At 41.1% G+C, this 144179-nt stretch overlaps 2 protein-coding genes and 1 long non-coding RNA gene across 5 annotated transcripts; 2 read left to right on the top strand and 1 right to left on the bottom strand.

Moving 5' to 3' along the window:
• Positions 1–24042: 24042 nt before the first annotated feature.
• On the top strand, positions 24043–69925 carry dcp2 (decapping mRNA 2). Of its 2 annotated transcripts, XM_062484002.1 has the most exons (12): positions 24043–24326; positions 24749–24900; positions 25261–25388; positions 25501–25599; positions 26681–26833; positions 26968–27080; positions 27565–27669; positions 27957–28083; positions 29007–29096; positions 59735–59786; positions 66959–66976; positions 68051–69925. In XM_062484002.1, exons 1-12 carry the CDS (start codon positions 24274–24276, stop codon positions 68059–68061), a joined length of 1101 nt encoding a protein of 366 aa, XP_062339986.1. In that variant the 5' UTR covers positions 24043–24273; the 3' UTR covers positions 68062–69925. The 2 variants fall into 2 exon arrangements, with proteins under 2 accessions (XP_062339986.1, XP_062339985.1); XM_062484001.1 differs by having other exon boundaries at positions 24044–24326; positions 66959–69925.
• LOC134038558 (uncharacterized) lies at positions 63928–66772 on the bottom strand. The gene is made up of 2 exons (XR_009932665.1): positions 66728–66772; positions 63928–64679 (listed from the first exon to the last, which is right to left on the bottom strand). It is a non-coding gene; the product is annotated as an uncharacterized LOC134038558 (long non-coding RNA).
• A 2432-nt stretch (positions 69926–72357) lies between the features above and the next one.
• ca9 (carbonic anhydrase IX) lies at positions 72358–115917 on the top strand. Of its 2 annotated transcripts, XM_062484612.1 has the most exons (11): positions 72358–72790; positions 91777–91806; positions 93436–93606; positions 93940–94082; positions 94373–94465; positions 94607–94673; positions 94864–95021; positions 95214–95340; positions 114767–114781; positions 114943–115036; positions 115353–115917. In XM_062484612.1, the coding sequence occupies exons 1-11, from the start codon at positions 72673–72675 to the stop codon at positions 115411–115413; spliced, it is 1077 nt and encodes a 358-aa protein (XP_062340596.1). In that variant the 5' UTR covers positions 72358–72672; the 3' UTR covers positions 115414–115917. The 2 variants fall into 2 exon arrangements, with proteins under 2 accessions (XP_062340596.1, XP_062340597.1); XM_062484613.1 differs by lacking the exon at positions 114943–115036.
• Positions 115918–144179: the final 28262 nt, after the last annotated feature.

Genomic DNA, 144179 nt, shown 5'->3' with positions numbered 1-144179 from the left:
GACTATATCTAGCCGGAACTTCTCTACCTCGCGCACCAGCTCCGGCTCCTTTCCCGCCAGCGAGGTGACGTTCCACGTCCCTAGAGCTAGCTTCTGCAGCCGAGGATCGGACCGCCAAGGCCCCCGCCTTCGGCCGCCGCCCGTCTCGCACTGCACCCGACCCCCATGACCCCTCCTGCGGATGGTGAGCCCACTGGAAGGGGGTCCCACGTTGTCTCTTCGGGCTGTGCCCGACCGGGCCCCATGGGAAAAGGCCCGGCCACCAGGCGCTCGCCATCAAGCCCCACCCCCGGGCCTGGCTCCAGGAGGGGGCCCCGGTGACCCGCTTCCGGGCAGGGGCAACTGAGAACCATTGTTAGTTTTCTTCATGGTAGTTTTTTGAGCCACGCTTTGTCTGATCCTTCGCTTGGAACCTGTTTGCATTGGGTGACCCTACCAGGGGCATAAAGCCCCCGACAACATAGCTTCCAGGATCATTAGGACACGCGAACCCCTCCACCGCGGTAAGGTGGTGACTCAAGGAGGGTCAAAAAAACTTGAACTTTGTTGTATAAATAAATGTTATATTTTGTATTAATACTATTATTATCATTAATGTAGTTTTAATCAAAATTTGTAAATACTTTTAACACACTGTTAAATGTATCAAATAAATATATCAAACTGTAAAATTATTTTACAGATTATACAGTGGTGTATGTTTCACATCATGAACATTTTGTGTAATTGCAATATCATGTTCAATCACAATAAAGATAAACAGCTCATCAGAATCAGAATCAGAATGGGTTTTTATTCGCCATGAAAGTTTGCACAGACAAGGAATTTACTTTGGCAGGAGAGCCTACCTAGGCAGCCATTTTCGGCGCCAACTAGAAAGTTACAGCATAACATGAGGAGAGAGGAGGAGAGAAAAAGGCAACACCCAGACAATGCTCCTAGAGGAGTACAGTGTGGGAACAGACAAAAACCTCAGCACATAAGCACAACAACATTTACAAAAACAAGACAAGACACAAGACACAGCCAAGCAGGGAAGGTCAGGGAGGGGAGGAGAGAAAAATGCGACCGCCTTCGTCATAGTCCATCCAGTAGCCTAGTCATCAAACAATTGATAGGACTATAAATACAGTTAATATTTGGTGGTCTCTCATGAGTGGATATTCAAAGTAGTTATAGAAATACTTTTAGATCTCTAAACCTTGTCTTATTTCTATCTTGTAGGCCTTATAATTTTTTTTTCACAATTCAACAAGTTGCATTGGGTGATAGGATCCTATACACCCTTATACTGATCATGTTTAATAGGTGTCAAGCATTTCTAAGGCTTTTGATTTAACAAAACACTTACACACTTACCCTTTATTTGCTCTGCTTCCGTTTGGGCTAGGCTAATTCTAAGGCCTTTGATTCATAGCTTGAACATCACAAACGGTTAGCGAAATACAGTTATTTCTAATCGCTTTTGTGAGGCTTCAGGCCGTTTGCAGACCAAGTCCAACAAGCTAAAAATGCCAAATATTGTGTAACAATATTATCATAATGAAACATTTCACACCGTTAATAAGAATTTAGATACAAAACATTCTCTCAATTACTTGACCAGACCTTGATATCTCATTGAGTTAATACTTAATGCAGGGAAACCAACGATAACTCATTAAAAAAAAATTGTCATACAGTTTAAAAGTTACGTATGTAAACATTTACTCGACACTCTTATCCAGAGCGACTTACAGTAAGTACAGGGACATTCCCCCTGAGGCAAGTAGGGTGAAGTGCCTTGCCCAAGGACACAACGTCATTTGACATGGCCGGGAATCGAACTGGCAACCTTCAGATTACTAGCCCGATACCATAACCGCTCAGCCACCTGACTCCCATAAACACATTTTTAACTTTGACCCATTGGTACAACCAGTGGTCAATAAACTGGCATGAAACTTGGTGAGAAAAGCCACTGGACTGTTCCCAACCACTGTGCCATTTTTCACCATTGTTCTAAGCCTGCTTTAGACTCACATTGTAGAAGAATACAAACAAAAACACTAGGTAATTTGGCAACTTCACTGCTTGGCCCCTAGAAAGAGCTATTTGTTTCTGACAATAGGCAAAATGATAAAAACAACTCATGCATACAATCAACTGTTATATGATTTCCATGCTGATCACTTTTCACCAATAGCTAGTGCTGTTACCAAATGTATGTGGTGTGGTCAGAAGCCTATGGGGTCACAATAACAGACAAAAGGTTTGGTGTTTTAATGCCAAGACACAGCCTCAGAATCACTTACCTGGCTTCCTGTTTCACTAAACAGAAAACCCAGTATCACATGCTTGATGACTGGCTGGTTTCGATCCTACGACCTTGCATTTCAAAAGAGCCCATGTCATCCCTGTGAGCTATCCTCACTGCTTGGAATTGCTGTGTTCAGTTACTGTATAAATAAAGTAAGCCGTTTCACCTGTGGCGAGCGTTGTCAGATTTGACCCAAGTACAAACAGCTGTAATTCAGTCATATTTTGACATATCAAGGTGATTGTGGTCTGAAGATAATTTGATTACATGTTCATGAAGATAGGAGCAATGGCAAACGTGGAATTCGAAAAAGTAGGTTTTTATGAAAATTTGAAATGGCCGACGTGGGAAAGCGTAATATTTTATGACTCGGTGTGCCGCAAAGAATCGGAAGAGTCTGATCTTGTGATTTGGGGCCAAACCGTGTAGAATTTATGATGCAAGAAATCCGATGTGCTGGCTATATGTAGCAGCGTTATATCTACAAAGCACAATGAATCCGCTTCTTCTTGACTATAAATCCCCTGACAATGAAACGTTATCGTTACCATTGTGATTATACTGCTAGACAGCTACTGTGGTGTACCTGGCTTCGCTAAACAGATGATCCGGTATCAAGACTTGCTTGACGACTGTGGCTGGATTCGATCCTACGACCTTGCATTTCAAAGGAGCCCGTCTTATCCCAGTGAGCTATTCTCGCTGCTGGGAAACGCTGTGTTCGGTTACTTTATAAAAAAAAGGAAGCCGTTTCTCCCGTGGAAAGCTTTGTCAGATTTGACCCAAGTATAAACAGCTGTAATTCAGTCATATTTTGACATATCAAGGTGATTGTGGTAGGAAGATGATTAAACTTTATTGTTACCATTATGATTATACTGCCAGACAGCTACTGTGGCGTACCTGGCTTCGCTAAACAGATAATCCGGTATCACGACATGCTTCATGACTGCGGCTGGATTCGATCCTACGACCTTGCCTTTCAAAGGAGCCCGTCTTATCCCAGTGAGCTATTCTCGCTGCTGGGAAATGCTGTGTTCGGTTAATTTATAAAAAAAAGGAAGCCGTTTCTCCCGTGGCGAGCTGTGTCAGATTTGACCCAAGTATAAACAGCTGTAATTCAGTCATATTTTGACATATCAAGGTGATTGTGGTAGTAAGATGATTAGATGACATCCTCGCAATGACATTTCCAAAGTTTCGTCTCCATACGGTAAACCGTCGCAGAGACAAGGCCTCACGTCCGCTATGGCGTGCTCTTTGTCAAAATCGTTTGCGCGTAACTCGTGAACGGTTTGACTTATCGATGCCATTTTGATAACTTTTTGTCTGCATGGTCTGAAGATGATCTCTTACAATTTTCATGAAAATCGGAGCAACGGCCTAGGAGGAGTTTGAAAAAGTTGGCATTTCTTAAAATGCAAATCACGGAAAAACCTTTGGGACGACAATGACGCCGTAGGGTTCAGTCGAATCGTCTGCGTCTAAGGAATCCGATGAAACCTCACTTAAGAAAAACGGTCTCATGGTTCAAATGTTATGGGCGTAAACGCACTTCCAACTTTGACACCTTGGTGGCGCTATAGTGCTTCATGGATCGACATGAAACTTGGTGATACATAGTCAGGAGACCGTTCCAAATCAGTGTGCCAAATATCAAAACTTTTCACCAATCGCTATGCATAATAATAATAATAATAATAAAACTAACAAAAACAATAGGTGCCACAGCAGCTTCGCTGGTGCTTGGCCCCTAACATTATTAATAATAATAATAATAATAATAATAAAACAAACAAAAACAATAGATGCCACTGCAGCTTCGCTGCTGCTTGGCCCCTAACTAGAGAGGGTACAATTTCTGGGGAAATTGTAGGGTGTGCTTGCTTTCGTCGGTTGCACAGGGGTCCGTTTTTTAATTACATTTTTACAACTGATATTTCTGTATATTTTATATAAAAATGCCTAGGGCCTACTTATTATTTATAAAGATTACATAGATTTAAAAGCATCTTTTTTTTGCTGCTCATTTACAACTCAAAATACGAGTGAAGTGTACAATGAAATATGATGTCTTCTCATTTCCCCTGCAAGAGGCAGCCTCATAGCTGACTCAAAACTAATACATTTGGCAGACCGGTGTAAAAATTGACCGAATCTCTATGACTTTTAAAAACGTCCTTTTAAGTTTTCCCTTCTCGTGATATTTTCAGGCATTTAGCCTACTCATATTGCATTCATTCATTAATAAAGAACCCCCTTTGAAGATTATTCTACGACGTTACCGGCAGTAGAAGATGGAATCGCGATTCAAACAGTACCATCTGCTAACTGAAAATTTGCCCCCAAAAACGTAAATAAGCTTGACATTTATTTAGTGGAAAATCGCTCATTCATAAAAACCTCACTGGTAGCGATCATTGTCAGTAACAACGCAAAATGCAATATAGGCCTGTGTGGAGAAGCTGCCCCGGTAAATTGTACTGCTACAGTACAGTACTAGACTACTGCTGTGTTCGTCTTGGTAGCGATTGCGTTGGTTGAATTCGATTTAACGTTCCGTTGTACGGTTTAGGCTGAAATTAGTTATTAATTAATTATTTTCATGAACAGATTGACAAAGTTTAGGCTGTGGCAATGAAGTTCAGGTTAGTAGTCAGATAGTTTCACCTATTGAAAGACTTTTGATTTAAGTAAGGGGAGTGCTGAACATGTTCTGTCGCCGTTTGACTTCCTAAACAGCTGTGTAGATGTTTTTGTAGTGTGTCTCGCGTAGGCTACAGCGTTGCAGTGAGCAACACTGGTTTGAAACCACAGTAGCTAATGATAATTTCACCAACAAATTATTTACTTGTAATGTAATGTCATAATAAATCCTACAACGAAAATGTATTTGTGAGGAATGTTTATTTTAACGATTGAAAACACATGCATCATAGACCACTGTAGTATGTGTTGCCTGGGCAACAGAGGCTAATGTCATGATGCTTATGCTTCAGTGAAATAGTAGACTACCTTTTCCGAAAATAGATGTGGGCCTACTTCCTTAATAATATCAGCTAATATTGTACATTACATTTCACAATTGTGTTTCACATCAAAAAGTAAAATGAGTAAATAGTTATCACCCTGGCCTCTTTGCTTGTGCCGTTTCTGCAGCTGCCTTACAGTAAAGCTATAGTTAGCCTAGCTATCCCCCAAGTTAACAGATGCGAAACGAATGTTCTGCTACAGGTAGTCACGCGCATAGATATATATAAAGCAGGGGTGGGGAACGTCCGGCCCGGGAAATCATTTGGTCCGGCCCGCCATGGCACTGCAGGAACCATATTATTAGGTGCATTATTCGTTGGCAGCAGCACTATTTTAATATGTGGAAGAGGACCGTGGAGGCGCGCAGCGTTGCGTACCAATGTACCAAAAAATTACGCTCTGCGCGCTCGCATTACAGTACACGATTGCTAAAACACATTTCTTGAAACAGTCACCGAAATTTCTCAAAACTGTAAAAACAAAACCTCATCTTCATCTTCGTTTTACCTATGCTCAAAATCAAACTTTAGCCTCAAAACAGATTTACCTGGGCTCAAAATCAAACACTACTCTCAAATCATAAACAAAGTGATCAAAATGATATACACTATCAAGCAGTCAGTAAACAATACACCAAAAAATAGAAAACACATTGTTCAAAACATATAGTTCTCAGGGAAAAGTACATTTTAAATCAAAAGTCAAAACAAATTTCATATTTATCCGTCATTGTCTTTTGATGAACGAAAACATGTTATATCATAGCAGCTCAAAATTGATCAGAAATTACTACTCTGCTTTGCTCTTTGCAATTATTTTTTTTCTTTCTCCTCCTTGTACCCCTATACAGTACTGTACCCTGCATCTCACTACTCACAACTCACTCTTGTTCTTTGTTGATATGAACCTGCAACCAGTCAAAATCTATTGAGCAGTCAGTACTGTTACTGTAACAAATGGAAAGCACAATGTTCAGGGCCATACAATTTGTTCATTGTACAGTATACAGCCTACAATGCACTGTACTACATAAAGTTCAGTACTATACAATAGGCCTACTAAAAGGGACAAAATTCAAAGGAGTAAACATGTGATCAATGTGCTTCTTCTTGTCTTTGGGCTGGGTCAGGCCAGAGCACTTTGTCGACATCACAAGCAACATTTTCCCACCTTCAACAACCTGTTTGCTCTCTGAACTGTCTTATATTGGTTGTGTCACATCATTTGAAACAAGTTAAATCAATTTTGAGTGGTTGTGTTTTGTCAATGACATGTTTTCTCTATTTGTATTAGATTTTTGCCATTTGTGTTTACCAGAATGGATGACATGTGCATTAGAGTGCAGAATGTGTTTTGAGAATAAGAATGTGTTTAGAGTTTTGCTGAAAAGTCTAAGTCAGATCTGCAAATTGTGTTTTAAATGTATGTGTTTCATGTAAAATGGTTTAAGGTATTGACAACAGACTGCACAATTAGCTACATGAGTTCAGGCAACTGAGAACTTTGTTCAGCCAATGGGTTTTAGTGTTTTAGCAATTGAGAAAAACTGTAAGTGTGGAATTCCTTTCTATCAAATCAAACCCAGAATATGTTGTTGGTTTGGGCTAAGCCCCTAATGTTTACAACGTATGGCTTCGCGCCTGATTAACACTCAGATCGATAAGCAGTCTCAAAAATGGTAGCAATATAAAAAATAATACGATCCCTTTCCACTTCTATTCAATTTTTTTTTAAATAACATAATTATTCATAAGTATGCAGTGGCATAACGACATCTCTGACGTTGATAACAAACCAAACCGTTAAAAAATTTGTTGAAAATTGAGCAAGTTATGGTCATTTAAAAAGTACATGTAGCATCAACACAATGTTATGGGTGAGCGAGTTGACTGTAGCAAGATGGCCGCCATGTGCGGATGTTCTAGAATCCGCCGTAAGACATCTAGTCTTTATATATATCTATGGTCACGCGTGTTTTCGTCAGAACCATAGCCGTCAGAGCCATAGCCATTTTTCTATGGCTCTGGGGGGTATTCGTCGTAGCTCGCTAAGTGGTTTAGCGAGCTAATTTTCAGGCTAAGATAAAAAACGCCCCTCTTTTTGGATCGTGGAAGCAACTTTCGATAAATCACCATAGTAACATATCAATTAGCACTAACCTGCTCCAGAGCAGGCTAACGTAAGTGTAGCTGGATAAGCTTGCCACACCCCCGGAAAATAACATGGCAGCTCCCTTTTTGAGAGACCCAGTTGACCAAGGAGCTATATTTTAGTTCGATTAGCTTTCCATACCAATAGAGTTCTTCGCGATTGCCAAGATCCTTTATTTCACACGGATGAGTTCTTGTTTGAGCGATATCGATTCAGCCGACAAGGACTCATTTATTTGCAAGACCTTCTCGGGCCGTACATTGCAAATATCACACGCCGCAGCAAGCTTTATGCTTTATTATGAGCTTATGCTGCTGTATGTGAATATGTAACGCTATGTTTTACGAAATGTCTTGTCTTATCTGTTGTGCCTGTGCTTTTTATGTTTCACTGTGGGAAAGTGGGAAACGTCATATCGATTCCTTTTTATGTCTTGACATGTGAAGAAATTGACAATAAAGCTACTTGAAACTTTAACTGTGCTTCCGACTGCATAGCCTTGAGTTTTTTTTGCGTCAGGTAGGCTATACCCTCCTTGAGGGTTTAGGTTGGTTGAGGGGCAGTTCTATGGGCATATGTGAAGCCCTCTGTGACATGCTTGTGTGTAAAAAGGGCTATACAAATACATTTGATTTGATTTATAGGCTACATTTTTATACAGTATATGGCGATGCAGAAAACATTGGCAAAGCCGCAGCATGCGTTGCTGTAAGAAAAGTGTACTTGGCGCTTAACCAGCTGATGAATCAATTCATCATATTCCCTGGCCATGTCCCAGTCAATGAAATCAAAGAGGGATTTACACATAGGCCTACATGCATATACACATATATAGTACATGATATAAGCTCAGTAGCCTACATATATCCTCATAAGTGTCTATGAATTCGTATCAATTAGATATTCTTTGGCCTTGTTTTTATCTAGCCTACTTATTCTGAAAGAGTTGAGATCATTATTTTCGCTAGCAAGATTATTAATTTCCATTAAGCCTATACCAGCAGGCACATTTAAAGAAATGTGATCTGATTGATTGGGGTAATGAGGCACTTATACATTTCCCCAAAACTTTCGCATTTAGCTTATTGGCAATTTTTTTGCCAAGCTGCTTGTCTTGCTCTGGCAGCGGTGGCGGTGTTTGACTTAGCCATGATAATATATGCTTATTGTCTTATAGAGACTCATTATAATAGTTTGCTTGGATGGCGAGAATAGCCTATCACCGCTCTCTCTTTCGTATTTTCCGCCATCATACCGTTAGAAAATCACGGTTTTGGTGATCGACCTTTCCTGCCTTTTGAAGTAGGACGTGCACGTGCAATTTCCCTGATAAGTTTAGCCTGATTGAAATTAACCACATGATTTGGATGCGGATCAGCCGTTGACGAACCGATATTTGCTATTCTCACTCATCTCGCTAATGTTAACGGGCTAAAGGGACAATTGATTAACTTAGCTTCAACCCTTACGACGAACGGGGCCCTGGTTTTCGTGACGTTAGTGACGTAGTGATGTCAGTAACGTCAGTGACTGTGGATAGCAAATTAGCCACCGTTAGCTTCAATTTTCACCACAAAAATTTCTACTTAAACCATGCAACGGAACGAACCAACGCAATCGCTACCAAGACGAAACTATTGACATCGACGTTGTCTATGTAGTCCAAATATTGACGAAGGCTTAGGGTTGGGAAAATAAACAATAAATAAATATATATGATAGAGAACAAAGGTTGTGCCCTTGCCGAAGGCAAAGCACACCCAATAATATATATGTGAGAGAACAATCGTTGTGCTCGCCGAAGGCGTAAGCACACCCAATAATAAGAATAGTTAGAAACACTTAAGGTGGCTTCGCGGCTTGGCCACCAATAACAGATTAAGGACCCCTTACAAAAAAGAAGTATACTTCAAGTTTAATTTGTAAGTATACTTAAGTATAAAAAGCATACTATTATCATGGTACCTAAAGTATACTAAGAGTGTACTTATTAGGGTTCCTCCGTCAGGAGGACCCTATTGTGTTTGTTGGTATTATTAGGTTCCTCCGGTAGGAGGGAACCTAGTGTTATTGTTGGTATTCTTATTAGGTTCCTCCGGTAGGAGGGAACCTAGTGTTATTGTTGGTATTCTTATTATTATTAGGTTCCTCCGGTAGGAGGGAACCTATTGTTATTGTTGGTATTCTTCTTCTTATTATTATTTTTCTTCTCCTTGCGCCCCAATATCTCAAAAAGACCCATAAGGTCCGCCATGATGGATTTTCCTGTACTGTGATAATTTGGAAAAACCTTCAAAATTCCTCTTCTCTTGAACCAAATGTGAAATTGACTTGAAATTTGGTACAGATATGTATCATTGACGTATTTAAAAACGTTACTTAAGGCAATTGAATCAAGTACAAAATGGCTGAAATGGGTGTATTTATGTAAATGTACACATTGCCTCAATATGTTTGTGTCACTAAATCAAATGTATTTTTGAAGGATGTAAACTTAATAGGCTTTAAGGTGAGATGCCCCTGAAGTACCATGCAAAGTTTCACTTTGATATGTCGAAATATGACTGAATTACAGATGTTTGAACTTCGACCAAATCTGACAATGCTCGCCATAGGAGAAACAGCTTACTTTTTTATACAGTAACTGAACATGACAATATTCAACACTGATAATAGGGCTGGGATGGTGACCTGTAAAGTATAAGGTTGTAGGTTGGAATCCAGCCATAGTCTTTTGGCCTGTCATAATTTTGATTATCTGTTTAGTTCAACAGGATGACATCTTTCTGAAGTACCACAAACAATTTCACCTTGGTATGTCAAAATATGATTGAATTAAAGCTGTTTCAACGTTGGCTGAATCTAACAACGCTTACCACAGGAGAAACAGCTTACTTTTTTATACAGTAACTGAACATGACAATATTCAACACTGAGAATAGCTCAATGGGCTGGCATGGTGACCTGTAAAGTATAAGGTAGTTGGTTGGAATCCAGCCATTATCTTTTGGCCTGTCATAATTTTGATTATCTGTTTAGTTGAACAGGATGACATCATTCTGAAATACGATGCACAATTTCATGCAATTTCACCTTGAAATGTCAACCGTTTCTTAACCTTTGTCCAAAAGCTGACCAAAGCTAATACTCTGCCCTTTCTATTCATACAATCTCAACAGTTGGTGTGGAGCAGAGAGGATAGAGAGACTGACTTGTAACCTTATGCTCATGAGTTCATATCCCCATTCAGCCTGTTGTTGGCCAAACATGAAGTAGTTTTGCTCCCTTGTTGTCCAACTCTCGATCTTCTGCAGTGTACATGTTTATAATATTTTGCCATTTTGCGGAGGAACCCGCATCGCTGCCTGCAGCTATATTTATTTTTCTTCTGCTTGCGCCCCAATATCTCAAAAAGTCCCTTGTCATACATTTTCTAATTTGGCACATTGATACTACAACCAAGTGGGTACCCCCACACCAAATATGGGCCACATCGGACCATAGGGGGCGCCACAGGCCACGCCCAAAAGTCCGATTTTCAAAGTGATGGCATTTCCACCCCATTGCTCCAATTCTTCTGAAACTTGGTGTGCATGCCTCATTTTTCATGAGGAACAAAAAAGCCTCAAGGACCCATAAGGTCCGCCATGATGGATTTTCCTGTACTGTGATAATTTGGGAAAACCTTCAAAATTCCTCTTCTCTTGAACCAAATGTGAAATTGACTTGAAATTTAGTACATATATGTATCATTGACGTATTTAAAAACGTTACTTAAGGCAATTGAATCAAGTACAAAATGGCTGAAATGGGTGTATTTATGTAAATGTACACATTGCCTCAATATGTTTGTGTCACTAAATCAAATGTATTTTTGAAGGATGGTTCAAACCTAATAAGCTTTAAGGTGACATGCCTCTGAAGTACCATGCAAAGTTTCACCTTGATATGTCAAAATATGACTGAATTACAGCAGTTTTAACTTGGACCAAATCTGACAATGCTCGCCATTGGAGAAACAGCTTTTTTTAATTATCCAGTTATTGAACTTTGTGTATTCCATGCCTGGGAATGGCTCAATTGGCTGGGATGTTGTGCTGGTAATCAAGGTTCAATACCAGTCAGAGGCATAGTTTTTAATTTTTTATTCTGACCAAACGGTTTCTAGTCTCCCGATAAATCCTCCGGTTGTAAAACATAGCAATGCGTGTTTATTTGAGCCCATCACAACACTCCGATCATCTGTTTAGCGAGACTGTGTAAACCACTGCAAAACAAGCCAGGTTCACCACAGTAGCTAGCTACTTGTAGTCTACGCATGGTAGAGATAACTGTAATGGTTATCTCTAATGAAGTAAATTAATTGTTCAGGTGGATCCCTTGCCTGTTGCACAAATTAATTTCAGTAACCTGAGCCAGGACACATCCCCACTGATGCTAGGCATGATTTGAAATTTGACAAGTTATGGCACTCCTAACAACCTTTTTAAAAAAACTATGAGTAAGTTATTCTTTACAGCAGCAACCCAGTCATTCCGTTGTCCCGTTTTTATAGGAAATGTTCAAGCAGTTTCAACTTTGGACGAATCTTACAATGCTTACCACAGGAGAAACAGCTTATTTTTTTATACAGTAACTGAACATGACAATATTCAGCACTGAGAATATCTCAATGGGCTGGGATGGTGACCTGATAAGTATAAGGTCATAGGTTGGAATCCAGCCATAGTCTTTTGGCCTGTCATAATTTTGATTATCTGTTTAGTTCAACAGGATGACATCTTTCTGAAGTACCACAAACAATTTCACCTTGGTATGTCAACATACAGTTAGGTCCATAAATATTTGGACATGTACACAATTTTCATTATTTTGGCTCTGTATACCACCACACTGGATTTGAAATTAAACAATCAAGATGTGCTTTAAGTGCAGACTTTCAGCTTTAATTTCAGGGTATTTACATCCAAATCAGGTGAACGGTGTAGGAATTACAATACATTTTATATGTGCCCCCCCCCTTTTTAAGGGACCAAAAGTAATTGGACAATTGGCTGCTCGACTGTTCCATGGCCAGGTGTATGTTATTTCCTCATAAAGGGAGTTCGTTATTTCATTGACAAGGAGCAGATAAAAGGTCTAGAGTTCATTTCAAGTATGGTATTTGTGTTTGGAATCTGTTGCTGTCAACTCTCAATATGAAGTCCAAAGAGCTGTCACCATCAGTGAAGCAAGCCATCGTTAGGCTGAAAAATCGTTAGCTGTTTCAACGTTGGCTGAATCTAACAACGCTTACCACCGGAGAAACAGCTTACTTTTTTATACAGTAACTGAACATGACAATATTCAACACTGAGAATAGCTCAATGGGCTGGCATGGTGACCTGTAAAGTATAAGGTAGTTGGTTGGAATCCAGCCATTATCTTTTGGCCTGTCATAATTTTGATTATCTGTTTAGTTCAACAGGATGACATCATTCTGAAATACGATGCACAATTTCACCTTGAAATGTCAACCGTTTCTTAACCTTTGTCCAAAAGCTGACCAAAGCTAATACTCTGCCCTTTCTATTCATACAATCTCAACAGTTGGTGTGTAGCAGAGAGGATAGAGAGACTGTCTTGTAACCTTATGCTCATGAGTTCAAATCCCCATTCAGCCTGTTGTTGGCCAAACATGAAGTAGTTTTGCTCCCTTGTTGTCCAACTCTCGATCTTCTGCAGTGTACATAATATTTTGCCATTTTGCGGAGGAACCCGCATCGCTGCTTGCAGCTATATTTATTATTATTTTTCTTCTCCTTGCGCCCCAATATCTCAAAAAGTCCCTGTCATAAATTTTCTAATTTGGCACATTGATACTACATCCAAGTGGGTACCCCCACACCAAATATGGGCCACATCAGACCATAGGGGGCGCCACAGGCCACGCCCAAAAGTCCGATTTTCAAAGTGATGGCATTTCCACCCCATTGCTCCAATTCTTCTGAAACTTGGTGTGCATGCCTCATTTTTCATGAGGAACAAAACAGCCTCAAGGACCCATAAGGTCCGCCATGATGGATTTTCCTGTACTGTGATAATTTGGGAAAACCTTCAAAATTCCTCTTCTCTTGAACCAAAGGTGAAATTTACTTGAAATTTGGTACAGATATGTATCATTGACGTATTTAAAAACGTTACTTAAGGCAATTGAATCAAGTACAAAATGGCTGAAATGGGTGTATTTATGTAAATGTCCACATTGCCTCAATATGTTTGTGTCACTAAATCAAATGTATTTTTGAAGGATGGTTCAAACCTAATAAGCTTTAAGGTGACATGCCTCTGAAGTACCATGCAAAGTTTCACCTTGATATGTCAAAATATGACTGAATTACAGCAGTTTTAACTTGGACCAAATCTGACAATGCTCGCCATTGGAGAAACAGCTTTTTTTAATTATCCAGTTATTGAACTTTGTGTATTCCATGCCTGGGAATGGCTCAATTGGCTGAGATGTTGTGCTGGTAATCAAGGTTCAATACCAGTCAGAGGCATAGTTTTTAATTTTTTATTCTGACCAAACGGTTTCTAGTCTCCCGATAAATCCTCCGGTTGTAAAACATAGCAATGCGTGTTTATTTGAGCCCATCACAACACATCTGTTTAGCGAGACTGTGTAAACCACTGCAACACAAGCCAGGTTCACCACAGTAGCTAGCTACACATGGTAGTGTTAGATTCGCAACTGAGTTAGCTCTAATGAAGTATATTGATTATTGAGGTGGACCCCTTGCCTGTTGCGCAAATTATTTCAGTGACCTAAGCTAGGACACACGGCCACTGATGCTAGGCATGATTTGAAATTATCTTCCATGACTTATGTTGAGTTATGGCACCCCAAACAACCTAATCTAAGCACTATGAGTAATATATTCTTTACAGCAGCAACCAGGTCTAGCCTGACGTTGTCATACTCATAATTCTAGTCAGAATATGAGTCTGAAAACTCTCCTGTGAGTATGGGGCGTGTTTCAACCGAACCTGGAAAAAAAATGCCTCTTCGCTCAATTGGATAGACCTACAACCAATCAGAGCAACGTAGTATGTTGTTTGTTGAAAAAGAATTCAACCCAAGCGCTCTTTGGTGACGTGGTTGATTACGTTACTGTTGATCATGTGTCAATCATCGTATAAAGCCCGCCCTGACAATTTTATTGGTCCGAACAGCTCTTGTTCGGAAATAGTTTTCCCCCAACCGAGCGACCCCAGACCCAACTTCCCGACCAAAATTATTTGTTGGCGGAGCTAAGTTCGGCTGGCACCCAGGCTAGTAAATTGCCTAAATATGTTTGTGTCACTAAATCAAATGTATTTTTGAAGGATGGTTCAAACCTAATAGGCTTTAAGGTGACACGCCCCTGAAATACCATGCAAAGTTTCACCTTGATATGTGAAAATATGACTTAATTACAGCTGTTTGAACTTGGACCAAATCTGACAATGCTCGCCATTGGAGAAACGGCTTATTTCATTTAAAAGTTACTGAACTTTGTGTAATCCATGTCTGGGAATGGCTCAATTGTCTGAGATGTTGTGCTGGTAAGCAAAGGGTTGTAGGTTCAAAACCAGTCAGAGGCATAGCTTTTTATTTTTTATTCTGACAAAACGGTTTCTAGTCTTCCGATCAATCCTCCGGTTGTAAAACATAGCAATGCGTGTTTATTAGAGCCCATCACAACACTCCGATCATCTGTTTAGCGAGACTGTGTAAACCACTGAAAAACAAGCCAGGTTCACCACAGTAGCTAGCTACTTGTAGTCTGGCATGGTAGTGTCAGATTCACAACCGAGTTAGCTCTAATGAAGTATATTGATTGTTCAGGTGGATCCCTTTCCTGTTGTGCAAATTAATTTCAGTAACCTAAGCCAGGACACATCGCCACTGATGCTAGGCATGATTTGAAATTCCATTCCATGACAAGTTATGGCACCCCAAACAACCTTTTTAAAAACTATGAGTAAGCTATTCTTTACAGCAGCAACCCAGTCAATCCGTTGTCCCATTTTTATAGGAAAAGTACAATATGGCTATTCATAAACTCTCAACAGTTGATGTGTAGCAGAGAGGCTGACTTGCAACCTCATGCTCTTGAGTTTGAATCTCCACTCAGCCTGTTGTCGTTGGTCAACATGAAGTAATTTTGCTCTCTTGTTGTCCAACTCTTGATCTTCTACAATGTACATTTTTATTTTTCCATTTTGCGGAGGAACCCGCATCGCTGCATGCAGCTATATTTCTTATTATTTTTCTTCTCCTTGCGCCCCAATATCTCAAAAAGTCCCTTGTCATAAATTTTCTAATTTGGCACATTGATACTACATCCAAGTGGGTACCCCCACACCAAATATGGGCCACATCAGACCATAGGGGGCGCCACAGGCCACGCCCAAAAGTCCGATTTTCAAAGTGATGGCATTTCCACCCCATTGCTCCAATTCTTCTGAAACTTGGTGTGCATGCCTCATTTTTCATGAGGAACAAAAAAGCCTCAAGGACCCATAAGGTCCGCCATGATGGATTTTCCTGTACTGTGATAATTTGGGAAAACCTTCAAAATTCCTCTTCTCTTGAACCAAAGGTGAAATTGACTTGAAATTTGGTACATATATGTATCATTGACGTATTTAAAAACTTTACTTAAGGCAATTGAATCAAGTACAAAATGGCTGAAATGGGTGTATTTATGTAAATGTACACATTGCCTCAATATGTTTGTGTCACTAAATCAAATGTATTTTTGAAGGATGGTTCAAACCTAATAAGCTTTAAGGTGACATGCCTCTGAAGTACCATGCAAAGTTTCACCTTGATATGTCAAAATATGACTGAATTACAGCTGTTTGAACTTGGACCAAATCTGACAATGCTCGCCATTGGAGAAACAGCTTTTTTTAATTATCCAGTTATTGAACTTTGTGTATTCCATGCCTGGGAATGGCTCAATTGGCTGAGATGTTGTGCTGGTAATCAAGGTTCAATACCAGTCAGAGGCATAGTTTTTAATTTTTTATTCTGACCAAACGGTTTCTAGTCTCCCGATAAATCCTCCGGTTGTAAAACATAGCAATGCGTGTTTATTTGAGCCCATCACAACACTCCGATCATCTGTTTAGCGAGACTGTGTAAACCACTGCAAAACAAGCCAGGTTCACCACAGTAGCTAGCTACTTGTAGTCTACGCATGGTAGAGATAACTGTAATGTTTATCTCTAATGAAGTAAATTAATTGTTCAGGTGGATCCCTTGCCTGTTGCACATATTAATTTCAGTAACCTGAGCCAGGACACATCCCCACTGATGCTAGGCATGATTTGAAATTTGACAAGTTATGGCACTCCTAACAACCTTTTTAAAAAAACTATGAGTAAGTTATTCTTTACAGCAGCAACCCAGTCAATCCGTTGTCCCGTTTTTATAGGAAATGTTCAAGCAGTTTCAACTTTGGACGAATCTTACAATGCTTACCACAGGAGAAACAGCTTATTTTTTTATACAGTAACTGAACATGCCAATATTCAGCACTGAGAATATCTCAATGGGCTGGGATGGTGACCTGTAAAGTATAAGGTCGTAGGTTGGAATCCAGCCATAGTCTTTTGGCCTGTCATAATTTTGATTATCTGTTCAGTTCAACAGGATGACATCATTCTGAAGTACCACAAACAATTTCACCTTGTTATGTGAAAATGATTGAATTAGAGCAGTTTCAACGTTGGCTGAATCTAACAACGCTTACCACAGGAGAAGCAGCTTACTTTTTTATACAGTAACTGAACATGATAATATTCAACACTGAGAATATCTCAATGGGCTGGGATGGTGATCTGTAAAGTATAAGGTAGTAGGTTGGAATCCAGCCATTATCTTTTGGCCTGTCATAATTTTGATTATCTGTTTAGCTAAACAGGATGACATCATTCTGAAATACCATGCACAATTTCATGCAATTTCACGTTGAAATGTCAACTGTTTCTTAACCTTTGTCCCAATGTTGACCAAAGCTAATACTCTGCCCTTTCTATTCAAAGAAACAGTTCTATATCTCAACAGTTGGTGTGTAGCAGAGAGGATAGAGAGACTGCTTTGTAACCTTATGCTCATGAGTTCAAATCCCCATTCAGCCTGTTGTTGGCCAAACATGAAGTAGTTTTGCTCTCTTGTTTTCCAACTCTCGATCTTCGATAGTGTACATGTTTATAATATTTTGCCATTTTGCGGAGGAACCCACATCGCTGCTTGCAGCTATATTTTTATTATTTTTTTTCTTCTCCTTGCGCCCCAATATCTCAAAAAGTCCCTTGTCATAAATTTTCTAATTTGGCACATTGATACTACATGCAAGTGGGTACCCCCACACCAAATATGGGCCACATCGGACCATAGGGGGCGCCAGAGGCCACGCCCAAAAGTCCGATTTTCAAAGTGATGGCATTTCCACCCCATTGCTCCAATTCTTCTGAAACTTGGTGTTCATGCCTCATTTTTCATGAGGAACAAAAAAGCCTCAAGGACCCATAAGGTCCGCCATGATGGATTTTCCTGTACTGTGATAATTTGGGAAAACCTTCAAAATTCCTCTTCTCTTGAACCAAAGGTGAAATTTACTTGAAATTTGGTACAGATATGTATCATTGACGTATTTAAAAACGTTACTTAAGGCAATTGAATCAAGTACAAAATGGCTGAAATGGGTGTATTTATGTAAATGTCCACATTGCCTCAATATGTTTGTGTCACTAAGTCAAATGTATTTTTGAAGGATGGTTCAAACCTAATAAGCTTTAAGGTGACATGCCTCTGAAGTACCATGCAAAGTTTCACCTTGATATGTCAAAATATGATTGAATTAGAGCTGTTTCAACCTTGGCTGAATCTAACGCTTACCACAGGAGAAACAGCTTACTTTTTCATACAGTAACTGAACATGACAATATTTAACACTGAGAATAGCTCAATGGACTGGGACGGTGACCTGCAAAGTATAAGGTTGTAGGTTTGAATCCAGCCACAGTGTTTGATCCTGTCTTAAATTTAAATATCTGTTTAGTTAAACAGGATGACATCGTTCTGAAGTACCATGCGCAATTTCACCTTGATATGTCAAAAGATCATTGAATTACAGCTGTTTAAACTTTGGCCAAATCGAACAATCCGTGCTTCAGGAGAAACGGCTTCCTTTTTTTGTACAGTAACTGACCACGTATACTCAGCCTTGAGTGTAGCTCAATGGGTTGAAACGGTGTCCTACAAAGTGCAAGGTCACAGGTTCGTATCCAGGCGCAGTCTATTGGCCTGTCATAATTTTGATTACTTGTTTAGTTAAACAGGCAGACATCATTCTGAAATACCATGCACAATTTCACCTTGAAATGTCAACCGTTTCTTAACCTTTGTCCCAAAGCTGACCAAAAACTAATACTCATATCACGCAGTCGGAGCACAGCTAGATAATCAGCGTCAGCACCCTTGGGTACCCAGCATGCAGTGCGGCATATCAAAAAACGCAAAGACTTGTGGAAAATAGTTGGTTACAACAGCCGTGCAAGCGATTTCAGTTGTTGTGTTCCTTCAGTTAGATGTTTGTAATGTTATTGTTTGTTAGTTAATATAATCTTGTTGGTCACCCTGATTGTGCATGTTGTGTAGTTTAATGGGACCAGAGAGTCGGCTGCTGTACTGTCACAGGCTATTCTCGCAAGGAGGTGAATATGAGCGCTGCCCTAGCCCAGTTGCCCACATGACTATTGTTTGTTGTGCATTGACTAAGAGTCTGGAAAGAGATCAACTCAAGAAGAGTTTCAGTATCCTATAAAAAGTTAATACTCAGCCCTTACTAATCATAAAATCTCAGCAGTTGGTGTGTAGCAGAGAGGCTAGAGAGACTGACTAGTAACCTTATGCTCATGAGTTCAAATCCCCGTTCAGCCTATTATTGTTGGCCAAACATGAAGTAGTTTTGCTCTCTTGTTGTCCAAGTCTCGATCTTCTACAGTGTACATGTTTATAATATTTTGCCATTTTGCGGAGGAACCCGCATCGCTGCTTGCAGCTATATTTATTATTATTATTATTCTATTAATTTATCTCATGAACACATTGGTGAAAAGTTTTGAAATTTGGCATATTGATACAACATGCCACAACTACGGCCCAAACACAGACTGGCCCACATCAGATCATAGGGGGCGCCACAGGCGACGCCCAAATGTCCGATTTTCAAAGTGATAGCATTTCCACCCCATTGCTCAAATTCTTCTGAAACTTGGTGTGCATGCCTCATTTCTCATGGCGAACAAAAAAGCCTCAAGGACCCATAAGGTCCGCCTGATCGATTTTCCTGTAGAGTGATAATTTGGGAAAAACTTCAAAATTCCTCTTCTCTTGAACCAAAGGTCTAATTAACTTGAGATTTTGTACAGATATGTATCATTGACGTATTTAAAAACGTTACTTAAGGCAATTGAATAAAATACTAAATAGCTGAAAGGGGTGTATTTATGTAAATTTCCACATTACCTCAATATGTTTGTGTCACTAAATCAAAGTTCATTTTGAATGATGGGTTTTCAAACCTAATAGGCTTTAAGGTGACACGCCCATGAAGTACCATAAACAATTTCACCTTGATATGTCAAAATATGACTGAATTACAGCTGTTTGAACTTGGACCAAATCTGACAATGCTCGCCATTGGAGAAACAGCTTTTTTTTGTAGAGTAACTGAACATGCCAATACTCAACACTGAGAATAGCTCAACGAGCTGGAACGGTGACCTGCAAAGTACAAGGTCGTAGGTTCAAATCCAGCAACACTGAGTCTATCTTAATTTGAATACATGTTTAGTTAAACAGGATGACATCGTTCTAAAGTACCATGCGCAATTTCACCTTGATATGTCAAAATATCATTGAATTACAGCTGTTTAAGCTTTGGCCGAATCGAACAAGCCATGCTACAGGATATACATCTTTTTTTCGGGGGACAGAAACTGATCAGAATTTCTCAGCCTTGCGGGTAGCTCAATGGGTTGAAGCGTTGTACTGCAAAGCATAAGGCCACAGGTTCGTTTCGAGGCACAGTCTTTTGGCCTGTCATAATTTTGATTACTTGTTTAGTTAAACAGGCAGACATCATTCTGAAATACCATGCGCAATTTCACCTTGAAATGTCAACCGTTTCTTAACCTTTGTCCCAAAGCTGACCAAAAACTAATACTCATATCACGCAGTCGGAGCACAGCTAGATAATCAGCGTCAGCACCCTTGGGTACCCAGCATGCAGTGCGGCATATCAAAAAATGCAAACACTTGTGGAAAATAGTTGGTTACAACAGCCGTGCAAGGGATTTCAGTTGTTGTGTTCGTTCAGTTAGATGTTTGTAATGTTATTGTTTGTTAGTTAATATAATCTTGTTGGTCACCCTGATTGTGCCAAACATGAAGTAGTTTTGCTCTCTTGTTGTCCAAGTCTCGATCTTCTACAGTGTACATGTTTATAATATTTTGCCATTTTGCGGAGGAACCCGCATCGCTGCTTGCAGCTATATTTTATATACTATTTTTGTACTAAGTAAACTGAATTGGCCCACTTTTTAGGTCATTTAGTACACTTTAAAGTACACTTATAGTGCATTTGAAGTTTACTTTTGAATACTGTAAAGTAGCCTGTGTAGTGCACTTTTAGTTTATGAAGTATACTTCGTAAAGTGGAATACTTGGAATACATGGAATACTTTCAAGTGCACTTTCAATTAACCCTTGTGTTATCTTCGGGTCATTCTGACCCATCAGTCATTGTGACCCACCGTCGTATTGCGACAGATTTACCGCATACAAAGACAAAGTGAAGCATTTTCTTTTAACAGCTAGGCTGTCCCCCCACATTGCAAAGGTTAAAAGAAAATTATTTTAATTTGTTTTTGTATTGGGTAAAATTGGGTAAACACAACGATGGTTCGTTATGAACCTTTGGGTCATGTGACCCGAAGGCAGCACGAGGGTTAAGGTAAGTACTTCAAGAAGTAAACTTAATAAATATCCATTATGATTTACTATAATATTTATATGTTTAGGGGCCCCTCCAACGCCACGATCTTGCATCACATGACGAGAACGGGGGCTCTCGCCAAGTAAAACTTATTATTAGCTGAACGAAGCTAATTCCTACATATGATCTAATGTTGCTTTAATCCAGCTCTTCTTATGAAACGTAACAGTCATTTAACTCATGGTTACAATGGTAAACCAGCACAACAATGACATTTACCATGCAACAAAACAAAACACTACATTCTAAGCAGACACAATAAAAAAACGAAATTCATGAAGTTACATTTGTATTTCGAACAAACGGCAAATTTATCTGCAAATTTTAACACTATTTACTGCCTTGCATCATGGGAATTGACCAGCCAATGAGCCACGCTATCTTTTTTACGTTGTTATTTCGTTCTTCAGTCAGTTTGACAGTATAACCTTCAAATGCATAATGCAACCCTTCTGTCTGCTTCTTTCTCAAGTAGTTTTTTTGTTTTTTCCATTAATACTCCAATTGATAATTATTAGTATCGTATAAGAGTATAGGGCTTCAAAATGTTTTGGCCGTAATTAAGGTTACAGCTTCAGTAACAAATAAGATTCAATGTGCAATGCATAATATATTTTCCTAGACATGAATAATTAGAATATACAAGATGGATCTAAAAAATGTAACTTGTAATGTACTTTAAAATTATTTTGACTGTTTTTGCTGTATAATAAAAGAAAACGTAGCCTACATCCTACTCCAGAAGAAATGTATACCATTTTTTGTTTCTAAGTATACTTCTTAAAAGTATATCAAAAGTGAACTATTTTCTAAGTATACTTAAAAGTATATAAAAAGTTTTTAGTATTTTTAGTACACTTATAGTATACTTTAATATACTTTTATTTTGTAAGGGACACTCAGTCCTAACTGTCACTATCAGGACAGTTATCTTCCAGTTCCTCAGTTTCTTTTGTGTTGGCACAATTACAACAACGACATAAGTCTGTGCAACACAGTCCTGCAGAAAAACATGAACATCTGCCTGTCTCACAGGCACTTTTGCAGCCGCAGTGTATCACATGCAAGACACTTTCAGGGGCCGAATTTCTGTTACGTGCAAGGTCCCATCCTCTATTTGCCAAACATATCCATCCATGTTGACAAAAAGCAGCTACCTTGGTGTAGAACGATCACGTGTCGAACCATGCCACCAAAATCCTATTACGCTCTGAAGAAACTAGTTCTGCATAAAACATAGACGCAACGATAATCGACTGGAATTTCTGCGACAAACTTTTTTTGGTAGCTTTGGAGCGGGTTGAAACGATAACAGGGTTCACCTTACGGCCTAGTAGTGGTATAGCAGGATGTGCATCAACCACCATAAAGTCCAATTTGTAGTTTTTTGCTAAGCGGATTTCTTCCTTTTATCCAGAATTTGCCTATTGGTTTCAGTGTGTGACAAGTAACTTGATCAGTTTTTTCCATTTGAACATCTGGGTTTACTAGATTTAATGGGATAATGTTACATGTTGCCCCACAATCTAGCCGTCCAAATTGGGCTCTCCTAGTAATCTTTCTTTTAAATTCAGGTTAATTTGTGTTGCACACTATGTTATCCATTTAGGATAGGCAAGTATTGTGAATCTAGCAATTTTATCTAGAGTTTGAAAGGATTCAAACCAAAATATCCCACCCCTCCCTTCAAAGCCACCCCTCCAAAACACAAACCTGACTAGACAGACAAGAAGCAGCCCGTCCAATCATTGCATTCAGTCCAAATGCCATCCTATCATTAGTCAGACCCTAATGGTCGTGTTTATTAAAGTCCTGCGACTCCCAGATATTGGATTGATTTCATTTTACTGTCAAACCTTTAGATTTATTGGTTGTCCTGCTATCAGGATGTGAAGTTCATTTAAGCAAATATAACAAAAGTGCTTTTCAAGAACATTGCCTACACTGCCTTTAACTGCTTTCCCAGTATACAAGTGACGTGTGTATGTATGTTTCCCAGCTGTATGGCTCTTTTCCACCCCAGACTCGAAAAAGACTCACTGTTTTCTGTAAATAAATTGAAATAGCTCGAGTCATTAGGTGCGTTCGACTTCATGCAGCGCCGGCGTCGCCTGCAGCCGCCTGCAGCCCGGCTGACTTGAAGCAGCCAATGGCATTCTCAACTTCAAGGCAGCCGGCTGCAGCCGGCTGTCGGCGCCGCCGGTGCTGCATGAAGTCGAACACACCTATTGACAAGCGTCTGACCTCCCATCAGAAACATCCATGTATAGGCTAGTATTATTGCGGTACTAACCGTTTTCATGATCTCTCAACCGAACCTAATTAGTTGCGTACGACTAGTTGCGCAATTTGATAGGACAATGGATTTAGACAGACAGTACAAGGATCGAATTGTATTTCAAGTTTTCTACTTGGTCCGCTTTTCTCGATGTATGATTGGACGAATAACTTTTCTTCGTGCAAGTCCAGCCCTTATTTGCTATTGTGCCATCGTTGTTTGTTTTTAGTTAGCTAACTTGCTAGCTACATGTATTTATCAGTTTTTCTTATGATATATTTTATGAACCTGGTACTTTTACAGGGCCGGATCGATATGCAGATGTTTTAGCAACTTGAAAGAATCGTAGCCTGCTCGCTCTTGCGCTGTTTGTTTCTGCCAAACGTACTTTGCGTGCTCGGCATGTGTTTACACTCAACATGGAAACAAAAAGAGTGGAGATTCCAACAGGCGTCTTAGACGATCTCTGCAGGTAAACTGTTGAGCTTTCGTTTGTCATTATACTTAAACGGACACACGTTTTGGGAAATAAATGTATGTTAATGCTAACAGCGTTTGTGGTCCGTATGCCTGTCAGTATAACAAAGGTGAGCTACGCGTCATGTGGATGTTGTCTTCCTCGGCGCTCGCCAGCAAGGCTTTGTTTTATGTAGAACATTTCTTTACCGACATTGTTATTTTGTTGTTGTTCTGCCAGCTATGTAATTGTCTTTTTTGGTGTGCGCTGTTGTTGGTGTTAAATGTATGTTTACAATAGTACCTCACTTTTAAGTAGACTGTTGCATTACAGTTTGGGCCTAAAATCCATTTGGGGAACACCACTTATGCTTCATTGTAGACCAGAAGCTCATCTCCCTCCTTAATATCCCTCTCTTCTTCACGTTTATCCTCCAGTCGATTCATCCTCCACATCCCTAGTGAAGAGAGGGACAATGCCATTCGTGTGTGCTTCCAGATCGAGCTTGCACACTGGTTCTACCTGGACTTCTGCATGGAGAATGCACCAGGACTACCTCAGTGTGGGATAAGGGACTTTGCTAAGGCTGATATCCTTTTCTGGCAATAATAATGCCTAGCTAATAGTAATTTTTATCATATGTCAGCATGAAATACCTTGAGAGGAAATTTGATTGTCACGTCAAATTTCCAAGGTAGTCTCCAGGTATTCTCAAGGTTTTCTTTAGGTATTCTTAAGGTATTCTCAAGGTATTTTATTCTGATTCATAATGATGTAATGGTCAGATATGCAGTGTTCCTCATAATTACCGAGTACATTCACACCTACATGTACCAAGGACATTGTCAATAATATAGCACTTCTAGCTTTATGATATTTTGATAAAACTGCCCTTGTCACTTTTTTGTTGACCAAAGCGTATACAATATGCTCCTTGACCACAATATACTTTTTAATCATTGTCCATTCTTGCTTCCCCAAGGGGGGGATGTACAGAGAGTTTTAGAGCAATGGAAAGAGTATAAAATGGGTGTCCCGACCTACGGTGCAATTATTCTAGATGAGACGCTGGACAATGTAAGTATACTGGAGTAATATGTACTTTGAGCTACGGAATATGTTATTCTTTATCATTAACATGCTAATTAAATATATGGGAATGGCCCATGCTATATATTTTATTCTGCAGGCATTACTTGTTCAGGGCTATTTGGCCAAGTCGGGGTGGGGTTTTCCAAAAGGAAAAGTCAATGAGGATGAGGCTCCCCATGACTGTGCAGTTCGAGAAGTGAGTAAATTGCTGAGTGTGAATAATTCCATATCAATCACCACACCACCACCGTCTGTCATGTAATCAGGGCTCCAGACAAGCATTTTTTACTAGGAGAACTGTAGCCACTAACTGAAAACTTTAGGGGCACAGGCAGAACATCTAGGGGTGCACACCTGACATATTATTATTTTTTTTTAAAGAATGTCAAGCTTTCCCATTTTAACTGTATTACTGATAGATGCTTTGGTAATAAATAAACTACAATGTGCTATTTTGTTCACAGTAGGGCTGTGCTACATATATAGATCCTTTCATATCCCATATTACATTTTTTATTATATACTAGACAAATAAAAAGTACTTACTCATATTAGATTTTTCATTTTTTAAGGCTCGCATATGCACCCGAAATGTAATCTATGCGACCTCAAAATATATTTGGGAGTGTAGCAGACTACATAAATCCCTGACAGATTCAAGTGGACACTGAGTTCTGGGCTACGTTGTGGGTAGTTAGCTACGTTTTATGTTGAAAAAGTATTGTCTTTGTAGGCCTGCTTGAATAAACGACACACAAAGTTGTGTGCCAAAAGGGAGAAGTTTGCTGACTTCCGGTCTTTCCAACTCCTTACATGAGTATTTAAATGCTCGCTAATTGCACAGTAGTGTGCCTGCTGTGAGCTAATACAGTAACCGGTCCACCGTTCTATCCAACGTTACATAACCAACTAAATGTAATCTTTATTCTTAACTTAAATGCAGATTTTTAGATATCGTCATATCACCCAGCCCTAAATTCACAGTCACATTTAATCGCCATGTTTGACTTTTATGGACGATTAGTGTGATGCCATGAAAGCAAGACACATGAGTGTAGATGACGTATCCCACGCAGTCGACTAATCACTTAGCGACCCTCCCCCCTCACACACATTGGCCAACTCTGGCAGACTTTCTCCCTCCTCGTTTTTCAAAAACAACAAAAAAAAGTATAATTTGCAGGTCGCACATGTGCGAGTAGTTGTCAAAAATACTTGCACGGTCTAAAAAACCGTGGTCGCAGTCTGGAGACCTGAGGTTTGTCTTTCCTGTAAAGGTTTTGGAGGAGACTGGTTTTGATATCAGAGATCGCATCTGCAAAGACACGTACATTGAGCAGAAAATCATGGATCAGTTGGCCAGATTGTACATAATACCAGGGGTATCTAAGGAGACCAAGTTCAACCCCAAAACAAGGAAGGAAATAAGGGTACAGTTGCTTTTCTATTTTCCCATCTCTTATTCCTGTTTGTGGTAGAATTTGTCTGTGTAACTTAACATTTAACTCAGTTATCATCAGTGAGATGATGACCAAAACGTATTTTTCTAACATTTTTTCTTCAGAATATTGAGTGGTTTCCTATTGAAAAACTACCTTGTCACAGGAGTGACATGACGCCGAAGTCTAAACTAGGTCTTGCCCCCAACAAGTTTTTCATGGCCATTCCTTTTGTAAGGTAGGTGCGTCCTGAAGAGTGGCGTCATCAACTGATATACATATGGGTATGTGGAAAATTATGGCCTAACCCATATTACCTTTATTTAAATAATGTACTGTTTGTCACAATATAATGGTATTATAATAACTCATCATGGAGCTCTTCGTAAAGTGGGAACCAGATGAATCTGCAAGGTCATGTTTCATTTTCTCTGGCTTGTTGGTGAGGCCATCCTCCCATCCACACAGATTTCCCTCTGGCATGGAAAGTGCCTGGCCAATCACAATAATTTATCTCATATGGAGTGGGTTTATTACGATGACTGTACATCGTCTGCGCCCGTTGATAATGTCACTTGGAAATCGAAAATTAACTGAAGTTCCAGACTAATACGCATGTGCGAATTGGTCTGGCAAGGCCAGGCTAACAGATTTCAAATCTCAATGAGCCTTTCCTGGTCAAATACATTTTACTATTATTCATTTCTCTCTTTTACGTACAGACCACTCAGAGAATGGATCAACAAGCTCAAGGGAGAGTCCACAGACAGCGATGAGGATTTTGCATCCAATGGCAGTACTCCATGCAAACCTCTGGACAAAACATGGTAAATGTCAAGCCTTGATTGAAAGGATCTCTTATGGCAGTGGCTCTCTTTAGTTTTCCTCTTAAAACAATATGGAATGCCCAGTTAAGCACTTAAACACATTATTGGTACCCTAAGTTTGGTATGAAAGCTGAAGATACAGTTAAACTTCATTATAGTTAAATGTAAGCACTCAATGAAATGTACAGAGTTGTTTTCCGAACCAATGCTATGGTGGCTCTCCACACAAAACTAGAAAAATATTAGGTATTGTCTTTTAATATTGATCACGGCCTCTCCCACTTAAGGTCCAAGCACAGACGGTCCCAGCCACTAACTGAAGCGTCTCCAGGAGATTCTTGGGGCAAGCACAAGCAAGCCAAGCCTCTCGGACAGCTGAGCCAGTATGAGCTGTCGGAACTCTTAACAGTCAAGGTTTGTCCCTTAACTTGCATTTATTATGTTGTATAATTAGCTTTCAGGGGATCAGACATGGACAGATAAAACACAGAACCTTCGGACTTTTTTGTGCTTGTATACCGTCATTTTATTTAACTAAGAAGTGTTTCCCACAGAATGTGATTATACTTGTGGTGGTAGGCAGGGGCGGAGCCGGACTTTGTAAAAATGTGGGCCTCAGCCCAAACCTATGTCCTGTATGTATGTTAGATGTAAGTATAGATGGGGACTTCAACGAGAAATGCGAGCGCGCGTTGCTGGCGAGAATTTATTTTGCATTAATTTGAGTGCAAAATAGTTTTTGGAGCTTTACGTAATATAAAGTTGGACTCATCGTTATATTTGCCGAATGTATTTAACTATGTATATTATTATATTTAATTTGAATGTATCCGTTTTGGACACATTTGTGCAGAGAATTATGATACTAACCATTTGTAAACTCTGTATTGATTCTCCTGCCGATGCTCGGAAAAAGCCGCTCGTCCTGCGCATTGATTCAGAGCATGCACGGAGTGAAGGGGCTATTTTCAGACGGGTACATTGTAGTGAGTGAGAGAACGCGAGCGGGGAAAGAAAGGGCTGAGCGAATCAATGTGCTGTGCGCAGCTCTACAATGATCTTTTTTTTTTGCCATGTTAAACTGTAAAAGAAATTGTGGTGGGCCACCACAATTAAATCAATGTGTGGGAAACACTGCTTAGTAAAACAGTTGTGCATTTGAGCATTGGTTCACTCGAGAGTAATATGTTTTAGTTTATCAGCTTGACATGCTTGTCTGTGACCATCAGAGGGGGATGTGTACACACTTTCAGTGTATTCCTCAATAGTTGCACAATATGCCTGTAATGTAACCAGAATACCTGTTCCAAACCTCTCAAATATGTGTTTCATGACAGAATCCCAGTGTGAAAGGCAATGGAAAGAAACATCAGGACTCTGTTAACCTAAAGAAAAGGGCCAATGACAATGGAGTCAGCAGCCAGCAGGTGAAACTAGCTTCAATGAGTATCAATATCACCCTGGGTCCAAATTGAAATAACCACTTTAAAATGTGGTTTTGACTATCATTTAGTCAAATCAAACATCTGTTGATGGATGTGGGCATTATCAGGGTTATTTAACTTCCTTGGAACATAAATGCTTATATTGTTGATTATGCTTAGTAATTTTACTTAAGTTGTGGACATATGTCTTAATGTGTACATATATGATTATGATTAAAATTAGGCAAAGTCAAGAACAAGGGCCACAAAAAAAGATTACATAATCATCAAGACATTATTTAATTCAGAAACATTAGTCTCACAATTATTGGTCTACCCCCTTTGCCAAGACAACATTTCTCAACAGAGACAACTGTCTCTCATAATATTTGAAAATATAGAGGAACTAATAACTAATGCATTTTAGCCTGGGTGGTCATAGATGACCAAATACTTTATGAACTTAGAGTTCATAAAGTGACTAATGAATAAATGTAAAGTAAAATCTTCCTTGGAGTATATAGTCATTTGAAAAAGAAAGTACACCCTCTTTTAATTCTATGGATTTCTGTATCAGAGCATAATTAAAGTAATCTGGTCTTTAGCAGGGCTTAAAATTTGATTAATACAACCTTAGTTGAACAGCAACACATGGCATATTACACTATGTCATGATTTATTTATCAAAAACAACGCCTCACTGGAGAAGCCATCTGTTCACCCTTGCTGCTTTCATAGTAATTTAGAGGCTAAGTAGTAGCCATGTGTTGCTAATAAAATGCCCTAGATTAATGGATCATCAGCAAGTATGACCACCTCTATAAAAGCCGAAGTTTTAGCAGTTTGCTGGTCTGGAGCATTCAGGTGTGTGTTATACAATGGCAAGGAGGAAATACATCAGCAATGATCTTACAGAAGCAAGTGTTGCTGCCCATCAATCTGGAGAGGGTTATGAGGAAATTTCCAAACAATTTAAAGTCCATCATTCTACAGCGAGAAAGATTATTCTCAAGTGGAAAACATTCAAGACAGTTCCAGGTCAGACACGCCCCAGCAAATTGTCCACGACTTCTGGAACAATGTCCTTTGGACAGACAAGACCAAAGTGGAGATGTTTGGCCATGATGCACACTGTCACATTTGGCAAAAACCAAACACAGCATACACCTCATACCATCTGTCAAGCATGGTGGTGAATTGGTAATGATTTGGGCTTGTTTTGCAGCCACAGGACCTGGGCACCTCAATCATTAAGTCAACCTTGAACTCCTCTGTATACCAAAGTATTCTAGAGTCAAATGTGAGGCCATCTGCCTGACAGCTAAAGCTTGGCCAAAATTGGGTCATACAACAGGAAAAGGTTCCCAAGCACACCAGCAAATCTACAACAGAATGTCTGTAAAATAAAAGAATGAAGGTGTTGCAATGTCTCAAAGTCCAGACCTCAACTCAATTGAAATGCTGTGGCGAGACCCTAAGAATAGTGGTCCAAAATTCCTCCACAATAGTGTGAGATTGCTAAAGTCTTAAAGAAAACGATTACTTGAAGTACAAGCTACAAGCTATTGAATCATAAGATGTATTTAGCTTTTCACACATGGCTTTCCATTTTGGCTTTATTTTTGTTAAATAACTCATGACACTGTAATATGTCATGTGTTGTTGTTCGTCTGAAGTCGTATTTAGCTCATTTTAAGACCTGCAAAGGACCAGGGGGGTGTTCCATCAACGTCGCTAACGCAAGTCTCGTTAACACGAATAAGTCTCACTTGGGTACGTCAAGTTAGACTTAAGCCTCAAACCGTTCCACTAACGTTCCGTTCCACTAACAGGCAACGCTAATTCAAGCTAGACCTCAATAAGCTTAGACTGTGCAGCCCAGATCAGGCGATCGTCGAAAAGAGGAGTTATGTCGCAAAAAGCAAAGCGTAAACCAGCAGAGGTTTTTTTTTTTTTTTTTTTTAGTTGTCCCCAAAAAGGGCAATGTTGCCTCAATTAACACAGCAAGGGAGACTGTTAACGACCGTTAAAATGCATAAATTGTAGGCTTTTTAAATCTACTTAACATAACTATATGCAGTTAGGCCTACTGATAATTAGTGTAATTTGATGAGCTGTCTGAAACCGTTCTGACAGTATGGCTCAATATTCTCAACAGGAGATTGAGAATAATAGCCCCAAAAAGAACGTGGCAGCAATTGAAAATTGTAGGATAACATTCAAAACACCAGGGGCCTGTACTACGAATCAAGATTTGGTGTTAGCGAGGTAACTTCAGGTTCAACCCAGGGTTTTCTGTACTACGACGGAGGATCACTTGTTACCGGGGTAGATCGCCATGGTAACACATGCTGAACGGCTAACCTGGTCAGGAGCAGGTTAAGTTGGAGATCAGAGATCAACCGGTATAAAAGCACCGCCCACTAACTCATTCTTGAGGATAATGCCGTCACCGTTCATAGAAGATCCTGTGGAGCTTGGGGCGCTGATAGTGAGAGGTGCGCTCAGAAGAGCCATAACATTTAGAGACAGACAAAACCCTTTCGCATTCCCTCATGAGTATCTTTATGAAAGATATAGATTCTCAGCAGAGGGAATTACGTATCTTTGCCAGGTTCAGCCGTATGTTGCCAATGCGACACATCGAAGCTGTCCGCTCACAGTCCCACAGACTATATATACCGTTTCGTTATTTCGCTACCTACTTTTATAGTGTGGGTGATGCGGAGAACCTGAGCAAGAACACGGTCTGCCGCGCAATTTGCAAAGGATTTTTTTCAATGGCTGTTGCCACCATACTCTGATTAATGGAGTGATGAAAAAGAGATATCCAAAGTGCCCTTTGTAAAAACTTTGGACTCTAATATGTTGACAAAATGAAACAAGGATTTTCATTCTGTCTTCATGCAATGTTCTGATTTCCGTTCTGGAAATGTATGCACATTGTATCTTATTTTACAACTTCATGCATCATTTGCTCATTTAAACATACATTTACAGGAAACTAGTAATGAAAACAATATTTGACCTAATTTCATGGTTTCATGTTGATATGTTATCCCTTTTCACTGGGGTATCTCCCCTTAACCCATTCTGTTGTCCTTGGGTTGCTTTGCGCCTTTTCCTAATCATTTCCATATCAGAAATGTGTGTTTCTTTCAACCAAAACATTTCAAACCAAAAATAACAATGTGTATGGTACCATACAATGCTCTTCAAAAGTTAAATAAATGATCATTTCACTACTTTCATTGAATTTGGATGTTTCATTCACTTTTATAGCATTTTTCAAAAAGAATAAATAGGACATTGAAAGAAAGAAATGGTGAAAACCCCCACAAAAGACTCAAAATGCACAACAAAAAAGCCACAAAAAGTTGGAAAAAGACCAAAACGTAGATTTTTTTTTAACAAATACATCCTTATGTGTTCTCCCTTCCTATAGGAACACAGAAAAGCCAGCCTTGTTGTTAGTGTGTTTTCTGCAAGCAAAAACACTATTGTTATTCTGCATACTTATTATTATTTTTTTATTTTCCTCCCACTTTTTTCCGTCGCCTACTCCTTTCACACCGTTTAAGCTAGAAACACCGTTCAAACTTCATTTGATAAAGTCTGAACTGCTCTAGTGTGCTATTACTTTTCTCATTGATAACTTTTAAAGTTTTTAAGGTATTAAAGTTTAAAGTGCTAAAAAAAATGAATGGGTTTCAATGGTTCAGAATGTTCAAGTCAAATTCAATTGTGACGTCATGCACTGACAGAACTGTTTCTCACCGCGTCAATTTTTGACACTGTTTAACACTTTCCTGCCTGAATATGCAGACTTTTTCAAATAATATACCTGAACTGTTTATACCATTTTGAAGACAAGATTTAGGGCTTTCTAATGATGTAAATATTTATATGATCATGTTAGGCAAATCATCCTTTATCAAGACGATTTCACAGAGCCATTCTGACAAAAATCTTCTCCGTCTGCATTACTTTTTTTAGAAAACCTCATTTTTAACCACTTTCACTACAAGATAGAGGATATGTTTGAGCGTATGAAATGTGCGTACTTTTGTCGTGAATTCAGAACAGCAGACAGATTTAAGATAGACTATTTTGTTTAAAAGTTATGACCACTGAAGTGATGAGTGGGATAACGCAATTCCAAGCTAGCGCGATGGCTCTCCATAACTAAAAACGGTTCTACTTTTTTCCACAATCGACCAAATTGGCCAAACAAGGTATGTACATTGATCTTAAAGTGTACATAATCTAGCTAGATTATTTTTCTTTAAGAAAGTTTCACAGAAATCTGCAAAAATCGAGGCTCAACACTGTCATATCCGACTGTCACGAACAGCCAAACCGGGGTCACGAAAGGTTTACTGCAGCTGGCGTTAATACGAACAAAAGCTTCGTAACTGAAAAGTTTTTACTTTTAGTTGACGATATTGAACACAGACGTTAAGAAACTTGTCTTTACTCTAAATATATTCTCCGTTTTCAATTTGAAGCAGTAAATCTAACACAGTAGGAATTCTCCCACGACATCCGCTCGCTCCGCTTTGACAAATATGTTTTCTCAGTCCACCATACATTAGACAAGCTAATTTTCGAGCACTTTCAATACAAGATACAGGCCATGTTAGAGTTGATATATATATACATAATTGTGTGGGCAATGTAGAACAGCAGACAGATTTGAAATATGATATCTTGGCCATTCTAGTGACGAGTGCTTACAACGCTAGCTACGACTGTCATAATACAGTACTGTAGCTGCCATAGAACGGCGAAACTAGCTACGTCTATAGTTCGTTACCTACAAACAAATGCTTCGTAACAGTATTTACTTTTTATCGGCGATATTGACAACAGAGGTTAAGGAACTTGTCTTTAATCAAAAGATCGTCTCCGTTTTCAATTTGAAGCAGTATCTAGCTTACTGTAGGAAATCTCCCATTGCATCCTCTCTCTAGCTTCTTCAGCTAAAGATTGACGACAATGACGATGCATGCATTAATCACGCCTACGGTGTTAATACAGTCTGTAAAAATACCACTTTGACACACTTGCAAGAAATGATCCGCCGGCTAGATGTAGCATGATCTTATTTACCACCCACAATAGTTCTGCTTTTTTTGCAGCAGCATTCTGAGTTAGAGTAGCTAGCTTTTCCAGTTGCACAACAAAGTCACATACATAATGTGACGAGATTGAATTAAAAAAACTCACCAGGGACAACGACAACATCGGCAACCCTGCACTATGGATTATTATTTTGATGTCATCTTTAAATTAAGTGTCTGAACAGGACTGGTTGTGCAGGCACACATGATTAGTTTCTCCTTCATCTTGAACCTAAAACCTAGATTCTAGGTTAGAAATGTTGACAATGACCAACAGTTGCTACGTTACAAGAAACAAGGAACCAATCCGATTGGCCAACGCTCTTCACTGTTCCACTGTTCAAACTTTTTTCTGTTTCTACATCTTTCAATTATTAATACTTTTCAGAATGGGTTTTATTCGCCAAGAAACATCACACAGACAAGGAATTTACTGTGGCAGGAAGGTGCACACATTAAACATATAAGAATCTTAAATAAGAAGTGTACAAGTCTAACTAATACTAAGGGTTTAAAAATGTAAAAGGTTTAGAATGAAATAAAATATAAAATGGCTCTAACATAACGCTTTAACATTTATGAAATTAAATAAGATACCCTTTTCATCACTATTTTTTCTCCTTTTTAAACCGTGAGAAAATATTGCAATGCATAACAATGACAGATATACTGTTAACACTGTCTCACCACTTTGGTTTCAAAGCTCTGGATAAGAGCGTCTGCTAAATGACTAAATGTAAAGCAACACTTTTTTTCACCTTCATACTGCTGACATACTTTTTTCTGCTATGATATTGATAACTGTTATGCAATATACTCTTCATCACTATATTTGCTCATTTTTCTAACTTCAAACTTTTTTCTGTTTCTCAATCTTTCATTCTTTAATACTTTTAACGCTTAAAAATGTATGAAAGTCAATAAGATACTCTTTTCATCACTGTTTTTTCTCCATTTTTAACAGTAAGAAAATATCGCAATGCATAACAATGACAGATATACTTTAACACTTTTTCTCACCATTTTGTTTTTAAAGCACATACCTCTTTTAAAATGTTTGTAAAACCTTCTTCACTATTCAAGCCATCAAAAAAATCGTTTCAACTGCTTTCAGCAAACACACACATTTTCTTCAGGAAATGTACCTTTCTAGTTTTAATTAAAAGCCTCTTATACTCTATATCGAGCCTCTTATACTCTATATCGAGCTACAGGGTTCTTTTATACAGGGCCCTCGCATTGTCTGCTCCATCCTGAAACAAATAAAGAACATTGTCCCTTTGCAAGGCACACTTGGAGAAAGTTGAAGGTGTCCATTTGACTACTGTGTTTCAAGGTTCATTGCTTATAATTTGTGTCTTTGTCTTGGCCTTGAAGTGAAGGCCCTAGGCTCAGGGGGAGGAAGACGTTCCTCCTCCTGCTGGGTTTAACACCATAGGAATTTAATCACTTGAGTCATATTTGAAATGAGCACTGTAAGGACTTGTCTCATGTTCAGACCACCACCATTAGCAAGTCATTACAGACACTTCAATCACAGCCACACGTTCACACACTCACCATCTGTGTTGCAAGTGGTAAATAAAACTCAAAAGTGTACCCCCAAAATGCTCTCTGAGCAGGCAGACACAGTTTCCTGATCATCTAGGACCTCCACTTGAGAAAGTAAATGGCATATTTGATCAATATTCAGCAACCACATATGGCATACATACTGGCGTATGACTATTAGTTTCACTGTTACCTCTGTATGGCACAGTGGGACGACAGTGGGTGGTGGCAGCAACACCACCGTATTTCCTGTCACTGCAGAGAACAGTAATACATTTCACTCCTACAATATTCATAAATAATTGTTGAATGAACATGGTCACATAGATTACTTGAAACATACATATGCTTGGGTTTCCGAGCTGCTGCCACCAGGGTCTGAAGAAATGTCCCCTTCCACTCCTTCCATCATGGGGCAACCCTGATAGTTGGAGAGGGCCAGCACCTCAGCAGGAGTGAAGTCCTGTGGAGGAGGGCCCCCCCAGTTTTCTTTGCCTTATTTTTCTTCCTGTTGGCTGCAAGCAATTTCATTGTTCTATAGGCTCTTTGTAGCTATACCAATATTATACAAAAGGGACTGACTCAGGCAATTCAGCCTTGTACTTGTTGGCCTTAAAATATGTGCAAGTATTGCCTACTGCTACTTACCGTTTTGAATTATGGTTTTATATTTATTTTTTATTTGCTCCCACGATCGTTTGCCACTGCCAGGGTTGCAACTAAAATAATACAGCAACAAAAGTTTAACGTTATGGAATGCACACGTGTAATTATGGTCACATCTTGTGCCTGGGGCACAAGATATCAATAAGTCATGTAGCTTACGCATTTACAGCGTCTGCTATTTTCTGCCAGCTTGGCAGCAGCGACTTTGTTGATTTTGTCTGTATTATATGACTGTATTCCTGATATGTTTGTATTACAATATTTCACGAGAAGGAGTAGACAAAGTTTGGAAGATTATTGTCGGCTCCTCCTGCGTGAAATATGCGGCTCTTGTTTTGTCCATGTTTGCGATTGGATATACGGTGCAAACACCGCCCCTTTATGTGAACGCGCACGTGTCTAGATTGGAAAGATCTGGGTTGAGTTAGAGATTTGATAACCGCCGTCGTGATACCACTTATCGTGATTGCGATTGTTACGCTTCACGTAGCCGGGTAACTGAAAGTGATCCAGAGCATGTTGATCTTGATTCGTAGTACAGGCCCCAGGTGTTGGTTAATTGCACTTGATGTGGGCTAATGTTTTTGTCTTCACATCTTGAACAAAATTAACAAGTTACTTCAAAATACCTTTGCCACACACATTTATTAACTGATAGGCTAAAGGCTGAGCTTTAAGATAAAAGGGAAAGATAACCATGACTAAAATGGAGATTCACTGAAATAAGTATTATTGCACAGATTCAGCACAAACTTTCAGATCAGAAGGTGACCCAAACTGTAGCACACTTTGCTTGGCAGAACAGTCATTTAAAATTGCTCAGCATGACTAAGAATATATCATTATATTATTACCACAAAGACTGTGGCTCGAGATACCGCAAAGACTGCGGCTTGTGTGTTTTGGATTCCCGCAAAGACTGCGGCTTGTGTGTTTTGGATTCCCGCAAAGACTGCGGCTTGTATTTTATTGAGTACAATTTTTATTTATATTGGGAAACCACAAAGACTGTGTCTCGAGTTACCGCAAAGACTGCGGCTTGTTTTGGGAAACCACTAAGACTGTGGCTCGAGATATCGCAAAGACTGTGTCTCGAGATACCGCAAAGACCGCGGCTTATGTGTATTGGATTCCCGCAAAGACTGCGGCCTGTGATTTTGTATTTATATTGGGAAACCACAAAGACTGTGTCTCGAGATACCGCAAAGACTGTGTCTCGAGATACCGCAAAGACTGCGGCCTTGTATTTTGTTGAGTTACATTTATTTATTTTTATTATTACTTTTATCACTTGTATTATTGTTTTATTGATTTCATGTAAAGAATATTGAGCTGAAATTATTGTATGAAAGGTGCTTTATAAACAGTGGCGGAGTTAGTGATTTGGGGGCCCCAGGCGAAGACAGGCATAGGGCCCCCTTAACTCCTATTCTCACTCATTGGGTGTGCTTTGCCTTCGGCAAGGGCACAACCTTTGTTCTCTCACATATATATTATTAGGGGCCAAGCAGCGAAGCTGCGAAGCCACTTAAGTGTTTCTACCTTTTCTTATTATTATTACACTTATTCTGCCATTGGAGTCTATGGCAGCCCCTAGAACCATATGGTAAAAAGTTGTGAATTTTGGCACACTCATTAAGCACAGTCCCCTCTTTATATTCACCAAGTTTCATGTCTCTCATTGGAGCACTCTAGCGCCACCAACTGGTCAAAGTTGGACTTGTGTTTACACACGTAACTTTTGAACCGTATGACCGATTTTCAAAAATGAGGTACCGTTGGATTCCCTGGATCGAGACGAGTTCAACACACCCTATGACGTCAATTTCCGGTTATATAGATTTTCCGCCATTTCCGGTTTTAGCAAAAACCTTTTGAAAGCCTGCTCCTCCTACAATTTTTCTTCAATCTTCCCCAGAATTGGAACACATCATCGTCAGAGCAACCCTCACAGAAGTTATCCAAAGATTTTTGATTTTCAAAACCGTTTGTCCGGTACAGCCAATCAAAATCGGCAGCAAAGACACCAAACAGTAAGTTGGGTCATATCTCAGCCAATCCTTGAGAAATCAACACCAAACTTGGTATGATGACTCGGAACCCTCATCTGAGGATGTCCAAACAATTTGGTGTCATGTGATCACTGGGCGTGGCCGCAGGATGCAAAAATGTGTTTTGGCCAATAACTGTTGATTCGTTTGCCTTTATTAACCCTTTGACGCGTACGAACACACCGGTGTGTTGAGTCCTGGCTGGTCCCTGGAGCGTACCAACACACCGGTGTGTTGGAACGCGTCCTTTAGAATGTCCAGTTTGGCTTATTACGTAACAATAAACTCTTCAGCATTAGCCTACGCGTATGTTATAAACATGAATCTCAATTGACTGTATATTGAGAAAGTTTACCTTTATTATCCATAAGAAAACATTCAAACAATTTAGTTTAGCTAATGTTAGCTAACAGCTAACCAAAAATAACTCACGCTTTACTCACGCCACCTAGTAAACCATAATATTATCCGTTTTCCTTGACTTGGCTATCACTTTCAACAGATTTTACTATTGTACAACCAACCAGAGATCGAAATAATATATATACGTTCACAAATATGCATCTAAAACATCTGACATTCGTCTGTCTTTCGTCTCGTTTTGAGCTACTAGAGGCCATCTTTGATTTTTTTGTCTTCCGGCAACAAATATGACCCTTGATGATGTACCCCTTGACCCCGTACACCTCAGTATTTTCTCGTGAGAAGAGTAGGTCATCTCGTTGACCATTTGACACCCACAATGCAGAGTACTGATCAAAACAAAAAACATGGCAGCCTACATTATCGTCATTAGCCAAGTTAGCTTCTCGAAAGCTACACTACGATAATATATCATATCAATTCACTGTGGATTCACCTGTGTGAATATTTAAAAATCGGAACAGTAATGACTACTAAGTTATTTTAATAAATATTTTAATAAGTTAAAAAGCCCACACCAACACGTTTCTTAATTTTTAACACGTATCCTTTTACTCATTTCAGGTAGCTAATTACATGTCCAGGAAAGGGTACAATCTCGTCATTGTCACGTTACATATCAATGAATATCATTAGCACACAGCTATAAAAAATATCACATCAAAATTATTTAAAACCTTGACACTGTGTAGGGGTAGGCAAAGCTTCCGTCAACATATCGGCAAAAAGGTACAGCATGTTTGAGTTGTGTGATGTACTGGCTATGTTTAGGACATGATCCTTTACACAGGATCCACTATAGACATCCAGGATCATGAAGGGCTTGGGATTTCTGGATCTGTTGTCATGACAAGTCAACTGGTATTTATTGTCATCATATACTTACAGTACACAATGAAACAAAACAACGTTCTTCCAGGACCTAGACATAACCTTGACAACTACAAAAACTGTGTGGAATTAGGTCAATAAAATTGGTCCAATAAGACAAGATGAAATTTGTGACAAATGCCTCAAAACACCAAGAAGTGGGGATACTGTGAATGTAAACAAGTAAGCTAGTGCAAGGGAAACTGAATGTAAACATAACATACTAATACCATAATACATGGACATCAGTTATTGAGGTAGCAGCAATATGCAAAAATATTGAGTTTGATGATGTACAGGAGCGTGTGGGGTGCATGGGTTTGTCCACAATGCGTGTGGGTTTGGGGATGCAGCATTTGGTATAGATGTTTGTGAGGGAGGGCAGAGAGATCCTGACTATCTTCTCAGCTGTCCTCACTGTCCTCTGCAGGCCGTGATGCAGCTCCTTGGGATGCTCTCTACAGTCCCTCTATGCAATGTGGTGATGGTGTGGGATGGGAGATGGGCTTTCAGCATTTGCAAAAAAATAAACATGCTGCTGGTACATCAAGGAATTAGGTGTTTGACGGTCTCGTTGATGTTCAGCAAGGAATGGTCACTTTGTGCTGACCGTACTTGCTCGACACCTGAGAGAAGGCCATGTACTATACATGGACAATTTGTACAGCAGTGCTGTCATGTTCTGTTTCTTGGAACGGGGCCTGTGCAGGCCAACATTCACCTGTAAATTTATAGGGAGATGTTCAAGATATAGAAAACGATCAACAGCAGGCAATCAAGTGGTATGACAAGTGGTGCGTTTCATTACCCTATGAAACATTACAGTCATACATTGCCGTCTTGTCATTTCAATAGGTTGTTAGATTGATTAAGCATAAAGTCTGGTTTATTCTACATGTCGTCCATCAACTAGCCCTAGCCCAGATTTTCCAAACAAATTACACTTGCCTCTCATTTTTGCTTGAACTGTGGCCTGACAATAAATGAGGAATACATTTTCTATCAACACGGAAATTAATGACAGTAGATGGTAGCAAGAGATCACAAAACATAGCCATCAATATAGAATGGATGTCTGAATTATTGTGTTTGCTTTAATTTTACTAAACATGGCAAGTTAGTAATCGCTAGTTACCTGAATAATACCCTTTACTACGAGCTAGCTAGTAAAAACATCAGATAGTGGAAAACAACCACAGGTCATGCTTTCATCTCAATATCATGCCACAGGTATGTGTATATTTTGTGGGTATAAATAATCTACTCACCAGAAAAGTTTCCCAGATAAAGAAGCCAACCAAAAAGGTTTGAAGGTATCCAAGCAGCATGATCTTGCTTGATCGCCTTTCGCCGAGGTGTGTGGGAGTCATGTTCCAGTCTCGCCTATAGCTCAATTTGGTTGACGATCAACAGTTGCTGCTAATTTACTTGGCTATGTTACGTAGTTTGTGTAGTAGGATTATAACAAAGTAATGCAAGTGCATCTAGTCAGTCTAGCGTATTACTAGGATTGTAATGTATCGTTTTGTTTTCGTTTAGCTGGCTTCCATCCAGTAACTTATTTTGTGAACACTGGCTGCGTTGCCAACTCAGAAGGTTTACGAGATGGAAGCCAGCTAGAGAAAACAAAACAATGAATAGAAATCAAATTAGACTGACTGGATGTATCCAAATTATTTTGTATTCGTTATAATCCGACCACACAAACAACGTAACATAGCCTAGTAAATTAGCAACAGCTAACTTGTTGATTGACTCTTTACTACACTACGAGCTAGCTATTTTGGCAAAAACATCACCTCGTGAAATACAACAGTTCATGCTTTCATCTCAGTATCGTGCAAACTATATGGGTGGTATAATTTGAGTTATACAAATACTTCAGTCACCAGAATAATAGCCAAAATATCTACTTTGAAGGTTTCCGCCAGTCCCCTGAAGCGGAAGAAATACGTAACGAGAAGGTGGATAAACAAAACAACCAATGAATGGAGTATTCGTCACTAATACGGGGTGCAAACTAGGTCAATGGAAAATGCGAACCGAGAAATACTTAAATTGTATAGCAATTCGATTTTAATGCGTCATAATCAATTTCTGGAACGTTGAGATTGATCCAAACTCACGCGCATAAAAAACTCACTCTGGGGGACCAGTCAAGGAATTTAGAACCTACGTGTGAAAGGGTTAAGTGATTCCTTTGTCTCATGATATCTTGGGACATCCCGTGTGTGACACATGATAACTTGTGATAACAGCCGAATTGATGCGGCCGCCATTTTGAATGACTGAAAAAACGTTTTTTCTGTACTCCTCCTACAAATGTTTTCCAATCTTCACCAAATTTGGCAGAGATCATCTTCAGACCAAGCCTCACAAAAGCCATCATATGTTTTTTGGATTTTCAAAACCGTTTGCCCGGTACGGCCAATCAAAATGTGCCGTTAATCCAGCAAACAGGAAGTTGGGTCGTATCTCAGCAAATCTTTGATGGATTCGCACCAAACTTGTTGCGTGTACTCGTAACCCTCTTCTGAGGATGTACAACATGTTTTATGGGTCATTCGATTGCTTGGCCACCTCATTGCTGCTTGCAGCTATATTTATTATTATTATTATTATTATTGGTGGCCAAGCCGCGAAGCGGCGAAGCCACTTAAGTGTTTCTACCTTTTCTTATTGGTGGCCAAGCCGCGAAGCGGCGAAGCCACTTAAGTGTTTCTACCTTTTCTTATTATTATTACACTTCTTCTGCCATTGGAGTCTATGGCAGCCCCTAGAACCGTATGATAAAAAGTTGTGAAATTTGGCACACTCATTAAGCACAGTCCCCTCTTTATATTCACCAAGTTTCATGTCTCCCATTGGAGCACTCTAGCGCCACCAACGGGTCAAAGTTGGACTTGTGTTTACACACGTAACTTTTGAACCGTATGACCGATTTTCAAAAATGAGGTACCATTGGATTCCCTGGGTCAAGACGAGTTCAACACACCCTATGACGTCAATTTCCGGTTATATAGATTTTCCGCCATTTCCGGTTTTATCGAAAACCTTTGAAAGCCTACTCCTCCTACAATTTTTCTTTAATCTTCCCCAGAATTGGCACACATCATCGTCAGAGCAACCCTCACAGAAGTTATCCAAAGATTTTTGATTTTCAAAACCGTTTGTCCGGTTTTCTGTACTCCTCCTACAAATGTTTTCCAATCTTCACCAAATTTGGCAGAGATCATCTTCAGACCAAGCCTCACAAAAGCCATCATATGTTTTTTGGATTTTCAAAACCGTTTGCCCGTTACGGCCAATCAAAATGTGCCGTTAAGCCAGCAAACAGGAAGTTGGGTCGTATCTCAGCAAATCTTTGATGGATTCGCACCAAACTTGTTGCGTGTACTCTTAACCCTCTTCTGAGGATGTAAAACATGTTTTATGGGTCATTCGATTGCTTTGCCACCTCATTGCTGCTTGCAGCTATATTTGGTGGCCAAGCCACGAAGCGGCGAAGCCACTTAAGTGTTTCTACCTTTTCTTATTAGGGGCCAAGCAGCGAAGCTGCGAGGCACCTATTGTTATTGTTAGTATTATTATTATTATTATTATTATTATTATTATTATACTTCTTAAGACTGGGTGTCTATGGCAGGCCCTAGAAGCGCTTGGTCGAAAGTTGTGAAATTTGGCACACTCATTGGGGACAGTCCCCTGGTCCAATTCACAAAGTTTCATGTCCCATACTTTGGCACTCTAGCGCCACCAATGGGTCAAAGTTGGACTTGTGTTTACACACGCAACTTTTGAACCGTATGACCCATTTTCAAAAATGAGGTACCATTGGATTCCCTGGACGAAGACGAGTTCAACGCACCCTATGGGGTCAATTTCCGGTTTTATCAAAAACCTTTGAAAGCCTACTCCTCCTACAATCTTTGTCAAATCTTCTTCAAAATTACCAGATATGCTCTTCAGACCAAGCCGCACAAAAGTTATGGTAGAGCATTTTGATCCCCACAACCGTTTGTCCGTGACAGCCAATCAAAATCAGCAGAAAAGCCACCAAACAGGAAGTGAAGTCATATCTCAGCAGTTGTTTGAGGCAGTGAAACTAAATTTGGTACGCCGCCTCGGAACCTTATTTTGAGGATGTCCTCCAAAAATTGTGTCATGTGACTAAAAGGGGGCGTGGCCAGAAGCATAAACGTGTTTTGGCTAATAACGGTTGAAGTGTTTACCTTAATAAAGTAATTTCTTTGTCTGTTGATGTCTTGTGAGATATCTAGCCTGACTATTAATAACTTTTCATAAAATTCGAACGGAAGTGGCCGCCATTTTGGATTTCATGGAAAAGTGTAAAAACCTTTTGCACACCCCAATTTTTGTCCAATGTTTACCAAATTTGGCAAAGATGATCTTTAGACCCAGTTTCACAAAAGCAATCAGATGAATTTTCAATTTTCAAAAACGTTTGTTCGGTAGAGACGATCAAAAGCGATGGCGAAGCCGCCAAACGAGGCGCAAGAGCATATCTCAGCAACCATTTGCGCGATTGTCACCAAACTTGGGTTCCATCGTTCCCATGAGGAGCAGAGGAGGCCTGCGGTGTTATACCAGAAAAATAACTTTGACCTCTCAGTACTCTTGAACGCAAACATATATTTCAACCAAACTAACACACCAACAGGTTGTTGTGACTTAATTGTTGCACAAGTGCTATGGAGGCCATGTCCTGCTCTGGACTGCTTGGCCCCTCCATTGCTGCTTGCAGCTATATTTAGGGGGCAAGCAGCGAAGCTGCGAGGCACCTATTGTTATTGTTAGTATTATTATTATTATTATTATTATTATTATTATACTTCTTAAGACTGGGTGTCTATGGCAGGCCCTAGAAGCGCTTGGTCGAAAGTTGTGAAATTTGGCACACTCATTGGGGACAGTCCCCTGGTCCAATTCACAAAGTTTCATGTCCCATACTCGGGCACTCTAGCGCCACCAATGGGTCAAAGTTGGAGTTGTGTTTACACACGCAACTTTTAAACCGTATGACCCATTTTCAAAAATGAGGTACCATTGGATTCCCTGGATCAAGCCGAATTCAATGGACACCATGGCGTCAATTCCCGGTTTATAGATTTTCCGCTATTTCCGGTTTTATCAAAAACCTTTGAAAGCCTACTCCTCCTACAATCTTTGTCAAATCTTCAAAATTACCAGATATGCTCTTCAGACCAAGCCGCACAAAATTTATGGTAGAGCATTTTGATACCCACAACCGTTTGTCTGTGACAGCCAATCAAAATCAGCAGAAAAGCCACCAAACAGGAAGTGAAGTCATATCTCAGCAGTTGTTTGAGGCAGTGAAACTAAATTTGGTAGGCCGCCTCGGAAACTTATTCTGAGGATGTCCTCCAAAGATTGTGTCATGTGACTAAAAGGGGGCGTGGCCGGAAGCATAAACGTGTTTTGGCTAATAACTGTTGAAGTGTTTACCTTAATAAAGTAATTTCTTTGTCTGTTGATGTCTTGTGAGATATCAAGCCTGACTATTAATAACTTTTCATAAAATTCGAACGGACGTGGCCGCCATTTTGGATTTCATGGAAAAGTATAAAAACCTTTTGCACGCCCCAATTTTTGTCCAATGTTTACCAGATTTGGCAAAGATGATCTTTAGACCCAGTTTCACAAAAGCAATCAGAAGAATTTTCAATTTTCAAAAACGTTTGTTCGGTAGAGACGATCAAAAGCGGTGGCGAAGCCGCCAAACGAGGCGCAAGAGCATATCTCAGCAACCATTTGCGCGATTGTCACCAAACTTGGGTTCCATCGTTCCCATGAGGAGCAGAGGAGGCCTGCAGTGTTATACCAGAAAAATAACTTTGAACTATCAGTACTCTTGAACGCAAACATATATTTCAACCAAACTTGGTGTGTTGCATGAGTGCAACAGGTTGTTGTGACTTAATTGTTGCACAAGTGCTATGGAGGCCATGTCCTGCTCTGGACTGCTTGGCCCCTCCATTGCTGCTTGCAGCTATATTTAGGATTCCTCCGTGAGGAGGAAACCTATTGTTATTGTTAGTTTTATTATTATTATTCTTCTAGTTCCATGGGAGTCAATGGCAGCCCCTAGAACCCTTGGATAACTTTTTGTTAAACTTGGCACACTCATTAAGGACAGTTCCTTCTATACCTACACCAAGTTTCATGTATCCCATTAGACCACTCTAGCGCCACCAATGGGTCAAAGTTGGACTTGTGTTTACACACGCAACTTTTGAACCGTATGACTGATTTTCAAAGATGAGGTACCATTGGATTCCCTGGATCAAGACGAGTTCAACGCACCCTATGACGTCAATTTCCGGTTATATAGATCTTTCGCCATTTCCGGTTTTATCAAAAACCTTTGAAAGCCTACTCCTCCTACAATTTTTGTCAGATCTTCTTTAAAATTACCAATGATGATCTTCAGACCAAGCCTCACAAAAGTTATCGAAAATAATTTTGATTCTCACAACCGTTTGTTCGGTACAGCCAATCAAATTCAGCAGAAAAGCCGCCAAACAAGAAGTGAAGTCATATCTCAGCAAATCTTTGAGATATCAACACCAAACATGGTATGATAACTCGGAACCCTCTTCTGAGGATGTCTACACAATTTGGTGTCATGTGATCACTGGGCATGGCCGCAGGAAGCAAAAATGTGTTTTGGCCAATAACTATTGATTTGTTTGCCTTTATTATGTGATTCCTTTGTCTCATGATATCTTGGGACATCCCGTGTGTGACACATAATAACTTGTGATAAAAGCCGAATTGATGCGGCCGCCATTTTGAATTCATTGAAAAACGTTTTTTCTCTACTCCTCCTACAATTTTTGTCATATCTTCTTCAAAATTACCAGAGATGATCTTCAGACCAAGCCTCACAAAAGTTATCCCATGGCGTTTTGACTTTCTAAACCGTTTGTCCGGTACAGCCAATCAAAATCAGCAACAAAGCAACCAAACAGGAAGTTGGGTCAAATCTCAGCAAATCTTTGAGATATCAACACGAAACTTGGTATGTCACAAGGAATACACTACATGATGTTACCATGTGCAAAGGCAACTTCATATCTCAAAAAATGGTTGATATAAAGCAAATCGAATTTATCGCTAACGCTAAAATAATACTTTACAAATCCGCCAGTCAAAAACTGATACTCTGATTCAATCACAAGTTCATATGAAGACTCTTGAGAATGTTTAGTACACAAATCTGGGGAAAAGTTGACTGTAACATGAAAAGTCGATTTGTGGTGAATATTTGAAACTTGCATGCTTGGCTAATTGCTAACGAAATTTCCAATGAAATGTCTCCCCTGCTCTTCAGCGCGCGCGTGCTCCACATTCTCACACACTCAGCCCTTCCCTTGACACGCACGGGCTTGGCGAGACGCATACACAACATTTCAGGCAATTGTGGGCTGACCAAGCCCCCACTCATTCCTTGGCTTGAAGTGAAGGCCCTTGTGGATCTTGATGGTAATGCATTTTAGAAAAGGTTCTCAAAATCCTGAAACATTGATAGTATAGGCCAGGAGTAACTACCACACCACAAATGACGCACCATTATCCATAGGTGGCACTACGGCCAAGCCCCAATTGTCCATTTACAAAGTGATGCCATTCGCATCCCATTTGTCCCAAAATTCTGAAATTCATTAGATATGCCTCAATAACCTATAACGGCCGACATATTGATTTTTTTGGTACAATAAAGATTTAGGAAACACGTTTTTTCGCGACTTCTCCTACAATTGTTGTCCAATCTTCCCCAGAATTGGCAGGTATCATCGTCAAAGCAACCCTCACTGAATTCTTCAACAGATTTTTGAATTTCAAAACCGTTTATCCGGTACAGCCAATCAAAATCGTCAACAAAGCAACCAAACAGGAAGTTGGATCAAATCTCAGCAAATCTTTGAAATATCAACACCAAACTTGGTGTGTCACGTGAAAGACACTACATGTTCCCATGTGAGAAGGCAAATTAATATCTTAAAAAATGATTGAAATAAAGTGTAAGGCAGAGTTTCTGGGTACATGTACAGCTTGTGTCTCGGTAAGGTCAAGAGGTCATGCAGTGAGGCCCCCTCTGAGCAGAATATAGCATGCAGTCCAGACAGTGGGGAGACAGTAAGGAAAATCATGTACAAATAGGGCTTATGTGATTAACGACCACTTCACCTGCTGAACGTTCTAGTGTATCAGTGTACTGACCACTGAAGACCCGTTAAGGAAGCAATTCTGTGCATTCTATATCTGTACTGTCCAACTGATGTATTTAAGCACGACTTAGAGACAGAGTTCTCACTCATGCCATCAGCTCGTCTTGAACTGATTGTTTGATCAGGGCCGCTCAACTAATAAACCCAAGTCCACTCCTTTCCTTTGTCGTGACTCCTTCCGGCCTGCCTTCTCCAGAATTTACATCTTATCATAAAGGAAATCAAATTTATTTCTAACGCTAAAATGCTTTACACATCCGCCAGTCAAAAAACTCTGATTCAATCACAAGTTCATATGAAGACTCTTGAGAATGTTTAGTACACAAATCTGAGAAAAAAGTTGACTATGAGATGAAAAGTCGATTTGTGGTGAATATTTGAAACATGCATGCTTGGCTAATTGCTAATGAAATTTCCAATGTAATGTCTCCCTCTGCTCCTCAGCGCGCGCGCTCCACATTCTCACACACTCAGCCTTTCCCTTGACACACGCGGAAGCTTGGCGAGACGCATACACAACATTTCAGGCAATTGTGGGCTGACTAAGCCCCCACTCATTCCTTGGCTTGAAGTGAAGGCCCTTGTGGATCTTGATGGTATTGCATTTCCGATTTTGTGTGCAATGGTAAAAAGTCTCAAAATCCTGAAACATTGATAGTATAGGCCAAGAGTAACTACCACACCACAAATGGCCCAATATCACCCATAGGTGACGCTACAGGCCACGCCCTGATACACAAAGATACAAGGCTTTCTGGAATGGGTAGGCTCACCAAGCCCCCTCCTTTCATTCCTTGGCTTGAGATAAAAGCCCTTGTGGATCTTGATGGTATTGCATTTCAGATTTGGTATCCCATTGGTAAGTATACAGCATGGATTTTTCTATACCGTGACAATTTGTGAAGAATATACATTTTTCAATGGTTCACAATGTTAGGAGGAATCCGCCATTGCTGCTTGCAGCTATATTTATTATTATACTTCTTAAGACTGGGTGTCTATGGCAGGCCCTAGAAGCGCTTGGTCGAAAGTTGTGAAATTTGGCACACTCATTGGGGACAGTCCTCTGGTCCAATTCACAAAGTTTCATGTCCCATACTTTGGCACTCTAGCGCCACCAATGGGTCAAAGTTGGAGTTGTGTTTACACACGCAACTTTTGAACCGTATGACCCATTTTCAAAAATGAGGTACCATTGGATTCCCTGGATCAAGCCGAGTTCAACGCACCCTATGACGTCAATTTCCGGTTATATAGATTTTCCGCTATTTCCGGTTGTATCAAAAACCTTTGAAAGCCTACTCCTCCTAGAAATTCTGTCAAATCTTCTTCAAAATTACCAGATATGATCTTCAGACCAAGCCTCACAAAAGTTATCGAAAATAATTTTGATCCTCACAACCATTTTTCCGGTACAGCCAATCAAATTCTGCAGAAAAGCCGCCAAACAGGAAGTGAAACCATATCTCAGCAGTTCTTTGAGGCAGTGACACCAAAGTTGGTACGCCTACTCGGAACTTTATTCTATGGATGTCCTCCAAGAATTGTGTCATGTGACTAAAAGGGGGCGTGGCCGGAAGCATAAACGTGTTTTGGCTAATAACTGTTTAGGTTTTTACATTAATAAAGTAATTTCTTTGTCTGTTGATGTCTTGTGAGATATCAAGCCTGGCTATTAATAACTTTTCATTAACTTCGAATGGACGTGGCCGCCATTTTGGATTTTATGGAAAAGTGTAAAAACCTTTTGCACGCCCCAATTTTTGTCCAATGTTTACCAAATTTTGGCAAAGATGATCTTTAGACCTAGTTTCACAAAAGCAATCAGATGAATTTTCAATTTTCAAAAACGTTTGTTCGGTAGAGACGATCAAAGGCGGTGGCAAAGCCGCCAAACGAGGCGCAAGAGCATATCTCAGCAACCATTTGCGCGATTGTCACCAGACTTGGGTTCCATCGTTCCCATGAGGAGCAGAGGAGGCCTGCGGTGTTATACCAGAAAAATACCTTTGAACTCTCAGTACTCTTGAACGCAAACATATATTTCAACCAAACTTGGTGTGTTGCATGAGTGCAACAGGTTTTTGTGACTTAATTGTTGCGCAAGTGCTATGGAGGCCATGTCCTGCTCTGGACTGCTTGGCCCCTCCATTGCTGCTTGCAGCTATATTTATTATTATTTTTCTTCTTTTTGGCCCCCTAAAACTCAGTCAATATTTGGCCTACATAGACAACCTAGGTGTCAAACGTTTTTGTGGCAAAAAGTGTCTTCTGTCAACGAAGGGTACCAGTGCTAGCCTACGTCACTACGTCAGCACACGTTAGCAACGACGCATGGATACAACGTGATAGAGACGTTCTAGCACGCAAATTGGAGCTTGGATTATGAGTGAAAAAAACCAACCCCCAAAATTACAAACCATTGGGTTTTGTTGAGAAAGCAATTTCGAGTGGAACTGCAATCTCAGATTTTTTATTTAGGTCGTGAGAGTCTTTGTAATTTGAGCGAGTGCGGGTCGCCCGTGAGACTGCCTAGGCGGCAGCCATGCAAGCGTCATAGTAGTTTAGTATTTTCGTAATTTTATAGTTCGGTCAATTCTACACCAAAAAACAGAAGGAGGGCAATGTTATGACAATATGACTATTGTGAAGACAGCCAGATGGTGAGATTTAATGTAGGTTGCTTTAAAAACTTTGATTGGTTTGCTACGTGAGAGCCCTGTCAGCCTCCGTTGACGATTGCTTCAGCTGTTGTCGATCTCTGATGAGTATTTTCTTAATTTTGTACCAGGGTCAATTCTACATCAAAAATCAGAAGGAGGGCAGTGTTTTAAAGATATGGCGATTGCGAAGACAGCCAGCGGGTCAGCATATTTTTGTGATTTGTGTAAAACTTGGAATTTGAGTGACACCACGGCTTGTTTTGACATTAGCCTCAGTCAGACTCGGCTCGCCCACTGGCAGTGTGTAGTACTGTCTTCAATGCCACAGCTAAACTTTATGTCAAAACAAACGTTCTCATTTCAGGTGTTGGACCGAATTCTCACTCCCCCGCAGAATCCCACTCCCCTACGCGTGAACGCGCACTGCCTTCCTAGCGTATTGCTAGTTGTAATTTGACGAACCGAGGCGATTTTTACAAGCCTAGGTTGGCGATTTTTACAAGCCTAGGTTCCCTCGTCTTACGCTGCGTTCACACTGCAGCGTTTTTTAACGCTCTGCATCGCTTGCCTTCCCACAGTACACCACGCTCGGGGGCGTGTTAGACAAGTTAATACAGAGTTGTAGTTCTCTAAGGTCACTGTTGTAGTCATGGCCAAGCGTGCAGATTTGGGTTCATGTACTCACAATATCGATCAAAATACCACTTTTACACAACATTTATGTAAGTGCAAGATTTTACTAGTGCAAGATTACAGTAGAATACATGTTACGCCACCGGTCACTCAACCAGTCGTTTGTAGGCTGGGCTAGCGAGCTAGCAGTGGCACAAAACAGTCACGTAATGTGACGAGACTAAATTTAAAATTAGGCTATAAAAACACACTAGGAACAATGACGACATCGGCAACCATGCACCATGCATTATTAGTTTAATGTATTCTTTAAATTCAGGCTCGTCACATTAGTAACTTTGTTCTGAACAGAACTGGGTGTGCAGACACATACGAAAAGTTTCTCCTCCATCTTGAAATTGTCAAACCTAGAAATGTTTACCATGACGAACAGTTGCTACGTTACAAGAAACCAATCCGATTGGCCAACGCTAGCGTTTTCACGCTCCTCATTTACATGAAGTTGAGAAAATCCAACTTGCAACGCTCCGCTCCGCTCGCCTTCCCACAATGCCCTACGCGAGCGTCAACGCCTGGTTTCATTGAAAATGAATTGGAAGCCGACGCCCCGCGCCGCCCGCTCCGCTGCAGTGTGAACGCAGCGTTAGGCTTTGAGGAAGCTGTCATTAGGCTATTTAATTCATGTTTCATCAAAATATAAGTTATGTTGTGCTGCACTTTAGAGCCTATACGATTAGTATGTCGTGCTACTCGTAAAATCCGAATGATTGTCTCAAGAAAATAGACGTACTTTGGAGCTGCACTTGAAAAACGATGTTGATGTCGATGTTGTGCTACACTGTCCTATTATCGGAATGAGGGTAATATGTGAATTATGTTGTAGTTGCGACTGCTGTTGTCACTGTCTGGTAAAAGCGAGCATCGTTCTTTGTATTCATTTGTACGAATCACTTTTTGTAGAACCATTCACTTCTGATTCTTGATTACGTTGTACTTGCTGTTATAGGTATACTTACTAAATGCACTATATGCCAATTCATTGGCATATAATCGTCTGGTAAAGGAGTACATTATTTTACAAATGTAGGCTATATAAAAAGGCCCCTGCTCACAGGTCCCTCCTACCAGAATTCTACTTCTATTTCCCTCTCAGTAAACTACTTGCCACACAACTGTTTTGTGTTTACAATCATATCCATTTTATAGATCCTGCTTCCCACTGCCTAGTTTGTGTCTTCTAACTTGCAATGTACAGTGCTTGGTTTTAGTAGCCTTCCCTTTGTGAATGGCTAGTGAAAAACATCTAATAAATGATGACATTTTGATTGGTTCCATCACAATTATTTTAAACAAAAAACTATAATGATATATTTAACGAAAGGTAGAAAAAAAGAAAGAAAGTGATCATTTAAATAAGAGTTTTAACAAGTTTGAGGCTTGATCATGAAAACAGGTAAGGGATGTTTACGGCAGGCAGCATTTTGGGTAAACATTAAGATTAATTTGTGGAATGATAATGAATGATAAAACATTAGGAATGGCAAAAACTGTCACTGTCACCTATAATAACATTACCACTTATACAAAGAAATACCAATGCTTCATTATAAATGTGTCTAGTAGTGAAAAAAGTATTGTATTCAATACCAGTTGACAAGCTATTACCCAGTTAGTGTCGCCATCCAGATTGTCCACATCCCCGCATAGTTGGGGTGTCAGATCCTATAGCCCCAAGATATGGGGAGGGGGGGGGTGGATTTCGGCAGGTATGAAAAACAGTGTTGCCAAAATCCTACTCCACTTCTAACTTTTACATTTATGCGACTAGTATCAAAAACCTTTTATGGCACACTCTACAGGGCATGAGGAGCCACCAAAATAATTTGGGGGGGGGGGGGGGGGGTGTGTCAGATCTTGTAGTCCCAAGATATGAGGGGGGGGGAGGATTTCGGCAGGTATGAAAAAAAGTGTTGCCAAAATCTTACTCCCCTTCTAACTTTTACATTTATGCAACTAGTATCAAGAGCTTTTTATGGCACACTCTATAGGGCATGAGGAGCCACCAAAATAATTTGGGGGGGTGTCAGATCTTATAGTCCCAAGATATGAGAGGGGGGGGGGATTTCGGCAGGTATGAAAAAGTGTTGCCAAAATCCTACTCCCCTTCTAACTTTTACATTTATGCAACTAGTATCAAGAGCTTTTTATGGCACACTACAGGGCATGAGGAGCCACCAAAATAATTTGGGGGGGGGGGGTGTCAGATCTTGTAGTCCCAAGATATGGGGGGGGGGAGGATTTCGGCAGGTATGATGAACAGTGTTGTCAAAATCCTACTCCCCCAGTAAGTTAAAAAGAAATACTGAATTGCTGCCTCATTAAATAGTTGATTCAAATAGCAGTTGGTTTTTAGGATTGTTAAATTGGTGAGGTAGCGTGCGAGATAAAGAGAACTCATACACATTAGCCTACTGCAATGCATACAAGGTGAAAATAATGGGGCATTTAGTTGTATTAAACATGGATAAACACAGCTCTATTTGAACATTTCAGGGAATTCAGTTTTATTATACTGTTTCTAAAATGCATTGTAGTGCAAATGCGACGTTTCACAACTGATTACGTAGGATAATGTCTGCGGATTGAAAAATATCTGATTGCTGTTCTGCTACAGGGCAAACTGTTAACTCCTTAATGGAGAAAGTGTTTGTCATTTCACTAACAGAGTTACAAAATTAATCTGAGTTGTGGGTTTTATAAGAAGCCTATTATCAATCTGCAGATTAGAGAGAATGTTTAAATAACACAACGACTTAAAATGAAGTCTCTGAGGATAGGACGGTGTTGATAGTGAATAGAGAAAACAAATATTACATGATTTACAGCCAAATAGGGTTTGTCAGGAATCAGAGAGCAATCCTCTTTACAGAATCTCTCCAGATACGCCAGGGCCCTACTCTCTTGTGCACTCATCTTCAGCTCAGCCCACAGGTTTGCAATAGGGTTAAATAAATATTGCCTTTGTGTCACCGTATCTATATAGGCTACAATATTTTACTGCTCGTGAATTCCTAAATATTACTGTGTATTTGTATTTTTTTTTAACACATCGTTCACTTATATTTGCCAATGTGTTGCCAGTAATTCTGGAGTTGGCTGTATGAACAGGTGATAAGGAAATGGCTATTGTGATCAGCATAAGCACATAGGAAATGTATTTTCTTCCACCCCCTATATACCTGAAATGTTCAAATAGAGCTGTGTTCATGTATGTTTAATACAACTTAATGCCCCATTATTTTCACCTTGTATGCATTGCAGTAGGCTACTGTGTATGAGTTCTCTTTATCTCACATGCTACCTCACCAATTTAACAATCCTAAAAACCAACTGCTACTCTAATCAGCTATTTAATGATGCAGCAATTCAGTATTTCTTTTCAATTTACTGGGGGAGTAGGATTTTGGCAACACTGTTTTTCATCAGAATCAGAAAGGGTTTTAATTGCCATGAAAGTTTGCACAGACAAGGAATTTACTTTGGCAGGAAGGTGCATACATTAAACATATAGGAACCTTAAAACTTAAATATGTGGTCTAACTTTACAAAAGGTACAAAGTCTACCTAATACTAAGGGGATTTAGAATAAAATATAAAGTAGCCATCATTTCCAATATGAAAATACAAATAGTACAAAAGATACAAATAGTGTAATATAGTGCAAATTGCAATGTGGCAAGGTGTCATTGTGCAGATTGTGATTTAAGTCATTTAAGTCAGTGTGAGCCCCTTGTTGAAGAGGCCAACAGCGGATGGGAAGAAACTGTTTTTGTGGCGTGTGGTATTGGTCCTGATGGACCGCAGCCTTCTGCCGGAGGGGAGTGGCTGAAAGAGTGTTCACAATCTTCCTTGCTCGCCTCAGGGTCCTCTAGGTGTGCAGGTCTTTGAGGGTAGGCAGATTGCAGCCGATCACCTTCTCAGCAGTGCGGATGATACGCTGCAGTCTGCTCTTGTCCTTGGCAGCAGCGTACCAGTTGGTGATGGAGGAGGTGAGGATGGACTCAATGATGGCTGTGTAGAAGTGCACCATCATCGTCTTTGGCAGGTTGAATTTCTTTCGCTGCTGTAGGAAGTACATCCTCTGTTGTGCTTTCTTGGTGAGGGAGCTGATGTTCAGTTCCCACTTGAGGTCCTGGGAGAGGATAGTGCCCAGGAAGCGGAAGGACTCCACAGTGTTGACGGGGGAGTCGCACAGGGTGATGGGGGGTGAATGGGGCTGTATTCCTCCTGAAGTCCACAACCATCTCCACTGTCTTAAGAGCATTGAGCTCTAAGTTGATCTGGCTGCACCAGGTCACCAGGTTGTCAGCTTCCCAGCTGTAATCAGACTCGTCCCCGTCAGAGATGAGCCCAATGAGGGTGGTGTCGTCCACCAACTTTGAGTTTGACAGATGGATGACTGGAAGTGCAGCTGTTGGTGTACATTTACATTTAGTCATTTAGCAGACGCTCTTATCCAGAGCGACTTACAGTAAGTACAGGGACATTCTCCCCGAAGCAAGTAGGGTGAAGTGCCTTGCCCAAGGACACAATGTCATTTTGCACAGCTGGGAATCGAACTGGCAACCTTCAGATTACTAGCCCGACTCCCTCACCGCTCAGCCACCTGACTCCCTAGGGAGAGTACAGGGAGAAGAGCAGAGGGGAAAGGATGCAGCCCTGAGGAGATCTGGTGCTGATGGACCGGGAGTCAGAGACGTGTGTTCCCAGCTTAACACACTGCTTCCTGTCAGACAGGAAGTCTGTGATCCACCTGCAGGTGGAATCAGGCACGTTCAGCTGGGAGAGCTTGTCCTGAAGCAGGGCGGGGATGATGGTGTTGAAGGTCGAGCTGAAGTCCACAAACAGGATCCTGGTGTAGGATGCTGGGGAGTCCAGGTGCTGTAGGGTGAAGTGGAGGGCCATGTTAACTGTGTCGTCCACAGACCTGTTGGCTCTGCAGGCAAACTGCAGGGGGTCCAGGAGGGGGTCTGTGATGGCTTTGAGGTGTGCCAGCACCAGGCGCTCAAAATACTTCATTACCACAAAGGTCAGGGCGATGGGTCTGTAGTCATTATGTCCTGTTGGTCTTGGCTTTTTGGGCACAGGGATGATGGTGGATAACATCCTACCTGCCGAAATCCTCCCCCCCCCCCCCCATATCTTGGGACTATAAAATTTGACACACCCCAAAATTATTTTGGTGGCTCCTCATGCCCTGTAAAGTGTGCCATAAAAAGCTTTTGATACTAGTTGCATACATGTAAAAGTTAGAAGGGGGAGTAGGATTTTGGCAACACAGTTTTTCATACCTGCCGAAAAGCAGGATCTATAAAATGGATATGATTGTAAACACAAAACAGTTGTGTGGCAAGTAGTTTACTGAGAGGGAAATAGAAGTAGAATTCTGATAGGAGGGACCTGTGAGCAGGGGCCTTTTTATATAGCCTACATTTGTAAAATAATGTACTCATTTACCAGACGATTATATGCCAATGAATTGGCATTTAGTGCATTTAGTAAGTATACCTATAACAGCAAGTACAACGTAATCAAGAATCAGAAGTGAATGGTTCTACTAAAAGTGATTCGTACAAATGAATACAAAGAACGATGCTCGCTTTTACCAGACAGTGACAACAGCAGTCGCAACTACAACATAATTCACATATTACCCTCATTCCGATAATAGGACAGTGTAGCACAACATCGACATCAACATCGTTTTTCAAGTGCAGCTCCAAAGTACGTCTATTTTCTTGAGACAATCATTCGGATTTTACGAGTAGCACGACATACTAATCGTATAGGCTCTAAAGTGCAGCACAACATACCTTATATTTTGATGAAACATGAATTAAATAGCCTAATGACAGTTTCCTCAAAGCCTAAGACGAGGGAACCCAGGCTTGTAAAAATCGCCAACCTAGGCTTGTAAAAATCGCCTCGGTTCGTCAAACTACAACTAGCAATACGCTAGGAAGGCAGTGCGCGTTCACGCGTAGGGGAGTGGGATTCTGCGGGGGAGTGAGAATTCGGTCCAACACCGGCGCTTTCAAACAATCAGTGAAATGTGGAGCAACAGCAGCTAGCTTGCCTCTAGCAAACTTATTTTGAATTAGCCATTTCCCCCTACATTAATGTCAAACTTATTTACGTTTTGGGGGGCATATTTTCAGTTAGCAGACGGTGTTTGAATCGCGATTCCATACTGCCAGTGACAACGTTGTTACAGTAGCTTGTTTCAAAGGGGTTCGCAGCTGTTTCAAAGGGTGTTCCTAATGAAATATGCAATATGAGTAGGCTAAATGCTTGAAAATATCACTAGAAGGGAAAAACTTAAGAGGACGGACCCACCTGCAACCGACGCAAGCAAGCACACCCTACAATTTCTCCAGAAATGGTACCCTCTCTAGTTTCAATCCATTTAATAATTATTAATATAATAATGATAATAACTAGAGAGGGTACCATTTCTGGGGAAATTGTAAGGTGTGTTTGCTGGCGTTGGTTGCAGATGTGTCCGTTTATTAGCTGTAATTTTTACAACTGACATTTCTGTATATTTTATATAAAAATGCGTATGCCTATACTTTTTATGAAAATTTCATTGATTTAAAAGCATACATTTGTTGCTGCTCATTTACAATTCAAAATACAAAAAGTGAAGTGTAGAATTAAACGGTTGTCTTCTCATTTCCCCTGCAAGAAGGAATTTTGATAAGCTATAGCAGCCTCAGTTGAAAAGATATTGGGCAATCCGGTGCAAAACGGTCCTAACCTCTATGACACCTTAAGTTTTTCCCTTCTATCGATATTTCCAAGCATTTAGCCTACTCTTATTGCATTAATTCATTAAGAACCCCCTTTGAAACAAGCTATTGTAACACCATTGTCACCGGCAGTATTTCAGATGGAATCGCGATTCAAAGAGTACCATCTGCTGACTGAAAATATGCCCCCCAAAACGTAAAAAAGGTTGACATTTAGTTAGGGGGACATGGCTAATTCAAAAAGGGGTTGTTGGAAGCAATCATTGTCAGTAACAATGCAAAATTTGGTCTCAGTCTAGAGCCCTGCGTGGAGAAGCTGACCCCGGTAAATTGTGCTACGAACAAGCTAGCCTAGCTGCCGCATCATTGGATACCAGTGGAGAGGAAAATGACGTTTCCTTCAGTAGTTTCAGTTTGGCAACTACTTGTTTACTCTCCTCTTTTGTCTTTCTCTTTTGTGCTCCGCTCGGGGAGTTTGCATTCACTTAACTCTTGTACTGTCTCATATTAACCAACTGAAATGACGTGCTTTGCTGCGCAGTTGCTGCAATCGATGGAATAGTCCACATTAGTATCGGGTGGGAGGGGAAGCCTGCGTTGACACAAATAGAATAAACGCTCTGTTGTTATCTTTGTTGATACTTTTGGTGAAGGTTATGACTTTTAATGGATTTGTATTATTATTATAGTTATTATTGATCATATAGTATTTTTATGGAGTCTTTCAAGGGGCCCCCTGGCAGCTGGGGGCCCCAGGCAGCTGGGGGCCCCAGGCAGCTGGGGGCCCCAGGCGGTTGCCTACTTTGCCTAATGGGTAAGTCCGCCCCTGTATATAAATAAAGTCTTATAATAATAATAATAGTAGTAATAATAATAAGGACATAATATAAAATAACCTGGGGGGTGTTCCATCAACGTCGATTAAGGAAAAGCAAGACTTATTTCGTCAAGTCTCACTTACTTTAGCGATAGTTCCGTTCCATTAAGGTGGCTTATTCTAGTTCTAGCTGCGTAACCAAGGTAACTTATACTTCGTAACTAGCCTGATCCGTGTCAGGCTAAAAGTCAATCTAAACTAAAATGTGTTGCAAATAATTTCAAACAGGCGGAAACAGAATCTCAAAACACCGTTCCGTTGTGTAAATTCCTGCGCGGTATCTCGAGCCACAGTCTTTGTGGTTTCCCAATATAAATAAAAATGTAACTCAACAAAATACAAGTGCAGTCTTTGCTGGAATCCAAAACACACAAGCCGCAGTCTTTGCGGGAATCCAAAAAATCTACCAAAATAATAATATAAATAATAAAGGTAGTAAAACCCTTCTGATACGTAGAACCATAGAATTCAAGGAGGGTGTACTTTTCACATGACTGTACATCAATTAGATTTTATTCATCCATTACTGGCAAGACCAAATGCAACATGCATATTTTTTATAAGATTTGTATTTAAGGGATTTTTACTTTAAATGTGAGATTGGTATGCTATTTTGAGTGTTAGATAAAGCTCATACTATGTATGATGTGTTAACTTTGTGTGTGTGTGAATATATATGTATTATTTTCATCTTTACAGAAAGAGGAGAAGAAACTTCAACCAAGAAGACTACAGGACAATTTCGACACAGGTATTTAAGGATTACGCTTACAGTTTTAAGCCCCAGGAAGCCCAAATCCATAAAATTGTTAAATGTAATTTATGTACATATTAGTAAGTATTAGACATTAGTTTAAATTTAAATATTGTCATTTAAGTTTGTGTAACACTCCTGACAGTGGGTTTTAATTGGGCGGGGTTATGCTAGGGTATTTATGACAAAATAAATTCTGCAAACCAATCGTCACGGCAGTTGTCCACCCCCAACAGACGCAACTGCAACAAAACCTCAACTCAAACTTAAAGATATTTGGAATAAAATGACAATATGGCACTAGTTATCACTACAGAGCCATCATTTAGCATTGTATTAATAGTGCTAGCTTGAGAGTGGCATCTAACGTTCGTTCGTTTGTTATCCGGGGGTCGGGTCGCGGGGGCAGCAACCTAAGCAGAGAGGCCCAGACTTCCCTCTCCCCGGCAACTTCCACCAGCTCTTCCTGGGGGACCCCGAGGCGTTCCCAGGCCAGCCAAGAGACATAGTCCCTCCAGCTTGTCCTGGGTCTTCCCCGGGGCCTCTTCCCAGTGGGACGTGCCCAGAACACCTCACCAGGGAGGCATCCAGGAGGCATCCTGATCAGATGCCCGAGCCACCTCAGCTGGCTCCTCTCGACGCGGAGGAGCAGCGGTTCTACTCTGAGCCCCTCCCGGATGACCGAGCTTCTCACCCTATCTCTAAGGGAGAGCCCGGACACCCTGCGGAGAAAACTCATTTCAGCCGCTTGTATTCACAATCTCGTTCTTTCGGTCACTACCCACAGTTCGTGACCATAGGTGAGGGTAGGAACGTAGATCGACTGGTAAATAGAGAGCTTCGCCTTTCGACTCAGCTCCTTCTTCACCACGACGGACCGATGCGGAGCCCGCATCACTGCGGACGCCGCACCGATCCGCCTGTCGATCTTGCGCTCCATTCTTCCCTCACTCGTGAACAAGACCCCGAGATACTTGAATTCCTCCGCTTGGGTCAAGATCTCCTCCCCGACCCGTAGATTTCACTCCACCCTTTTCCGGTCAACAACCATGGCCTCAGATTTGGAGGTGCTGATTCCCATCCCAGCCGCTTCGCATTCGGTTGCGAACCGCTCCAGTGAGAGCTGAAGGTCGCGGCCCGATGAAGCCAACAGGTACACATCATCTGCAAAAAGCAGCGACCCAATCCTGAGGTCACCAAACCAGACCCCCTCAATGCCCTGGCTGCGCCTAGAAATTCTGTCCATAAAAGTTATGAACAGAATCGGTGACAAAGGGCAGCCCTGGCGGAGTCCAACCCTCACCGGGAACAAGTTCGACTTACTACCGGCAATGCGGACCAAACTCTGGCACCGGTCATACAGGGACCGGACAGCCCCGATCAGGGAATCCGGTACCCCGTACTCTCGGAGCACCCCCCACATGAGTCTCCGAGGGACACGGTCGAACGCCTTTTCCAAATCCACAAAACATGTGTATACTGGTTGGGCGAACTCCCATGTACCCTACAGGACTCTGCCGAGGGTATAGAGCTGGTCCACTGTTCCACGGCCATATTTTTCGCATCTAACGTTGCATTTGTAATTTGTGCTAACTAGATTTTACTCAGGAGTAATATACCGTACTTTTCGGAAAACAAGACGCACCCCACCAGAATGGGAGCTTGTGTTTGTAAATCTGAGTATAAACGGCACTGGAATATTTGCCGCACTTGATACGGGAACAATGATACCAAGCAATGCACGAGTATAGGCAGTACAGCATGCCGTGTAACATACTTCGAAAACGAAAGTGCCTAATGTGTGTTTTCTATTGCCCGGGAATTAACTAATATTTACGTGAGTTCTAAATATTTCCAACGGTCCCCAAAGCGCAAGTTATTTTTCCGAAACGGTAGCTAGCTAGCTTTAGTTAGCTTCCGGGCTAAGTTAGCTAGCATAATACTTGTAGCAATGCTACTACCATGCTAGCAGACATCCCATCCTGCAAAAACTAATTTCAGGTGGCTTCCCCGTCCACGCATATATGCGACATTACGCTGTGAGACCCACAATCAAACGATCACGATGTGTGACGCTACTCCTTAAAGGGTTAAAAAGCATTCACGAAAAAAGTGTTTCTACTGTTGTTTTGTTATAAAAAAGTTATAAGCCGTTTCAAAATATAAACTGCACCACCACCAGAAAAATGTAAAATCGGGTTATAAACCGCAGTTTTATTTCTGAAAAATACGGTAGACAGCAAAGCATTTTGTACCTCACCATTCAGTGATGATGCCTACACAGTGTTGAGAAATTGTCTAAACCGAAAAATTTACTGGTTTTAAAATACGTTTTCTAATAGTTCTGAATGTTATTTTCACTCAGATTTTTGTGGATGCTTAATGACACGCTAAACGTTTATATCATATATATAAACTCCTCAAAAAAAGTTTGGAAACTTTATTTTGGTCGATTGTTCCTCCCCTTCAATAATACCAATTGGTATTGTATTTTCTATTGTTGGAAAGCCTGATTAGTCACCTTTACAACGAGGTACAACTTGTAAGGATCGTGCATTCATGGAATGAACAACACAGCTAACCGTGTGGGTAGCGGCCCCAAAAAATGTGCCAAAATCGGCCCAAAAACCTAACCGTGTGGGTAGCGGCCCAAAAAAATGTGCCAAAAGCGGCCCAAAAAAATGTGCCAAAATCTCCTGCATAATTCTTCTGTTGGTATTCACTCTCGTTTTGAGTTGCTTGGTGGATTGGATGATTGTACTCTCCCACTGTAATAATAAGGAATAATAAGGCACAGTAATAAGGACAAAACAACACATATTGGCATATTTTTACACTTTATTCATTTTACACTGTCAGGGACCTCAGTAGCGTGTGGAAGATCCATACGCAGCCACAACAGCTTGGCACCTCCTCCTCATGCTGGTCACCAGCCTGGTCACACACTGCTGTGGGATGGCATCCCATTCCTCAACCAGGATTTGTCGCAAGTCAGCCAACATGTTTGCGTTGGTCACTCAGCACGCCCAAGCTGATCCCATGAGGAGGTGCCAAGCTGTTGTGTCTGTGTATGGATCTTCCACACGCTACTGAAGTCCCTGACAGTGTAAAATGAATAAAGGGTAAAAATGGCCAATATGTGTTGTTTTTTACTTATTACTGTGGGAGAGTGCAATCATCCAATCCACCAAGCAACTCAAAACGAGAGTGAATACCAACAGAAGAATATTGCAGGGGATTTTGGCAAAAGAAATTGGGCCGCTACTCACATGGTTAGCTGTGTTGCTCATTCCACAAATGCACAATCCTTACAAGTTGTACCTCTTGTAAAGGTGACTAATCAGGCTTTCCAACGGTATAAAATTCAATACCAATTGGTAATATAGCTGCAAGCAGCAATGGCGGATTCCTCCTTCAACATGACAAAATGTTGTAAAATTGACATAATAGATAGTTACACTGGGATTAACCAGAAGACTTGAAACTGTAATTTCTGTCATAAAAAATAAAAAATAAAAAAGTTTATACCTTTGCCTGGATTAGAACTCACCATCCTTTGCACATCAGCACTGCGTCTCATCCTACTAAGCAATTTGCAGACTTAGACATTTGATTGTTCGGTTTTTGTATCATGAAATAAGACATTTCTCCAATGGCAAGCATTGTCAGATTTGGTTAAAGTTCAAACAGCTGTAATTTAGTCCTATTTGAATATGGGACATAAAAATGGGACAACGGGATGACTGGGTTGCTGCTGTAAAGAATAGCTTACTCGTTGTGCTTTAAAATAGTTGTTTGGGGTGCCATAACTTGTCATGGAAGGGATTTCAAATCATGCCTAGCATCAGTGGCGATTTGTCCTGGCTTAGGTTACTGAAATGAATTTATGCAACAGGCATCAATATACTTCATTAAAGCTAACTCGGTTGTGAATCTGACACTACCATGCATAGACTCCAAGTAGCTAGCTACTGTGGTAAACCTGTCTTGTTTTGCAGTGGCTTACACAGTCTCGCTAAACAGATGATCGGAGTGTTGTTATGGGCTCAAATAAACACTCATTGCTATGTTTTACAACCAGAGGATTAGCAACCGGAAGACTAGAAACCGTTCTGTCCAAAAAAATAAAATAAAAATAGCCTTTGACTGGTTTTAAACCTACAACCCTACGTTTACCAGCACAACATCTCATCCAATTGAGCCATTCCCAGATCTGGACTTTGCCATGTTCAGTAACTGGATAATAAAATCAGGCAAGCATTGTCAGATTTGGTCCAAGCTCAAACAGCTGTAATTCAGTCATATTTTCACATATCAAGGTGAAACTTTGCAGGGTACTTCAGGGGGGTGTCACCTTAAAGCCTATTAGGTTTGAAAAACCATCATTCATAATGACATTTGATTTAGTGACACAAACATATTGAGGCAATGTGGACATTTACATAAATACACCCCTTTCAGCCATTTTGTATTTGATTCAACTGTCTTAAGTAACGTTTTTAAATACATCAATGATACATATCTGTACAAAATTCCAAGTCAATTAGATCTTTGGTTCAAGAGAAGAGGAATTTTGAAGGTTTTCCCAAATTATCACTGTACAGGAAAATCCATCATGGTGGACCTTATGGGTCCTTGAGGCTTTTTTTTTCATGAAAAATGAGGCATGCACACCAAGTTTCAGAAGAATTGGAGCAATGGGGTGGAAATGCCATCACTCTGAAAAGTGGACATTTGGGCGTGGCCTGTGGCGCCCCCTATTTTCTGATGTGGGCCAGTCTATGTTTGGGCGGTATTTGTGGCATGTTGTATCAATATGCCAAATTTCAAAACTTTTTACTAATGTGTTCATGAGATAAATTACAAGAAGAATAATAATAATAAATATAGCTGCAAGCAGCGATGCGGGTTCCTCCGCAAAACGGAAAAATATTATAAACATGTACACTGTAGAAGATCAAGACTTGGACAACAAGAGAGCAAACCTACTTCATGTTTGGCTAACAACAATAGGCTGAATGGGGATTTGAACTCATGAGCATAAGGTTACAAGTCAGTCTCTCTAGCCTCTCTGCTACACACCAACTGCTGAGATTTAATGATTAGTAAGGGCTGAGTATTAACTTTGTATAGGATATTTACATTTAGTCATTTAGCAGACGCTCTTATCCAGAGCGACTTACGGTAAGTACAGGGACATTCCCCCGGAGGCAAGTAGGGTGAAGTGCCTTGCCCAAGGACACAACATCATTTGGCACAGCCGGGAATCGAACCGGTAACCTTCAGATTACTAGCCCAACTCCCTAACCGCTCAGCCACCTGACTCCCTTATATTCATACTCTTCTTGAGTTGATCTCTTTCCAGACTCTCAGTCAATGCACAACTAACAATAGTCATGTGGGCAACTGGGCTAGGGCAGAGCTCATATTCAGCTCCTTGCGAGAATAGCCTGTGACAGTACAGCAGCCGACTCTCTGGTCCCATTAAACTACATAACATGCACATCAGGGTGACCAACAACATTATATTAACTAACCAACAATAACACTACAAACATCTAACTGAACGAACACAACAACTGAAATCCCTCGCACGGCTGTTGTAACCAAACTATTTTCCACAAGTCTTTGCGTTTTTTGATATGCCGCACTGCATGCTGGGTACCCAAGGGTGCTGACGCTGATTATCTAGCTGTGCTCCGACTGCGTGATATGAGTATTAGTTTTTGGTCAGCTTTGGGACAAAGGTTAAGAAACGGTTGACATTTCAAGGTGAAATTGCGCATGGTATTTCAGAATGATGTCTGCCTGTTTAACTAAACAAGTAATCAAAATTATGACAGGCCAATAGACTGTGCCTGGATACGAACCTGTGACCTTGCACTTTGTAGGACACCGTTTCAACCCATTGAGCTACCCTCAAGGCTGAGTATACGTGGTCAGTTACTGTACAAAAAAAGGAAGCCGTTTCTCCTGAAGCACGGATTGTTCGATTTGGCCAAAGTTTAAACAGCTGTAATTCAATGATCTTTTGACATATCAAGGTGAAATTGTGCATGGTACTTCAGAACGATGTCATCCTGTTTAACTAAACATATTTAAATTTAAGACAGGATCAAACACTGTGGCTGGATTCAAACCTACGACCTTATACTTTGCAGGTCACCGTCCCAGCCCATTGAGCTATTCTCAGTGTTAAATATTGTCATGTTCAGTTACTGTATGAAAAAGTAAGCTGTTTCTCCTGTGGTAAGCGTTGTTAGATTCAGCCAAGGTTGAAACAGCTCTAATTCAATCATTTTTTGACATATCAAGGTGAAACTTTGCATGGTACTTCAGAGGCATGTCACCTTAAAGCTTATTAGGTTTGAACCATCCTTCAAAAATACATTTGATTTAGTGACACAAACATATTGAGGCAATGTGGACATTTACATAAATACACCCATTTCAGCCATTTTGTACTTGATTCAATTGCCTTAAGTAACGTTTTTAAATATGTCAATGATACATATCTGTACCAAATTTCAAGTCAATTTCACCTTTGGTTCAAGAGAAGAGGAATTTTGAAGGTTTTCCCAAATTATCACAGTACAGGAAAATCCATCATGGCGGACCTTATGGGTCCTTGAGGCTTTTTTGTTCCTCATGAAAAATGAGGCATGCACACCAAGTTTCAGAAGAATCGGAGCAATGGGGTGGAAATGCCATCACTTTGAAAATCTGACTTTTGGGCGTGGCCTGTGGCGCCCCCTATGGTCCGATGTGGCCCATATTTGGTGTGGGGGTACCCACTAGGATGTAGTATCAATGTGCCAAATTAGAAAATTTATGACAAGGGACTTTTTGAGATATTGGGGCGCAAGGAGAAGAAAAATAAGAATAAGAATACCAACAATAACAATAGGTTCCCTCCTACCGGAGGAACCTAATAATACCAACAATTACAATAGGGTTCCTCCTGACGGAGGAATCCTAATTATTAAAGGGGAGGAATAATCAACCGAAATAATGTTTCCAAACTTTTTTTTAGGAGTTTATATATATATATATATATGTACATTTTCACTATTTGAAACCAGGTTTCTTGTGGCTTTAGTTAAGTTTTCATGTTTGTGACGCCTTCCACCAGCCTTTTACTTAACCTGTTTTTGTTCTCTCCAATGCAGTCCCACCACTACATCCAGGTAGCTCCATCAACGGCCACCAGTTGCTGTCAAATGGAGACTGTGATCATTTGCTTTCCTCCAGATCCTTCCTCAACTTCAAGTTCAACAGGGAGGCCATCATGAAATGCTTTGACTCCTGAAAATGAGTGAAATGGCAGAACGATGCTTTGGTTCTGTGACATCCCGCTGGCCTCTCAATATAAAGGGCCCTCTGAAAAATTGAGCCATAAGAGTTTTGACCATTTGCAAAACCTCTCGAAGGTTATTGAACTTTTATATCAAGTTAAAAACAAGTGAAGTAGCTCACATTGTTTTGTTTCATTATTCAGGGCTTCATCGTAACTTGAGTTATGCATTAGTTAGGGGTCACGCAGTGAATCATGCATTTATTTCAATTGGGTAATGTAGGTGAAAATGTAGGCCTTCACAGTTTTCACTAGTTAGGATTCAGCTCCTAGGTCATGATTTGATAAACCAGCTGCAAACAGTTATCTGTTAAATGACTCAATAATACATTAACATTTTTATTGAAAGCTACATTATAACACTGGGATTCAGCCCTTGTAGAAAAACAGGTGTAAACACTGTCTTGGTCCTATTTCAGCACCAGACCTTGTCCTGTTAAATGTTCTAGTGTGTCTTCAAATCAAAATATTTGATTCCTTAGTCCAGATGTTTCAGTTTTGCCACTTTACCAACTGAGCTCCCAGTTTAAAATTTTCCAGGGATGCTTGTGTGAACTGAAGAGGGGATTAGTACAAGTGATGGTACTATGCTATGCTTTACACCAAACATGGTAGAGCTCAGTCTAGCTTGGAAGGATGGAATATTTCAAGAGTGTTCAGATGATCATTTCCCTGTCTGTTGGAAATGCATAATATATTTCTCATGTAATAACGGCAACTGTGTTAGTTGTATACATTACGTTTTTACCTGCGAAGCTCTGAATGTTTGACTCTTCTGAACACCCTTTGTGTGTTTTGTTTTTTTGCGAGCAATGGCTTTGAATGCATTGATCATTATCAGCTCTGATGTAGCCTCAACCTTCTGTATCTAACTGATTTCTAATGGCCTTGTCTGGCTTCCTGTCAGGGGGTCTGTAGCAGAGCTGGGTGCAACTAGCCTAACTTGAGAGGCAAATGGCAGAGTTGCAGGACTCTGAACAGCTCCTGTTAAGATTTCTCAGACTACTCTATGAACTAGACGGCTTTCACAGCTGCACTGATTTCCTAAGCATATGCACCAGCATGGTGTTGTTTCCTTGCAACAACATGACAACAATTTTATGAAAAGCAGAAAGTAAAAAAGGACCAAAAACTTGATATTTGTGTGTTTGGTCAGTAAGTTTTTGTTCTAGAAATCCAGCTAGGTGTGTGGGTCTCATGTATTTCTCCCATAGAGAACAAGGTGATTGTTTACAGTATAGATATGGTTGTTGCCCTGGCCTAGTGTTCAGCCTGTGATACCCCTCTGTAAAACATGGTGTGGAACTGCGTATTAAATCTAGGCCCATTTTTGTGTGTTGCTGTGCATAGAACAATGAATAAGTCACAGGGGCCCAAAAGTGACCAGATTTTATTTTATGACAATAAATAAAATAACAAATAAACGCACCATACTTTTGAACAAAAGTTTTTCAGAGACAGAATCTCAGTATTTTGTGGGGTGAAAAAAAAAAAAAATACAGAGGTTCTGATAAATAAAGGGGAATTGTGCAGTGCAACATATGATTTTGCTAGAAACGTGTAGCATAGAATAGTCAAGTGATGATAATGAATCTTGTCAGGATGCGTTTCATTCTCTATCTGTGACTTGTTTGTTTGTTGGACCCCTGCTGAATAGGGCAAGGGATACAATCTTACTGTCAGCAGGAACCTCTTAAGAGATTGTCAAAATTCACCTCCCCACTTTGGGAGAGTAGACTATTTTATCTTGAGCTGATGTCTCATCCTTGCATGACAGTAATTTCCCCATCTCACTGTGGTAGACCTTCATTATTTGTTTTTTGTGTGTGTGTGTATTAGGGACAGATGTCAATGTTTGTGTTGGTAACTGTCCATAAATATTGGTGAGATCAGATACAGCTTATATCAGTGGTTACATGGTAAATAAATAGGTTAAAAGGAACCTTTACCTATTTTACAGAGTTTCTGTGGTACTAAATTGTACCAACATGTTAGTTACACTGTTAAGTTGAGTTGATACCACAAGCTACTGTCTGTCTGCTCCAAATTTTGGTTGAACAATATTTAATCGTTTTTACAATCCACTACATGGTAAATATATCATGGAATGTAAGACTTAAGCTAGAAAGTTTCCAATGGGGACACATTGAATAACATCCCAGAAAGTCGATTTTATCATCTAATGCGCACATGTTCCATAAAATAAAGTGCAGCCAAAAGAGTCATAACTTGTTAACCAAATTGTTAGCTATTACTGTGGCCTTATGATGAATGGAAGGTATGGGTTGTGTGATGTGCTTACAGGCAGTATGAAATATCAAGGCTTTCCTTTGGTTAACAGTTCTATTTTTGAATGGATAGTTGTGTCACTTAGGTGCATATAAGAATGTTTTCTGAGAGACAGGTAATGCTTGACTTTTACACTATTTGATTTATGTTAATGTTATTAATGTAGATGATTTAAGGCACATTGTCAGAGATGGTCCAGTTTTTAAGAAAGTTAAAACATTCTTATGATTATTATATATTTTTTTACTTTCTTTATTGCTGCTCTACTGTTTTCTCTTTATTCTGCTAAGATTATGTTGTAAGTCATTCGCATTTTCTCTTTTTTTTTTCTTTTTTAAACAGGTTCTGTTCCATGACACTGACATTGTAAAACATATGCAGTTAAATAGTTTGGTAAAGGAGTTTAGCATACATGTTGCTTCTTTCTTATCCATTGTCCCATGAAGCTATTTCCTGAGTTTTGTTTTCTATAAAGATACTTTCCTTGTCAGTCCTAATGGCCTCTTTCTTCCTCATGTCATTACGATCATCTGATTAACCTGTCTTCATCAGTGGAAAAACATGTTTTTTTAGAGACTCTGGGGATTGGACCAGTCTAATAGGAGTAACTTTCCAATGGTTTATACAGTTTCATATGAAAAAGGTCTCAAATATACTAGTGTCAATTTATTGGTCCGAAAAGATAATCGTTTTCATGTTTGCGCAGAATTTGTTACATTTTTTAGGCCGAGTGTACAGACAGCTAAAATTATTTTTTGACAGATGCAAGTACACATGATGGTGGTATGTTTATGTAGTAATCGCAGGAAATGTCTCAGAACACAGACCCCCAGGACCTCCTGTCTCTCCCAGCATCCAAGCACATGTTTACCCCCCTTTGTCTCTGTATACATACGCCTGTATGTCTACGTATACATATGCCTCATATCCTCGATATGGACCATATACTGTAAAGATAACAGAAACTTATAGATCAGCATCAGACATGAACTCAGTGTACCATTTGAATAACACTGGCATTTCTAACAGGGAGATGCCTGCCTTTTTATGTTTTTTATTCCCCACTGAAGAGGAAAGAAAGATATCTAGTGCAGTCTCACTGCAGGCAGAAAAAAATTCTGAACCTTTTTTGAGCACAACCTATCCACAGGTATTAATGAAATATACTGAATAACTGGCATATGCCCAATAGTAAATTAAAACATCGATTCCATACATATGGATTATACACTCCAATGTTGAAAACTACATCCAGCTGTGTAGGCTACATACTTTCGCTATACTTTTGATTTCATATATTTTAACCGAAAATAAATCAATCACTCTTAATCAAAAAATGTGTGCTTGATGCTTGTGCTATTTATGCAATTATTTCATGCCATTAACTAGCTAAACAATAGTACCTTTTTAAACCACCTTAGTAAGTTCAGTCAACTGGAAGTTTTACACTGGCCCATGTGTAATTGAACAGACAGGAGTTATTCCTTAAAACTTCCTTCAGGAAAGCGTGAATTTAATGAGGTATTACCATTGCGAATGCAGCTTTTAATCCTATTTATATCAGCAAAAAGCATCTTTTCCCAACAATCCACTCTCGGCTAGGCAGAAGTATTAAGTGTTGCTCAGAACTAAAACATTGTATTGGCCTTTTATGAAAGGTTCAAAATGCATAGAGAATTATGGGAATCAAAATAACAAAGCAGGAAATAAAAAAGCTGTCTCGGCTGTTACATGGCTTTCTTAGGACCTAGGCATTGAGATTAGATTGAGAGGTAGATTTATTGGACTGATGCTCATTGGGATTTGTAGAACTCATGGCTCGTGGTCTGGTTGTGGTGCTACTTTGACCTCTGAAATATCAGGGGAGGGAAGGACACATGGAGATACGATGACTGATACGATGACTGAGTAAGAAAGAACACTTGAGTCATTCCTCTAGGTGGAGGTGTATGGTTAAGTTACTGCCTGTTTTAGCCTGCCTAAACTTCCTATTTTGTAACCGCCCTTTTCTGAAAAACATGTTATTGTTAACTCATACTAGACCCTATGGTATATAGAAAACTAGTACTGACATTAAACATCCAGTTTTAGCAATTAACAGAATTTATAAGTATTACGTAACATTCACTTAGGGTCATGGAGAGTGCCAGTGAATGTATTGTGTCAAACATGATTGATTGATTGTGGTCTCTCTTGACATTCTGTACCTTGTTATCAGTTTTTCAGGCATTTCAGGCATTTAAAAAAAACATCCCAGTTCCACTCCTGGAACAAATTGTAATGTATTTCCCAAATGAAAGAATGAGAACTAGGGTGCTTTATACTCATGTTTTGTCATTACATATGTACACATAATAATAATTGGCTATTTGTCCATATTAAATCTGATAATCACCACTAACTATTAGTTAGATCAATGATAATATGGTATGGTAAAAGTTGAGCATGGAAATGTGCAAATTTACAATCCACTGAATGCTCAATATATCTTTAATAACTTATACGTTTTACATTTTGTGTTTCTTGGTAGGAATTCTAACAACATGGTCACATCTCACTGGACCTGGACTTTGCTCTTGCCTATAGGTGCAGGTAGAGAGAGAGTGAGAGAAAGAAGGAAGGAAGGACACGTAGTGACGTTCTAGTTTGGGCTAGACTGAAGATTAGATAAAACTGCTTTGGATAAGAGCGTCTACAAAATAGATAAAACGTAAATGAAAAGGTAACAGGGTTTGATCCCAGAGAAGAGGAGGGGGGTTGAGACTTGGATAGAGGAGGAGGGAGGGAGTTAGTGAAAGAGAGATGGATGGAGGTAAGAAGATGGGGGAGGGATAAATTGGTATTTTGAGTCCCTTTTAGAGCCCCTATTGGTGGCTGGGCTGTCCTTAGAGATGCCTTTATAAAGCCAAGCCCAGGTGTCTGGCCCCTACAGTCTGAGACGCAGGTCATTTATATTTGAGAGAGAGAGTTTGACAACTTGAGAGTGGACAATTAAAGATCGGCATATTAATTCATGACCTGTCCTTTTGAAACATTTTCTATTGTGTAGCTGCACTAGACTGAGAAGCATATTGCTTCAGACTGACTGGCAGTTGATAAGATACCTGGATTTAGATTACTTTACATATCCTAGAGAAAAGATTATCCAAGGACTCCCACACTGATTGTGGAAAACTCAACCACTTGATTAATCCAGGAGAAGCTCACTGGAAAGAGTTTTAAGTAGACCATTATCTTCAGATGCAGCTGAAAATATTCCTCAACTTCCTCTTCATCCACAGCCTGGTTCTGAGCTCATCCTCGGAGGAGGAGGACACAGGGAGCAGTGAGAATGAGAGTGAGGAACATCACCCCAAGGGTGAGTGTTAACATGGTTGATTAAACATCATTGTACAAGAATATAGGTAAAATAATATTGTGTGTATCAAGTGCAGCATGTTGTCTTTTCTTAAAGGGGTGATTGACTGGATTTGTGGGGTATTTCACACTGTTCTTTAAGGTCTCCGAATAGGGTATGTAACATTGGTTGGGCTGAAAATTGCCTGGGTGCTGTTCTATGCCCCTGATACATCCTCTGAAATTTTCCCGGGAAAAAACGCTAGGTTTTCTCCTTTTATGGTATGCTCATGAATATATAGATGAGCTGCGCGCTGATTGGTTGGTTTACAACGAGTGAAGCTGTGGAGCAAAGACGCAACACGGCCAACAGCACTCTCTGAAACAAGAATGTGGAGACTTGAAATAAAAACGTACACATAAATCTATTGTGTCTACACAACACTGTTTTCAACAGATTGACTAGATATCATTTGAAATGATAACGTTAGTTGTTTCCACGTCTGTTGTCGAAGCAAATTGGATCGACTTAGGTGGGTAGAACAATACAGCTTAGCAACCAAACTATATCATGATTCAACTCAGCTTCAGTTAGCTTGATAAAAAATAACCTGACAAAGATGTGGACAAACATGCATCGTGAATTGCAGATTTACATGTAGCCTACGGGTTATTTATTTGAATGAAACACAGTCAGTGTTGGAGCCAGAATGGGTTATGTTTATTGTTTATTATTTATAGTTATTGAATATTAGGATAAAATTAAATTAAGTGTTTTGCATTTATCATAAGTTAATTGAATAATATTTTGTTGGTATTTGGACTTGCTTGTGTACTTTTAAGCAATGTGGAGGTGCGAAATTGGGTTGGCCACGGCCCACTTGGACAGGTGACTGCAGCACCTGACCTAGTAGAGCTAATTAAAGCAGTCTAGATGCGTCAATCATCAGACCAGTTGGCCAGGCATGCAGCCAAAAGGTTTTTTGACCGCAGCAAGCGCTACGTTTGGAACAATGGAAATTGTTTGATCCACTGCTGTTTCGCACCTCCAGGTTGATCGAACCATCTCAATTCAAGGTACAAATTCTATGTTCATCTTTGCTGCAATAAATAAATCAGTTTTCCTCATGATTTCTCTTTCTCAGCTGCCTAGCTGTCTTGGTTGCTCTCAGTTTTCCTTTCGATGCCATGTTCAAAAGCTCTCATAAACAACAGATAGTCCAGAGGATCTCCCTTAAAGACAGGAATGCTGACTGATGGTAAAGTAAATTGGCCTTGTTGCTTAATGAAAGTTTATGTTATTTGGTTTTGATTCACCATTATGTTCATCAGACTGTCAAGTTCATGTTTTCTAATTTGATCATGGATAGTTGTAGATCTTTTTCTTTGTGGGTGTGTTGTTGAGCCCACACCTCCACGTGTTCCTGTACCACGAGACATGAAGTCATGGCTACCTGGGTAGGCAAAAAGATCAGATGACTTGATGGTCGAAGTTTGGAGTGGTCTACAATATTTAGCGACATCTACTGGAACTTTAGGTTTATGGGTGACAAACGTTGGGACCAAAGGGGCATAAGGAGTCTGATGAGGATGTATTGTCCTTCTCCTCACAGATGCGTCCACAGTTCGGCTTCCATGTGTAATTGTCTTTACAGGTTCCTCTTGAGTTCTCATTGCTGTTTCCTGATCCGCAGTGGTACTGTCCAAAGTAGCTGCAGGTTGTTCGTATGCCTGGGTCAGCTTAGTGTCCTCAAATTCATCCTGTTCATCATGTTGTGCCAATCCTTCTTACAAATACTCATTCATTCCATCCATTCTTTCTGTTCTTTCAGGCACATTCCGTGACATTTCAAATCATTTTAAGATGCCTAACTTTGCTGTATTTGCAGCCATTTGAGTCTCCAATTCAAGCTTCTCCTTCTCAGCTCTGAGCTCAGTTTCTTTTTTCTCAAGATGCTGCTTCTTTTGAAGCATCTCAGCCTTGGCTGCCAACTCAGCATGTTCACTTTCCAGATGCATTTTAATAGATATCATTGATGTTTTTGATGAATGTCGGGATGGTGCATTGGAAACACTGTCATTAGGCGTAATATCATCCATAGTAATTGAGGTACCCAGTGTAGCATCATTACCAGTCAAGTTTTCAGTTTGATCAACCCATTTTGATACATTGTTTTGGAAAATCAATTGGTATGCTTTGAGAAACTCCTTTTCCATTTTTGATTTAACCTTTTCAAGATTGCATGCATCCTTCATTAACTCAGTGATTTCATTTTTATTTTTGGTTAAGACACCCGATTTGGCACTTCTAGATCCTTTGAGCTGTGTAAGTTGCTCTGTATGGGCGGTGTCAATATCCTCCTCCAAACTTCTGATCCTGAGCAAACTTTTCATTCTTTCATTTTCTCACGTTTTGCTTTGTTTGCAATTCCAACAGATAACAATGCACACGTTTTCACATGGCTTTCCTTGTTAAATCAAATAATCCTTAATATCAACTGAGACTTCGTAGTTGTTTTGCACCGTCAAAATTGTAATTAAAGTAATCGTTTCGTTCATTTGTTTTCCGAAAACGAGGAACACAAAACGTTGTCAATGAGATGACGTCAACTCACTTCACGGATGCGCATCCTATGAGCGGTGCGGATTCACCTCTTTACGGAAGGCCAAGATAGTAGTTTCCACAGCTTGATAAACAGTTGTCAAAGCAAATAATCGTAGCGTTATTGCTAGCGATCAGTTCCTATTAGCGTTCCTTAACACATACGCAAGCATTGCGAGCAAGGTGTTTTGACATTTTGTAAAGCCAATTTCCTAGTCCAGCCTTGGGTTGACGCACAATACAGTGCGCTTCAAGCACTGTATCGAAGAAAAAGAGTTCTTAAGAAAAAAGGGAGTGTGTTTTGGATGCTTGGAAGTCGGTCACATGAGCAAAGGTTGTCAAAAGAGACTTACCTATCAAGTGTGTTCTCTTAAGCATCCAACGGTCCTACATATCAACAAAAAAGAGACTAATAATCAGAAAGGTGACAGCTCAAAAGATATGGCTGTGACAAACGTATACGCAAATCAAACTAATATGTGGATTGATACTGGGGCCGGTAACTCAGAAAGCAAACTTGCTATTGTCCCTGTGAAAGTCAAAATGAAAAAAGTTGATAAGATGAATAATACCTATGCTTTTATGGACCCAGGAAGCTCTGCGACATTCTGCACAGAGTCCTTACTCAGGCAGTTGCAGACCACAGGAAGCAGAACAAGTATTCTGCTTAGAACCATGAACAAGGAACAGGTCATAAAGACATCCCTGGTGACAGGTATGGAAATCAGTGGTCTTGAAAGCAATGAGTATCTGGAACTCCCAGAGGTGTACTCCCACACTGTGATTCCTGTGAAACCTGAAAATATTCCCAATCAGGAGGATGTAAAGCAATGGCCGTATCTCCATGAAGTGAAAATTCCACACATTGAAGCGGAAGTCACTATGTTGATTGGGAACAATGTTCCTAAGGCTTTGGCTTTGGATGATAATTAACAGCCAGGGAAATGGTCCTTACGCAGTAAAAACCACTCTTGGATGGACAGTCAATGGGCCGCTCACAAAGGGCACTGGCAAGGTCATCACAGCAAACAGGATCTCTCTGGTGAAGATTGAGGAGTTACTACAACAACAGTTGTAACATGATTTCCCAGAGCGTCAGCATGAGGAGCGGTTGAAGATGTCTCAAGAAGACCATGCATTCTTGAAAAAGGTTTCTAACTCAGTAAATCTGAATGAAGGGCACTACAGCATTGGTTTGCCTTTGAGAAATGACAACGCTGAGTTCCCAAACAACCGCTGTCTGGCTGAGCAAAGAGCCATAAGCTTGAAAAGAAAACTGCTAAAGAACACACCTTTTCATGAGGAATACAAAAGATTCATGGTTGACAATTTAAGGAAAGGTTTTTCTATTTAAATAACACTACAGGAGATGCAAAAGAAAACCGAGACGGGAAAGACATGGTACATACCTCATCATGGGGTGTATCACCCAAAAACGCACAAGTTAAGGGTAGTGTTTGATTGTGGAGCTACTTACCAAGGTCTGTCACTCAATTATCAGCTTCTACAAGGCCCAGATCTCACCAACAGTCTTACTGGTGTCCTCACAAGGTTTCGGCAAGGGACTGCCGCCTTTATAGCTGATGTGGAGGCCATGTTTCACCAAGTCCGAGTACCTGACGAGGACTCAGAACTTTTAAGATTCTTGTGGTGACCTGATGGAGAATTGTGCAAAGATCTTGATGATTACAAGATGGTGGTACACATCTTTGGAGCCACATCATCTCTCAGCTGCGCACCTTTGCTTTACAGCAATGTGCGAGAGACAACATTGCCAACTTTGACCCAGAAGTCACACAGACAGTTTTCAGAAACTCTACTCGCCAAAAATCTCACCAGGCTGTGCGCTACTGGTGGTTTTAATCTGAATAAATGGATCAGTAACAGCAGGTTGTTGCTTCTCTCCATCCCAGAACAGATCCTAGCACAAGAGATAAAAGATCTGGATCTGAATCAAGACGCATTTCCCATTGAAAGAGCTCTTGGGGTGCAATGGTGTATCCAGTCCGATTCATTTGTCTTCAAAATCCATCTTCAAGACAAGCCACTTACCAGAAGAGGAATCTTGTCTATGGTGAGTTCCATATACGATCCTTTGGGTATGTTGGCACCAGTCATCCTCTCTGCAAAGCAGATACTACAGGAGTTATGTGGACTAAGGCTTGCTTGGGACAATCCCATACCAGAAAAACTACACTGGAGATGGTTAAGCTGGCTAACTGACCTATCCCAACTGGAGAAGTTCAAAGTTAGGAGATGCCTCTTGCCAGAGTATTTTGGTACCCTCACTTCAGCTCAGTTCCATCATTTCTTGGATGCGAGTGAAAGTAGTTATGGCAATGTCTCCTACCTAAGACTTCAGGATGATAAGCACAAAGCTCACCGTGCCTTTGTTATGGGCAAAGCAAGGGTGGTGCCATTAAAACCCATCACCATCCCAAGGCTTGAGCTCACAGCAACTACTATGGCTGTACGAATGGATAGAATGCTGCAGTCAGAACTCAAACTTTCTTTGATGCCTTCAGTCTATTGGACAGATAGCACATCTGTGCTTAAGTATCTGAGAAATGAAACCTCTAGACACTTTTGTTGCCAATAGGGTGTCCAGTATCCGTGCTTCATCTGGTGTTACACAGTGGCGTTATGTCAGTGGCACTCTGAATCCTGCTGATTGTGCGTCCAGAGGCATATCAGTCACTCGTTTCCTGAATTCAGTGTGGATCCAAGGTCCTGAATTCCTGCAACATCCAGAAACTGAGTGGCCGCGAAGTAAGTAAGAAGATCCTGAAGTAAAAGTCTTCACCGTAAGTGTTGTTCCTGTGAATGAACAAGTGAATACAGTCATGAAATTCATCACTTACTACTCAGAGTGGCATCGACTTCAAAAGGCTGCAGCGTGGATGTTAAAAATCAAAGCCACATTGAGAGGTGCCTGTAAGAAAAAGGAAAAGAAACGTGCTCATGGAAAAGGAAAAAGAAATGACAAACACCTGCTATCCCTGGAGGACATGCAGGTAGCTGAAAATGCCATCATTCAATTTCAGTCAGTCAACAGACTACAAAGAGGAACTGGAGTCTCTGAGGAAAGGAATGTCCGTGAAGAAGAGCAGCCATATACATAAACTCAGTTCTTCTCGGTTCTTCAGGATGAACTAATAAGAGTTGGTGGAAGGTTGGTCAAGTCAGCATTGCCTCATGAAGCTAAGCACCCTGCCATTCTGCCACAAAACCATCACGTAACAACTCTGACAATCAGACATGTACATAAAACCATCGGACACAGTGGGCGGAACCATACCCTGTCTCGGCTCAGACAAAGGTATTGGATACCAAAAGCAAACTCGGCGGTCAGGGCAGTGATCACAAAGTGCTTCCGCTGTAGAAGATTGAGTGGTGTCAGAGGTTCACAGTACATGTCAGACTTACCGCAGGACAGATTGTTACCGGACGAACCACCTTTCACTAATGTAGGCGTAGACTTATTTGGCCCATTTGAAATAAGGAGGGGGATAACCAATTTGAAGCGGTATGGAGTTATCTTTACATGCCTAAACATCAGAGCCGTGCACTTGGAGGTTGCACATACATTGAATACCGACTCCATTAATGCAATCAGAAGGTTTGTAGCAAGCAATAAGTACAGTCAGATGCATTCTTGGAGCCTTAGCCATGGAACAGACTCTGGACGAAGAGGGATTGAGCATGTTGCTTTGTGAGGTTGAAGCTATAATTAATGACAGGCCCATCTCTAAAGCTTGCAATGACCCTCTGGATCTGGAGCCTCTCACACCAAATCACCTCCTTCTCCTTAAAGGAAAGCCTTCATTGCCACCTGGAGTATTCAGCTTGGAGGACTGCTACGCCAAAAGAAGATGGCGCCAAGTACAGTACATGGCAAACCTCTTTTGGAAAAGGTGGATGTATTCTTAGATTGTTTAGTTCTTAGAAATAGTTAGACTTTTGAACTTTTACTTAATTTAAGATTCGTATATGTTTAGTGTTTTGCACCTCCCTGCCACAGTAAATTCTGTGTTTGTATAACATACATGGCGAATAAACCTGATTCTGATTCTGAACTGCAAGAAAGGCAAAAGTGGACTAAGAAAAGGAGAAAAGTTGTTGCTGGCGATATTGTCCTCATAATAGATGACGCTGCTCCCAGAAACTCATGTGTCATGGGCCATCCATCCATCCATCATCTTCCGCTTATCCGGGGGTCGGGTCGCGGGGGCAGCAACCTAAGCAGGGAGGCCTAGACTTCCCTCTCCCCGGCCACTTCCACCAGCTCTTCCTGGGGGACCCCGAGGCGTTCCCAGGCCAGCCGAGAGACATAGTCCCTCCCTCAGCTCCTTCTTCACCACGACGGACCGATGCAGAGCCCGCACCACTGCGGACGCCGCACCGATCCGCCTGTCAATCTCACGCTCCATCCTTCCCTCACGTGTGAACGAGACCCCGAGATACTTGAACTCCTCCGCTTGGGACAAGATCTCCTTCCCGACCCGGAGATTGCACTCCACCCTTTTCCGGTCGATAACCATGGCCTCAGATTTGGAGGTGCTGATTCCCATCCCAGTCGCTTCGCATTCGGTTGCGAACCGCTCCAGTGAGAGCTGAAGGTCACGGCCCGATAAAGCCAACAGGACCACATCATCTGCAAAAAGCAGCGACCCGATCCTGAGGTCACCAAACCGGACCCCCTCAACGCCCTGGCTGCGCCTAGAAATTCTCTCCATATAAGTTATGAACAGAATCGGTGACAAAGGGCAGCCCTGGTGGAGTCCAACCCTCACCGGGAATAAGTTCGACTTACTACCGGCAATGCGGACCAAACTCTGGCACCGGTCGTACAGGGACCGAACAGCCCCGATCAGGGAGTCCGGTACCCCGTACTCCCGGAGCACCCCCCACATGAGCCCCCGAGGGACACGGTCGAACGCCTTTTCCAAATCCACAAAACATGTGTAGACTGGTTGGGCGAACTCCCATGCACCCTCCAGAACCCTGCCGAGGGTATAGAGCTGGTCCACAGTTCCACGGCCAGGACGAAAACCACATTGAACCTCCTGAATCCGAGGTTCGACAATCCGACGGACCCTCCTCTCCAGAACCCCTGAATAGACTTTCCCAGGGAGGTGTCATGGGCCGAATCACACAAACCCTGCCTGACAAAAGAGGATTTGTGAGACAAGTGAAAGTTCAGACCTAGACCAGCACCTTGACCAGGCCCATCACAAAGCTTGCTCTGCTCCTTGAAGCCTCTGACTGAAGATCTCTCCCTCATCTTTATCTTTAGTTTATCTCTATCTCTCTCCCTCACCTACACTGATTTGCGTACATTACATACATCATGGACTGCGTGAAGAAGTTTTTTTTGGAAGAACATTTTTGATCATATTTTTGAAAGGACATGGAACTTGAACTATGAAATGAAATATCAACAACAACAAAAATAGTTGAATGTTGTAAGTATGTAATATATGAAGTATATGATGATCTCTATAAGGATATGGTTAGAATTTTTGCTGACTCCTATAACTGTTTGTTTTGTAATTGCACTGTTTGTTTACAGAACAATTATGGGCCGGAATGTTGGAGCCAGAATGGGTTATGTTTATTGTTTATTATTTATAGTTATGGAATATTAGGATAAAATGAAATTAAGTGTTTTGCATTTGATCCACTGCTGTTTCGCACCTCCAGGTTGATCGAACCATCTCAATTCAAGGTACAAATTCTATGTTCATCTTTGCTGCAATAAATCCCCTGTTATCAACCACGAACCATCCGACTATCGATACAGTGCTTGAAGCGCGTCAACCCTAGCCTGGTCCTAACCAGACTCTCGTACATTGCATTTGTACAGAGAGTCTGGCCTCGCTCCATTGACAAGCGTTGACTTCCTTGTAGGCGGGTACTCTGTTGAAGTTTAAAACTATTGGATCTGCCCAGAGCCACTCTGATCTGCCATAACCAATCGCTAGCGTTCGCCTTAGCCAATTCCTTCACCACTACTGTAACAGAGCTAGCTGCCGTAGCTGGAAAATCAAACTGTTCCCGAACCCCGTGGGGAGGAGGGCCACAACATCATGGCCACCAACAAAACTCAGCAAAACTTGTTCTTGCTCCGGCTTTAGCTGTTGGATATTCGGCAGCGTTGCCACAACGGACCGAATGCTCGCATCTTTCTCCGCCTCCATTACGGAACTACAACACAAACTAGCGTGACATCAACGTCATCGTTCTCAGCCACTCCCTCTGTTTCGCTGATTCGCCGGTAGAAAATCAACCAGAAAAATCTGACTTACTTACCTCATGGCCAGACCTATGTACAGAAGCAAAAATAAAATTGACCGGAAGTACGTAGGAGGGCAGAGCCAGGCTACGTCAACCCAAGGCTGGACTAGGAAATTGGCTTTACACTCAGGAACATGAAATAACGCGTTAGCCCCATTGCCAATAATCTAAATCATCACACATTCTACCTATGCTCTTGCGTTAGCAAGCTAAACTAGTTTACATGCCTAGGTGTTTTCGCTATCTAGCTGATCTTGCATTCCTTGCAAATCAGCGTTAATAAAAATCAGTTGAGCTAGCTAACATTGACTCGACGGGCATGGCTGATGTTTGTTGTTACGTGCTTGCACGTTGTTTGCCCTGCCTGTCTTGTGTTCTGTTTTGTGTTGTTGTTTTGTGTTCTGTCTCCTCCTACTGCCTCATTCTCCCACGTCATCGGTCATCAGATGTGCACACCTGGGTCCAATTGGTCATCAGTTCGTCGCCACACCTGTTCCAGATCTTCCATCAACCGGTTCCCTTTAAAAGCTTTTTGTTTCTGTGTGTTTAGGGGGGAGAGAGGACTGGTTTTGTGTTGAGCTGTGGCAGAGCTCTGGTATGTTTGGTATTGGTTTTCCTGGCTTCCTGGTTTACTGGTTTATCTCTGTTTATGCGTTTGTCTTTACCGTTTACTTTGGTTTAGAGGCCTGCTTGTGTGTTGTCTTCAGTTTTCTTTTGTTTCTGTTTGTTTTGTTGCGCGCACCGGGATAAACGGGGATAGGTAAGATACCCCGGGGTCTACATTTAACACCCACACGTGTTGCTGTGTATAACGAATAAACGTTACATTATTCATATCGAGTATCTGGTTTGTGTGACTGCACCCTCACTGGCTTTGCCTGTAGCCCTATGTTGCGTACTTCCACTCCGAGCCATCGGGAGGCGTAACATAAAGTGGGGGCTCGTCCGGGATCCTTGATCCTTGCGCTACAGGTTTGGTTAGCGTTGGTGTGCAGTGCACACGTCAGCCGGTGGTGTTGGTTGGGGTTTTCTTGGCCTAACCAAGAGCTCTTTTGATGTTGAGGGTTTTCTTGGAGATCCTTCTGTGGAGCAGATTGACGCCTGCAAAAAAGAGGATTTGTATGCTATTGCGGCACACTTTGGCTTGGTGGTCTCATCTAGTTTGTTAAAGGCCGAGCTAAAGGAGGTTGTGGTGCGCCTGTTGGTGCACAACGGGGTGCTGGACAGCAAAGAGGAAGAGGCAGCGCTGGTTGAGGCTGAGGCGGGTCCTTCAGATGGGGAGCTTAAGCCTCTTCATGCTTGGCCCCGGTTAACTTCGGCTTCCAGTGATGACGCCGGAGATGGTGCCCGCCTTAGGCTACGCTTGGCACGTTTGTGGTTTGAGGCACAAGAGAAAGAGAGAGATGCTGATCACCGACACCGGTTGGCTATGAGGAAACTCGAGTTGGAGATGGAAACAGAAAGAGAGGTAAGGCTAAAACGCCTAGACCTAGAGGCTGCTGCAGCCCTTGGTCCTGCTAGGTCCACAAGTGCGGCCTCCTCCGCGGCTGGGGGGGGTTTCGACGTGGGCAGGAACGTAGGGTTAGTTCCCCAGTTTCGTGAGGCAGAGGTAGATTCGTACTTCAGTGCTTTTGAACGGGTTGCTACCTCCCTGAAATGGCCAAAAGAGGTTTGGGCTATACTGCTCCAGTGTAGACTGACGGGTAAAGCCCAGGAGGTTTTATCTGCTCTCTCTTTGGAGGATTGTTTGTCATATGAAGCAATCAAGGCAGCGGTGCTTCGTGCCTACGAGCTAGTGCCTGAGGCGTATAGATAGAAGTTCCGAACTTTTAAGAAAGCATCTGGTAAAACATTTATGGAGTTCGCTCGCGAGAAAGAGTCCCTGTTTACTTGGTGGTGCAAGGCAAGTAGGGCAACCGACTTTGAGTCTCTGTCGGAGCTGGTTCTCCTCGAAGAGTTCAAGAACAGCCTGCCTGATCGGTTGGTGACTTACTTGAACGAGCAAAAAGTCGGGACGATAGCGCAAGCTGCTGTGCTCGCTGATGAGTTTGTGTTAACGCACAAGCAGTCCTTTGGACCTCCCCGGATTGAGAGTAGGGTTTTTACCCCTTCTGCCCCGGCCGGATTGCAGTCCAGTCCGCCACGCCCGTTGCCTCTCCGCTCCAACGAGGAACGGGGGTGTTCATCGAAATGGGCTTCGTATCTGTACTGCTCCATCAGGTACATCTGACCTGTGGCTTGGCGAATGGGGTGTTCAAAGTGGGCGTGCTCCCATCGTTGCCCGTTAGGGGTGTTACGTTTCTGCTAGGGAACGACATTGCTGGTGGGAAAGTAACACCAGTTTTAGAGGTCCTAGAGCGACCTGAGATTCTGCAGCCTGATGTGTTGGCACAGGACTTCCCTGAAGTATTTCCTGTATGTGCAGTCACCCGTGCTCAAGCACGTAGTCAGAACGAGGCAGCAGACTTGTCGGACACCCTGTTCGCGACTGCGTTGTCTGACCAGCCTGTGTCACCACCAGTGTTTTCTCAGGCTACTGCTGAGCCGAGTGTCCAGCTTAAGGTTGGGGTTGAGTGTGATACTCCCACCCCAGAGGCAGTCAGGTTACCTATGGGCCGTGATAGTCTTATCGAGGCCCAGAAGGAAGACGGCTCTCTAGCCAGGTGTTTTTCTGCTGCTCTTGCTCCGGAGGGAGCTAAAAACACAGCAGCGGCTTATTTCATGGAGCATGGTCTCCTGATGCGGCGGTGGAGACCGCATGCTGGTTCTGATAATGAGTGGGGTGAAGTTGTTCAGCTTGTTGTGCCTACACGGTACCGACAGTCCGTTCTGTCGTTGGCTCATGACCATCACTGGTCCGGTCATCTTGGTATCACAAAGACTTATGACCGAGTGTTGAGACATTTCTTCTGGTCAGGTCTGAAACAAGACGTGTCTAGGTTTTGCCGCACATGTCATGTATGTCAGATCACGGGGAAGCCTAATCAGGTCATCAAGCCTGCCCCTCTTCACCCAATCCCGGCTGTAGGGGAACTGTTCGAACACGTACTGGTCGATTGTGTTGGTCCTCTGCCGAAGTCAAAATCCGGCAACCAGTTCCTCCTAACAATAATGTGCCTTGCTACCCGGTACCCTGAAGCGGTCCCTCTTAGGAGTATAACAGCCCAGTCAGTAGTAAGGGCCCTGATCAAGTTATTTTCTACTTTTGGCCTCCCTAAGACTGTACAAACCGATCAAGGTACCAACTTTCTCTCTGGGAATATACAAACAGGTACTAACATCACTGTCCATAACACACCGGACCTCTAGTGCTTATCACCCGGAGTCGCAGGGAGCACTCGAAAGGTGGCATCAGACCTTTAAATCAGTGCTCCGCAAATACGTCATGGAGAGCGGTAGGGAATGGGATGAAGGCGTTCCCCTGGCTCTGTTTGCAGTGAGGGGCGTAGTGCAAGAGTCCCTGGGTTTTAGTCCAGCAGAGCTGGTGTTTGGTCACACTGTGAGGGGCCCTTTGGGAGTTTTGAGGGACCGGCTAACGGGCGAGAGCTCGCCCACACGGCGAAACGTGCTGACCTATGTGAGTCGTTTTTGGGAACGACTGCACGAGGCTTGCCGTATCGCTAAAGAGAACCTCTGTATTGCACAACAGGGTATGAAGCAGCAGTTCGATAGGAAAGCACTCCCACGGTCTCTGCAGCCGGGTGGCCTGGTGTTGGTGTTACTACCAATCTCAGGGAATTCCATGAGTGCTCGTTTCACAGGCCCATACACCGTCAACAGGAGGTTGAGCGACACTGACTACGTGATCCAAACCCCTGATAGGAGACGGAAAACCAGAGTGTGTCACATCAACATGCTGAAGTCCTACCACCCGAGAGGTGATGTCCATACTGAGACCTGCGGTGAGCCTCCTGTGCCACCCATAGATGTGGGTGAGTCTAGGCCCATTAAGCAGCACCCATACAGAGTGAACTCAGTTAAGAGATCCCTAATGAGAAAAGAGGTTGATTACCTACTGGACCATGATTTAGCACAACCCAGCTCGAGCCCATGGAGCTCTCCGTGCCTGTTGGTTCCGAAGCCTGACCCTACTGTCAGGTTCTGCACGGACTACCGTAAGGTAAACCATGTCACCGTACCTGACTCGTTTCCTATGCCCCGCGTGGATGACTGTGTTGATACTATAGGATCAGCTTGTTATGTCACAAAATTGGATCTATTGAAAGGTTATTGGCAAGTTCCCCTTTCACATCGAGCTTCTCTTATCAGTGCTTTTGTGACTCCTGACTGTTTCCTGCAGTATTCGGTGATGGCTTTTGGGATGAGGAATGCTCCGGCCACTTTCCAGAGGTTGGTGAACATTGTATTTAGGGGTGTGCCTAACTGTACTCACGGTGCTCATGTGGACTCACTAAGAACCGTGTTTCAGCGACTGGCTGACGCGTCCCTGACCCTGAACTTGGCGAAATGCGAGTTTGGGAAGGCGACGGTAACCTATCTGGGTAAACAGGTGGGAGGAGGCAAGGTGCGTCCCTTGGAGGCCAAGGTCGCAGCCATAGCATCTTTCCCAGTGCCGACCACTCGGCGGGAGTTGCGCAGATTCCTCAGAATGACTGGCTACTACCGAGGGTTCTGTAGGAACTTTTCCGCTGTTGTAGCCCCACTGACTGACTTGATCAGTCATTCTAGTCATCATGTGATGATGACTAGAATTAAATGTATAATGACCATGTGATGATGACTAGAATTAAATGTATAATGCAATATTGTTGACAAATAAAAACGAGACGAAATGTTAGAACGTTATTTCGTCGTGTTTAGTCGCGTAATTATTATTAGCCAACTCATGAGGCTGTGGTTAATGTGTCTCATTTTAATGTTAGCTTTAGGCGTTAGCTTTAAACGTTAGCCACTGGAGCTGAAAACGACTGAGACAAACGTGTGTGACTAGCGTGTGTGTGTTTGTTTGTAAGAGAGTGTAAAGTGTGTTAACATGTGTGACTAGTGTGTGTACTCTGTGTGTGTGTGTATATTTGTTTGTATGACAGAGTATAAAGTGGGTTCTTAGTTCCTACCTGACTGACTGCATGTGTTAAGCATCCCTTGTTGGCCAAATACTGTAGCTAGTTTTGTCATTCACATAGCAATATGTGATATCACACTGAACTGAATTTGGCATCAACAACATGACTTTGAATACATTCTAGACCAATACATATATTTAAACAAATGGTTTTGGCATTAACATGCCTCCCGAGACTACTGCTTAGACTACTTCTGGTTTGATTAAAACAGACTAAAATAGTTTCTCTTCCGTTCTACAGACTAAAACAGTTTCTCTTCCGTTTTCAGCTCAGGTTGTATAGGCGGAGTCAAAAATGACCGATCTACGTCACTTTGACTGATCTACGTCAGATCACTGCATGGCTCCTCCTTTCACCTGGTGAAACGGAATAATCTCCTGTAGCTCAGTGTGCAAATTATACAATGACAATCGGGGGGGGTCTACTCAGTTCCCTCCCCCCCCACCCCGGGACGAAGTTCACCCCTGCCGCCGCCCCAACCAAGTAAACGGCACGACAATGGCACACACGGACGCACTACTAAAACTACAAACACTATTGTTTGTAGTTATTTCTTTCTGAAATAAAAAAGTTGATATTTACAAAATTACCAGAGGAACATATCTGACTGTTCATCACAAAATACGGTTGTTGGAAATCTCTCTAGATTCTGACAAGCAATGAGACAGACAAATGAAGCTATCTTGCTTGATATACAGCTAGCGATAGCTATCTTTTAAGTTGGTGGTTAACCATGTTTCTATCATTAACATTCTTGTGCATATTCTACAGCTAATTGCCATTACAAATACATCCGTGATAGATTTTTGGGGTATTAGATAGCAAACTTGCCTTTCTTGCACTTTCTCACGACGCAGAACGCATTGCACACTGCCTGGTCACTCGCGTGCCATAAAGTCAACATTTCTGTGTTGACTGTTATTGAATAAATATGGTTACTATATTGTGATATTTACGATTACAGGTAAGAACGATATTTAAATGTATCAACCCCCCCCCGACCTGTGGTTTTTACCTCTTTTGGGGGGGTCCGAGCCTTAATCGGGGGGTCAGACCCCCCCAAACCCCCCCGTAATTCGCACACTGCTGTAGCTCATATGTATAAGAGGTCCTCCAACTCCACTTCGGTTACGACTCCTGCTGTATTGTTATTGTAGCCTTCATCAGCTAGCTAGCTAGCTTCAGGATGTCTCCCTCCACCCGCAACTGCATCTTACCTGGATGCAAGAACTTCAGCTGCGCTGCAACGCTATTTAATTTCCATAGTGATGAGGAAAGGAAAAATAGGTGGATTGATTTTGTGAAGAGCCACGCTGATGGAAAGCCTTGCATCAACTCCAACAGCCGCCTTTGCAGTGACCATTTCACGGCGGATAGTTTTAACATGGACCAGAGACGGACGGGGTTCACGAACAGTCGGACACACGGCTGTGTCCGACTGTTCTTGCAGCACGGAGCAGTACCGAGCATCGCCCTCCCAGCCGTTCCTCCTCAGGTCGCACCTGGACTGCCGCCAGCAGTTCATCACTCAGTTCTGTGTGCTTGTTATAATTATACTAGATACCTTTTCCAGGGGTATCTCTGCTATGAGTTAGTGCAAACCGCTAACTTGATATTACTCGGTGTAGAATGATGGTATTTTGGTGAAATGGTAGCCTAGCTAATGTGCTATAAGTAGTTGGAGAGCTCACTGTCTGCTGTCTCTGGTGTCCATTTTTACTCCTGTGTTACAGCTCAGGGGAACAAGCTTTATTCATATGCATCTGTATGTTTCACTCATTGAACAAATAAATGATCTGGGTCGTAGGTACTTGAGACAGGTGGCGTTTCCAGCGAGGGGGCGGAGCTTCAGCTCCTTCCGGCGACACTCCCCCCCAGTCTCAAGCAGAGAAGACTGCTGATTTTCTCACGATTTTAAAGCCTAATTTAACATACTTATCTGTGTTTTTGTCATTCGAATTTGGATGGGTAGTTAACAACACATTCTTCTGTGGTGTGATGAACTTATTCTTCTGTGGTGTGATGAACTTAAAACTCGTTTTCAATTAGACTTTACAGGATCTTTAAACTAGACTAAATGTTAAACTGTGTTAAAGTTTTCGTCAACTAAAACTAGACGAAAATAGTCATGGATAAGTCTGACTAAAATAAGACTAAAATGCTCAGACTTTTAGTCAACTGAAACTTGACTAGACTAAAAAGAGTATGAACGTGAGTAAAACTAATAAAAAATATAGCTGCAAGCAGCGATGCGGGTTCCTCAAAATGGCAAAATATTATAAACATGTACACTGTAGAAGATCGAGACTTGGACAACAAGAGAGCAAAACTACTTCATGTTTGGCCAACAACAATAGGCTGAACGGGGATTTGAACTCATGAGTATAAGGTTACTAGTCAGTCTCTCTAGCCTCTCTGCCACACACCAACTGCTGAGATTTTATGATTAGTAAGGGCTGAGTACTAACTTTTTATAAGATACTGAAACTCTTCTTGAGTTGATCTCTTTCCAGACTCTGAGTCAATGCAACAATAGTCATGTGGGCAACTGGGCTAGGGCAGCGATCATATTCAGCTCCTTGCGAGAATAGCCTGTGACAGTACAGCAGCCGACTCTCTGGTCCCATTAAACTACACAACATGCACAATCAGGGTGACCAACAAGATTATATTAACGCACAAACAATAACATTACAAACATCTAACTGAACGAACACAACAACTGAAATTCCTCGCACGGCTGTTGTAACCAAACTATTTTCCACAAGTCTTTGCGTTTTTTGACATGCCGCACTGCATGCTGGGTACCCAAGGGTGCTGACGCTGATTATCTAGCTGTGCTCCAACTGCGTGATATGAGTATTAGTTTTTGGTCAGCTTTGGGACAAAGGTTAAGAAACGGTTGACATTTCAAGGTGAAATTGCATGAAATTGCGCATGGTATTTCAGAATGATGTCATCCTGTTGAACTAAACAGATAATCAAAATTATGACAGGCCAAAAGACTATGGCTGGATTCCAACCTACAACCTTATACTTTACAGGTCACCATCCCAGCCCTATTCTCAGTGTTGAATATTGTCATGTTCAGTTACTGTATAAAAAAGTAAGCTGTTTCTCCTGTGGTAAGTGTTGTTAGATTCAGCCTAAGTTGAAACTGCTTGTACATTTCCTATAAAAACGGGATGACTGGGTTGCTGCTGTAAAGAATAACTTTCTCATCGTTTTTTTTAACAGGTTGTTTGGAGTGCCATAACTTGTCATGGAAGGGAATTTTAAATCATGCCTAGCATCAGTGGGAATGTGTCCTGGCTTAGGTTACTGAAATAAATTTGTGCAACAGGCAAGGGATCCACCTGAACAATCAATTGACTTCATTAGAGAAAACCATTAGAGTTATCTCTACCATGCGTAGACTACAAGTAGCTAGCTACTGTGGTGAACCTGGCTTGTTTTGCAGTGGTTTACACAGTCTCGCTAAACAGATGATCAGAGTGTTGTGATGGGCTCAAATAAACACGCATTGCTATGTTTTTACAACCGGAGGATTGATCGGAAGACTAGAAACCGTTTTGCCAGAATAAAAAATTAAAAACAATGCTTCTGACTGGTTTTGAACCTACAAACATTTGCTTACCAGCCAATTGAGCCATTCCCAGACATGGATTACACAAAACTGGATAATAAAAAAAGCTGTTTCTCCAATGGCGAGCATTGTCAGATTTGGTCGAAGTTCAAACATCTGTAATTCAGTCATATTTCGACATATCAAAGTGAAAATTTGCATGGTACTTCAGGGGCATCTCACCTTAAAGCCTATTAAGTTTGAACCATCCTTCAAAAATACATTTGATTTAGTGACACAAACATATTGCGGCAATGTGTACATTTACATAAATACACCCAATTCAGCCATTTTGTACTTGATTCAATTGCCTTAAGTAACGTTTTTAAATACGTCAATGATACATATCTGTACCAAATTTCAAGTCAATTTCACCTTTGGTTCAAGAGAAGAGGAATTTTGAAGGTTTTCCCAAATTATCACAGTACAGGAAAATCCATCATGGCGGACCTTATGGGTCCTTGAGGCTTTTTTTTCCTTGAGGCTTTTTTGTTTATTAGGTCCCTCCTACCGGAGGGACGGAGGGACCTAATAAACTCCCAATAGTTCAGTAAAATATTCATTGCCCCAGCAAACAATGAGTGATAACTTTTCTCATTTGCCTTTTGGTTTACATCAGTGACACGAAGCTCATAATTTATTAAGACATTTTTTTGAATATCTGGGACACAAACTAGAAATATGCTTGCTGCAGCAACTGATTTGGATAGGCCTCTCTCTCATTGTGTTACTTTTTGCTGTTTTTTCCTCTTGACCACAATCCAAGCATGACCTAAACTAACTACTGTGAAGTCCCTTTTCTTTGCTGCAGACAGTGAAAGGTGCAGACACCCCCCACCTCCTGCTGCACAAAGGGAACCGGACCCAGCACCATTTCTCCAAGACAGGCTTTTGAGTCCAGCTTAATAATGGACACATTCACAGAAGGGCAAACAGTGAGGATTGTGTGTGGGCTTAGTAAACCCATGGAACTCAGGAAAGTTGGCAGATATCTTGAGTCATCTGGACAGCTAGAATGTCTTGATACCTTGTACTTTCAACTATGGTCACAGAACAATTCAACCTTTAGATATCTAGTTTAGTTGGTAGCTAGTTGTTACCCATGGTGTGAAATATTATTTGGAAAGTCTTATCAGCTGACAGTACATTTTTAGGTGGCCTGTTACTCCCCCCCACCCATGTCAGCCTTTGAACCAACTCAATAGTCCAACATGTTTGAAGAGCATATTGGTTTGCTTGTTTCAAGGTTATATCTGAGCCTTTGTAGTAAGTAATTTTTTCATGACCGTGCCAGTGTTGCATTAGTTCCTTCCTTCGTCTGCAAAATGTCTTCTAAATGCGCTCATTAATAATGACATTATTAATGATAACTGATTTTTGTTTTCCTTGTCCATTCTCAGGTGCAGCTCATGGACACTGGGGATATGAAGGTAAATATAGATTGGTACAGGTCTTTTAACTGCTTTGTTTCTCATGGATAGGTTAGTAATATTTTTTTTAATGATTCAAATAGGAAAGGCACCAGCACACTATCTTGGCTTTCATAGTAAAACTTTTAAAATTTCTGCAACATTTTGGTACTCAGACTTTTGTCAGGCATACAGACTTTTTGTCTTGAAGGCAATTTAGACTTTCCTTCCTTATTAACATTGAGGCTCTTACATGGACAGTCTTATCATCACAAAAGGTTACAGAGTTAAACGCTTTACAGAGTTAAACGCTTGCAATTAGAGATAAGATAGTAATATTAAAAACGTTGGTCAAATAATATAATATCGGCCATATGTTCAAACTACAGACACCAGGGATCTAGTGGGGGCCACCTCTAAATTGCAGAAATTGCGTTTATCCACCTCTAAATAGCGTTTATGCGCGTTTACGCACATATAAGTTCCCTGCACCTCGTATTCTGCCGTTGGAATAATCCGAAATAAATTTGGTGTAATTTTAAAACACCAAAGACTAAATTTGATATTGTTTAATATATAAACGCTGTAGTCTGAATCATTTCATCTGCGCTGTATGGTCTGTGACCCTCCAATCAATGCGTTGCGGCTGCGGCGGCGACACCAATCAGGATCCACGAAGTACACACATACACGTTGTGGATTAGTCTACCTGTTCGGAATGGATTAATTAGCCTTGGATATCAGGTGATTTTTTAAGAGACCATCGAGTGCTCCCACTCCCACAGATGCCCGCAAAAGGCCTCAAGTACAAAGTAAGATCAATTCTCGTTTGTAAACGTTGTTTTGGTCTGCACAACATTGCATTAAGACAGGGACAAACGGCTAGCCTACTATTATTAACCTTCTTTTAAATACGATGATGCAGATACAAGCCAACCTTACCGTTCCCATCCAAATAGGTCTAATGGAACGTAAAAATGAATAAATAAACAGGGTTCTCAAGCCTATGTGAAGGGGCTGAAATGCGTGTGTCTCACGGTCAATGCGTGAGGGGGGGGGGGGTTGAAACAGACGTGAAAGCTCGTCTCGGGGGGGGGGGGGGTGCTTGACGACCCTGTAAATAAATAAATAATAAAATTCATAGTTTACCCACCTCTATTTTTACCACTACACCACTGACAGACACCTTATCAGCATATAGTCTACACTGATATCAGGGCAACATCTACAAAACAAAAAGACTTTGGTCACATCCTGCCAATATTAAAGTAAAACGTTTTGTTCAGCTTTATAGAACAAGGCATCAGACAATTCATTATCGAATTAACCTTTGCTGACACACACAGACATATAGACAGACAGACACACACACACACACCACACATATCTTATCATTACCCCAATGTCTGAAGTGCTTCAAATGGTATGTACAGTAATACGTCACTTTTTCCAAGTATTAACCCCTTACTTGATTGTTGACTATTTGACTAATTTAGAATAAGTTTTATCATTATTAAAGATAAACGTCTGAAAGTCATGTCACGTTAATAATTCCCGTTATTCACATTCATACTTGTCCTTGTCAACCTCCTCATTTGGTTCCTTATCCTCCTCCTTTTCCTCCTGCTCCTTTTTCTTTCTCTTGTGCAGATCAGGACGAATGGCCGGCTGCCTTTCTGTATTGCAGTGGAAAGTCCCAGTCCCCCATTAACATTGACACAAAGGCAGCCATCTATGACCCGAGACTGCCATCTATAGCTTTGGAGGGCTATGATCTGACAGATGGGTCCTCACTGATGCTGCTAAATAATGGACATACCTGTAAGTGGAATAAGGTGTCATGATTTTATCAGTGGGGTAGCTGGTGTGTCTTCAATAGGCCATGATATAAAGAACATATGGTCTAAATATGTTTTTTATGTGATTGCACATTATACACTATATTATGTAGTACATTTCTGTTCATGACCATTGTTTATATCTAGCATTCACAAAACATAGAACAGTGTCTGGTGTACTCTGGTAAATTGTTTATTTGAATATGACAATGATGAAATAAAATGACTATATATAATCTAACCAAATAAAGACATCATGAACAACGTATTGTAATGTTGGACTTGAAGTTCCATGTCATCTTGCATGTGTCTCCAGTGCAACTGAGTCTACCAAGTACCATGCACATTGTCAGCGGCTTCGACCATGTTTACCTAGCAGCCCAGTTGCATTTCCACTGGGGGACTGTTGAGGTGCCCGGCTCCGAACACACTGTTGATAACATCCACTTCCCCGCTGAGGTGAGGGGGACAGTTAGGGTGAGGGGGTGGATATATGGATATATGTCCAATATACAGTACCATTCAATTGAATGGGAAAATGTGTCCAAACTTTTGACTGATACTATATATTACACACAATGTCTGGAGATATATCAATGAATTATATGTAATAGAGAATAAACTGCCATCTTTGTTTGTTTGTTTTTCTTTGATTACTTAGTATTTATTCATCCATTAATTTGACCATATACTTCATTTTTTTTTCTTTTTTTTTTTTTTTACTATTTTAACCTTTTTTTTCTTTTCAGATCCACATAGTTCATTACAACTCTAAATATGCCAATCTGTCGGAGGCAGTCAACAAACCTGATGGCTTGGCAGTACTAGGGGGCTACATTGGTGTCAGTAAAGATTGTTTAATATTAGCAAAATAATTTTTGAATTGCTGACATTTTGACCAAACTGAGCAGAATATTGATGGTTGTAGTGTGATTGAAAATCAATTGTCATTATTCATAGCTTCAGATGTTCTTTCTTTATAGGTCGGTCTCCATGAAAATGCAAACTATGAGAAAATCCTATCAGCGCTCACTGATATCAGCATTGAAGGTAGACTCCTGAATAAAACTCTGTGCAGTCAATACAGTACATGTTTAACCATTTAACTTGGAATATGCTCCCTCTGTAGACTCCCTGTACCATTCTTATCTAAGTCACATGCTTGGGATTCTGAAAGCTCAGTGGAACATTACAGTGCTTCTGGGTTTGTAATATTTTTACTTTCACAACTCTATTTCAGAGTCAAACACTCAGATCCCAGGCTTCAACATGCGTCACCTGCTGCCCAAAAACCTCAAACGTTTCTATAGGTACAATGGCTCCCTGACAACTCCACCTTGTTTCCAGACGGTCAACTGGACCATTTTCAACGACACCATCACTGTGTCCAGGAAACAGGTCTGGTTCAAAAACAATCCAGAAAAACCACGAACAAACCTAAACCTAATTAGTCGCATGGTCAAGCAGACTAAGCGATGCGCTGATGTCAGCTTTTGAAAGTTGAATTAAAGCTCAAATATGACAAGGCAACAAGGAGTTCACAGATTTTACATTCCTTTGTTTATGTTGAAATTGTTGTGTTTTATCCAGCTGGCAGCTTTAGAGGACACTCTGAAGGTGGGATTTAGTCAGCACCTAAACAAGAACTTCCGAGCTCCACAGTCTCTTCATGGGAGACAAGTTCTGGCTTCTTTCACAGATGCCTCTGTTCCCGAAGGTAAATTACTTGTTTCTTTATGTTCACCTGAGACAAATCTAATCGTCTATTGATTTTCTCAAAGATATTTAATCATGAGTCTAGGTTAAAGGTTTGCCCCTTGGTTACGAAATAACCAAAATGAGCCGTTTATGGGCCCTGTACCCAAACACACAGACACACAGACATACACACAATGTGATCTATGCAAGTGTTTATGGGCAATGGTCCTACAGCGCACACAGGTAATGTATATACTTCAAGTGTTACATGAGTTCATAATACTTTGTAGACAACGTGGTAGCACTTTCTGTACTTCAGAAGACAAACTTAATCAGGGGTACTATACTGTACAACAACTTGTTTGTCAATTCCTTCTCAAGCTCAACAATTATAATTATATTATTAATTTATTAAAGTGAGGAGACACATTACTAAAGGAAATGTGTGTAGGTTATGAACTCTTACTGTTCGCTCTCCCCACACACTTTCCCCATCCGTGCTATTTTCCTCTCTCCCAGCACAGGTCACCCAAGGCAGAAATGCGGTGGCCGCATGATGTTTAGAAGTAGCCCAAAAACATGTCTCCCGCAACCAATACATTTTAAACATGACACTGTGTTTTCAAAGTTGCCCAAAGATGGCTTGATGACCACAGATATTGAAACTCTTTTTGAGTTTATCTCTTTCTAGAATCTCAGTCAAAGCACAATTGACAGGAGTCATGTAGGCAACTGGGCTAAGGCAGAACTTATGTTTGGTTGCTTTCTAGTGTACTTTGTGATAGTATAGCAGCCTGACAATACTTTTACATGGTCAGACTCTCTGGTCCCATTAAACTACATGTAGCCTGGCGAAATCGAACCAGCACAGGACACGGTAACACTTTATAATAAGTCAACGCTTTTTGGCATTTACAAAGTGTTAACTTATAGTTAATTAATCTTTTATAAAACATTTTGAAACATTAACAATACATTATTAAATAGTTAATAAGCTTATATTAAACACTGTGTTGATCATTAATAAACACTGTTAAATATTATGGATTTTATTCATAATACAATTCATAAGGTGTTTGATAATTGCATTATCATACTTTATAGACAGCTTGTTAATATAGTTGCAAACCAGTAGTTTAAAAGGTGTTAGTGGTACATGAGCTGGTATAGAAAGCATTAGCAAATGGTGAACAAACCATTTACATTACCTTTACAAAGCATGAGTAAATAACTAACAACATATTTACTTATGTCTTTACTTAATGTAAGCCAAGTCGAATAGATTATGTACATTAATACTTAGCAGATATCTTAACAACTATTTTATAAAGACTTACTAATGATGCAACTTCTGATTAGTAATGCAAGTTATGAAGCATTTACTAACTGTTAGTTAAGGCTTTTGCGTGACCTAATCTAAAGTGTGAACTATCTATGCCTTATTAAACATTTATAAGTTATTTATTAAGGTATTCTTGTCCATTCTCGAACCTCACATTCACAAAGGCTGAACATACGTTTCTCAAAAGGAAACAGACACGACACAATGTGATACACAAAATTACTATTTTATTGAAGTAACGACAGGCATGTGTCTTACTAACTACTTAGCTCTACTACAGTAACCGAGAGTGACAGCGGTCGATACGTTAAAACCTCAGTTTGATATTTCCCCGCATGACCGAACGGTCGAGGTTAGTAAGTTGTTTATTATATGGCATTTTTAGCTCTTTTCATTTAAAAAATGTCGTTTTGTTCAGCTCTACTCAAGTCTTCTCATGGTGTGTTTCAGACAACCAATCTGAAATCTGAGCAACCAAACCTAGCAATCTGCCTAGCGCTTGTCGTTTATCTCCCTGTGTTCACACTTTTCTGCTCTTTTAGAAAGTTAAGAATTTCCTCGTCGCTGTTGATGTCTTCATTGTCATCTGGATAGTAAAACTCATTGATCTTCATTTTGAAGATGACATCAGCGGAGGGCAATAAGAATACGTATAAGACCGCAGATGAGGTCAATACGCCATAGATATATATAAAGACCATGAATACGCGGCTGGTATGACTACCCATTAGCCAATCAGAACGCTCGTACTGTTGTTGCAATTGAACCAATATGCTGTTCTTACTGGTCCAGAAGACGTTGTTGATATGTTGCCTTGGAGATGTAGTGACGTCACCAGCACAACTGCAGCTGATTGCTCTGACAAGATGGCGTCTGCTCCAGATTCGCCGTGTTTGATTTGGAATCTTCCCACATATTGTTGTAGTATATAAGAAACCAAATGTTTACTCTCCGACAGGTCAGCAAATGCTTTGTCGCCTCAATTTGTTAAACCTCGACCTACTGTCTCGGTTAACAAACGTTTTAACAAATCTCTGCTTTCAAAGGCGTTTGCAGACCTGTCGAGGAGTAGCTAAACATTTGCAGTTTATTACAGCCATTTTTGGAAAATAAAATACAGCCTTGGGTAACCAACTTTTATACCAATTCTACTGTATTGCTTCTTAATGGAAATAAAATACTATTTTATTACCCAGGTAAATAAATTAACAGCTATTTCTTCTAAAAAACAAAAACACAAGTCTTTCTATAAATGCTTAATAAGGCATAGATAGTTCACACTTTAGATTAGGTCGCAAAAGCCTTAACTAACAGTTAGTAAATGCTTTATAACTTGCATTACTAATCAGAAGTTGCATCATTAGTAAGTCTTTATAAAATAGTTGTTAAGATATCTGCAAAGCATAGCCTAGTGTACATCTTGTATTTGACTTGGCATACATTAATTAAAGACATAAGTAAATATGTTTTTAGTTATTTACTCATGCTTTATGAAGGTAATGTAAATGGTTTGTTCACCATTTGCTAATGCTTTCTATACCAGCTCATGTACCATTAACACCTTTTAAACTACTAGTTTGCAACTATATTAACAAGCTGTCTATAAAGTATGATAATACAGTTATTAAACACCTTATGAATTGTATTATGAATACAATCCATAATTGTTAACAGTGTTTATTAATGATCAACATAGTGTTTAATAATAAGCTTATTAACTATTTAATAATGTATTGTTAATGTTTCAAAATGTTTTATAAAGGATTAACTAACTATTAGTTAACACTTTGTAAATGCCAAAAAGCGCTGACTTATTATAAAGTGTTACCCAGGACACAAATATATTTTTGGGGTATTTATTCTGGACTATAAAAATGGTGTTCAGATAGATAATTAAAATAAAACAAAACCAGTAGACCAAGATACTGCAATAGCATTACGATGACGTGTACACCATGTGTTTCTTTTTACTTACGACTTTAGCGTGAAAAAATAACTACAGTGACTCCTGTATACACAAAAATAATTCACAATTAACATGTGTACATTGATAAACAGGTAAATAAATGTATAGAGCTTAATACACATAACTTACTAACCTGTTCAGATCCGTATCATAGAAAATAATAGCTCTCAGCCATGTGGCTAAATCTGGACAATCTCTGCACACAGTATCTGTTAACATCCGATGAAACACTAACATCAGTTTACAACATTTTCGGGATTTATAGGCATCCATTACAATAAATGTTTACACATTGATATTTTATGCCAACAATCAACAAAATATACATATTTACCTTTTAACACAGAACCCAGACAAATGCGTGTTCAATGACGGTCAACATAGCTTTGCGCTTTTCTCCAGTTATTTCCCAGAGTTCCTTGCCCCACAGGTAATAACGAAATTCTGACAGTGTCATCTGGTGGCGTTAATAAGTATATACATTGTCCCACCTGGCTACATACACAAAATGCAACATCAGGGTGATCTACAGGATTATTTTAACTAACATAATACACACATTTAACTGAACGAACACAACAACTTAATTCCCTTGCACGGCTGTTGTAACCAAACTATTTTCCACAACGCGCTGACGCTAAATAGCTGTGCCCTGACGCACTAAGGTCTCGGAGTCTCCTGCATGAACCAGTTCTGCCTGATTAGCAAGCTATTTCTACTAATGTTTTCTTAGTGATTGAATGGTAATCTAAGATAGCTAAAAACAATGTTAGTTAGATTGGCTAAACTGGTTTTCATAGCAACAGAAATCAACAAATCAGATCAATCAAACTTTATTCAGAAAGGGGGGGTGGCGGGAACAAATACAGTAAAAGTGATACGCATCTTTCTGCCTTGAAGCTGCGTGCTCATCCTCATTGTTTGTAAACACAAGAACACATCTATATGTAAAGATAACATTCAAGCAAGCAATTTCGCCAAATCTGACTGCAGTTTTGTACACCATATGTACTGTGTTATGGTTGTTTGAGTTAAAGAACTTGAAAAATGTATGTCTGTTAAATGTCAAATCCAACTACAAATGTATAAAGAGAGTGTTCCAATCCAATCAGATTTTTTTTTTAACCAAAGGTTTAAAAGGCTACCTCAGATTGTCTTATAAAACAAAGAGATTATGAAATTGTACGAGTTGGGCTATACTTTACTAGTTTAGATGAGCTAAACGATAAGTAAAACTAAGGCAGTATTGTTTCTGAATAAAAATTAAGATTAAACATTACGGATGGCATACTGTATACATTTTCTTAGTATGAGTTTAAGTAAGTTTTGTACATTTAAAAACACAAAAAAATCTCAGTTTTGTCTAAAGAAAAATGTTTACTTTCGTAACTATGACAACCGGGTCAAAACAGACAAGGGGAGCTTCGCTAACATTAGACACAAAGGAACGGGCCAATAACGACAACTTTAAAGGCCATATTACAGGTTAAACACCACTGTTGATTAATAATTAATTGTATTTTTATTTTTTTATAACGCACTCTACATTCTGAATCTCAGAGTGCCACAGTACATAGTAAAACATTGTTAAAAACAAACTATAATAAAATAGATTTAAAAAGTAAGACACGCCTTTCTGAATAAAAAGGTTTTTAGGCCAGTCTTAAGAGTCCAGTGTCTGTGTTGCCCATAGTTGGTCAGGGAGGCTGTTCCACAGGCTGCCGTGCAAAAATCCCGGTCACCCATGGTGCGGAGCTTGGTGTTGGGGACCCGGAGGAGCGAGCTGTTTGTGGATCTGAGGGTGCGGTTGGATGTTTGGGGAGTGATGAGTTCTTGTAGGTAGGGAGGTGCATGTCCATTTATGCATTTATGGGTGAGTAGTAGGAGTTTTTAGTCAATACGGAGTGAGACAGGGAGCCAGTGTAGTGAGTGTAGAATGGGTGTTATGTGCTCGTATTTCCGGACTCTCACTAGGATCCTGGCAGCGCTGTTTTGAATGTACTGCAGCTTCTGGATGTTCTTGCGAGTGATCCCAGTGAAGAGTGACTTACAGTAGTCCAGTCTTGAGGAGATAAAGGCGTGGACGAGCTTCTCTGCATCTGACAGGGTTAAAGTTGGGTAACGTTGGGGAGACGACAGACCATGCCCGCTTTGAGACTATTGTTAGCCCATAGCTAGCATGATGTCTTCTATTTCTAGATCTAGATCAGTACTACCAGTAAACTTGTCTACTTATCTGAACTACAACGTTTTTGGTGTTAGCATTAGCATATTAGCGCAATTCGGTGATGACGTCACGTTGGGGAGTCGTGGAGGAGAGTAGCCTCAGAGTAGTACTAGAACTATGGCAACTGACTGGGATGAGGAAGAGGTGGTAAGAACTACTAATATGTATGATGGCCCGCAGCCGTATAATTTCAAACCAAGTAGACGTGAGAGGGCAAATGAGGAATAGCCAAGACCAGATGGCTGTCAAAGCCATTTAAATGGATGGTCCGAGGAGAATGAGTGGAGAGTTGGTGAAGTGTCCTGGTGAGTTTCTATCATTTAGCAACGCAGCAACGAGCGCTGGAGCTAGTCTACGAACAGCATATACACATTTTTTTACTGTCAGTGAATAGCACCGAGTGAAAGTCATCGTTTTCTTTATATCTAGTGACAGTGATCATTCAGGGCCTGACATTTCCTTTGGACAAGTAGCCTACATTTACGTTTCACTTTTCCATGCACTGTCCGGGTAAAGATTGTGCCTTTGACCAACGAAGATGAGCATGATGACCAGGGATGTAGTGGGGGCTAAACGCACGTAAATGCCGTTTACGCACCTCCCGAAATTCGGAAATAGCGTTTATCCACCTCTAAATTGCAGAAATTGCGTTTATCCACCTCTAAATAGCGTTTATGCGCGTTTACGCACATATAAATTCCCTGCGCCTCGTATTATTTACAGGGGCTTGACGACCCTGTAAATAAATAAATAATAAAATTCATAGTTTACCCACCTCTATTTTTACCACTACACCACTGATGATGACCACAGGCCCGATTACGTGCCAGTGGTGGTAAATCACAACTTAAAACATGTTTTCATAAAAATATTAAGATTGATACATGGACATTATAAAACGAAAAAATATATCTGCTATTGAAATCAGTGTGAACAGACTATTACAACTCAAGTGGTCATATCGTCATAGCTGAATACACAGCTATGACGATAATAAACATAGGCCAGCAAAGTTTGACAATGAGACCACAAAAAATAGGCTTTTGGAGGAACTTGTGAGATGTGAACCATATTTATTATTATCTTATTAAATTAACAGACTTATTAACTTTAAATTAAACAAGTGCTTTGATACTCAAAAAGGTATCTTGGGAAAAAATATATTTAGTGCAGGAGACTTGCAAAGGATCTTCCATGAACATCATGAACATGATAACATCAGTGGACCAGAAGTAGTAGTGTGCAGTGTTGGAGCATGTCAAGCCTACTTCCTTTTATAAGTGTACTTCTTATTACGCGGGGGGGGGGGTATCTGGAGCTGCCTCCACCATTCTTTCAAATTGACTCTCCGCCAAGAAACCCGCCCCCCTCTGACTCTGATTGGCCGTGACCCTGAAACAAACCGATCAAACCAACTATGGCAGCGAGTATTACCAGGGGTAGAATAGGACCAGTCTTCACAGAATGCAGGTGGGATGATTTGCATGGGATGCTGCGTTGAAGACAACTCTGAAAATACGGGACAAACCGCGTTCCGTATTGATTCAAAACGGGATGCGCTATTTTATTCTCAAATACGGGACAATTCCGTATTTTAAGGGATGGGTGGCAACCCTACCCGGACAATCATGTCGTTAGCTGTAGTTCAGATAAGTAGACTAGTACTACCGGTAAACTTATCTAGATCTAGAAATAGAAGACATCACGCTAGCTATGGGCTAACAATGGTCTCAAAGCGGGCTTCGCCTGTCGTCTCCCAACGTGACGTCATGCAATGCATTGTGGTGGAAAGAAGAATCATTGCAAAAAGTAGCTACTTTTTCGTATTATATTCCGTTTGTGACACCCAACAACATCAAATACAATGGATAAAAGTTTAAATGTTTATTACCAACAAGAAAATAGTGCAAATTCGTTGGAAAAATAAACCTGCCATATGGCCTTTAAGTTCAGGTATTTGTCTTGCGTGACATTTTAACATTTCAAAACCACATATCTTACCGAAGATGCTACAAAAGAGCTTAAAAAACGATTGTTGAACAACAAGGCTATGTAGGCATGAACAGTTCTGAGTTTGAAGCTGCGCCAACTGAAACGATGTAACACAACGTGAAACATATGTAGGCAATAGCGTCACCACGTAACTTACACTATAGACTGTCAGTAACAAATTAACGGAAACTTAAACACAACCGCCTCCCCAAACAAGTCCAATGACTTTATAACTTCTGTGTAGGCCTGTACGATAGCAGTTTGCAGACATACAACACAGATGAGACACAGGAGAGTGAATTAGATATAATGGTAGGCTAAAAGCACTTTTCTGCTTCTCTTTTTCGCCACTCCTATTAAAACATTTCTGGGGCGCCAGTGCTTTTGCCTGTTAGTGCCTGCAATGCTGGGAAGAAAACGATATGATGACAATAATGTTTAATGTAACTGGCTTTTCTAACAGTTAAATTGGCCCCAGCTTGCCCCCCATGGTCTAGAACCTCCCCCAGCTGCATGGCAAATCAAGAAGAAGAGCCTTCTCAGAAAGTAGGACTACTTGATTGGAACGAATTGTTGTGTACACATTTATATTCAAATTATTAATGAATGAATGACTGACCTTTATTGCCCCAAGGGGAATTTGTTCTGCACCAAGAGCTTAAAAACAGAGATACATTCAACACTGCAGACAGGAAAGTACAGTGAACATAACACAATTATTAAAAAGCAGAGCAAGTCAATAAATGTAAGAAAAAATAAATAATAATACAAAGATACAACTGAAGGCATCGCAGGAATAAGTTAAGAATGTCAGCAGGTCCAGTACAATGTAAAGTGCAGAGTGCCAGAATGGATAAAAACATTGTCTGATTTGATTGAGCAGCTGAATGCTTCTTGGGACAAAGGATGTGATGCCTCTCTTGGTCCTCATCCGTGGCATCATGTACCTGCGTCCTGAAAGTAAAAGTTCATACTCAGACCACAGGGGGTGATGTGAATCGGACACAATCTTTTGGGCCAGATTCACAGTGTATTTATCAGTCAGCAATGAAATACTGTTCATGGTTTCACCTGTGATCTTGCTACCGACTACAACTTTGTCCAATTAGAATACAAAAAGTTAAAGTACTGTCTACAAAACTTTTGTAAAACAATCTCAGCATTGCACTATTCATGTTAAAACTTCATAATTTCCTTAAAAAATACAGCCGTTGCTGGGCTTTTGCAAATCTGACACCAGTGTTGGAGTTCCACGTCAGCTTGTTGCTAATAATTGTACCTAGGTACTTATATTCAGGTACAATTTCAAACAAAACAAGAAAAATTGAATGTGGACAAAGCCGCCCTCCTAATTGCATTCACTCTTATTTCCATAGCTATTGTGGTCTCAAACTAGCATAACTACATCCGTGGCCAAAAGTATTGGGAGCGACATACATTTAGTTTTTGCAAAGCTTGCTGGGCCTTGGAATAAAATGACTGCTAACATAATTTCAGTAAGTCATATCTGCACAGGGGAAAGTGTGAACTAGTTCTAGCCAGGTGAAATTACTCTATCATTCGGATTGGATTTTAAGAGCAGATTGACTGCTGTAAAAGATTTGCACATATTGAAAAGTTTTGCCCACAAAAAGCTTAAAAAAATATGAAAGGTGCCTTATTGTATTCTATAGAAACATGTTAAAACATTTTCCTCAAATACTGAACCAGCAAACCTTTGCAGAAAACAACATTTGTCATTGCCAACACTTATGGTCACGACTGTACATATGTGACCCACACATACATATATATTTTTAAGTAAATTGGAGTCATAAGAGATATTTTAAGTTTTTCAAAAGATTCACCGTACTGGGCGGACTGTATGGGTCACCAATGGCTGTTCTGTTCTTCAGAAATAAGGCATGTATAGCATGTTTTAGACATTTTAGACTGATGGGGTGGAAATGCCATCATTTTGAAAATGGACAATGGGGGCGTGGCCTGTAGCACCATGGACAATGGTGGGCCATTTGTGGTATGGTAGGTACTCATGGCCTATACTATCAATGTTTCAGGATTTTTAGAACTTTTTACCATTGCATTTCGGAAATGCAATTACACCAAGGTCCACAAGGGCCTATGCTAAAAACCAAGAGTGTGGATTTTCAAAAAAGCTTGTTATGTGTGCGTCTTAAGGTCTTTGCACACTGGACGCGTTTTTTGTGTGAGATTAATTCGCAAATTAATAATAATTTTCGAACCTGTATCTAGTCAATTCAAGCTTGCACACTAGAGACGTTATTTCTCTGAGCGATTTTGCGGCATTTATTTTTTCAAACCAAGGTCGATTTTTCTGAAGTATCGCGTCAACATGTTCACATCTGACCAATCAAAGGAGGAGAGGAGGGGAGATAGTTCTGAGTAATCATGACTACTACTTTTATGATTGTTGATCACGTCACATAGTCAAAACATTCAACATGGCGGATCGGATGATTGTTTTTGTTTCTCAGCACCCGGTACTATACGATAAGATAAGAGAAAAAAACTACAAGGACAACGATTATAAAGACAACATATGGAGAGGAATAACACAGGAGATTCAATGTGTCGATGGTGTGTGTATATCAATCTTCAAATGTAAAAGTATTTGTTTAAACTTTTACTACGCTACAGTAGCTAATGTTATAGCTAGCTCTAGCTAACTATAACCATATTTTTCTTCATTACAAAAAAGGGCGTTGGGAAATTATTTTCAGATTCTGAGAAGAAATTAAATCTTGCTTGATAACGTTTCCAAACAAATTATCTATTATACAATGAGCTGTATTGTGCTCTTTAATCCCTATTATTTGACTGAGTGTAGTCAGGTTGGTGTTGTTTACTGTGTGTAGGAGCCATTTCGGTTCATGTTTTAATGTTGTTTGGGACACTAGATGGCGCTCCACCTTAATTGGGCTTACACAATAAAGGTGTGAACATTCTTGCAGGTGTCAGGTGTTGCTTGACGGAGGGAGAGCGCATATAGCTTTTTGACCGCTTCATTTGTATAACAAAGGTCTGTTACATGTAAATTAGATGTGAGTTTGGATGTATGGACATGTTTATGGATTGGATTTTACCGTGAGTAATAAAGTTTGCCTAACCAAGAACGCAAGGTTGGAACGTTATTTTACATCTAACAAGCGCGTCAATTAAGTGCTCAGTCAACAACCCCTCTGGGCTTTAAGTGTAGACTTAGCCCATACACTGTGTTTAACCATTACAGCCTAACTACTACTTTACTACTTTATAGTTGAAGAAATAAAAAAGTGGTGGAAAAATTTGAGGGACACTTATGGGAGAAAGAAGAGGGAGATGTGAAGAGTGGCCAGGCAGGTAACAGACAGAAGAAAAGGATGGAAGTATATGGAGGCAAAGTCTTTCCTAGACAAGTCCACTTCATTTAGGAGGTAGGCTCAATTCGGATTTTTTTTTTGTATCTACACAGGGCCTGAATATTATATTTAAGAATGACTCCTATACTCTTGTCATTATCTGAATAGTACCCAGAGAAATCTAGATGCTGAGGAAGAGAATGCAGGGCCAGCAGAGCAGGTGTGTGACCAAGAAGAAAGTGATCGAGAGAGTAGTGCTGTAGGTCCCAGGCCAGCCAAAGCAAAGAGGAAGAGTAGTGACAGCATGCTGCAGGATTACCTGAAGAAGACGGAAGCCAGACAATTTGAGAGAGAAAGAGAGAGAGCACTAGAGAGAGATGGGGTCACTCAGGTTCTTTTAAGCTTAGCCCCTGCATTGAGGTGTCTGTCCGCAATAAGGCAATCCTGGTTAGGTTCAAGATGCAGGAGGTGTGTCATGAGGCAGAGTTTGGAGCTGTTTATTCTCAGCCATACACACATTTTACTTCCTTGTAATGGTGCTGCTATATTTTTGATATTTATTTTTTAAGTTATATTAATGTTATTGTTGAATTTGTTCAATCAAATATTATTGTAACAATAAATTGGTTTGCATTGGCTGCAAAACATGTGGTAAGGCAAGTTCAAGAAACATGGCTTGTACAAAAAGCAGTTAACATTTAAAAGTCTACATAGGCTATTTATCAGAGAAATGTTTAACATAAGGTTTTGATTTGTATGCTCTACTGGGATAAAAAATTAAAATAAAAATAAAGTTTTTATAAAGATAAAATAAAGGAACTGATCAGGACAGATATAATTTTCTTTACGCAGCAGAACCACGGTGTACATGGGCATATTGCCAAGGCACTTGTCCGTCTGGTGAGCTGAAGTAGTTGCGGAGGGTTTCCCGCGCTCTCAGGGCTTCTGCCGATGCCCTGTTTCCCCGCAGGTTCCTGATTGGACCTAGGATGCTCTGTCCACCATCGTCTTCAGCTGGCTCCCCATTGTCTGGATTTTGACCGTCCTCAGCAGAACGCAGATAGTTGGAGAGTATGTTGCCTTCACGATACTGTCTACTGCATCAGGGCACACTTGCAGTCTTCGACAGTAGACCCTCCAGCGTTGCATGAGGATGCCAAAACAGTTCTCCACTATACGGCATGCTCTTGAGAGCCGGTAATTGAAGACTCTCATGTCCTCTTGAAGTGTCACCCTGGATAAGGCCGGAGGAGGTAGGGCTTCATTGGGAACGCCTCGTCAGCCACAACCACATATGGCACATGTCCCAACTCTGGTGCAGAAGGAAAGAGAGCTGGTGGGGGGACATCAAGGTCACCTGCCTGGAGGGCTTTGCCAAGTTGAGAGTTGGCAAAGATGCCTCAAAACATCCAACATCAACAGCCAGAAATCGGTAGTCTGCATCTACCAGGGCAAGCAAGACTACTGAGAAGGTGCCCTTATAATTATGGAATTGTGATCCTGAGTTGGGAGGTGCCTGGATCACATCCAGTGCACCTATGCAATGTGGAAAGTTCCATCGCTCTTCAAATCTCCTCACAGTATTCATCCACAGACCCTTATTTGGACATGGCATGTAGTCTTCTTTCAGGACTTCCCAGATGGCATTGCAGGTTCCCCTCACTATTTGTGCCACTGTTGAGCTACCTAAACGAAAACATGCTGCAATTGTGGTGTAACTATCACCAGTGCTTAGAAATGTGCAAAGACATTTAAAAAAGTATTTCATTTTCTGAATTGCTAAATACTTGACTTCAAACTAAATGAAAATCATCATGCTGCAGTTTGCTGCCTTCTTCAGAGCGCACAAAATGACTATACAACAGAAATGGGTGTTTATTGACCAAGCAAAGTGTCTGATGGGTGCATATGTTAACTCAAGACGAGAGATCAGACGTTTTGAATTATTTTTTACTGAGCTACAGGTTACCCAACTATTGGATGAATGGGATGGACCAAATGCGCATTACGCACAGCTACAACTGTTTACTCACAAACGGGACTTTCCTGAAATTAAATAGAAAAAAAGATCATCTTACCTCAGACTTACGACTAGCCGCTGCTCTGGGTGAATTGGCTTTCGTCTGCTTCTTCAAGCTTGGTGCCAGCTGTTGCAGCAGTGTTTCACATTTTCCGTCGGACATCCTGAAGTATGCTGTGGTACAGTTTTAGCTCCTGAACCAGGCAGTGGAACTCCCCAAGTGCTCTTCTCCGTGTTAATAATGGGTGTACCCAGATATTTCGTTTTCTTTTTTTATTATTAATCAAAAGAAGCACCAGCTAATCATCGCTTGATGTTGAGTACATTTTTGTTCCATTATTATTTTAACTTTAATAATTCATTCGCAAAATCACGTCGCGCTTGATGTGCATGATAAGGCACGTCATACATTTGGTAACCCTTCCTTTTACAGTCCCTTAAGTAGGCCTACTAGGTATTTACATAGAAAGTAAAGGGTATGTTATGTGTTTTATTGGGTATTTGTCACATCCCGCCCTACTCCCTAGGTCATATCTTTTGTTTTTTGTGTACTCACCTCTCCTCTCATTTCAGTGTCCCCTACCCTGCCTGTGATTTACCTCCCCAGCCCTGATTGACAGCACCTGTTTTCAATCTAGCCCCAGTGTATTTAGCCCCTTTGTTTCTATCTCTCTTTGCTAGTTTGTCTTTGTACCTCATGTCAGTCTCTGCCTTCAGTATCCAGTAAAGAAACCCTTTTTGTGAATATTCTGAGTCGTGCTTTTGAGTCCACCACCTCTCGCCGTTACAGTATTACCGATTGGTACCTAGATAATTCGAAGTATTTACCCATTAACTAAATACTAACGTGCTGGTCATTACTGGGTATGTTTTCTGTATTATTGGGTATTACCGATTGGTACCAAGGCGGTAAATACCTCGATAAATCGAAGTATTTACCCATTAACTAAATACTAACGTGCTGGTTATAACTGGGTAATTTTCACTGGTCCTAATTAGGTAAAGACAGAAGACAAAACTTAGTATTTACCTGGAAACTAAATATTACTATTTAAATACCGCTGGTAGTAAGTTGGTAACTACGGGAGATATATATGGTAAATTATAATGTGTTATTGGGTAAATACCACTGCTACTAAGTAGGTAAAGACGGCCAAGCTCCAGCAGAATTACGAACAAAATACTCTACTATTACCCTGCAGTTACCTAAGGTTTATGTCGGTAACAGTCCACGTCTAATGAGAATATAAGATAGTACTTTACAATAAAATACCTTTATCGATGATGGCCTCATTTACTTGGCTGGTATAGGCTACCTACCTCCGCGGGAAGAGATTTCCTCTACTGTCATTGTAAATCTTCTTGGATACTGGGTATGTTCTTGCGCATGTTTGGACTATTTACTCAGTAAGTAATCTGAAACTGGACTGTAAAAGGAAGCCGTGTTTGTTTCCATGGTGTTACCAGGCTCTTACCATACCCTTTGTAAGCGAATACCACTTTGTCAACGTTACCCTTGGTATGAACTTGTACTATACGTTCCAAGGCAATACCAGGTAAAACATGGCTATTTACTCAGTAAGTAATCTGAAACTGGACTGTAAAAGGAAGCCGTGTTTGTTTCCATGGTGTTACCAGGCTCTTACCATACCCTTTGTAAGCCACCACTTTGTCAACGTTACCCTTAGTGTGAACTTGTACTATACGTTCCCAGGCGATACCAGGTAAAACATGGCTATTTACTCAGTAAGTAATCTGAAACTGGACTGTAAAAGGAAGCCGTGTTTGTTTCCATGGTGTTATCAGGCTCTTACCATACCCTTTGTAAGCGAATACCACTTTGTCAACGTTACCCTTAGTATGAACTTGTACTAAACGTTCCAAGGCGATACCAGGTAAAACATGGCTATTTACTGAGTAAGTAATCTGAAACTGGACTGTAAAAGGAAGCCGTGTTTGTTTCCATGGTGTTACCAGCAGGGCCAGGTTAAGGTCATCTGGGGCCCGGGGCAGAAGCCTCCCCGAGGCCCCCCCCCACCCCCCACGCAAAATATTTTTAAATATATATATTATTATTACTATGATTTTTGGCAATATATATTAGAGAGAGAGAGAGGGATTCGTAATTAAATTATGACAGACAAAAATATCAGTATGTGATGCATTGTAATCAGTGGCGGCTGCTGGTCTTTCAAAGAGGGGAAGCTCATTTTCGGTCTACATCCTAATTTTTTTATTTTTTATCTGGCTAGTTCACTGGCTAGTTCACCCCTATGACACTAGCCTAGCCTACTGAATGAATGAACGAACGATCTAACAAAACAATATTAATCAAGGAGGAAATGTGGAAATTAGGTTACACTGAAACAAGGAACGTGGTGTATAATTGTATGAAATGTATGATGGAAATTGGTTAGCAATTTCGCCAAGCAAATACCAAGAAATAGGTTGCTGCAGTTTGTCTTTCAACTACAGTTGCAAAATCCGCGATAGGACTGAGCTTGAATAGCTTCGGTGACTTTTTGTAGTACAAAATTACTGTCAATCAAAAGGAGATGCAGTCTTTCGACAGACCCTCCAATCATCACGCGGAAGCCCAGCGTCCAGGCCAGCCCACTCCTCCATTCACCCCCAGAGACGCTGAGCGTCCGAGGCGGGACATAATCTCAGCATTCATCCAATGACCGTATAGTTTAGAAGCACTGAAAAAAACTGTTAAAAGCAGCCCCATTGAAGTCCATGGAAACTGAGCTTCAACAGGGAAATGCACCGTGACACTACGGCAGGGGTGGGGAACATCCGGCCCGCGGGCCGTATGCGGCCCGCAAAATCATTTGGTGCGGCCCGCCGTGGCACTGCAGGAACCATATTATTAGGTGCTTTATTCGTTGGCAGCAGCACTATTTTAATATGTGGAAGAGGACCGTGGAGGCGTGCAGCGTTGCGTACCAATGTACCAAAACATTTTGTGTGGAATTAAGTGAGGAATTCCATTCCAGCAAATCAAACCCAGAATACATTGTTGGTTTGAGCTAAGCCTCCAATGTTTACTACATATGTCTCCGCGCCTGATTAACACTCAGATCGATAAGCAGTCTCAAAAATGGTAGCAATATAAAAAATAATACGATCCCTTTCCGTAATCATGAGACCCCCCAAGAAATGTTCGATGCACCCCTAGTCAAAGCAGGCTGCATCCGTGCCAGCTAACATCACAAACCCCACCAAAGAGAAGCAGTTCCAGCCATCACATTAGGGGTGAGTTAATTAAATGTTTGACCAAATATGGCACATTTTTAAGTTGATAATTCTGTACGGCCCCCGAATGATTTTATAAATATCCAAATGGCCCTTGGCAGAAAAAAGGTTCCCCACCCCTGCGCTACGGGAATGTATGAGAAGGAAATCAGTCAGTCGACCTGCTAATATATGTAGCTGATTCTGAAAGAACTCGTCTTCGATATGAACGTGTTCTAATGCATTTAAAATGTTAACACAATAGTAAATATTTGACCATTAATTTTGGGAAATTTTAGGGGACGCTGAGCTTCCCTTGCAGTCTTAAAGAAATCGCCACTGATTGTAATACATTGTAACACGCACCCCTGATGCATTTTGCTGCATTTTTCAATGGTTCGCAATGTTTTGGAGGAATCCACCATTGCTGCTTGCAGCTATATTTATTATTATTATTTTTTTTTTTATCTCCCGTGCCGGGGCCCCCTAGTGGCCAGGGCAGCCCCTCCTGCCCATTGCACAAACGCGGCCCTGGTTACCAGGCTCTTACCATACCCTTTGTAAGCAAATACCTATGGTGGCCGACATGTGCAAACGCGCTGCAAATTAAGAAAACACATGCAAATAGACAAAACACAAGCAAATTAAGAAAACAATTTCATGAATTTAACAACACATGCGCAGCATTCAGCAAACGCGCTGCAAATACACACAACACAACCAAATACATAAACGCGTTGCAAAAACGAAAGCACGCAAAACAAAAACGCTGCAAATACATAAACGCGTTGCAAAAACGAAAGCACGCAAACAAAAAACGCTGCAAATACATAAACGCGTTGCAAAAACGAAAGCACGCAAACAAAAAACGCTGCATCCAGTTTTCACAACGGAAGTTGACCAGGCCTCTAGGGGGAGCGCTAAGTGAAACATCTTGATTTTCGGCCCCACGGAGCAAAAGAGAGAGAGCATATGAGAAGTTTGGACCAACATCGAGGTAAAGAGGCGACATAAAAAGGTTATTTTCATTTTTACAGGCTTCCTTTTACAGTCCAGTTTCAGATTACTTACTGAGTAAATAGCCATGTTTTACCTGGTATCGCCTTGGAACGTATAGTACAAGTTCATACTAAGGGTAACGTTGACAAAGTGGTATTCGCTTACAAAGGGTATGGTAAGAGCCTGGTAACACCATGGAAACAAACACGGCTTCCTTTTACAGTCCAGTTTCAGATTACTTACTGAGTAAATAGTCCAAACATGTGCAAGAACATACCCAGTATCCAAGAAGATTTACCATGACAGTAGAGGAAAACTCTTCCCGCGGAGGTAGGTAGCCTATACCAGCCAAGTAAATGAGGCCATCATCGATAAATGTATCTGAAAAGGTATTTTATTGTAAAGTACTATCTTATATTCTCATTAGACGTGGACTGTTACCGACATAAACCTTAGGTAACTGCAGGGTAATAGTAGAGTATTTTGTTCGTAATTCTGCTGGAGCTTGGCCTACTTAGTAGCAGTGGTATTTACCCAATAACACATTATAATTTACCATATATATCTCACGTAGTTACCAACTTACTACCAGCGGTATTTAAATAGTAATATTTATTTCCAGTTCCAAGTTTCCAGTTAAATACTAAGTTTTGTCTTCTGTCTTTAGGACCAGTGAAAATTACCCAGTAATTACCAGCACTTTAGTATTTAGTTAATGGGTAAATACTTCGAATTATCTAGGTATTTACCACCTTGGTACCAATCGTTAATACCCAATAATACAGAAAACATACCCAGTAATGACCAGCACGTTAGTATTTAGTTAATGGGTAAATACTTCGAATTATCTAGGTATTTACCAACTTGGTACCAATCGGCAATACCCAATAAAACACATAACATACCCTTTACTTTTATGTAAATACCTAGTACTTAAGGGACTGTAAAAGGAAGGGTTACCATACATTTTCGTGCCGTTTATTCGTGTCGCGTCCAGTGTGCAAAACCCTTTACCAAGCTTGCGCGTGTGTCTTCATATGAACTTGTGATTGAATCAGAGTATCACTTTTTGACCAGCGGATGCTCCAAACACAATTTATTTTTATCCACTAAGTCACACTAAGCAGGATGTTTTAGTTTATCACTGTCTGTAAGACATCTCCTTCTGCATTGGGCATAATAAATATTCTTCAGCAAATGTGTTTATCATTTTAACCTTACAAGTACTCTTTGGTATACCTTTACATTACATCCAGGTGAGACAGGCTAGAAAGTAGTTACTGTATGTATTTTATTATGATAAAGATAGTTGTGAAGGTATTTTATACTTGCACATGTAAATGTGTTATGAATGTTTGTTAAGAGACTTATCAAGCAGTGCTTACATTAGTTTAGGTGAACCTCTGCCCTGTGTTGCTGATGTAAATACTTGTGATGTAAATAGTAAAATATATTCTCTTTCACTTTTGAGCACCAAATGTATACATTGGTAGAACCAGTGCAAACACGTCTTATCTTTTAACTTTATACATCTGATGGCATGTGCTCTGAGAAACTCTGAGCTTTGAGGACTCTTTTGGTCCTCTAGAAATACAGGTTTTAATGTTTTGCGTCATTGGTGCTGGTCTCACTGAGTGTGTCCCAGTAGATCTCTACAAGCAGGAACTGACAGGTGTTGTTAAACAAGTGAAATGGGTGAATTAGTGCTTCAAATTTGACATTAGCATACAGTAATGAATAAACTTTACCAAAAACCGAGCACATGGTTTTACAAACCCCCCGTCAAGTTACTTATATAAACTCCTCAAAAAAAGTTCTTAAAGAAACACATGAGAAGCTCCTATGAAACTTCGATGAGCCACATAAAAACATCCCTTTCGAAACACATTTGAAGGGATCAAAAGTATAACAGGCGGTTGTTTTTACAAGGGAAGGTGCCACATGGTAGTCCTATTCCCATATTATTATTATATAGTATTGCAATTTAATGTGCCCCTTTGCCGTACAATTAATTGGGGTATGTGTGTGTTCTTCATCTTGACTTTTCATTGGCCTAACAGAAAACTGTGTTCACATCAGTGCTTTTATTTGATATGTACACAATTACCACTAACCAACTGATGGTTTGTGCTTTGATGTAGATTGTCCAACATACTGTATCTAAAGTTAAACAATGACTTGCGGTCCATGCTTCATACATTTGTTTATAAAGCAAAGGGGATTTGGTTTTGTGTGTGTGGTTGTTTTGCTGTTGGGGTAAGGTCAATTATCTAACATTTTTGTTTGCTTTTCATGTTCCATAGAAGGGCTGTCAAAAGGTAAGCATTTTAACAGATCTCATTGTTTATAGTATGTGTGTTTTTCATATCTATTACCACCAGCTTAATCAATCTAACAATTTGTACCACAACACATGACGCCAAACCACATGTAAATGCAACTTTGAAAATACAAGCATTTAGACTCTCTCCTTTTTTAGGTGATATTCTTGCCATTGCTTTTGGAGCCCTTTTTGGAACAACCTTGCTGTTATTCACAGCCTATGCATACCAACAGCGTAAAGAATACTCAGAGTAAGTCACAGGAAGATTGTCAAAGACTGGCTGTCATACCATAAAACCACATGGGTACTTTGTATTCACTCTCTCACTAATAGAAACATTACTGTGAGAAGCAGCATTTTACTAAATTACCAAATGTCCTCTGTTTGTAGATTAAGTTGTTGGGTGACACTGTCCCCTAATATCTATAATTCATCTATTGCTGTGATGCAACATGATGTATGTGATAAATTTCAGCAAATGTTCTGTCACTTACTCATACAGAATGCATTTCATACTATAAGCTGCATATACACAAGTTAATTTTCCATATCTTTTCTCTTTGCAGTGTTAAAAAGGATTCCAAACATAACGTTATTTATAAGCCAGCGACGAAAGAAGAGGTATAGGTAGAGGATTCAACAGTCACATTTGTTTTTGATTTTTCTTTTTACAGATACAGACGCAAAGTCTGTTATATAGTCCCATTTGTCACTGACATTAACCATTGTATGTGAAATATGCAGATAAAATGCAGCAGTTCCAAATAAACATTTTATATATAGATTATATAACAGTCTGTACAATTTATGGTGGTGAGACGGTGGCAAAATGTATTTGATTTGAATGAAACAGCAGTATCTGCAGCCAATTGGATGTACAGGACATTTTGATGCAACCTTTTTTCCACATTTTTGATCATTGAGTCCGAGTACTCAAGAAATCCATTTGTTCCATATAGTTGGATACGTGCAGGAGAAAGTGTTGAATTGCATTGGAATTTGGTTGCATGTTATGTTTTTGTAATCATTATCCTCAAAAATAACATTTTGTAGTTTATAGTTACTTTCTAACTAGGCTTTACACAACTGTATTTTGAAGCAAAATATAACTTTGAAATGTTCAATAAATGTGTCACGTTGCAGATCTTTCTGGGTGCAATCAGTCTCTATTTGGGTGTGCTCACGCCTTTGGCGAGCACAACCATTGTTCTCTCACGTATATATTATTGGTGGCCAAGCCGCGAAGGGGCGAAGCCACTTAAGTGTTTCTACCTTTTCTTATTGGGTGTGCTTTGCCTTTGGCAAGGGCACAACCTTTGTTCTCTCACATATATATTTATTATTGTGATTGTTTTCCTGTTTCTCTTTATTATTATTATTCCAACTTCTTAGTTCTTTAACTAGTCCTGCATACTTTCACGATTCCTACAATTTTGCAATCAAAACGTTTAGCTCCTTCAGGAGATGTGTGCTATGACTTTTCTCATTTCTCACTTTTATACTTTTTAATATATTAAGGTTTTTGTGCAAATTATCCATCCATTCATCCATCATCTTCCGCTTATCCGGGAGTCGGGTCGCGGGGGCAGCAACCTAAGCAGGGAGGCCCAGACTTCCCTCTCCCCGGCCACTTCCACCAGCTCTTCCTGGGGGACCCCGAGGCATTCCCAGGCCAACCGAGAGACATCCCTCCAGCGTGTCCTGGGTCTTCCCCGGGGCCTCTTCCCAGTGGGACGTGCCCAGAACACCTCACCAGGAAGGCGTCCAGGAGGCATCCTTATCATATGCCCGAGCCACCTCAACTGGCCCCTCTCGACGCGGAGGAGCAGCGGTTCTACTCTGAGCCCCTACCGGATGACCGAGCTTCTCACCCTATCTCTAAGGGAGAGCCCGGACACCCTGCGGACAAAACTAATTTCGGCCGCTTGTATTCGCAATCTCGTTCTTTTGGTCACTACCCACAGTTCGTGACCATAGGTGAGGGTAGGAACGTAGATCGACTGGTAAATAGAGAGCTTCGCCTTTCGACTCAGCTCCTTCTTCACCACGACGGACCGATGCAGAGCCCGCATCACTGCGGACGCCGCACCGATCCGCCTGTCGATCTCACGCTCCATCCTTCCTTCACTCGTGAACAAGACCCCGAGATACTTGAACTCCTCCGCTTGGGACAAGATCTCCTCCCCGACCCGGAGATTGCACTCCACCCTTTTCCGGTCGATAACCATGGCCTCAGATTTGGAGGTGCTGATTCCCATCCCAGCCGCTTCGCATTAGGTTGCGAACCGCTCCAGTGAGAGCTGAAGGTCACGGCCCGATGAAGCCAACAGGACCACATCATCTGCAAAAAGCAGCGACCCGATCCTGAGGTCACCAAACGGACCCCCTCAACGCCCTGGCTGCGCCTAGAAATTCTGTCCATATAAGTTATGAACAGAATCGGTGACAAAGGGCAGCCCTGGCGGAGTCCAACCCTCACCGGGAATAAGTTTGACTTACTACCGGCAATGCGGACCAAACTCTGGCACCGGTCGTACAGGGACCGAACAGCCCCGATCAGGGAGTCTGGTACCCCGTACTCCCGGAGCACCCCCCACATGAGCCCCCGAGGGACACGGTCGAGCGCCTTTTCCAAATCCACAAAACATGTGTAGACTGGTTGGGCGAACTCCCATGCACCCTCCAGAACCCTGCCGAGGGTATAGAGCTGGTCCACAGTTCCACGGCCAGGACGAAAACCACATTGAACCTCCTGAATCGGAGGTTCGACAATCCGACGGACCCTCCTCTCCAGAACCCCTGAATAGACTTTCCCAGGGAGGCTGAAGAGTGTGATCCCCCTAAAGTTGGAGCACACCCTCTGGTCCCCCTTTTTAAAGAGGGGAACCACCACCCCGGTCTGCCAGTCCAGAGGCACTGTCCCCGATTTCCACGCGATGTTGCAGAGTCGTGTCAACCAAGACAGCCCTACAACATCCAGAGCCTTAAGGAACTCCGGGCGGCCCTGCCACCGCGGAGCTTTTCAACCACCTCGGCGACCTCAGCCCCAGAGATAGAAGGGCCCCCCCCAATGTCCCCAGACTCTGCCTCCACGTCGGAACGCGTGTTGGTGGGATTAAGGAGGTCTTCAAAGTATTCCTTCCACCGATCCAGGACGTCCCCCATCGAGGTCAGCAGCGCACCATCCCCACCATATACAGCGTTGACAGTGCACTGCTTCCCCCTCCTGAGTCGCCGGATGGTGGTCCAGAACCTTTTCGAAGCCGTTCGGAAGTCATTCTCCATGGCCTCGCCGAACTCTTCCCACGCCCGGGTTTTTGCCTCCGCGACCACCAAAGCCGCATTCCGCTTGGCCTGCCGGTACACATCAGCTGCCTCTGGAGTCCTACCAGCCAACAAAGTCCGATAGGCCTCCTTCTTCAGCTTGACGGCTTCCCTCACCTCCGGCGTCCACCACCGGGTCCGAGGGTTACCGCCGCGACATGCACCGACTGCTCCGGTCAGCCGCCTCAACAATGGAGGCCCGGAACATGGCCCATTCGGACTCAATGTCCCCGGCCTCCCCCGAGACATGATCGAAGCTCTCCCGGAGGTGGGAGTTGAAGCTCCTTCTGACAGGGGATTCTGCCAGCCGTTCCCAGCAGACGCTCACATTACGTTTGGGCCTGCCAGGCCTGACCGGCGTTTTCCCCCACCATCGTAGCCAACTCACCACCAGGTGGTGATCAGTTGACAGCTCCGCCCCTCTCCTCAGCCGAGTGTCCAAGACATTCGGCCTCAGATCCGACAACACGACTACAAAGTCTATCATCGAACTGAGACCTCGGGTGTCCTGGTGACAAGTGCACATATGGACACCCTTATGCTTGAACATGGTGTTCGTTATGGACAAGCCGTGTCTAGCTCAGAAGTCCAACAACAAAACACCGCTCGGGTTCAGATCGGGGGGGCCGTTCCTCCCAATCACACCCCTCCAGGTCTCACTGTTATTGCCCAAATGAGCATTGAAGTCCCCCAGGAGGACGAGGGCATCTCCGGGAGCAGCGCTTTCCAGCACCCCTCCCAGAGACTCCAAAAAGGGTGGGTACTCTGCGCTGCCGTTTGGTGCGTAAGCACAAACAACAGTGAGGACCCGTCCCCCCACCCGAAGGCGGAGGGAGGCTACCCTCTCGTCCACCGGGGTGAACACCAACGTACAGGCGCCGAACCGAGGGGAAACAAGTATTCCCACCCCAGGTCGACGCCTCTCACCGAGGGCAACTCCAGAGTGGAAGAGAGTCCAGCCCCTCTCAAGGAGACTGGTTCCGGAGCCGATGCTGTGCGTTGAGGCGAGGCCGACTATATCTATCCGGAACTTCTCTACCTCGCACACCAGCTCCGGCTCCTTTCCCGCCAGCGAGGTGACGTTCCACGTCCCTAGAGCTAGCTTCTGCAGCCGAGGATCGGACCGCCAGGTGAGCCCACTGGAAGGGGGTCCCACGTTGTCTCTTCGGGCTGTGCCCGACCGGGCCCCATGGGAAAAGGCCCGGCCACCAGGCGCTCGCCATCGAGCCCCACCCCCGGGCCTGGCTCCAGGGGGGGGCCCCGGTGACCCGCTTCCGGGCAGGGGCAACTGAGAACCATTGTTTGTTTTCTTCATGGTAGGTTTTTGAGCCACGCTTTGTCTGGTCCTTCGCCTGGAACCTGTTTGCCTTCGGTGACCCTACCAGGGGCATAAAGACCCCGACAACATAGCTTCCAGGATCACTAGGACACGCAAACCCCTCCACCGCGGTAAGGCGGTGACTCAGGGAGGGTGCAAATTATTCTCCCATTAAAAGTAATGGTAAATCCTTTCAAATCATTAAAAAGCTTCCTCCTCTTTCAAACGTAACTACTTCAGAATACTTTCAGCTAGAGACACCATTCAACCTTTAAAATGTTCACAAGACATTCAGCTATTCCCAAATGATTCAGCTTTTTCAAATATTCAGCCAATTTTGAATTATGACAGTTTGAATTACATAAAAATGTTTGCTCCTTCTAGATTTTTATGAATGAGCAGCAAGCAGAGTGGCACACTGCTGCCTGCTCTTTTTCTTATATTCAACTAAATTGTCAAACAAATTCCTCTAACGTTCATATAGTTTAACTTACAGAAACAAGTTATACCTTAAAATGTCAATGTAACTACTAAAGAACTTACATTTACAGATTTTCAGCTATGAGCCTTGAAGCGAGAGCAGCCTTTCAAATTCTCTCACTAACTTCAATGGAGAGGTGGGTAAAATTCGTCAGAGAAAGCCGAAGGAACAAGATTTTGAAACTGCCAATAGAGTCGTATTTCTGACCACACAGACATATAAAGGACATCTCTGGTTTTGGCAGAGATGGGTCTCGGAAAATATCCTTATTTTTTGGATTGGACGTATAGTTTTGCGTCTAGGTTAATTTGTTTGAGGTGTGGATGCTAGGTAAATTTCTGTTATTCTCTCTGCCCAGCTCGTTAGCGATCACAATTGCGCCATCACCGTGGCAACCAAACAGACACGCACCATGAAAGCAGAATTGGGTACACGTTTTTGAAACTGCCGGTAGAATTGTATTTCTGACCGCACAGACATATAAAGGATATCTCTGGTTTCGGCAGAGTCTTGGGTCTCGGAAAATATCCTTACTTTTTGGATTGGACGTACAGTTTTGCGTCTAGGTTAACTTGTTAGAGGTGTGGATTCTAGCTACATTTCTGTTATTGGATGTGCTCAAGCCTTCAGCGAGAGCACAACCTTTGTTCTCTCACATATATATTTGGTGGCCAAGCCGCGAAGCCACTTAAGTGTTTCTACCTTTTCTTATTGGTGGCCAAGCCGCGAAGCGGCGAAGCCACTTAAGTGTTTCTACCTTTTCTTATTGGGTGTGCTTTGCCTTCGGCAAGGGCACAACCTTTGTTCTCTCACATATATATTATTAGGGTTCCTCCGGTAGGAGAACCCTATTGTTATTGGTGGCCAAGCCGCGAAGCCACTTAAGTGTTTCTACCTTTTCTTATTAGGGGCCAAGCAGCGAAGCCATAGACTGGGTGTCTATGGCAGGCCCTAGAAGCGCTTGGTCGAAAGTTGTGAAATTTGGCACAGTCATTGGGGACAGTCCCCTGGTCCAATTCACAAAGTTTCATGTCCCATACTCGGGCACTCTAGCGCCACCAATGGGTCAAAGTTGGACTTGTGTTTACACACGCAACTTTTGAACCGTATGACCAATTTTAAAAAATGAGGTACCATTGGATTCCCTGGATCAAGCCGAATTCAATGCACACCATGGCGTCAATTTCCGGTTCATAGATTTTCCGCTATTTCCGGTTTTATCAAAAACCTTTGAAAGCCTCCTCCTCCTACAATCTTTGTCAAATCTTCTTCAAAATTACCAGATATGCTCTTCAGACCAAGCCGCACAAAAGTTATGGTAGAGCATTTTGATACCCACAACCGTTTTTCCGTGACAGCCAATCAAAATCAGCAGAAAAGCCACCAAACAGGAAGTGAAGTCATATCTCAGCAGTTGTTTGAGGCAGTGAAACTAAATTTGGTAGGCCGCCTCGGAAACTTATTCTGAGGATGTCCTCCAAAGATTGTGTCATTTGACTAAAAGGGGGCGTGGCCGGAAGCATAAACTTGTTTTGGCTAATAACTGTTGAAGTGTTTACCTTAATAAAGTAATTTCTTTGTGTGTTGATGTCTTGTGAGATATCAAGCCTGACTATTAATAACTTTTCATAAAATTCGAATGGACGTGGCCGCCATTTTGGATTTCATGGAAAAGTGTAAAAACCTTTTGCACGCCCCAATTTTTGTCCATTGTTTACCAAATTTGGCAAAGATGATCTTTAGACCCAGTTTCACAAAAGCAATCAGATGAATTTTCAATTTTCAAAAACGTTTGTTCGGTAGAGACGATCAAAAGCGGTGGCGAAGCCGCCAAACGAGGCGCCAGAGCATATCTCAGCAACCATTTGCGCAATTGTCACCAAACTTGGGTTCCATCGTTCCCATGAGGAGCAGAGGAGGCCTGCAGTGTTATACCAGAAAAATAACTTTGAACTATCAGTACTCTTGAACGCAAACATATATTTCAACCAAACTTGGTGTGTTGCATGAGTGCAACAGGTTGTTGTGACTTAATTGTTGCACAAGTGCTATGGAGGCCATGTCCTGCTCTGGACTGCTTGGCCCCTCCATTGCTGCTTGCAGCTATATTTAGGGGCCAAGCAGCGAAGCTGCGAGGCACCTATTGTTATTGTTAGTATTATTATTATTATTATTAGGGTTCCTCCGGTAGGAGAACCCTATTGTTATTAGGGTTCCTCCGGTAGGAGAACCCTATTGTTATTGGTGGTATTATTATTATGTTTTACCCATGGGAGTCAATGGCAGCCCCTAGACCAGTACCGTAAAAAGTTTTGAAATTTGGCATGTTGAAACTGCAGACCATTAGTAACTACCATACCAAACATGGGCCATGTGAGACAATAGGTGGCGCTACAGGCCACGCCCCAATATGTCAATTTTCAAATTGATGCCATTTGCAGGCCATAAGTCCCAAAATTCTGAAATTCATTACATATGCCTTATTTCTCATGAGGAATAAAAAAGCCTCAAGAAGCTATAACGGCCGCCATATTGAATTTGTCTGTACAATAAAGATTAAGGAAACGCGTTTTTTCCCTACTCCTCCTACATTTTTGGTCGAATTTTCTTCAAAATTGCCATAGATGATATCCAGACTGAGCCTCACAAAAGTTATCGTAGGGATTTCTGATTTTCAAAACCGTTTGTCCGGTAGAGCCAATCAAAATCTGCAACAAAGCAACCAAACAGGACGTTTGGTCAAATCTCAGCAAATCTTTGAGATATCAACACCAAACTTGGTATGTCACGTGGAAGACACTACAACATGTTACCATGTGCAAAGGCAACTTCATACCTCTAAAAATGATTGATATAAAGCAAATTGAATTTATTGCTAATGCTAAAATAATGCTTTACACATCCGCCGGCCAAAAAACTATACTCTGATTCAATCACTAGTTCATATGAAGACTCTTGAGAATGTTGAGTACACAAATCTGAGAAAAAGTTGACTGTAACATGAAAACTCGATTTTTAGTGAATATTTGAAACATGCATGCTTGGCTAATTTCTAGGGCTGTTTCCCCAAATCCTCTCTCCCTTTGCTCCTGTGCGCGCGTGCTCCACATTCTCACACACACAAGGGGCTAGAGCCCCTTGACACACGCGCGAGCTTGGTACACGCACAAGAAGACGACCATTTTATTTTATCGTTGGAGAACTCCTGCAGCCCTCAGAGATTTTCATTGTTACATTTGACAGTGAGTAATAAGATCCTACAATGGCAGTACAAAACATGTATTTTAGCGTTTGTATTCGTATGATAACTTGAAGACTTTTATACTGTCGTAAACAGGATAGCAGCTAATCTATCTAGGCTAGCTGAGCTAAGGATATCTCTTTGTACAGACAGTATTACAGGCTAGCAAGTCGTAAAATCTTTAACATTATACTTGCTTCTGTGAGACGCGTTTGAAATTTGTATACTGTGCGTAACTATGCGGTTGGGTTGTTCTATTTTTACATGTCATTGTTGATGTAATTTAAATTAGTACGGTGAGTTCCAAATGTGTCTTTCGATTAAACACTGCAGCGTGTATTACACAATGATCATTTGTGGTGCGGCGTCTATTCGAAGGCAACGTTTAATTAGTAAGACAGATTCAGTGAATTGTAGTTGCAGTGCGGCCATACACAAACAAATAGACAAGGAGGTCAAACAAATGCCGAGCAAGCTATAACCCTTAAGGCTAGTTTTTGCTTTTGTGGACGGCGTTTCAAATTTATGTACTGTACGTACCTACGGTTGGGTTATTCTATCTTTAGCTACATGTCATTGTTGATGTAATTTTGTTTGTTCGTTCCAAGTTTTTCTGACGGTCTTCACATCGTAAGTTATTCTTTTGAAACTGTAGCTAGGTAGCCTAGTTTGCTGCACAGTTAGAGCTACCTAGCATAAGCAAGTAGCAATGGTACCATGGTTGTTTTGCTTGCTAGCTTTGTTTGGGTTCATGGTTTGATCGTTTAGGAGTTCCATTGAAAGCCTATAGACCTACAATACGTTTGTAATCGGCATTTTGTACCATGCTGCACGATTTCCTATCTCTTGATAACATTTTATATTTGTATCAATTTTATACACTAAATTGCCAAAGTATTCGCTCGGTTGCCTTTACACGCTCATGAACGTGAGTGACATCTCATTCTTAAACCATAGGATATGATGTCGGACCACCCTTTGTAGCTATAATAGTTTCAACTCGTCTAGGAAGGCTTTCCACAAGGTTTAAGAGGTTTATGGAAATGTTTTACCATTCTTCTAGAAGTGCATTTGTGAGGTCCAACATTGATGTGGAACAAGAAGGTTTGGCTCGCAGTCCCTGCTCTAATTCATCCCAAAGGTGTTGTATTGGGTTGAGGTCAGGACTGTGTGCAGGCCACTCAAGTTCGTCCACACCAATCTCGCTCATCCATGTGTTTATGGGCCTTGCTTTGTGCACTGTTGCACAGTCATGTTAGAACAGGAAGGGGCCATCTCCAAACTGTTCCCACAAAGTTTGGAGCATGAAATTGTCAAAATGTTGGTGAATTATTGCATTTCAGGAAATTAACTTATGGGTAGGAAATATTTAATGGATTGGGCTCGGCGGGGTATTTTGTCATCCATCCATTCCTACTCCATGCTCTTGATTATGTAATTGACCTACAGGTACATCTTCTAGGCTATGTTTATTTGTTTTAATTTTCTAATGTGAGTCAGTGGCTTGGCAGTATTTTAACAGTAAGGTTTGGTTATTTGTGTTAAACTGTGATGATTCTTTTGGTGAAACATGAATTTAAAGTAAAAACCATTTGCAAGATAAATTGTTCTCAATTGGTCTTAATTTGTATTTATAGTCGAGTCCGTTTCTCTATGTTTACATTTTACAGACTTAAATTTGAATGTAGACAGTGTAAATTGAATAAAGGTAAATAATGGATGTCTAAATATTTTTTTTAAGTACAGAGATTGGTGTTTTGAGAATCCTAACCATTTCAATATTTTCTTAAAGGTCTGTATACTAGAACTGTTGAGTATGAAGTTATGATAATGTAAGACTATGAAATTGTTAAGCAGTAGTGTGGTATGTTACATTTCATAGTTTTTGATGGTTTTTCTATGTGTTTTTTAGATGCCATGTTCCAGCAAGAGATCCAGGGACCAAGGATCCACTGTTGAGGTTAGACTTCCTTGTGGGAAAAAATGCTAAACCAGTGTGTTTAAGTGATAAGATTAATTGAGAAAAATGAATGTGAATGAGCATTTTTAACAACGTCTTTGTTACGGACCCATGTTTAAAATGTCCTAATTCAGTCTGTATAGTTGTGGTTGTGTGTTTTTTCTTTTCTCCCCTCTTTCTTTCTATTCGCTGCATGCAGGTATGGTCTAGTCAGCGTTTGTTGGCGGTTGGCTATCAGTCTCCCTATCTCGTGATTGGCAATCAGCCGCGCACTTCCAATCAGCGGTTTAGTTGTCAACATAAAATTACCACACTGGTCAGCTGTTTCAGAGATTGCTTTGGAAAGTTGCTTGTTTAGAGAGTTGTCAAGTCAGAGAGACTTCTTGTTGAAATCATTGTAAATGTTGTTATTATTTTGTTAGAATGGTTTGCTTCATAGTGAACCCTTTTAATAGAGCAGTTAGTGGTGCAGCGTTTATTCGAGGGTGGCGTTCATTCAAGGGCAACGTTTAATTGGTAAGAGAGATTCAGTGAATTGTAGCTGCAGTGCAGCCATAGACAAACACAGAATAGACAAGGAAGTCAAACAAAAGCCCAGTGTAAAATGTATGCCGCGCGTGTCTCTACTTTGTGTACAAATCTGACGCAGCATGCCGTAACATTCTTACACTTTAGCTTTCAAACAGAAACCTGTGCAGAAAGCACTCACCACCAGCAACAGATCTATAGCACGCAAACTTGGTGTTGATGAAAAGCACATTCAGGAATGGTTAAGTCAGCTACCTCGCCATATTGTATACAATATGTATAACTATCTATAGGCCTGAATGCAATTGTCGCAATTGCATTATAATAATGTATAATTTTTTTTCAAGCAATGTCTTAATTTAGAATTATATAATTGTATTCAGAATTATTACGTGACTTTATTTTGAAGGCCTTTTGGGACGCTCATGAGTGAGAGAGTCGACAACCTAACAGCAAGCGAAGCACAGACAATTTAAAGCTCTGATAAAAGTTTCAAGTTCAAGTTTATTATCATATACTCATAAACAGCATTTATAAGTAATGAAATTCTTTGTGCTCAATGTCCGTTCAACTTGCAGAATAAAAAAATTCAATACTAAAGGATGGAGAAAAAGGGTAGAAAAAATAAGAAAAATTGTAGTGCAAAAAGATATTTCAAGGACAGTTCAGCATCCTTATGGCATGTGTGAGAAAACTATCCCTGTATCTGATGGTACAGGACCTTATACTCTTGTATCGCCTTCCAGAAGGCAGGAGGGAGAAAAGACTGTGGCAGGGATGACTAGGGTCAGAAATGATCCACTTGGCCTTTCTCCTGCACCGCTGGCTGTAAAGGTCCTGAATGGATGGTAATGCAGTCCTTGTAATACGCTGTGCAGATTTGACCACTCTTTGTAGTGTCTTCCTGTCCTGGGCAGTGCTGTTGCCAAACCATGTTGTAATGCCACCAGTCAGTATGCTCACAATGGTGCACCGGTAAAAATTGGTCAGTATAGTGCAGTCCATGCCAAATTTCCACAGTCGCCGCTGAAAAAAGAGCCTCTGTTTCGCTGTCCTTGTAACCACACCAATATGGTGGTCCAGCTCAGATCCTCACTGATGTTGATACCAAAAAATCTGAAACTTTTGACTCTCCACAGCTGTGCCCTCAATGTGAATGGGTGCATGTTCTCCCTGCAGCCGCCTGTAGTCCACTATCAACTCCTTGGTTTTTGCTACATTAAGCAACAGGCTGTTATGCTGACACCAGGATGTCATTGTTGCCACCTCTGCTCTGTAGGCAGACTCATCACCATTCTTGATGCAGCCGATAATGGTGGTGTCATCAGCAAACATAATGATAGTGTTGGAGCTGTTTGTGGCTGCACAACCATAGGTGAACAGAGAGTACAACAGTGGGCTTAACACACAACTCTGTGGGGCACCAGTGCTGAGTGTTAGACTGGTGGGGTGATGTTACCTAGCCGTACTGCCTGTGTCCTATCCAGCTGCACATGGAAGGACTGATGTTCCGGTCCTGTAGTTTCATGATGAGCCTGGATGGTACTATGGTGTTGAAAACGGAGCTGAAGTCGATGAAGAGCATCCGCACGTATATGTTGTTCTGATCCAAGTGAAAGAGAGCAGTGTTCAAGGCCAAAGCTACAACATCATCTGTAGACCTGTTCGGCCTATATGCAAACTGGAGTGGGTCTATTGCAGGTGACAGGCAGAATGTAATGTGGTCTTTGACTAACGTCTCAAAGCATTTCATCACAACAGGGCAACAGGGCGGTAATCATTGAGACAGCTCACTGATGGTTTCTTAGAGACTGGGATGATGGTGGCTCCCTTGAACCTATTGGGGACGACAGACTGCGACAGGGAGAGGTTAAAGATGTCAGTGAACACCTCTGCCAGTTCAGGAGCACAGGCCTTGAGAACACAGCCAGGGATGTTGTCAGGTCCTGGAGCTTTATGCACATTCACTCTAAGTGATAAGTTTAAGGTTGTTATAGAGGTTGTTAGCAATCTAAGGAAACCTCTATTCCCTTGTGTAGGCTACAGCATGCAGCCAACAAAGTATGTTGTTTTGTGTCTGTATTTGACTTTGGTGAATGTTATTTACATGCTGCGCATGTCATTGCATGTTCATATTAAGCTAAAGTGGTCTTTATTTTCTCATTACAGCGTGAGTTTAGTTTTAACGGTGGATTTGGAGAAAAAGCTTCAAATAAATCTGTAGCAAGAAAGACACTTGTGCCTGCCAGTGTTTCATGGGATAATAGTATGCTACACTTGTAAATTACTTGTGTAATAAATACTGTGTTTTAATTTAACCAATTAAATAACCGTTTTCTGATTTTTGTGGGGAGGCGTTTAAGCGAAGGTGCCATTTATTACACAATGTTCATTTTTGGTGCAGCGTTTATTCAAGGTCAACGTTTAATCAAAGAAAAACTGTAGTTTTCTTCCCAGCATGGGAAGGCCAAAGGATGTTTACAATTGTAGTAGGCCATTGATATGTTTTAAAAGTTCAGGGATGTAATTTGTTGGATAAGAAGCCCCCATCCCCCACTCCAGAGACAATTGATGACAGAGAGGTGCTGACATTAAGTTAAACATAGTCATGCGTTAAAGAGTAGAGTAAAAAATAGAGACAAAATGTGTACATGGATGTTGAAACTCAGTGCTCTGAGTTTGTGCATGTCAGTTTAGACAAACGTAGCCTTTTAAACCTCTAGGTTTAATTCTCTCTTTTATACATTTAAAGTTGGATTTGACATTTAACAGACATTTAATCATTTAGCAAGTTGTTTGACTCAAAAACCATAACGAAGTACATATGGTGTAAAAAATCTGCAGTCAAATTTGGCGAAATTGCTAGCTTGGATGTTATCTTTACATATAGATGGGTTGGTGGTTACAAACAATGAGGATGCGCACGCAGCTTCAAGGCAGAACAATGCCTACCATTTCACCTCTAGTTTATATGTTCCCACCCCCCCCCCCTTCTGAATAAAGTTAGATTGATCTGATTTGTTGATATCTGTTGCTATGAAAACCATTTTAGCCAAGCTAACTAACATTGTTTTTAGCTAGCTGACATTACCATTCAATCACTAACAAAACACGAATAGAAATACTTTGCTAACAGTCCTCACGTGTAATCAAAAGCTTGTAGTGAGATCACATGCATGACCCCCCGAGACAAGCTTTCATGTTTTCATCGCTAGCATCTCGTCATATTACACAGCCGGAAGACAGCTAGATAATAAATATTGTAGCGTCAGCGCCCTTGGGTACCCAGCATGCAGTGCACACCAAAAACGCAAATAGCTGTGGAAAATAGTTTGGTTACAACAGCTGTGCAAGGGATTTCAGTTGTTGTGTTCGTTCACTTAAATGTGTGTAATGTTATTGTTTTTTACTTAAGTTAATACTGTTGGTCACCCTGATTGTGCATGTTGTGTAGTTTAATGGGATCAGAGAGTCTGACCATGACAAAGTATTGTTAAGCTGCTGTACCATCACAAGGTACACTTGCTAACAGCTGGACATTAGCTATACCTTGGTCCAGTTCCCTACATGACTCTTGACAGTTGTTTGACTGAGACTCTAGAGAGAGCTCAATTCAGGTAGAGTTCTAATAGCCATGGTCTTCTAACCAGTTTCAGTTTTGAAAACAGTGTGACTGTGTATGGTATGTTTTTTGGGCTACTTCTAATACTCATACGGCTGCCGCATTTATGCCTTGGCATGACCTGCGCTGGGATAGAGGGAAACAGCATGGATGGGGAAAGTGTGTGGGCAGAGCAAGCAGTAGTAGTACATAACCTACACACTTCCTTTAGTGAAGTGTATCCTCACTTTCATAAAGTTATTGTTGTAATCAAAGCTTTTAAAGAATGGATCTCTGCATGATGGGCCTGACCAGAGCACAGGTGGCCTGACACAACACGCTTCAAAGTTGTCACTTTCAAAAGGGTGGCATTTTAACCCTGTCAGTCCAACATGTCTAAAAGTTGGTACGCATGCCTTATTGCCAATGGGGAACAAATAAGTCTCAAGAACCCATAATGTCGGCAGCATGGATATTTCTCTACAGTGACAATTTGTGAAGAATTTCAAAAAATGACTTCAAATCAGCCATTGATCCAATTGTCTTGAAATGTTGTGTACATGTATGAAATACATGTCTGTGTCATGTCAATTTTGTAATGGTTTGCAATGCTGAGGAGGAACCCGCCATTGCTGCCTGCAGCTATATTTATTATTATTATTATTATACTTCTTAAGACTGGGTGTCTATGGCAGGCCCTAGAAGCGCTTCATCGAAAGTTGTGAAATTTGGCACACTCATTAGGGACAGTCCCCTGGTCCAATTCACAAAGTTTCATGTCCCATACTTGGGCACTCTAGCGCCACCAATGGGTCAAAGTTGGACTTGTTTACACACGCAACTTTTGAACCGTATGACCCATTTTCAAAAATGAGGTACCATTGGATTCCCTGGACCAAGACGAGTTCAACGCACCCTATGGGGTCAATTTCCGGTTATATAGATTTTCCGCTATTTCCGGTTTTATCAAAAACCTTTGAAAGCCTACTCCTCCTACAATCTTTGTCAAATCTTCTTCAAAATTACCAGATATGCTCTTCAGACCAAGCCGCACAAAAGTTATGGTAGAGCATTTTGATACTCACAAACGTTTGTCCGTGACAGCCAATCAAAATCAGCAGAAAAGCCACCAAACAGGAAGTGAAGTCATATCTCAGCAGTTGTTTGAGGCAGTGAAACTAAATTTGGTACGCCGCCTCGGAACCTTATTCTGAGGATGTCCTCCAAAGATTGTGTCATGTGACTAAAAGGGGGCGTGGCCGGAAGCATAAACGTGTTTACGCTAATAACTGTTGAAGTGTTTACCTTAATAAAGTAATTTCTTTGTCTGTTGATGTATTGTGAGATATCAAGCCTGACTATTAATAACTTTTCATAAAATTCGAACGGACGTGGCCGCCATTTTGGATTTCATGGAAAAGTGTAAAAACCTTTTGCACGCCACAATTTTTGTCCAATGTTTACCAAATTTGGCAAAGATGATCTTTAGACCCAGTTTCACAAAAGCAATCAGATGAATTTTCAATTTTCAAAAACGTTTGTTCGGTAGAGACGATCAAAAGCGGTGGTGAAGCCACCAAACGAGGCGCAAGAGCATATCTCAGCAACCATTTGCGCAATTGTCACCAAACTTGGGTTCCATCGTTCCGATGAGGAGCAGAGGAGGCCTGCGGTGTTATACCAGAAAAATACCTTTGAACTCTCAGTACTCTTGAACGCAAACATATATTTCAACCAAACTTGGTGTGTTGCATGAGTGCAACAGGTTGTTGTGACTTAATTGTTGCACAAGTGCTATGGAGGCCATGTCCTGCTCTGGACTGCTTGGCCCCTCCATTGCTGCTTGCAGCTATATTTATTATTATTATTATTATTATTATTATACTTCTTAAGACTCGGTGTCTATGGCAGGCCCTAGAAGCGCTTCGTCGAAAGTTGTGAAATTTGGCACACTCATTAGGGACAGTCCCCTGGTCCAATTCACAAAGTTTCATGTCCCATACTTGGGCACTCTAGCGCCACCAATGGGTCAAAGTTGGACTTGTGTTTACACACGCAACTTTTGAACCGTATGACCCATTTTCAAAAATGAGGTACCATTGGATTCCCTGGACCAAGACGAGTTCAACGCACCCTATGGGGTCAATTTCCGGTTATATAGATTTTCAAGCCGCACAAAAGTTATGGTAGAGCATTTTGATACTCACAACCGTTTGTCCGTGACAGCCAATCAAAATCAGCAGAAAAGCCACCAAACAGGAAGTGAAGTCATATCTCAGCAGTTGTTTGAGGCAGTGAAACTAAATTTGGTACGCCGCCTCGGAACCTTATTCTGAGGATGTCCTCCAAAGATTGTGTCATGTGACTAAAAGGGGGCGTGGCCGGAAGCATAAACGTGTTTACGCTAATAACTGTTGAAGTGTTTACCTTAATAAAGTAATTTCTTTGTCTGTTGATGTATTGTGAGATATCAAGCCTGACTATTAATAACTTTTCATAAAATTCGAACGGACGTGGCCGCCATTTTGGATTTCATGGAAAAGTGTAAAAACCTTTTGCACGCCACAATTTTTGTCCAATGTTTACCAAATTTGGCCAAGATGATCTTTAGACCCAGTTTCACAAAAGCAATCAGATGAATTTTCAATTTTCAAAAACGTTTGTTCGGTAGAGACGATCAAAAGCGGTGGCGAAGCCGCCAAACGAGGCGCAAGAGCATATCTCAGCAACCATTTGCGCGATTGTCACCAAACTTGGGTTTCATCGTTCCCATGAGGAGCACAGGAGGCCTGCAGTGTTATACCAGAAAAATAACTTTGAACTCTCAGTACTCTTGAACGCAAACATATATTTCAACCAAACTTGGTGTGTTGCATGAGTGCAACAGGTTGTTGTGACTTAATTGTTGCACAAGTGCTATGGAGGCCATGTCCTGCTCTGGACTGCTTGGCCCCTCCATTGCTGCTTGCAGCTATATTTAGGGTTCCTCCGGTAGGAGAACCCTATTGTTATTGGTGGTATTATTATTTTTTACCCATGGGAGTCAATGGCAGCCCCTAGACCAGTACCGTAAAAAGTTGTGAAATTTGGCATGTTGAAACTGCAGACCATTAGTAACTACCATACCAAACATGGGCCATGTGAGACAATAGGTGGCGCTACAGGCCACGCCCCAATATGTCAATTTTCAAATTGATGCCATTTGCAGGCCATAAGTCCCAAAATTCTGAAATTCATTACATATGCCTTATTTCTCATGAGGAATAAAAAAGCCTCAAGAAGCTATAACGGCCGCCATATTGGATTTTTCTGTACAATAAAGATTAAGGAAACGCGTTTTTTCCCTACTCCTCCTACATTTTTGGTTGAATTTTCTTCAAAATTGCCATAGATGATATCCAGACTGAGCCTCACAAAAGTTATCGTTGGGATTTCTGATTTTCAAAACCGTTTGTCCGGTAGAGCCAATCAAAATCTGCAACAAAGCAACCAAACAGGACGTTTGGTCAAATCTCAGCAAATCTTTGAGATATCAACACCAAACTTGGTATGTCACGTGGAAGACACTACAACATGTTACCATGTGCAAAGGCAACTTCATACCTCTAAAAATGATTGATATAAAGCAAATTGAATTTATTGCTAATGCTAAAATAATGCTTTACACATCCGCCGGCCAAAAACTGATACTCTGATTCAATCACTAGTTCATATGAAGACTCTTGAGAATGTTGAGTACACAAATCTGAGAAAAAGTTGACTGTAACATGAAAACTCGATTTTTAGTGAATATTTGAAACATGCATGCTTGGCTAATTTCTAGGGCTGTTTCCCCAAATCCTCTCTCCCTTTGCTCCTGTGCGCGCGTGCTCCACATTCTCACACACACAAGGGGCCAGAGCCCCTTGACACACGCATGCTTTCTTGAAAATGTGTGCTGACCAAGCCCCCACCCTCGTTTTTTAGCCCCTGTTTCATTTCGCTTCCAATCGCAGCTCGCTGTTACGAATATAAATTATTTTTCGGCGGCCATTGTTGTTTCCCGTGTCCCGTGAAAGTCGTGTCCCGTGAAAGCCGTGTTGGAGGCAGCCACTTTCGGTAAGTCCTGGTTTTACACATTTTAAGCTAGAATTAATGATTGGGCTTGTGAAAGTACACTACTCTTGAATTATGGTGAAGGTTTACCACTTTTAGACCTTTTAGATCGTGATTCTGAAGTGACGGAAAACCGAACTCGAAAAGTAGCTACTGTAGCTCTAGCTTTTTTCCTCTGTGTTTTTAATTAGTGAGTCATTTTGCATCTCGGCGAATTGTTCATCAAAAAGGTCGAGGAGAGCAGCCTTTAGGAGAAAAAGCAATTCCCCACAGACCTGTCGGCTCATAATGGTGATTTTTGGCGTGAAAGTCTTTGTAATAAGCCTATGCGGCAGGGAGACTTTTTCAAGGCGAGCCTGTTTCATTCGTCATATGCCCTGAGAAAGCGACCTACGTTAGCCAGGCTAGTTTTGCCAATTTCGGTAAGTCAGGCTATTTAAAGGTCTCTTACAGTCAGAATCACTGTTTACAAGCAAAGGTCGAGCTGGTCTTTTGTCAGATGTGTATATATTGACCAGTTTAGAGGTAAATACTCTTGCCAGAGCCTGGAATCGAACCCGTGTTTCGAGTGACTGCATGGGTCTCCATGAGGTCAACACATTTGGATTCAAGTTCAAGTAATGACACTGCATTTCACAGTCAAAACTGAAGTCTGTATCAACACATTTGGATTCAAGTTCAAGTAATGACACTGCATTTCACAGTCAAAACTGAAGTCTGTATCAAGTGTAGATGGGAAAAGCTTCATTTTTCACAACTGACATGGACCCTTTCTTCACTTTGACAGGTCTGGAGGGTCATGCAGAGGCCTGCTCAACAGAGTTCAACAGAGGATGCAACAGACTCAAGGATGGTGAGATCCACACAGACCCCTTGCTGGACTACCCCTCTCTAGCTGGACAGCTTCTCTTCAGCCCTGACCCCAGAACAGCTTGATCCAGCTGGCCTGCCTGCCTACAGGGACAGTCACCCCACAGACACAGTAGCTCTGCAGCCTGCTTTTTTGAGGACATTGATGAAAAAGGACAAGCCAGCATTACTTTGATGAAAGTCTAAATGTTTAATCCTTTCCATGTGCCAGTATGCCAAGCTGCTGACTTTGTGTCTTAACCCTTGTGCTGCCTTCGGGTCACATGACCCAAAGGTTCATAACGAACCATCGTTGTGTTTACCCAATTTTACCCAATACAAAAACAAATAAAAATCATTTTCTTTTAACCTTCGCAATGTGGAGGGTCTGAGACAGCCCGACGGTTAAAAGAAAATGCTTCACTTTGTTTTTGTATGCGGTAAAGTTGTCACAATACGACGGTGGGTAACAATGACTGATGGGTCAGAATGACCCGAAGAGAACACAAGGGTTAAGTGATGAAACTAGTTCAAGTGATAGACTTTTGACCTGAATCCAATGATTATTCATCTGAATAAAAACCACTCAAGAGAAGTACTGCTTCTTGGAGCATTTGTGCTCCACATCAGTACATCTCACACATTTGCCTTTGTTTCCATGGGATTCATGGAATTGTTAGTTTCTGCTCCACCATTTCCACCCTAGTGTAATAATAAGTATAATTTAGGACAGCAATTACATTTTTGTGTTATCCTTCCGCATTACACACATTTAGTCAATGTTCTTAAACTCAACCGATTATTGTCATATTACCATACTGTTCATATTGAACAGACATCAGTGTTTACTTGGAAAGATGACTGTATATTTCCACTTTTGATTTGTATTTCCATCATAAGTTTGGTCTTTAATTTCATTTGGAAGTGGTATTAAAAGGTCTTACATTTAACTTGTTTATACCTGTAGACACCTTGTGAAGCCCCCACTGCAGAGACAGTTGGTGACAGAGAGGTGCAGACATTAAGTTAAACATGCCTTAAGAATAGAGTAACAAATAGAGACTAAATGTGTAAATGGCTGTTGAAACTCAGTTCTCTGAGTTGGTGCATGTCAGTTTAGGCAAAGGTAACCTTTTAAACCTCTAGGTTTAAAACAAATTCAGATTTGATTGGAACTCTCTTTTATACATTTATAGTTGGATTTGACATTTAATTCATTTAGCAAGTTGTTTAACTCAAACAACCATAACACGGTACATATGGTATACAAAGCTGCAGTCAGATTTGGCGAAATTGTTAGCTTGGATGTTATCTTTACATATAGATGGGGTCTTGTTGATGCGCACGCAGCTTCAAGGCAGAAAGACGCGTTCCATTTCACTTTTACTGTACCTACACCTTTAATGTTCCCGCCATCCCCCCATTTCTGAATAAAGTTCGACTGATCTGATTTGTTGATTTCTGTTGCTATGAAAACCAGTTTAGCCAAGCTAACTAACATTGTTTTTAGCTAGCTTGCATTACCATTCAATTGCTAACAAAACATTAGTAAAAATAGCTTGCTAATCGGGCAGAACTTGAACTCGGGCAGGAGACTCTGAGACCTCAGCGCACCACTAGCATCTCGTCATATCACGCAGTCGGAGCACAGCTAGATAATCAGCGTCAGCGCTCTTGGGTACCCAGCATGCAGTGCGGCATGTTAAAAAAACAACAGCTACGCAAGGGATTTCAGTTGTTGTGTTCGTTCAGTTAGATGTTTGTAATGTTATTGGCCGGGTTTCCCAGATTCGTTAAGAAGCTCTTAACGCTAAGAGCTTCTTAGGAGCGTTCTAAGAGCGTTCTAGAGCGTTCTTAGAACGCTCTTAAGAAGCTCTTAGCGGCCATTGTTTGTTAGTTAATATAATCTTGTTGGTCACCTTGAGTGTGCATGCTGTGTAGTTTAATGGGAACAGAGAGTCGGCCATTTTACTATCACAGGCTATACTTGCAAGGAGCTGAACGTGGGCTGTGCCCTAGACCAGACCAATTGCCTATGAGGCTAATCTTGATTCTGGATTGACTGAGATTCTGGAAAGAGATCTACTCAAGAAGAGAGTCAATATCTGTGGTTTTCAAGCCATCTTTGAGAAAGTTTGAAAACAATGTTGCGGTTAATATGTTTTGATTGTGGGAGGCAACTTTTGGACTACACCTAAACCTCATGCGGCCACCGCACCACCCGCACTGGCAAAGAGGGAAACAGCATGGATGGGGAAAGTGTGTGGGCAGAGCAAGCAGTAGTAGTACATAAACTACACACGTCCTTTACTAAAGTGTATTCTGACTTTCATAAAGTTATTGTTGTAATCAAAGCTTTTAAAGAATGGATCTCTGCATGATGGGCCTGACCAGAGCACAGGTGGCCTGACAGAACACGCTTCAAAGTTGTCACTTTCAAAAGGGTGGCATTTTAACCCTGTCAGTCCAAAATGTCTAAAAGTTGGTACGCATGCCTTATTGCCAATGGGGAACAAAGAAGTCTCAAGAACCCATAATGTCGGCAGCATGGATATTTCTCGACAGTGACAATTTGTGAAGAATTTCAAAAAATGACTTCAAATCAGCCATTGATCCAATTGTCTTGAAATGTTGTGTACATGTATGAAATACATGTCTGTGTCATGTCAATTTTGTAATGGTTTGCAATGCTGAGGAGGAACCCGCCATTGCTGCCTGCAGCTATATTTAGGGTTCCTCCGGTAGGAGAACCCTATTGTTATTGGTGGTATTATTATTTTTTACCCATGGGAGTCAATGGCAGCCCCTAGACCAGTACCGTAAAAAGTTGTGAAATTTGGCATGTTGAAACTGCAGACCATTAGTAACTACCATACCAAACATGGGCCATGTGAGACAATAGGTGGCGCTACAGGCCACGCCCCAATATGTCAATTTTCAAATTGATGCCATTTGCAGGCCATAAGTCCCAAAATTCTGAAATTCATTACATATGCCTTATTTCTCATGAGGAATAAAAAAGCCTCAAGAAGCTATAACGGCCACCATATTGGATTTGTCTATACAATAAAGATTAAGGAAACGCGTTTTTTCCCTACTCCTCCTACATTTTTGGTCGAATTTTCTTCAAAATTGCCATAGATGATATCCAGACTGAGCCTCACAAAAGTTATCGTAGGGATTTCTGATTTTCAAAACCGTTTGTCCGGTAGAGCCAATCAAAATCTGCAACAAAGCAACCAAACAGGACGTTTGGTCAAATCTCAGCAAATCTTTGAGATATCAACACCAAACTTGGTATGTCACGTGGAAGACACTACAACATGTTACCATGTGCAAAGGCAACTTCATACCTCTAAAAATGATTGATATAAAGCAAATTGAATTTATTGCTAATGCTAAAATAATGCTTTACACATCCGCCGGCCAAAAACTGATACTCTGATTCAATCACTAGTTCATATGAAGACTCTTGAGAATGTTGAGTACACAAATCTGAGAAAAAGTTGACTGTAACATGAAAACTCGATTTTTAGTGAATATTTGAAACATGCATGCTTGGCTAATTTCTAGGGCTGTTTCCCCAAATCCTCTCTCCCTTTGCTCCTGTGCGCGCGTGCTCCACATTCTCTCACACACAAGGGGCCAGAGCCCCTTGACACACGCATGCTTTCTTGAAAATGTGTGCTGACCAAGCCCCCACCCTCGTTTTTTAGCCCCTGTTTCATTTCGCTTCCAATCGCAGCTCGCTGTTACGAATACAAATTATTTTTCGGCGGCCATTGTTGTTTCCCGTGTCCCGTGAAAGTCGTCTCCCGTGAAAGCCGTGTTGGAGGCAGCCACTTTCGGTAAGTCCTGGTTTTACACATTTTAAGATAGAATTAATGATTGGGTTTGTGAAAGTACACTACTCTTGAATTATGGTGAAGGTTTAGCACTTTTAGACCTTATAGATCGTGATTCTGAAGTGACGGAAAACCAAACTCGAAAAGTAGCTACTGTAGCTCTAGCTTTTTTCCTCTGTGTTTTTAATTAGTGAGTCATTTTGCATCTCGGCGAATTGTTCATCAAAAAGGTCGAGGAGAGCAGCCTTTAGGAGAAAAAGCAATTCCCCACAGACCTGTCGGCTCATAATGGTGATTTTTGGCGTGAAAGTCTTTGTAATAAGCCTATGCGGCAGGGAGACTTTTTCAAGGCGAGCCTGTTTCATTCGTCATATGCCCTGAGAAAGCGACCTACGTTAGCCAGGCTAGTTTTGCCAATTTCGGTAAGTCAGGTTATTTAAAGGTCTCTTACAGTCAGAATCACTGTTTACAAGCAAAGGTCGAGCTGGTCTTTTGTCAGATGTGTATATATTGACCAGTTTAGAGGTAAATACTCTTGCCAGAGCCTGGAATCGAACCTGTGTTTTGAGTGACTGCATGGGTCTCCATGACGTCAACACATTTGGATTCAAGTTCAAGTAATGACACTGCATTTCACAGTCAAAACTGAAGTCTGTATCAAGTGTAGATGGGAAAAGCTTCATTTTTCACAACTGACATGGACCCTTTCTTCACTTTGACAGGTCTGGAGGGTCATGCAGAGGCCTGCTCAACAGAGTTCAACAGAGGATGCAACAGACTCGAGGATGGTGAGATCCACACAGACCCCTTGCTGGACTACCCCTCTCTAGCTGGACAGCTTCTCTTCAGCCCTGACCCCAGAACAGCTTGATCCAGCTGGCCTGCCTGCCTGCCTGCCTGCAGGCCCTGCTTGCCCCTGCCTGCCAGCCCTCCAGAGACAGTCACCCCACAGACACAGTAGCTCTGCAGCCTGCTTTTTTGAGGACATTGATGAAAAAGGACAAGCCAGCATTACTTTGATGAAAGTCTAAATGTTTAATCCTTTCCATGTGCCAGTATGCCAAGCTGCTGACTTTGTGTCTTAAGTGATGAAACTAGTTCAAGTGATAGACTTTTGACCTGAATCCAATGATTATTCATCTGAATAAAAACCACTCAAGAAAAGTACTGCTTCTTGGAGCATTTGTGCTCCACATCAGTACATCTCACACATTTGCCTTTGTTTCCATGGGATTCATTGAATTGTTAGTTTCTGCTCCACCATTTCCACCCTAGTGTAATAATAAGTATAATTTAGGACAGCAATTACATTTTTGTGTTATCCTTCCGCATTACACACATTTAGTCAATGTTCTTAAACTCAACCGATTATTGTCATTTTACCATACTGTTCATATTGAACAGACATCAGTGTTTACTTGGAAAGATGACTGTATATTTCCACTTTTGATTTGTATTTCCATCGTAAGTTTGGTCTTTAATTTCATTTGGAAGTGGTATTAAAAGGTCTTACATTTAACTTGTTTATACCTGTAGACACCCTGTGAAGCCCCCACTGCAGAGACAGTTGGTGACAGAGAGGTGCAGACATTAAGTTAAACATGCCTTAACCCTCGTGCTGCCTTCGGGTCACATGACCCAAAGGTTCATAACGAACCATCGTTGTGTTTACCCAATTTTACCCAATACAAAAACAAATTAAAACAATTTTCTTTTAACCTTTGCAATGTGGGGGGTCTGAGACAGCCCAACGGTTAAAAGAAAATGCTTCACTTTGTCTTTGTATGCGGTAAATCTGTCGCAATACGACGGTGGGTCACAATGACTGATGGGTCAGAATGACCCGAAGATAACACAAGGGTTAAGAATAGAGTAACAAATAGAGACTAAATGTGTAAATGGCTGTTGAAACTGAGTTGGTGCATGTCAGTTTAGGCAAAGGTAACCTTTTAAACCTCTAGGTTTAAAACAAATTCAGATTTGATTGGAACTCTCTTTTATACATTTATAGTTGGATTTGACATTTAATTCATTTAGCAAGTTGTTTAACTCAAACAACCATAACACGGTACATATGGTATACAATGCTGCAGTCAGATTTGGTGAAATTGTTAGCTTGGATGTTATCTTTACATATAGATGGGGTCTTGTTGATGCGCACGCAGCTTCAAGGCAGAAAGACGCGTTCCATTTCACTTTTACTGTACCTACACCTTTAATGTTCCCGCCATCCCCCCATTTCTGAATAAAGTTCGACTGATCTGATTTGTTGATTTCTGTTGCTATGAAAACCAGTTTAGCCAAGCTAACTAACATTGTTTTTAGCTAGCTTGCATTACCATTCAATTGCTAACAAAACATTAGTAAAAATAGCTTGCTAATCGGGCAGAACTTGAACTCGGGCAGGAGACTCTGAGACCTCAGCGCACCACTAGCATCTCGTCATATCACGCAGTCGGAGCACAGCTAGATAATCAGCGTCAGCGCTCTTGGGTACCCAGCATGCAGTGCGGCATGTTAAAAAAACAACAGCTACGCAAGGGATTTCAGTTGTGTTCGTTCAGTTAGATGTTTGTAATGTTATTGGCCGGGTTTCCCAGATTCGTTAAGAAGCTCTTAACGCTAAGAGCTTCTTAGGAGCGTTCTAAGAGCGTTCTAGAGCGTTCTTAGAACGCTCTTAAGAAGCTCTTAGCGTTAAGAGCTTCTTAACGAATCTGGGAAACCCGGCCATTGTTTGTTAGTTAATATAATCTTGTTGGTCACCTTGAGTGTGCATGCTGTGTAGTTTAATGGGAACAGAGAGTCGGCCATTTTACTATCACAGGCTATACTTGCAAGGAGCTGAACGTGGGCTGTGCCCTAGACCAGACCAATTGCCTATGAGGCTAATCTTGATTCTGGATTGACTGAGATTCTGGAAAGAGATCTACTCAAGAAGAGAGTCAATATCTGTGGTTTTCAAGCCATCTTTGAGAAAGTTTGAAAACAATGTTGCGGTTAATATGTTTTGATTGTGGGAGGCAACTTTTGGACTACACCTAAACCTCATGCGGCCACCGCACCACCCGCACTGGCAAAGAGGGAAACAGCATGGATGGGGAAAGTGTGTGGGCAGAGCAAGCAGTAGTAGTACATAAACTACACACGTCCTTTACTAAAGTGTATTCTGACTTTCATAAAGTTATTGTTGTAATCAAAGCTTTTAAAGAATGGATCTCTGCATGATGGGCCTGACCAGAGCACAGGTGGCCTGACAGAACACGCTTCAAAGTTGTCACTTTCAAAAGGGTGGCATTTTAACCCTGTCAGTCCAAAATGTCTAAAAGTTGGTACGCATGCCTTATTGCCAATGGGGAACAAAGAAGTCTCAAGAACCCATAATGTCGGCAGCATGGATATTTCTCTACAGTGACAATTTGTGAAGAATTTCAAAAAATGACTTCAAATCAGCCATTGATCCAATTGTATTGAAATGTTGTGTACATGTATGAAATACATGTCTGTGTCATGTCAATTTTGTAATGGTTTGCAATGCTGAGGAGGAACCCGCCATTGCTGCCTGCAGCTATATTTATTATTATTATTATACTTCTTAAGACTGGGTGTCTATGGCAGGCCCTAGAAGCGCTTCATCGAAAGTTGTGAAATTTGGCACACTCATTAGGGACAGTCCCCTGGTCCAATTCACAAAGTTTCATGTCCCATACTTGGGCACTCTAGCGCCACCAATGGGTCAAAGTTGGACTTGTGTTTACACACGCAACTTTTGAACCGTATGACCCATTTTCAAAAATGAGGTACCATTGGATTCCCTGGACCAAGACGAGTTCAACGCACCCTATGGGGTCAATTTCCGGTTATATAGATTTTCCGCTATTTCCGGTTTTATCAAAAACCTTTGAAAGCCTACTCCTCCTACAATCTTTGTCAAATCTTCTTCAAAATTACCAGATATGCTCTTCAGACCAAGCCGCACAAAAGTTATGGTAGAGCATTTTGATACTCACAAACGTTTGTCCGTGACAGCCAATCAAAATCAGCAGAAAAGCCACCAAACAGGAAGTGAAGTCATATCTCAGCAGTTGTTTGAGGCAGTGAAACTAAATTTGGTACGCCGCCTCGGAACCTTATTCTGAGGATGTCCTCCAAAGATTGTGTCATGTGACTAAAAGGGGGCGTGGCCGGAAGCATAAACGTGTTTACGCTAATAACTGTTGAAGTGTTTACCTTAATAAAGTAATTTCTTTGTCTGTTGATGTATTGTGAGATATCAAGCCTGACTATTAATAACTTTTCATAAAATTCGAACGGACGTGGCCGCCATTTTGGATTTCATGGAAAAGTGTAAAAACCTTTTGCACGCCACAATTTTTGTCCAATGTTTACCAAATTTGGCAAAGATGATCTTTAGACCCAGTTTCACAAAAGCAATCAGATGAATTTTCAATTTTCAAAAACGTTTGTTCGGTAGAGACGATCAAAAGCGGTGGTGAAGCCACCAAACGAGGCGCAAGATCATATCTCAGCAACCATTTGCGCGATTGTCACCAAACTTGGGTTTCATCGTTCCCACGAGGAGCAGAGGAGGCCTGCAGTGTTATACCAGAAAAATAACTTTGAACTCTCAGTACTCTTGAACGCAAACATATATTTCAACCAAACTTGGTGTGTTGCATGAGTGCAACAGGTTGTTGTGACTTAATTGTTGCACAAGTGCTATGGAGGCCATGTCCTGCTCTGGACTGCTTGGCCCCTCCATTGCTGCTTGCAGCTATATTTATTATTACACTTCTTCTGCCATTGGAGTCTATGGCAGCCCCTAGAACCGTATGGTAAAAAGTTGTGAAATTTGGCACACTCATTAAGCACAGTCCCCTCTTTATATTCACCAAGTTTCATGTCTCCCATTGGAGCACTCTAGCGCCACCAACGGGTCAAAGTAGGACTTGTGTTTACACACGTAACTTTTGAACCGTATGACCGATTTTCAAAAATGAGGTACCATTGGATTCCCTGGGTCAAGACGAGTTCAACACACAAGTTAATTGTTGCACAAGTGCTATGGAGGCCATGTCCTGCTCTGGACTGCTTGGCCCCTCCATTGCTGCTTGCAGCTATATTTGGGTGTGCTTTGCCTTCGGCAAGGGCACAACCTTTGTTCTCTCACATATATATTATTATTATTATTATTCTTTTTGCCCCCCTAAAACTCAGTCAATATTTGGCCTACATAGACAAAGTAGGTGTCAAAAGTTTCGTCTTGGTAGCGATTGAGTTGCTTCTATTGGAATTTACGTTCCGTTGCATGGTTTAGGCTGAAGTTAAGTTTTTGTGGCGAAAAGTGAAGCTAACGGTGGCTAATTTGCTAGCCACAGTCACTGACGTTACTAACGTCACTACGTCACTAACGTCACGAAAACACGCGTGACTACCTTTGGCAGAACATTCGTTTCGCATCTATTAACTTGGGGGATAGCTAGGCTAACTATAGCTTTACTGCAAGGCAGCTGCAGAAACGCCACAAGCAAAGAGGCCAGGGTGATAACTATTTACTCATTTTACTTTGTGATATGACACACAATTGTCATGTGTAATGTACAGTATAAGCTGATATTATTATGGAAGTACATCTACTTTCGGAAACAGTAGTCTACTATTTAACTGAAGTATTAGCATCATGACATTAGCCTGTGTTGCCCGGGCAACACATACTACAGTGGTCTATGATGTAGCGTTATCTGTTTTCAATATCCTTTGCGTGGTATCGGGGTCGTTTTGACCACAGCTATTTTGTGCTAACTTTTCATGCTAAAAAAACAAAGTGAAACATTTTCTCTATCCTTCGCGCGGTATCGGGGTCGTTTCGACCCACAGCTATGTTTTGCTAACTTTTCATGCTAAAAAAACAAAGTGAAACATTTTCTCTATCCTTCGCGCGGTTTTTGTCTGTTCCCACACTGTACTCCTCTAGGAGCATTGTGTGGGGGTTGCCTTTTTCTCTCCTCATGTTATGCTGTAACTTTCTAGTTGGCGCTAGAAAGCCACTAGTCTGAAACCTAGTTTCATTCTCAATATAATGTTTCAGTGCTTTTGACATGCGTTTGTTTAGAACCATCATGAGTCAAAGTTGAGTCATAGTTGGTGTGTGTGA

The sequence above is a fragment of the Osmerus eperlanus genome, chromosome 18, assembly GCF_963692335.1.
Source record: "Osmerus eperlanus chromosome 18, fOsmEpe2.1, whole genome shotgun sequence".
Classification (NCBI taxonomy): Eukaryota; Metazoa; Chordata; class Actinopteri; order Osmeriformes; family Osmeridae; genus Osmerus; species Osmerus eperlanus.
The sequence above is the reverse complement of the archived record's forward strand: the minus strand, read 5'-3'. Positions and strand labels throughout refer to the sequence as shown.

Coding starts and splice junctions, on each gene's coding strand:
- dcp2 (XM_062484001.1), top strand. CDS start 24,274: ATGGAAACAAAAAGAGTGGAGATTCCAACAGGCGTCTTAGACGATCTC. Junction 24,327..24,748: donor GTCTTAGACGATCTCTGCAG/GTAAACTGTTGA, acceptor TTTATCCTCCAG/TCGATTCATCCTCCACATCC. Junction 27,670..27,956: donor AAACCTCTGGACAAAACATG/GTAAATGTCAAG, acceptor CTCCCACTTAAG/GTCCAAGCACAGACGGTCCC.
- ca9 (XM_062484612.1), top strand. CDS start 72,673: ATGCAGCTGAAAATATTCCTCAACTTCCTCTTCATCCACAGCCTGGTT. Junction 72,791..91,776: donor TGAGGAACATCACCCCAAGG/GTGAGTGTTAAC, acceptor GTCCATTCTCAG/GTGCAGCTCATGGACACTGG. Junction 93,607..93,939: donor GCTAAATAATGGACATACCT/GTAAGTGGAATA, acceptor ATGTGTCTCCAG/TGCAACTGAGTCTACCAAGT.